Source organism: Cryptomeria japonica, chromosome 3, assembly GCF_030272615.1.
Source record: "Cryptomeria japonica chromosome 3, Sugi_1.0, whole genome shotgun sequence".
In the NCBI taxonomy this organism is placed as follows: domain Eukaryota; kingdom Viridiplantae; phylum Streptophyta; class Pinopsida; order Cupressales; family Cupressaceae; genus Cryptomeria; species Cryptomeria japonica.
The window spans coordinates 534306490-534450668 of NC_081407.1; positions in this window are offsets into that span (position 1 = coordinate 534306490).

Consider the following 144179-nt stretch of genomic DNA (forward strand, 5'->3'; position numbering starts at 1 on the left):
TGAAAAAAGACAAATTGAGATGAATGATGAAATAAATATATTGTATGTTGAAAATGTCATGTTGAAAGATCAGACAAAAGAGAAATTAGTCAGCCAAAACAAAGCTATTGTTCTTCATAAATATGCTATACCCCAAATAGTTGATTGCACTAGAGACAATCAAGGATGGATTGAAGAAAAAAAAAATATGAAAAAGAAATCAAAGAGTTGAAGAAATCCAATGAAGAGATCCAACAAAAGGTACCCCTGTTGGATATTGCTGCTGCTAGGATATGTTGTTGTCATTCATGTCAACATATTCCTATGTTTTGGTGTTGCAGAGAATTATTTTGGTTATCTGGTAATTGCAGTAAGTTGATCTAGTTGGTTTATCTATTTAGGATGCTAAATCAACTAGAGATATATCATTCTTTATTGATTCTATGAAGCTATGTGATGATTTGGTTGAGTTGTGGATTCCGGTATGGAGACTAGTTTTGCTTGTTCAATGTTGTAGTGTTCTAGTGTTTGATCTATTGTGCTCTGGTATGATCATATCTTGTGTTGCGGATTTGGGAGTATGTTTGGGATGCTTGTGTGTACCTTCATTTCAAATGGTTCATGATTTTGTGCTTTGGAAGCTATCTTTCTTATCCGAGTTGCTGTTGTTAAGTGTTCCTGAGTGTTAGCATGCTACTCGATGAAGATTTGAATAAGTGTTGTTGGTGTAGCTATTACGGATGGTTCTAACATGCTTGTTGGTGTTTCTTAATAATTTCCTATTCATTTTGGTGATCTACATTGATTATTATGTGAAATCTTGATGAGCTTCTTGGTCTAGTGATATTCTTTGTGTTATGCGGTATTTTGGTGGTGTAACCTGTTGCGGTTGATCTTGGCAAGATTTCCAGTGGTGGTGCATGTTTGAGGAGTTGATTTAGGTCCATTTTATGATGTCTATGACATTGCATTGGTCTGGTAGTTGATTTATGTATCATGTGATATAATTTTGTAATTAGGTGTTATGGGTTTGATCGACCTTGTAGTCAAGGTTGATGATTTATATAAAAGGGTGTAATATTCATGTAATTTGGTGTCTATGGTTGAGTATGCTTTATAAGAGAGTGGTGTATGTGCAATTAAGAGAATTCATCTTTCAGTGTGGTGCGTTGAGCAGAGATTGTTGAAGGGCAGACATTTCAGCTTAACTAGAATTGTCATTAGGCATTAGTAGATGCTATTTTTGTAGTTCCTTCTTTCTGAATTGTAGTTCAAATGTTTTTTTAAGGTAGTGAACCTTCCCTGAGGGTTGGATCTTTTTGGGTCATTGTAATTTGAGAAACAAGCTCTAGGCAATGTACTTGAATGCATGTGCATTCACTAATGTAATATTTACACGTATTATTGCAGAGTATCATCTCATTGTGAGTAGGTTACCATCGTGCTTTTTCCCTTAACTGAGTTCTCCATGTCAAAAATATTGGTGTTATATGTGTTGTTGTTATCTTTGTTTTTATTGTAGTTGATCAGATCTAATATTGTGCTTAATTGGTTTAATCCAATAAAAAAAGATTCATCCCCCCTCTCAGTTTTCCTTCCTATTTCCAACAAGTGGTATCAAAGCTGGATCCTCCAAAAGAAGCTTAACCACTTGAGGAGATCCAGGATGGCAACCTATGTGTTTAAGAAGGAAAGTCCTAGATATCATGGAAATAATTGTACTGTTTGGAAGGACCGAATAGAAGTTCATTTGAAGTGTCTTGGTGAAGATTATTGGAAGATTACAAAGAATGTCTACAATGTTCCTTTGAATGGACTAGTTACTGTTGATGAAATCAAGGAAGCTAAACATAATATTAGGGCTAAGGAAGCATTGATGAGTGCTTTGACCAATTCAAAGATGGCTAATGTGATGGGACTTCAGACTACACATGAGATATGGAAAAATCTAGAGGTCTTGTATGAAGGATATGCAGAAGGTAAAGTTGCTAAGTTGCAGAGTTTGAAGGGAAAATATGAGACATTGAAGATGGGAGAAGATGAGAACATAACTTTCTTTATGGCTAAAGTCAATGAGCTTGTTATGAATGTTAGATGTGTCGGTGGAACTCTTGAGGAAGATGAGATTGTTGCTAAGGTGCTAAGATCCTTTCCTTCTAATTTTAAAACTAAAGTTGCTACTATTGATGAGATCCAGAGTGTGACTACTATGACAAGAGATATGTTGGTTTGTAAGATAGCTCCATTTGAGTTGAGAAAATTTAGAGAATCACATGGTAAATCTGAGACAACATTTAAAGCCCATGTATCTGGGAAGCAATTGTATGATCCAGGAGAGAGTTCATCTAGGATTTTCAAGATATGAGAGAGAGATGAGAGAGGTGGAAGAGCGGGAGAAAGAGTTGGATGAGCTTAAGCACTTATTGCGTAGAGATTATCTAAGGGAGCCGGTAAGTATGATGGAAAGTTACCTTTGAAATGCTTCTCTTGTAATAAGATAGGACATTTTTCTTCTAGGTGTCCTGATAGAATTTCTAGGTATGATAAGCATGAAAGACATGATAAATTTGATAAGCATGATAGATATGAGAAGCGTGAAAAGCATGATAAGCCCTACAAGCCCTATTAGAAGTACACAAATTAGAAGAGATGCTCTTATCTTTCTAATGAAGGTGTGATAGCTGAGGAATTAGACAATGGGAATTCAAGAGATGAATTTGTATTTATTGCTATCAAAGAAGATGATCTGGTACCGATGAATCCTACAAGTTGCATTATTGAGGAGAAAGATTTGGCTGCTAAGATTGAAGAGAAAGATGAATGGGTAATTGACAATGGTTGTTCACTAATGGTATGATGAAAGAATAAGTATCTGGTAGATTACAACAGGGGGAGGTGAATCAGTAAACTAAAAAATTGATACAAACTTCCCAATCTCAAATTCAATCACACAAATTAAACTTTCACTATCAAGATCAATACTCATAATACTCAACATCAATCGGTTAACTTTTATACTAACTTAACAGTAAAAAAATTCAATCTTATAAAGATCAAATTCTTAATCATATATCAACATACTTCATCTCTCAATGCTTCTAGTTATCATGCCTTATCAGAAGTTAATAAAATAAAAAAATAAGATCATAACCACAAAAACATTCACCACATGACACAAATGTTTATACATGGAAAACCCAAATAGGTAAAAACCATGGTGAGATGAGACTCACAAGATAGCTATCTGAACTCTTTTGAAGTTCGCCCTATTAGGAGCAAAACCTGTTAAAGCTTTTACAATAAGTCCTGTTAATAACTGATCCTGATAGGAATCACCTGGTTAAGGGATTTACAAAATGCCTTGATAAAAAGAAAATACCCTGGTATGAGTAATCTCGATAGAGGATTTGAGAATCCAAGCTAATGGACCTCCTTGTTAGAGGATTTAATAATTAACCAAGCTTGTTAGAGCTTACCTGGTTAGTGGATTTTAGTTTTTCTATAATTGTTAGAAAACAATAGGTTTTCTTGATCTGTTTGAATAGCACTAGATTTTTTTGATCAGATCCTTTTAAGCTTCAATATGTCTTTACACAAACTGTAGATCCATTCTCTGGTTAGGCAACTACACACTCAACTGATTTATGGCAACTTTTTGCCAACAAGTTTATAAACAACTTCATCAACCTTAAATAAAAATCAATTAGGTCGTTAACATAATAAAAACCTAATTCTCTCATAGATATTACAAACAAATCAGTTCAAGTGTGACCGTTGGATTTACATAGCAATCTATACACATTCTTCAAGAAAATTCCAACCACTCCATGATCACCACTTCATCGGACTTCGTAAATCATCACACGTTATGCATTATATGCAATCCACTTTTCTCATTCCCTAGACAAACAAACAAATGTGCCAAAACAATCTGAACTTATCCTCATACAATTATTACATGTGTCACTATCATTACTGCTTATCTTTACATCTTAAACCAACAAACTTGATCGGTTAGGGTTTAACAAAAAGAACCGGTAGGGTTTACCGGTTACATTGCATAGAAAGGGTTTAACCTTATACACCAGTTTACCGGTTCAAATCATAAACTTACATACTAGTTTACAACATCTTCCTCAAATCTCTTCCTATCGGTTACAAGACAATATTAATAATAACAACAATATCAGCAATAACATAAATACCATCACCGGTTCAATTGACATCAATGACAACATAACATATCATTAATGCGATCTGTTGGTGTAAATAATTATTCATCATGGATATTATTTCACTATACTTAAGTTTACTTAGGAAATGTATTTCATAGTAGTTTGGGTATGAGACACTTGGGTGTTTGTGCCACATTGGGATAGTGTGTGTAGGAGAATTTCCACCTTTTATGGTGTTGATCTTATCTTGTTGTTACATTCCACCTCATGTGGAATATTATATTGTTTCTCCTACCTATCACACCTATTTCCTACCTACCCTTGTTTCTTATTGAGCCACATTTCATGTTTGTGTGCTCACATATCCATATAGCCTTGCCTATATAAGCAAGCTCATCTACATTGTTTGTACAGACAATCATTGAACATCTTGTAATGATCGAGTTGATCATATTTTGCATCTTGATAGAATACAGTTTATTCCTATCATATATTTTGTCTCTCTTATTTTTGCTTTCCATTGCCTCTATATCTTGACAAAATCTCACATGGTATTGGAACCATTAGAGTGTCATTGGTTTGTCAATTGAGAGAAATTTGATGCTATTTAGGGTTGTATATTTTGGACCTTTCTATTGTAGGTTTTTATTGAAGCTTGATGGGTTAAATCTGAGGTCACCATTGGATTGAGAAGGTCCAAGAAAGTCAGTTTTGCCTTTTGTTTCATCCAAATCGGACTTCGGAGGCCAAATCTAGAGACATTTGAAGTTTGAAGTTGCGGCGGAAACTTTCCAGAAATTATAATTTTGCAGGCAATTTTCAAATAGTGATATCTTACTCATCCAGACTCCTTTTTTTGAGCAATTTTTTTTTGTTTTGGGGTAGAATTGCGTGATCTATACAGTGGTGTATGAGTTTTCTTATTTTTGAATACAAGTTTTTTTGAAATCGTGAAATTTTGATTTTTACAACTTTGAGGCTTTGTTTGGGCTCATATGGACTCCTTTTCAGGTGCCATTTTTTTTGAGAGTGCATAATTTTTTGTCTACTTTCAAAATCTGCCATCAATTTGCAGTGATTTTGAGTGGATATTGTACTTTCAATTTTTGGTCATTTTTAGCCTATTTGGTACTTGTATTTTGCTTGGATCTCAGTTTAGATCACTAGTAGTATTTGTTGAAGTCTCTTATATCTCATTTTGAGAATTTGTAATCATTAAAATTAGAAGTCCACTTTACCATTATTTATAAGTGCCAACATGATCTTTTTATGGGGGGTCAGTTGTTCATTTATATCTCTTGGTGAAATTTCATTTGGAGGCATGTTCATCTGTAGTATTCTACAGGGCCTCTTTGTTGGTGGCATCATTTTCATGTTTCCACATTTGAATATTTTATCATGATATATGCTCTTGCTTGAGCAATGTTGTACTCTCACTATAATAAAGTGTCACACCTCTTTGTATCTTGTCATTGTTGACTATATGATGTAATCCTCTTGTACACGTAGATTAGGAATATCTTGTGAGACTTGGTGCATGGCTCCAGTTGAGACTTAGATTGTACACATTTGTGCATGGATCCTATGAGACTTGGATTGTACCAGTATTTCTACCATTTACGAGTATCTAGATGATGCTCAAAGCAGGTTGTCTCCATGTCTGATCTTCATTTTTGTTGCAGCGAGTGATTCATTGTCATCGAAATGGTACCTGGTTTTGTCACACTTTGACATTATTGGTGCAGCATTGGCTCTCTTTCTTCCTTATGGGGAGGTATTTTGGTGGACATCATTGTACCATCTTTGTAGAGGATTCGACATTGAGGGGGGCTTCATGGTTTGTTCTTTTCGATATTGAGAGCATTGTGTGCTTTCATCATCTCTCTTTTGGGGGATGGTTTTTTCCCATTGGGTTTTTCTCTCTTTCCTCATGTTATGGGAGATTGCATTTGCATTTATACTTGGGTACCTAACATGGCTTCGTAGCCGGGACCCATCTTGCATTGCAGACTTTAATGGATTCCTCTAAGTTGCACTTAAGGGGGGGTGTTGGTGTAAATAATTATTCATCATGGATATTATTACACTATACTTAAGTTTACTTAGGAAATGCATTTCATAGTAGTTTGGGTATGAGACACTTGGGTGTTTGTGCCACATTGGGATAGTGTGTGTAGGAGAATTTCCACCTTTTATGGTGTTGATCTTATCTTGTTGTTACATTCCACCTCATGTAAAATATTATATTGTTTCTGCTACCTACCACACCTATTTTCTACCTACCCTTGTTTCTTATTGAGCTACATGTCATGTTTGTGTGCTCACATATCCATATAGCCTTGTCTATATAAGAAGGCTCATCTACATTGTTTGTACGGGCAATCATTGAACATCTTGTAATGATCCAGTTGATCATATTTTGCATCTTGATAGAATACAATTTATTCCTATCATATATTTTGTCTCTCTTATTTGTGCTCTCCATTGCCTCTATATCTTGGCAAAATCTCACACAATCTTCATGCAAATGCCAACAATTTCCCCCTTTGGCATTGATGGCAATACAAATATCAATGCCTCTAATTGCTATTGTGATTGGTGAATAGGAATCCTGGTTTACATTACCAAGTATTCACCATGCTCTGTCTGTCTTTAGCCTGTCGCTGGTTTCCCTTTATCAACCACATAATTCTTCTCCTAATCACATAATTATTCTCCCCCTTTCACAACAATGCCAAATTGAAAGTAAAACATGTAATTGCAAATTTTCATTGTGCATCAACAACATACTGCAACTTGATGCTCCCCTTATGGAACACATCCACTTCTTCATCAATCCATGTAAAATTTTGCAAATGATCTAGGGACTGATGCAATCAGCATCATGTTCAACTAACTTCATGAAGGGGTACAACCCATAGTTGTCTTCTAAGACACTCAAATGTAGTCTTAGGTAGAGGTTTGGTAAAGATATCTGCAAGATACTCCTTGGTAGAAACATGCTCTAAGATAACATCATTACTTTGAAATTTTTCCCTCAAAAAGTGACACTTCAATTCAATGTGCTTGGTGCGAGCATGCAAAACATGATTCTTAAAAATATTTATGGCACTTGTATTATCATATAAAATCTTTATAGGTTCTGATATTTTTATCTTAAAACCTTCCAACATGTGCCTCATCCAAATAGTGTATGGGCAATTTGTATAAGCTGCAACATACTTAGCTTCAACAGTAGATTGTGAAGTACAACTCTACTTCTTACTACTCCATGAAACAAGCCTTCCTCCAAGAAATAATGCTCCACTGGTAGTACTTTTCTGGTCATCAACATTTCCTACCCAATCAGCATCTATGTACACCTTCAAATCAAAGTTTCCTCCATAGGGATACCATAATCCATAGTCAACTATACCCTTCAGATATCTAAAAATTCTCTTGGTTGCTATCAGATGTTCTTCTTTTGGATTCTTCTGAAATATAGAAACTATACCAACCGCATGGGCAATATCTGGTCTGCTATGAACAACATAGTGTAATTTGCCAATCATTGACCTAGATTCCTTTTCATCAATAGACTTAGATTCATCTTCCTTGGATAACTTACAACCTGTAACCATTGGTGTTCCAACTAGTTTATAGTGACTCATACCAGAAGTCTTCAAAACCTTTTTCACATACTTAGATTGAGTAATGAAAATACCATTCTTTATTTGCTGTATCTGCAAGCCTATAATTTTTTTATTTCCCCTAATAAAGACATTTCAAACTCATTTTTCATTTCATCTGCAAAACTATTGCTCATGACATTATTACCTCCAAAAAATTATCATCAACAAATACTTCACTGACCAGTATTTCATCTCCTTTAGACTTGAGATAAATATTACTATCATCACTGGTTCTTGCAAAGCCTATCTTCATTAGATGTGTATGAAACCTTTCATACCATGCTCTGGGTGCCTGATTTAATCTATGCAATTTGCATACCATGTCTTTCTCATCTGCTAAAGCATAACCATCTGGCTTCTCTATGCATACCTCTTCTTCCAATATCCCATTCAAAAATGCAGACTTAACATCCATCTGGTATTCCTTGAACTTCTTATGGGCTGCAAATGCAAGTAAAGTTCTAACACCTTCCAGTCTTGCTATTGGTGCAAAAGTTTCTCCATAATCTTCACCTTCTTCTTGAGCATAACCCTTGCAAACTAATCTTGCCTTGTTGTGAATTACAACACCATCTTCATTTAACCTATTTTTGAATACCCATTTAGTACCTATAACATTCTTGTTTACCGGTCGGGGTGCCAGGGTCCAAGTGTTGTTCTTCTCAATATGGTCCAATTCCTCCTCCATAGCTTTAACCCAATGATCATCACCAAATTCCTCCTTAGCACTTCTTGGTTCAATGGTGGAGATCATGAAGGAGTTCTCTCTTATTCTCCTTCTAGTTAGTACTCCAACATCCTTATCCCCAATAATCTACTCAGGACTGTGGTTCAATCTCACATACCTAGGAATAACATGATCATTCTCTTCAGGTTCATCTTCTTCATTATCATTTTCTTCCAAATTTATTTGTTCCGGTTGAACAGTTACATTTTAATTTTCTTTACCAATTTTTGATTTAACAGTTTCAGGTTCCAAAAGAAAGATGCAAGGATCTTCATCCTTTTTCTCTGAACTGGTTCCTTCTGAATTTTAGGATATTCATCTGCATTAACATCAACAGTTTCAACAATTCTCTGTGTCCGATTGTTGAAGCATTTGTAGGCCTTACTCTTGGTGGAATAGCCAAGAAATATGCCTTCATCACTCTTAGCTTCAAACTTACTAATGTAATCACCTCTTTTAATAAAACATTTTCTACCAAATATCTTAAAATAGCTAACATCAGGTGATCTTCCATACCAATATTCATAAGGGGTCTTGTCCTTACCTCTTTTCACCAAAACTTAGTTCATTGTGTAGACATTTGTACTTATAGCTTCTTTCCAAAATGTTTTCGCTACACCTCCTTGTATCAACATTGTCCTAGTAGCTTCAACCACTGATCGATTGTTCCTCTCTGCTATACCATTCTGATGTAGTGTCCTTGGTGCAAAAAACTTCCGCTTGATATTGTTCTCATCACAGTACTTAGTGAATTCCTCAGAAGTAAATTCACCACCTTGATCTATTCTTAGACATTTTATTTTTTTGCCACTCTCTTTCTTAGCTAAGGCCCTGAATTCCTTGAACTTACCAAAAGCTTCATTCTCATCCTTCAAAAATGTGACCCACATCATCCTTGAACAATCATCAGTGAAGATCATGAAATATCTATCACCTTGAATGCTTCTTGTTCTTATTGGTCCACATAGATCTATATGAACCAAATCTAACAAGTGCTCCACTGAGAAGGACTTGCTCTTGAAAGTTTAAGAAGTCATCTTTCCTAACTAACATTCTTTACAAAGAGCATTAACCAGTTTTTCTAGCTGAGGCAGACCTCTTACTATCTTGGACTTTCTCACTTTAACAATGTTATCAAAGTTTATATGACAAAATCTCCTATGCCAAAGCAAACTATCATCTATCTTTGCAATCAAACAATTGCTAACTTTAGGATTAAGATGAAATAGATTACCTCTAGTTTGTTTCCCGGTTGCAATCAATTCACCTTTGTTGTCAAAGATTTTGCACATACCATTTCTAAACTCCAGTGGCTATCCTCTATCTTTAAGTTGTGCCACACTTAGAAGATTGTGCTTTAGACCTTCAACCCAATAGACATCATCAACACTGCTCTTCCCATTAAGAGAAATAACTCCCTTACCTTTAAACATACAGGGTGAGTCATTGCCAAATCTGACAACACTACCATCAAATTCCTTCAAGGAAAGAAATTTGCTCTAATCACCGGTCATATGATGTGAACAACCACTATTAATGATCCAATCATCAGAGTTATCCATCGTGGACACTAGTGCCTTCTGATTTGATATCTCATCCTTAATAGCTACAAACACAATATCTTCACTAGAATCATCATTAGATTCTTCATCAGTAATACCAGTGTCAACTACTATAAGAAAATCTCTCTTGCCTTTGCCCTTATAATTCTTTAATTTGTCTCTCTTGTATTCATTTTCACCATTAGGATAGTTAGCTGCTATATGACCAATCTTGTTGCATGCAAAACATTTTAAAGGTAGTTTACCTCTATATTTCCCAGTGCCTCTAGGTAGTCATTTTGCCAACAATGCTTCAAATTCCACTAGGATGTCTTCATCATCAACATCTCTTTTGGATCTAGATTCATAACCATGACAAGTATCTCTACTTTTTCTCATAGATGGGTTAGAGATAGAAGCTCTGAATGTAGATTTTGATTTCTATACACTACCATCGTAGCTGTTTAATTCAAAAGAAGTAAGTTTGCCAATGATAGAGTCAAGAGTTATCTTATTTTTGTCAATGGACTTTAGCACCTAAATAGCTACAACTCAAATAGCATAGACCGGTAGTAGGGTTCTCAATACCTTACTGATAACTGTGGCATCTTCCAGTTTCCCTCCTACACTTTTTATTTCACCAACTATCTCTTTTATCCTTTGACTATACTACCGGATATTCTCACCTTCAGACATCCTCATGTCATCAAAATTTCCTCTTAGGCTCTCCTCTTTAGCAATCTTAACATGTTCTTCACCGCTATAAATATCTTCAAGTTTTTTCCATACTTCATATGCAGTTTCAAGACCATGAACATCTACATATTCAACATCAGACAGGGAACTGATAATAGCCTCTAATGCTTGATGACCTTCTTGTTGTTCTTTCTTCTGATCACCAGTCACAGTTCAAGTAGGTGTAACATACCGAGTTTCTACATGATCCCAATACTGACTTCCCAAACTCTTAATGTAAATCTTCATTCTCTCGCTCCATATCCTATAGTTATCTTTGTTGAATTTCAGACCTTCCTTCTTCATCATGATCTACAAGATATTTTCCTCAAGCTGTTAGGATTTTAGATTTAAGAGGACTTGAGATGCTTTGATACTGATTGATGGTATGATGAAAGAATAAGTATCTGGTAGATTACTGAGAAGGGGGGGTGAATTAGTAAACTGAAAAACTGATACAAACTTCCCAATCTCAAATTCAATCACACAAAGTAAACTTTCACTGTCAAGATCAATACACATAAAAATACTCAACATCAACCGGTTAACTGTTATACCAACTTATCGATAAACAAATTCAATCTTGTAAACATCAAAATGCTTAATCATATATCAACATACTTAATCTCTCAATTCTTCTAGTTATCATGCCTTATCAGAAGTTAATCAAATCAACAAATAAGATCATAACCACAAAAACATTCACCACATGACACAAATGTTTATACGTGGAAAACCCAAATAGGTAAAAACCATGGTGAGATGAGACTCACAAGATAGCTATTTGAACTCTTCTGAAGTTCACTTTGTTAGGAGCCAAACATGTTAAAGCTTTTACAATAAGTCTTGTTAAGAATTGATCATGTTAGGAGTCACCCGGTTAAGGGATTTACAACATGCCTTGATAAAAAGAAAATACCCTATTAGGAGTAACCTTGGTAGACGATTTCAGAATCCATGCTAATGGACCACCTTGTTAGAGGATTTAAGAAGTAACCAAGCTTGTTAGAGCTTACCCAGTTAGGGGATTTCAGTTCTGCTGTAATTTTTAGAAAACAACAGGTTTTCTTGATCTGTCTAAGTAGCACTACATTGGCTTGATCAAATCCTTTTAAGCTTAAATATGCCTTTACACAAACTGCAAATCCATTCTCTAGTTAGGCAACCATACACTCAACTAATTTCTTCCCACTTTTTTCCAACAACTTTACAAATAACTTCATCGACCTTAAATACAAATCAATTAGGTCAGTGACACAAAAAAAACATAATTCTCTCATAGAGATTACAAACAAATCGGTTCAAGTGTGACTTTTGGATTTGCATAGAAATCTATACACATTCTTCAAGAAAATTCCAACCGCTCCATGATCACCACTTCATCGGACTTTGTAACTCATCACGCGCCATGCATTAAATGCAATCCACTTTGCTCATTCCCTAGGAAATCAAATAAATATGCCAAAACAATCTAAACTTATCCTCATACAATGATCACACGCGTCATTATCATTACTGCTCATCATTAGATCTTAAACCAACAAACTTGATCGGTTAGGGTTTAACAAAAACAACTGGTAGGGTTTACCAGTTACATTGCATAGAAAAGGGTTAACCTTATACACCAGTTTACAATTTCAACTCATAAACTTACATACCGGTTTACAACATCTTCCTCAAAGCTCTTTGTACCAGTTACAAGATAGTATTAATAATAACAACAATATCAACAATATCATAAATACCATCACTAGTTTAATTGACATCAATGGCAACATAACATATCATTAATGCAATCTTCATGCAAATGCCAACATTCACATCATATGATAGGTGATAAAAGTAAATTTGTGAATATGGAAAGGTATGATGGTGGTATATTAAGATTTGGTGATGATAAAGCTTGTGTGATTCATGGTAGAGGTCCTATATCTTTTGATGGTAAGAATAATACAGATAATGTCTTATATGTTGAAGGTTTAAAGAATAATCTTTTGAGTTTTGGATAGCTGGTTGACAAGGGATATGATTTGCAATCCAATAATGGTAAATGCAAGATTTTGATTGCCTCTGGTATAGAGATTGCAACAGGGACTAAAACTAAAGGTAATATCTTTCACTTGAATGCCGGTGAGAAAAGTTGTTTGATTGCTCAGATAGATGAAAGTTGGATGTGGCATAAGAGGACGTGTCATGTTAATTTTGACTATATGATAAGGATAAGTTCTACTCAAGCTATTAGAGATTTTCCTAAAATTGTGAAGCCTTCTAATCCGGTACGTAAAGAATGTCAGTTGGGAAAGAAAACAAGAACATAATTTAAAAGAAAGTTGTATACATCTAATGGGTCATTAGATCTTGTTCATACTAAATTGTGTGGTCCTATAAGAATGATAAGCGTGTAGGGTGACATGTATTTCATGTTATTGATTGATGACTACTCTAGAATGATGTGGGTTACTTTTCTAAGGGAGAAATCAAAAGCATTGGAGAAATTCAAGATATTCAAAGAAAAGGGGGAAACTGAGACAGGGTTGAAGTTGAAGTGTCTAAGATTTAACAAAAGAGGAGAATTCACATCTAATGAGTTTGATGCATTCTATATGAGGAATGCAATTAAAAGACAATTATCCACTCCTGGAACTCCTCACCTGAATGGAGTTGTTGAAAGGAAGACCATAATAGTCCTGGATGCTGCTAGAACAATGCCGATTGAAGGAAATGTTGCCCAAACCTTCTAGAAGGAAGCTGTTAGCACTGATGTTTACACTTTCAATAGAGTGCATATAAAAGGTGATTTTGGTAAGACTCCTTATGAGCTATGGTTTGGTCATGTTCCTATGGTTAGATATTTCAAAGTTTTTGGAAGCAAATGTTATATAAAAAAGAGATGAGGATATAGGAAAGTTTGATGCAAGATGTGATGAAGGAATCTTCTTGGGATATTCTACTAACAACAAAGCCTACCAGTTTTACAATATGAGGTTGAAGAAGATAGTGGAAAGTGAAAATATGAAGGTTGATGAGTGTTTTGGAAAGCAGATTAGAGCATGAGGATATGAGATTGATGATCAAGATATTGTTTCTAAGCGTGCACAGACTAAGATCCTGAAGCAAAATAATTCGGTAGAGACAATTAATCCTGATATTGTTGCTACCAGTGAAGAAGTTCAAGAGCCTGAGATTCAGAATAACCTAAAGACTCTAAGGTGTTGGTTCCCAAAACCACAGATTGGAAAACTTAAGGGTTTGCCAAATCCTCAACTACTCCAATTAGCTTTGTCCAACTAATAGGGATGGTTGAAGACCAAATCCCTCTGCACTTAAGGCTCCACTGAACCTAGGTGGGTATACCTTTCTCTCTCAAGCACTAAGAGGTTATTTAGAGTCGATTTAAACTTTATGGTTAGGAAATGCAAAATTGGCAAATGACTATTCTGCAATTATGCTTTATTATGTGCTTTGAGTGAATTCTTTTGAAAAGAAATGAAAATGATTATGATTGTATTTTGAGAATAAAATGCTTTCAGGGTTTAAAAGAAATATGCAAAGATTAGTTCATATAGGATTTGACAAGAATTCCTTCTTCATTATGGACCTTAAATGCATAACAAACCAAGAGCTTACAAGATGAAAAACAAACCAGTGCCTCTATCCAGGGATATTTATGACACTTTGTGGATAAGAGATGTTATCAACTCCAGAGACAATATTAATTATCAAATATGAAGGCTTCAGTATGTGTTACACAAACAATGAAAACCCAATCTCATATTTAATGCAACTGCATGTGATGGCACATCATGGCAAATCAAATGATAGATTTATCAAGAGGACAAAGATAACCCATCAATACAAAAGTATGCACAATATTTAGAAAAGAAATAGTGAACCTTGTATATTAATCCTTCAGAAATGATTGCATACATAAGGTGCACTTGAAGATGCTCCATTGTTGTTTGTTTTGCACAAAAAGATGATTCTTGTTCCTATAGACTTCCCTGATACATATAACTTACAACCCTTACATGCAGAAATGATTGTTTCTTTTTTGTAATTCTTCCAAGAATCCTAGATAATTTTTACATACAAAATGACTCACGATAAGTATGTGAATCAATAGGCATAGATGAAAGGACACACCCTTTCATTTTGCTAAATTAAAATCTAACTAAAACCTAACACCTAACTATTTAACTGCTAAGATAAACATAAGGAAATTATAAAAGAATGAGAAAAACTTTAATTCCTTGGATCCAGCCTCTTCCCACATTTCTTGATGTGTTTCAGATAGCCTTCATCTTTGTATGTAACTGCATTAAAAATGGTATCCCTAAGCGCCATCTCCATCTTAATCAGGTTCTCTAACTGGTCAACTATTTCATTCATATCCAAGGTATCTGCTTGGGTGACACTGAGAGATGCACTAAGTAAAACCTTACATTTTGAGATCCATGCACTCTTATCCTTGATAATCTCTACATCATCAACCAAACTGGGAATCTCATTCTACAAAACCTCTTGGCACTCCTGGAACTCTTCCTTCAACTCTTTGGTGTACTTCTCATGAATTTTAATTAGTTTTTTATCCTTCGGACAATCTTTTCTTTTAGTGACTTATCCTATAATAACAAATTTAGTCTGTCATGAATCCTTTGGTTAGAAACCAAATTATCCATTTTCTTTTGATACATACCCTAGAACTCATCCAAAACCTTTTCTAAATTTTCAAATCTCCTTGTCATGAACACATAGGAAGCATCCATCCTAATAGTTTTCATTTGCTTCTTCATCTTATTTTGTTCCAAGGATAGCTTCTCAAACTTCCTTTTCCATTGGGCACTAGAATCAGTGATTTGTGGTACTGGATGTCCTCCTCTTTTTAAAACTTCTTCATACAATGCTTTGTCTTTATGCTTTTCAGCAAGTTACCATTTCAATTGAGCCTTATTAAACCTAGAAATTTCAATCCCTATATTTGTAGTGACCATAGGATCCACCTCTCGAACTTTCAACCTCATCATATGACCAAAAGCCTTATCTACATCTATTATCTTAGGTCTCTTATTGGGAGGGTAAAAGGCCCACAACAACATTTCTTCCTCATTTGGATCATACCTTGATCTAATAAAAATATATTTTACCCCTTGGACATCCAATTTCATATCCCTATTATCTGAGTGCAGCAAAGAATCAAAAATAAATGAGGCACTCAAGTCCCATCCTGGAAACACAATTATACCAGCCTCCACTAGTAATTGCCTCCCCTTGTGTGGGGTTATATTCTCAACTTCTGCATTGATGTCTTCCTTCAACCTCCTCTTCATTTCTACTTCATTCTCAGGGGTAATATTTGGCACTGCTTCCCTTAATTTCTTACCGTTGAAATGTTATAGGAATGCCTTGAACTCTTTAGATTTTATGAATTGATGATCTGATACAAAAGTAGTGTGCTCAATCATCCTATCATCTACTTCTGCATTCAAGATTGTACTTAATTTGTCTTATGCAGTAGGCTCCTCTTCTCTACTAGGTACCTGTAATTTTGATACAATTCATTCTCCCCTGAGTCACTTTCTCCATGTTCCTCTTCTTCACCTTGGAGGTCCTCCAGCCTTTGTTTTTCTCCTGTAACCTTTTCTCCAAAATTTCCATCACATCAGCCAATTCTTCCACTTCCTTATTTCTGTATAGATCTTCCATATCATCAATAAAATGGATATAACCTCCTAGGGCTTGCCTTTTCCTGCACATGTTTATATATCCCTTAGGATCATAATTATTCCTGGGTGTATGTAACAAACAAATTGTATTCATTTGCTAACTTTTTGTCAATGGCTTCATAGGCCCTGGTTGATACAATCCTAAAATCTCCAAACTCCAAAGTCCCTAGCAAAAGGCCTGCTTACGTGCATTCCCAAAATGATGAGCATTGGAAACACTAAGATGCCTAACAATTTCTAAAAATGCAATACAATCAGGTGCTGGTTTAGGCAATACATATGGTGAACCCTCAAAATTGAACACCCTAAAAAAAGTGAAATTGGCACAGGAAAACCAATCACCCCAATTATGATTCACTTTGGTGTTATGGTGCTCTAATGGCTGAAGAAACTTCTTAATGGTTTCCGAAAAGGATCCTCCAATAGTTTCATTATACATCCTAAACAAAGGTTTGACAAAAAAATCTTCAAACTTCACATAATGGGAACTCACATATCTAGAATCCCATAAAGAAACCCATAGCTGCACAGGTTGCTCCTGTCTATCCTTTCCAAACTGGTTTACTCTCAAACCCTCTGGCCACAATCCTTTGAATCGACCATAAAACAATATTATACACATTAGCAGAGAATAATTCTTGAAATGCTTATCAGGATTGTTCTTTAGGTTCGTAAAACCCTCATGCAATTTGTCTACCAGATGTGCAACAAAATCAAACACTCTTGGCTCATGCCTCTGGATATTGGTTGCCAAAACCAGTGGTACCATTTTCACTAGATCTGGAGCCTCAACTCCTCCCACCTGTCCACAAGCCATGTAGGTATATTGGAAATATTTCTTGAAAATGTTAATATCGTAAGGCGGCCCATCCTCCTTTGTTAGCCTTCCCTTTTCAACCTTATGAAACACCAAATTCCAACCCTGATATGTGGTGTCCATCTTTCTATATTCCTCCTCCAAATCGTTGAAAGATAGAGGCACCTTCGCCTCAAAATCCAAACCAAAGACTTCTTGAATCATTGCTACTATGAAATGAATGAAAGCAGTCCCACCGGGCAACATGATGCATCTTTTGGTGGCATCATAATTTCTAACCATGAGCTTGAGCAAGTCCATATTTACAAGAACATTGGGGAGCATGAGTTTACCTAGACCAGTGCTCCATGGGTTAGAGATAGGCATTGGGTCATTTCTCCTTATATAATGGAATAGGAACAATTCATGTCCTCTCACTCTAGTTCATACATCGCCAATCTCTTTGTACCTATCCTCCAACTAGTCAAGAATTGGTAAATTGGTCTTTGACCTTCTAGAATTAGCTCCTGAAGAACTCATCTAATTGATCATATCTTAATTTAGCTTCTTTTGTTTGGCGACCTCCTCTGCCTTTGATTTTTTAGATGTTTCACTGGATATTTTTGTGACTTTCCTTTTTCCTTTTGCACTTGAACCCTCCGTTTTGCAAATCCTCTATTTTGTACTCTACAACTTCAATTATCACTCCAGGGATATCAAAACACTTCTTAGTTAATCTATGAAAAACAACTTGCACAAGACCCCATACATAAGTTCATTCTCAATTATAGTCGACATCTGGAAAAAATCCTCGTTAGATTTGCTTCATGTGATTCTAGGCCTATCCGTTGGATGCATTAAATAATGACTGCCATGTCTGATTTCACACCAGATTTCTCAATGGCTAACCGGTGTTACTCGACCTAAAAAATTTAATTTTTTGGTGCCAGCCATAATGTACACCTCTTTAATTCCTTTATTTGTCTATTTATCGGCGTATGTCACCCCGACAGGTCCATCTTCGTGTCTCATCGGTACATGTTGTGCCTATGGATCTGTCTTTCTTTCCTCTGTGGCATTTTTCCCATCGGGTATCGACATAACTCACTTTATGTCTCTCCAATAAGATGATGTCATTGACTTTATACTTGCACACTCTTTTTATTTCTTCGGTCTATCGACATATATTTCTCCAACAGATCCCTTCCCCAACAGATCCCCCTGCTTGCATCCATCTCCACTTTGTCATCGGGCATCGGTATAACAAAAATTTCTTTTCCCAATGAGCTGATGATGTCTTGACGACTTTGGCTTCGATCGGTGTAACCTATCCCGATTAACTCTCCTTCTATTTTGGCTTTCCTTTTATTTTCACGATCCATCGGTATAACTCTCCCCAATACACCCACCTTTGGTTTCTATTCTTACTTAATCCATCGGATATTAGCCTAATTCATTTTATGTCCCTCTAATGCCCTGATGACCTCAAAATTTCAATCTGCATTCTACTTAAACTTTCTTCTTTATCGGTATAACTCTCCTTGAAAACCTCATTGCAATTCACCATTTGTTGTAAAAATCTCATCGGGATTCGGCATAGCATGAAATTTCTCCTCCTGACGTCCTGATAAGTGTTGGTATAACTTATACCGATATCCCCATGGATGCTTTTTCCTTCATCGGGGGTCAGAATATCCTTTTTCTATTCCTCCCAAAGTCCCTATGTTACTTCGTTGCACTTTTATGCTTTATACCTCTAAGTCAATTTTATTGGTATAGGTAATACTGATGGTTCTGCCTTCCGATTCTCCATGTCATCAAGGATCAACTTAACTACTCTTGTATTATCCTGATGTGGTTCTTTTCTCTAATGGACCTACCTTTAGTTCACTTTAGTCATCAACTATTGGTATAACAAGTTTTACACTTCCCCGATAAGCCGATGCAAGCCGATAGAAAACACCCTCCTTTTGCCTCATTGGAACGAGATATCCCGATGGTATAACATTCCCAAGAGGGTGCATACTGCTGAAAATCATTTAAGTGCTCCAATGGATTTGCCTCCTGATTTATTGGTGAATGTTATGCCGATAATCCTTCTTTTGCTTGCCAATACTGTTTCATCGGGACTACTTATGTTGATAATTGAAATTTTTTAGTTTTGAATATATGAGCCATCCACCATGAATACTAGTGACTCCGTCTATCCCATAGGGTCTGATACATACTAGAAAAAAAGCTTAGATTATACCATAATGACTTCTCCACTGATAAATGCTTGCATATTGGATTCCTTGTGCAGTCTATACTCAGTGCATTCCCTTAGTGTGCCCAAGTGGTACCTTGACATTCTTGAAATAGCTAATCCTTAGAGAACTTTACTCGTGCTAATAAGGTTCCTGCATATGTAAACTAGCAATAAATGCTCATATAATAGGAATAAGGCCTCCATATAGCACAAAATGTTTTAAAAAAATATGTGCTAACATGAGGTATGTGAAATTGAATCATTTTGAGAATCATATTATTGGTGATAAAAACAAGGGTGTGATGACTAGGAGAAGACTAGTTGCTGAAATGATATGCTTGATTTCGAAGATTCAACCTAAAGATGTTGTTGAATAATGTAAGGATGAGAATTGGATAAAATATATGGAGGAAGAGTTGAATCAGATTGAGAAGAATAAAACTTGGGAGCTTGTTCCAAGACCTAAAGACAAGAATGTGATTGGCACTAATTGGGTGTTTTGGAATAAACTGAATGAAGTCAGTGAAGTGGTAAGAAATAAAACAATATTGGTATGCAAGGGATGCTCTAAGATAGAATGTATTGACTATGAGAAAATTTTTGTTCCTGTAGCTAGGATTGAAGCTATTAGACTACTTCTTGCATATGCTTCTTACAAGAATTTCAAGGTTTATTAGATGGATGTCAAATCAGTTTTTTGAATGGTGATCTTGAGGAGAAAGTCTACATTGAGCAACCAGAAGGATTTTCTTTATCAAATGAAGGAGACATGATATGCAAATTATAGACAACACTGTATTGACTGAAGCAATCCCCTAGAGTTTGGTATGTAAGATTATATAAGTATTTCATGAAGTTGGGATTTTGTAAAGTTACTGCTGACAATAACTTATACTTTAAGGTTGAGAATGATAAAATTTTGATTGTTCAAGTATTTATGGATGAAATTATTTTTGGAGGAGATGATGATTTGAGTATGAAGCTTGTTGATGATATGCAAAAGGAATTTGTGATGTCTATGATAGGTGAAATGAAATTCTTCTTAGTATTGCAGATTACTCAGACCGGTAAAGGTATTTTCATTTCTCAATCTAAGTATGCGAATAAATTGTTGAAGAAATTTGGGTTAGCTGATTCTAAACCTGTTGGAACTCCTATGGTGACTAGATGAAAGTTGTCTAAGAATGATGAATCTTAGAAAGTGAATAAGACCTTGTATAGATCTATGGTTGGTGGATTGCTGTACCTGACTCAGACTAGACCGGATATCATGCATGTTGTTTGTCTTTGTGCTAAATATCAAGCTGATCCTTAAGAGACTCATGTTACTGCTATTAAAAATATTTTTAGATATTTGAAGGGAACTATTGATTATGGGTTGTGGTATTCAAAGAATGATGATTTCATGCTATGTGCCTATACTGAGGTTGATTGGGTAGGTGATGCAAAAGACCAGAAGAGAACTATTGGTGGGGATTTCTTTTTGGGGAAGAATTTTGTTTCATGGGAAAGCAAGAAACAAAATGCTATATCTCTATCTATAGATCAGGAAATTGAAAATCATCAAAACAATAGCAATTAGGACAACCACAAAACCTAAAGCTGCTATGAAAGCAATCCCAATCCAATCAATGAAGACATAAAGACAAGATATTCAAATCAAATGAAATCGAAGCAAACGGACGTAGATATCTCCTTCATGTGGCTCCAGTGTTCTTCTTTCACCTTCAAATTTGATGTGGATCTCACCTACAAGTGCAAAATGCATGTGGAAAGCAAGTTGTTGAGAGATGAAATTCACAGTATAAGGTTACTCGAAAATGTGATTGATCTCCTTTCATTAAAGAAAATCATCCAATTTATAGACAAATTGGAGAGAGGACAAGATTAGCATGAAGAGATTTGAAAGGAAATTCAAATCAAGAATGACAAATTATGACAAATGTATGAAAATTTCTATGCAAGGTGTATGACAAATTATGACAAATTATGACAAGATTGAAATGCCATTCCCATGACAAAAGGGAAGAGAGAAAATAGCCTCCATGATTGCAACAAATGGAAGCATAAACATAGGAGAAAATGAGCGAATGAAATTGGGGGAAATATTAGAAAAATTAAAGAAAATAGGAGAAATAGAAATTAGGTGAATTAATTAATAGGTTTTCATCCATTAATTAATTCATGAAAGAGACCTAGGAATAATAAATAGATTTATTTAACCCACAAAGAAGAAGAAAAGGATTGAATAAACAAATCATAAAACCCTAGAAATAAGAGGACAAGGAATTAGGTCAAGACAATAAGAAATTAATGTAGGTTCAATCATGATTCTGATTGACAAAGGACCAATGTTGATAAATGATTGAGATTGGTTGACAAAAATCAATGACAAATTGACCAATATTGACAAGGAGATCAAATTTATAGGTGCCAATTGATGAGGAAAAATGAATAATCGATCCAAATTGACATGATTGAAAAGGACAAGGATCGATGATGAATCAATCGCAAAATGACAAGATTGACAAGGACAAAGATCGATGATGAATCGATTGCAAAATGATGAGATTGACAAGTTGATAATCACAAATGATTACTAACAAGCTAAAGATGATTGAAAGATTGACAAGAGGACAAAACCCTAATTCTATCATCGATTAGGATTGACGATGTCCAAAATTATGATAAATGAGCACGCACCAAGATGCGACAAGATAAGATTGACCAAAATCATGACTGAAGATTGCTATCGACAAGACCTAATTCGAAAGCGAGAAAAATGAGGAATACAGAAGAAGGACCCGATGCTTGCAAATGATAAAGACCAAGTGCGCAACATAGAAGAAATGTTAATGCGATGCAAGAACCCTAAAATAAGGCAATGCGCAAATGTTAAAGTATGACTCCACAAGCATTGACCATTTTTAGATGTCTACACTATCTACTATTGAAGCTGAATACATTGCTGCTACTAACAACTGTACTTAGGTAGTTTGGATGAAACAAATGCTGAAAGACATTAAAATTAAGTATGATGAGCCTACTATTATTTATTGTGACAATTCAAGTCCTATTAATATTTCCAAGAATTTGGTACTGCACTTTAAAATGAAGCATATACAAATTAAGTATCATTCCTTGAGGGAGAAAGTTAGTGATGAAGAAGTAAAAATGGAGTATGTATCTACAAAAGATCATATTGCAGATATTTTCACTAAGACCTTTTCTTGCAGAAACATTTGTGTATTTGAGAGACAAGTTAGGGGTCTTTGCCCCTCCTAATGAGAATTAGGTGCATTGACATGCATCAATCTGGTGAACTTCACAGTCTTATCTCTTTATCCAGGTTGATGTTTTGATGCTGCTACTTAGCTAGAGTAGTTAGTGTGTTTTTTAGAGCTATGAGTTTTTCCTAGAGATTATATCATTAGGGGGAGAGAAGTTTGATTAGTTTATATCTTTGGCATTGTTGTGAAAGAGGGAGAGATGCATGTGAAAAACTGCTTTATCTTTGGTATTTTGTGTGATGATCTTCAGGGGAGTTTCCCGGTGTTGATTTATTCCTATGCATTGATTCACATTTATATGTTTCCATCAATACCAAAGGGGGAGATTGTTGGATATTGCTGCTGCTAGGATATGTTGTTGTCATTGATGTCAACATATTCCTATGTTTTGGTGTTGCAAAGAATTATTTTGGGTATCCGGTGACTGCAGTGAGTTGATCTGGTTGGCTTATCTATTTAGGATGCTGAATCAAGTAGAGATATATCATTCTTTATTGATTGCATGATGATATGTGATGATTTGGTCGAGTTGTGGATTCTGGTATGGAGACTGGTTTTGTGTGTTCAGTGTTGTAGTTTTTTGGTGTTTGATCTATTGTGCTCTAGTATGATCATATCATGTAATGTGAATTTGGGAAAATGTTTGGGATGCTTGTGTGTATCTTAATTTTAAATGGTTCATGATTTGGTATTCTGAAAGCTATTTTTCTTATTCAAGTTGTTGCTGTTAAGTTTTCTTGAGTGTTAGCGTTCCAATAGATGAAGATTTGAATAAGTGGTGTTGGTGCAGCTATTGCGGATGGTTCTAATGTACTTGTTGGCATTTCTTAATCATTTCTTATTTGTTTTGGTGGTCCACATTGGTTATTGTGTGAGTTATTTATTATCTTCTTGGTCTAGTGATATTCTTCATGTTATGAGGTATTTTGTGATGAATACTAAGAGGGGGGGTGAATTAGTATGCCAAAAACTTCTGTACTAAAACACTTACATAGTCTAAAGATAAACCGCTAAAGCAGTCTAACAGTCAAACTGGTTACCACACATGCAAACCAAAATGCGAATAAAGAATTCACCCACAAAAGCAATACAACCATAACACAAGATATTTGACGTGGAAACCCAACTGGGAAAAACCACGGTGAGATGGAACTCACAAGTTACTATCTGCAGAATAGAAACCAGACCGGTTAAGGTCTTACAATGTTCTTCACCAGAACAGATCCTGTTAGGAATCTCAATCTCTGTTAGGAGATAAGTCTGATTAAAGACTACCTTGTTAGAGGATTTTAGATTCACATGTGTGAACCACCTTGTTAGAGGATTTTACAAAGGCTTTGAGGCCTACCCGGTTAAGGGCTATAGACTTGTCAAAGATGTGAGTAATCAACAAGTGTTTGATCTATCTAATAGCACAAACTACGTGGTTAGATGCAGTATTGCTCATAGCTAATGCATTCTAGCATTACTTCAGTCTTCTCTCTCTCTCTCTCTCATAGTTACAACTTGATCTTCTCAGATAAGATCATTCTCGACTCCCACCTTAAACCTATCTCGACATTAACCCTTTCAACAACAACTTAAAATCATAGACATGATGTCCTTTTAAAGGAATCTGATTTCATGTCGGTCCAATAGGATTACATTACAATTTCCTAGGTTCAATGAATCTAGACACACTCAGTAACATGACAAAAGAAGCACTGTCAATGTGTCTGCACCGTCAAATAATCGATGGATTGGTAACTCATCACAAAATGTTGGTTGGTAACTCATCATAGAGTATTACCAGTTCATACAAAATACCGGTTGTCCGTTTGACAAAAATGAAGACTGGTAAGAATGTGTTGTGCCGCTTTTCTCCCTCATATCGCTTGTGATCTACGAACCGCTTGGGGTCGACATGCCACTTCAGACTGGGAAACACATTCTGCAAAATCACCACTAGTCTAAAGACTAGTATACAACATACTGGTTGGAACAAATACTGGTTGAGCACAAGCTCATACATATAAAGGGGATCTCAATACAAGTGTGTGTCCATCAATGACAATCACAACATAAACATCAAAAATGCCAACTATCTCCCCCTTTGGCATTGATGGCAACACTTAGGAAAATAAATTTTTGACATCTAAGTGTTTTACAACAAAAAATTTCCATTAACAAAATTGCTCCCCCTAAGCATATACACTATCCCTTAATCAACACAATGTATAGCAAATTTGCATATAGAGCATAATCATCAGAGCATATAACATATATCACAACATATATCAAAATTTCAAAACAGATACATCTCCCCCTGATATACTTCTCCCCCATATGGCAAAAGATCAAAATTTTAAAGCCAAAAACTAGATATACTTCTCCCCCTTTGCCAACAATGACAAAGTACCATTGAAAAACCTGTTTCCATATATATATAAAAGAGTTTATGACAATAATGAATAATACTTGTCAAAAATTGATTTATAGTCCTGCAAAAATTGTTTCATGGAGAGGGACCAGGACTCAAGTAGGGAGGTTGCCACTTCCTTCTTTGTCTGCATCTGGGATACCTATTCCTCCATGGCATCTATTGTGCTCAGTTCCTATGTGACTGTTAGGGCATCCAGGTTCAAATAACACTTTTGAAGAATTTGTAGTCATGGAAGTAATACCAGTTGAAGCTCCTGCAAATCCCGAGACCGTGTGTTGATCTCTTGCTCCATCTTGGCTGACTGGATTTGGAACCGGTGAACAGTTTGCCCATATGCTACAAATGAATCCTAAGGAGTCTTGAATGTGCCCAAGTAGGACTGTAAGTTCATTTGAAGCATTTTCTTCTTGGCTAGCACATCATCATAGAACAGATGAGGTTGACAGATTTTACTGAGTAGCAAGTTTCCCTCATCCAAGGCATTCCTTATGTCCTTTTGATCCTTTAGCAGTTCAGTCCTAAGCTCATTCAACTTCTTCACTAGAGAAACATTAAGAGCCTTTTGGTGCTCTTTCTTTACATTGGCCTCTACTACTTCTTCTAGACTTTGCACCTAATCATCCACTATAGTACAGAAAAGTTTGAGTTGTGCTAGTGATGATTCAGTGTCAGGAAGATTAGTATCGGGGATTAAACCAATAAGTGTGTCTACAGCCACCTGAATAATATCTTGTTCTCTTTTCCTTAGAATTCCTTCAAGGCACTCTTGGGCAACCTTGATGCTCTACATAAGCTCAGACTCACTTGCAGATTGGAGATCAATGGGGCTCGAGATAGTAGCCGGTTTGGCTTGGCTATCGGTTGCCTTAGGAGTTTCCATCTATTTGCCCTTCATCGCTTTGATTGTCTTGTTTGCTTCTTCCTTCTTTTTCCTCTCCTTCACTTCCTTCTCTTTCTCTTCTCTCTTTTTCTTCTCTTCCTCTTCCATCTTCTTCTTGTCTTCTTCTTCTTTCTGCTTCTGCTCTACTTCTACCTTCTTCTTTACTTCTTCTTCCTTCTTCTTCTATGCTTCCTCTTCCTTCTTCTTTTGTTCTTCCTCTTCCTTCTTCTTCTTCTCTTCTGCTTCCTTCTTCTTCTATTCTTCCTCTTCCTTCGTCTTCTGCTCTTCCGCTTCCTTCTTCTTCTTCTCTTCCTCTTCCTTCTTTTTCTTCACCTCTTCTTCCTTCTTTCTCTTTTCTTCCTTATCTTCTTCTTCTTTCTTTTTCCTGTCATCTTCTTGCTTCTTCTTTTCTTCATCTTTTTGTTTCTCCTCTTCCTCTTTTCTCTTCTCTTCCTCTTTCTTCTGTTTCTCATCTTCATCCTTCTTCTTTTTCTCTTCCCATTCCTTTGCTGCTTGCTGTGTGTCCTCAGCTTGTTCACCACCCGATCCACCCTAATCGGCTTGTTGCCCCTATTCTGTTCCCTCAGAAGGTATGTCCTAAGTGACATCATCTATATCTAGGGCATCAACATCAATGGTGTTGATTGGTTCTCCACTAGGTTTCCTTCCTCATCAAAGACCTCATTCGGTTTGGAAATAAATGGTTCCTTTTCTACTTGGAGGTTGGCCATTCGTGCTTTGTGAGAGTTGACAGCATGAGCCATATGCTGATGTGTATCTTTTTCAACATCATCAACTCTCCCCTTCAACAACCAGAGTCTTCTTCTCCTTGTGAAGAAGAGACCTTTATTTTGATCTAGGGCATCAAATAATTCTGAATTTGAGAGTTTGGGAAAGTACTATGCAAAGACTTTCTCCCTAATCTCCTGTTCCTTTTCAATGGAAATGTGCCATATATTATCTAATGCATTAAATAATGAATCCAGTGTCTGAGATTTAATCTCTGATGGTAACCGGTCATTTTTACATAAATAAAGAATAATTTCCTGTAGTACTTCATCTTTTTCCTCACTATTGAATTCATCATAATAATCTATTAAATCATGAAGTAACTTTCTCCTAATATTTTTTACTATTCTTTGACAATGTGTCAAAGGTTTGTATGAGGAGATGTCTATATTTACCGGTGCAGATGTTGCCAGTTCAATCTTCTTCATCTTCTTTGTCTGTCTTGCCTTCTTTGGCTGCTCATCAGACTCGGTTTCTTCAGAGTCTGGTTCATTTGCCTTAGTCTTCCTCTTTCTTTCGAAGACTTTTTCCAGTGTTACCTCCGGTTTCTTCTTTGCTGGTGACTACTTGGTCACTCTTGGAGTTGCAGTGGTAGTTGGTGCCGATGCTGCTAGCACTACCTTAGCTTTCTTAGCTGCTGGTTCTTTTCCTTTCTTTACCGATGGTTCTTCAATTGGTGCAATCATCTCCAAGCAGGTTCCGGTCCTCTTAGCCTTTGGATCAAGAGGTGAGGCAATAAGGGTTGAAGCATACCCTTCCAGCATGTCAAACATGACTTCATAGCCCATAGGCTCCACTTCCTCCATTCTAGGCTCAACAGCCTCCTTTAGACATTTGTCCACCTGAATAGTGAAACAGATGTCATCTTCATATTTCTTCACTATGTCACCTGAGATTCTTACCCTCTGACTCATCTTTCGTTTGAACTCATCAAAGTATTTGTTCAGTACCTCAGGATAGCCAGTTTCAATGGCTTGCACACTTTCCTTTATTTGCTTGGTTACCGGTTGGTCAGGTGACCACTAGACATCTCCTACACCCAGAAAGTAGCCTTGGAAATAAAAGAACAACCCTACCAGTAGTTGTCCAAACTTAAACCTCAGTGAGTTATCTTGCTTGATTGCCTTAAGATTTAGCAGGAGTTGCCTCTGCATGCTAATGCATAAGTCAAAAGATGCATCCTCTTTTATCATTCGGTAAGCGGCATTTACTGCTACAACAGATATAGAATTAATCTTGCTGGCTGAGAATGTTCTGTAGCTTATCACCATCCAGGCGTATTTCACCAGATCATCCTTGATAGGATTGACTATCATACCTCGTGAATCACTTGTTGAATTGGTGAGCTTGGTCATTTCCATTTTGCTCACTTTTCTCAAACTGCATGAATTGCCTAAGGCGTGATATCATGCGTCCTCTCCAGGTACATCTTGTCACCATGGACTCTACTCAAGATGATCCTGATGTGATCCTCTATGAAGTCTTCTAGGAAATATACTGCGTTGTGGAATTTCTTCTTCTCTATGACACTAAATTCCAGTTTGATCCATTTGTCCTTTCCGCAAAATAGACCTAACTGAGTATGAATGGCTAAAGACTCTAGGTCTTCTATATTGCAATCAATATAATCGGAAATTCCTTCTTCGACTATGACTCCAACTGGAACTTGTGATAAAGCATTATACTTGGACTTCCTCTGAATGAAACTTTCTGACTCAATGGATGTACTTGAATTGGTATGAGATGCGGAAGCCACTGAAGAGTATTTCAAGAACATGAAAAATACCTTTCAAATGCGAATTTAGGGCTTCCTGATTCCGCTTCACTTTACTCTTCGTCGGATGCCAAATCACCACTTTGTGTTCTCCACTACCGCTTGCAAACTAGATTTGAATCTCTTTCAAGGTTGTTCACTTTCTTGAAATCAAAGCTCAAATCGCCTTTTCTTTGCTTTGCACTTGAAAACTTTTCTTCACTGAAAAACAAATAGTGAGAAATGATTTGAAAAATGCATTTATACATGTTTCTCACCTACCGTCATTAATGCTCCTCTATTAGGGCATAAACCCTAATTTGCCTTTTTACCATTTCTGGTCTTCTGCCAAGCGGTAGGTATCGCATACCGATTAAGGTCTTTTACCGGTGTCAACTGGGGGTTCGAAAGCATTTCGCTGTTTGCTCCCCCTAAGCCTTTGAGGCTTAGTTTGTTGGTTCTGATATTTCCACACTAGGTGCAGAAACCAGTTCCTCTTCCGACATTATTGGTTTCTTCCTCCATGTTTTCTTCATGTCCCCTTGAACTTTTTCAACATCTATTTCTCCTTCCTGAGTGACCGATATATCATCAGATATACTTTTTCTGCTTCTGCAGAATCTTGCAATGTGATCCAGTTTGTTGCAGTGATAGCAAACAAGTCCAGGTGCTCTCCAAGGTCCATTGAACATGTTTCCATTCTTCCTTTTGCATGTTGCAGTAGTGTGACCATGATCATGACAGATCATACAACTTTCTCTCCATTCGGTTGGCACTTGATGGCCACCACTTCTTGACTGATGATTGAAGACATTAAACCGGTTGTGGTTCCGGTTCATAAGAGGTTTAGGACCAGTTCCTTGGGTCCTATGAGGATATCTTCTAGTGTTATTCATTACAGACCTGCATTCAAATGCTCTATGCCCAAACTTGTTGCATGCATAACAATGACCATTGAACGTATTTGATCTAGGTACATTGTTGATAAAATAAGGAAAATTATTGCAGGCCTTTCTCCTACATACATTGGTAGTGTGTCCTTCTTTAAGACAGTTAAAGCAAACAGGTTTGAATTTTTGCTTACCTTTTCCTTTGAGTGTCGGTTGCTTCTTTGATGCTTCAGCATTTGTTCCTGAGGATTTTCCTTCCTCATGTCCAGAAAAACCAAGACCATTGGTATTATTTGCTGGTCTAGATGACTCAAGCTTTTGCTCTAGCTTGACTGTACTTTTGCCAAACTTAGCAAGTATTTCCTTTGACTCAAAGAGTTCTTTGGAAATAGCAGTGTTTGTCTCCACTAGACTTGCATTTTCTGAGATGGCAATGTTCAGTTCTCCTTGCATGTCTTCTTTTTCCATTCTGCTCTCATGAAGGTGAGCAGTCAGTGCACTAATCTCATGTTTCAACTTGGAGATCTCATGATCTCTGTCCTTTACCAGATCTTCAGCTTTTCTCTGGTTCTCAAGCTCTTGACTAAATTGAATAGTTAGTCCTTCCAACTCCTTTCTCAGATTGGAGTTTGAATCATTCAGCTTATTCACTTTCACAATCATGGCTTCCATGCTAGCTTCATCTTCAGAACTACTTTCAGATAGTTCCATCAACCTCTCTGCATGTTCTCTCCTTTTTTCTTGAGATGCCTTGTATTTGACCATAAGATCATCATAGGCTTGCTCAGACTTAGTGAGCCATTGAGTAAGTTCCCTCAAGCTGTATTCCCCCATATCTCTTTCCAAGTGGTTAAACTTATAGAAAGGTTGGCTCTGATACCAATTGATGAATACTAAGAGGGGGGGGTGAATTAGTATGCCAAAAACTTCTGCACTAAAACACTTACACAGTCTAAAGATAAACCGGTAAAGCAGTCTAACAGTCAAACCGGTTACCACACATGCAAACCAAAATGCGAATAAAGCATTCACCCACAAAAGAAATACAACCATAACACAAGATATTTGATGTGGAAACCCAACTAGGAAAAACCACGGTGAGATGGAACTCACAAGTTACTATCTGCAAAATAGAAACTAGACCGGTTAAGGTTAGACTGGTTAAGGTCTTACAATGTTCTTTACCAGAACAGATCCTATTAGGAATCTCAATCTCTATTAGGAGATAAGTCTGATTAAATACTACCTTGTTAGAGGATTTTAGATTCACATGTGTGAACCACCTTGTTAGAGGATTTTACAAAGGCTTTGAGTCCTAACCGGTTAAGGGCTATAGACCTGTCAAAGATGTGAGTAATCAACAAGTGTTTGATCTATCTAATAGCACAAACTGCTTGGTTAGATCCAATATTGCTCACAGCTAATGCATTCTAGCATTACTTCAGTCTTCTCTCTCTCTCTCACAGTTACAACTTGGTCTTCTCAGATAAGATCATTCTCGACTCCCACCTTAAACCCTAGCTCAACATTAACCCTTTCAACAACAACTTAAAACCGTAGACATGATGTCCTTTTAAAGGAATCTGATTTCATGTTGGTCCAATAGGATTACATTACAATTTCCTAGGTTCAATGAATCTAGACATACTCAGTAACATGACATAAGAAGCACCATCAATTTGTCGGCACCGTCAAACAATCGGTGGATTGATAACTCATCATAAAATGCCAATTGGTAACTCATCACAGAGTATTACCAGTTCATACAAAATATCGGTTGCTGGTTTGACAAAAATGAAGACTGGTAAGAATGTGTTGTGCCACTTTGCTCCCTCATACCACTTGTGATCTACAAACTGCTTAGGGTCGACATGCTGCTTCAGACCGGGAAACACATTCTACAAAATCAAGACTAGTCTAAAGACTAGTATACAACATACTGGTTGGAACAAATACCAGTTGAGCACAAGCTCATACAGATAAAGGGGATCTCAATACAAGTGTGTGTCCATCAATGACAATCACAACATAAACATAAAAAATGCCAACCTTTTGGTGGTGTAACGTATTATAGTTAATCTTGGCGAGATTTCCAGTGGTGTCATGTGTTTGAGGAGTTGATTTAGGTCCATGTTATGATATCTATGATATTGTATTGGCCCAATGGTTAATTTATGTATCAAGGTTGATGATTTGTATAAATGGGTGTAATATTCATGTAATTTGGTGTCTATGGTTAAGTCTACATTATCAGAGAGTGGTGTATGTGCAATCAAGTGAATTCATCTTTTGGTGTGGTGCATTAGGTAAAGATTGGTGAAGGGAAGATATTTGAGCTTAACCAGAATTGTCATCAGGCATTAGCAGATGCTAGTTTTGCAATTCATTCTTTCCAGATTATAGTCCTAATCTTTTTGTAAGGGAGTGAACCTTCCCTAAGGGTTGGAGCCTTCTGGGTCATTGTAATTTGAGTAACGAGCTCTAGGTAGTGTGCCCAAATGCATGTGAATTTCCCATTATATTATTTACACATAGTACTACATAGTATCATCTCATTGTGGGTAGGTTCCCATCATGGTTTTTCCCTTAACTGGGTTTTTCATGTCAAAAATATTGGTGTTATGTGTGTTGTTGTTATTTATGTTCTCTTTTTTTTTTTTTTTCTATAGTTGATCAGATATGAGATTGTGCTTAATTGGTTTTATCCAGTAAAAACTGATTCACCTCGCCTTAGTTTTCCATCCTTGATGTTTCCAACATGTGGTATCAGAGCTAGATCCTTTGGAAGAAGCTTAACCACTTGAGGAGGTCTATGATGTCAACCTATGTGTTTAAGAAGGAGAGTCCTAAATTTGATGGAAATAATTATACTATTTGGAAGGACCGGTGGAAGTTCATTTGAAGTGTCTTGGTGAAGATTATTGGAAGATTACAAAGAATGTCTACAATGTTCCTCCGAATGGACCGGTTACTACTAATGAAATCAAGGAAGCCAAACATAACATAATGGCTAAGGAAGAATTGCTAAGTGCTTTGACTGATTCAGAGATGACTATTGTGATGGACTTTAGATTGCACATGAGATATAGAAAAAGCTAGAGGTCTTGTATGAAGGAGATGCACAAGTTAAAGTTGCTAAGTTGTAGAGTTTGAAGGGAAAATATGAGACATTGAAGATGGGAGAAGATGAGAACATAAATTTCTTTATGGCTAGAGTCAATGAGCTTGTTATGAACATTAGATGTGTCGGTGGAACTCTTGAGGAAGATGAGATTGTTGCTAAGGTGCTAAGATCCTTTCCTTCTAATTTTGAAACTAAAGTTGCTACTATTGATGAGATCCAGAGTGTGACTACAATGACAAGAGATATGTTGGTTTGTAAGATAGCTCCATTTGAGTTGAGAAAATTTAGAGAACATAACTTACTTTATGGATAAAGTGAATGAGATTGTTATGAACATCATATGTTCTAGTGGAACTCTTGAGGAAGATGAGATTGTTGCTAAGGTGTTGAGATCCTTGCCTTTTGCTTATAAAGATAAAGTTGATGCTATTGATGAGATCTGGATTGTGACTAGTATGACAAGAGATATGTTGGTTGGTAAGCTGGCTGCATTCAAGTTGAGTGAATTTGGAGAATCACATGGTAAATCAATTTGGAGAAAGAGTTGGATGAGATTGAAACACTTATTGCTCAGAGATTGCCTAAGGGATCCGGTAAGTATGATGGAAAGTTACCTTTGAAATGTTTCTCTTGTAATAAGATAGGATATTTTTCTTCTAGGTGTCTTGAAAGAATGTCTAGGTATGATAAGCATGAAAGACATGATAAATTTGATAAGCATGATAGATATGAGAAGCAAGAAAAGCATGATAAACCCTACAAGCCCTACCAGAAGTACACAAATAAGAAGAGATACTATTATGCTACTGATGAAGGTGTGATGGATGAGGAATCAGACAATAGGAATTTAGGAAATGAATTTGTATTTATTGCTATTAAACAAGATGATTCGGTACCAATGAATCCTACAAGCTGCATTGTTGAGGAGAAAGATTTGGCTGCTAAGATTAACGAGAAAGATGAATGGGTAATTGAAAATGGTTGTTCACATCATATGATAGGTGATAAAAGTAAATTTATGAATATGGAAAGGTATGATGGTGGTATAGTAATATTTTGTGATGATAAAGTTTGTGTGTTTCATGGTAGAGGTTCTATATCTTTTTATGATAAGAATAATACAAATGATGTCTTATATGTTGAAGGTTTAAAGAATAATCTTTTGAGTGTTGGATAGATGGTTGACAAGAGATATGATTTGCAATTCAAGAATAGTAAATGCAAGATTCTGAATGCCTTCGATATAGAGATTGCAACAAGTACTGAAAATAAAGGTGATATCTTTCACTTGAATGATGGTGAGAAAAGTTGTTTGATTTCTCAGATAGATGAAAGTTGGTTGTGGAATAGGAGGATGTGTCATGTTAATTTTGACTGTATAATAAGGATAAGTTCTAATCAAGCTATTAGAGATTTGCATAAAATTGTGAAGCATTCTAATCTGGTATGTAAAGAATGTTAGCTGGGAAAGCAAACAAGAAAATCATTAAAAATAAAATTGTATACATCTAATGGACTCTTAGATCTTGTGCATATTGACTTGTGTGGTCCTATAAGAGTGAGAAGCATGTAGGGTGACATGTATTTCATGTTTTTGATTGATGACTACTCTAGAATGATGTGGGTGACTTTTCTAAGGGAGAAATCAGAAACATTGGAGAAATTCATGATATTCAAAGAAAAGGTGGAAACTAAGATAGGGTTGAAGCTGAAGTGTCTAAGATCTGACAGAGGAGGAGAATTCATGTCCAATGAGTTTGATACATTATATGAGAGAAATGTAATTAGAAGATAATTATCTACTCCAAGAACTCCTCAGTAGAATGGAGTTATTGAAAGGAAGAACAAAACAATCTTGGATGATGTTATAACGATGTTGATTGAGGGAAATGTTGTGCAAATGTTTTGGAAGGAAGTTGTTAGCATTGTTGTTTACACATTCAACCAAGTGCATATAAAAGGTGATTCTAGTAAGACTCCTTATGACCTATGGTTTGGTCATGTTCCTACAGTTAGATATATTTTGGAAGTAAATATTATATCAAAAGAGATGAGGATATAGGAAAGTTTGATGCAAAATGTGATGAATGAATCTTCTTGGAATATTCTACTAAGAGAAACACCTACCTATGATACAATAAGAGGTTGAAGAAGATAGTGGAAAGTAGAAATGTGAAGGTTGATGAATGTTTTGGAAAGCATATCAGAGCATGTGGATATGGGATTGATAATCAGGATATTGTTTCTAAGCCTGCACAGACTGAGATCCTAAAGAAGAATAATCTAGTAGAGACAGTTAATCTGGATATTGTTACTGCCAGTGAAGAAGTTCAACAACTTGAGAATTAGAATAATCCAAAGACTCTGAGGTATGTGAAATTGAATCATTTTGAGAATCAAATTATTGGTGATAAAAACAAGGGTGTGATGACTAGGAGAAGACTTGTTGTTGAAGGGATATGCCTGATTTCTAAGATTGAACCTAAAGATGTTGTTGAAGCATGTCAGGATGAGAATTAGATAAACGCTATGGATGAAGAGTTGAATCATATTGAGAAGAGTAACACTTGGGAGCTTGTTCCAAGACCTAAAGGCAAGAATGTGATTGGCACTAAATGGGTATTCTAGAATAAACTGAATGAAGTCAGTGAAGTGGTAAGAAATAAAGCAAGATTGGTATACAAGGGATGCTCTCAGATGGAAGGTATTGACTATGAGGAATCATTTTCTCCTATAGCTAGGATTGAAGGTGTTAGACTTCTGCTTGCATATGCTTCTCAAAAGAATTTCAAGGTTTATTAGATGGATGTCAAGTCAGTCTTTTTGAATGGTGATCTTGAGGAGAAAGTCTACATTGAGCAACCAGAAAGATTTTCTTTATCAAATGAAGGAGACATAGTATGTAGATTGAAGAAAACATTGTATGATTTGAGTATGAAGTTTGCTGATGATATGCAAAAGGAATTTGAGATATCTATGATAGGTGAAATGAAATTATTCCCAGAATTATAGATTACTCAGACTGGTAAAGGTATTTTCATTTCTCAATCTAAGTATGTAAAAGAACTGTTGATGAAATTTGGGTTAGCTGATTCTAAACCCATTGGAACTCCTATGGTGACTGGATGTAAGTTGTCTAAGAATGATGAATCTTAGAAAGTGAATCAGAGCTTGTATATATCTATGGTTTTTATTCAAATATTGTACCTAACTTAGACTAGACTGGATATGATGTATGTTATTTATCTTTGTGCCAGATTTCAAGCTAATCCTAAAGAGACTCATGTTATTGTTGTCAAAAGGACTTTTAGATATTTGAAGAGAATTGTTGATTATCGGATGTGGTATTCAAATAATGATGATTTCATGCTATTTAGTTGTATTAATGCTGATTGGGAAAGTGATGTAGATGACTGGAAGAGCACTACCCGTGGAGCTTTGTTTTTGGAGAAGAAGTTGGTTTCATGGGCAAGCAAGAAACAAGATTCTATATCTCTATCTACCATTGAAGCTGAAAACATTGTTGCTGCTAGAAACTATACTCAGGTAGTTTGGATGAAATAGATGCTAAAAGAAATTAGAATTGTTTATGATGAGCTTACTATTATTTATTGTGACAATTCAAGTCCTATTAATATGTCCAAGAATTTGGTACTGCACTTTAAAACGAAGAATATATCAATTAAAAACCATTTCTTGAGGGAGAAAAGTTAGTGATAAGAAGTAAAACTGGAGTATGTATCTACAAAATAGCAGATTGTAGATATTTTCACTAAGCCTTTGCTTGGAGATACATTTGTGTATTTGAGAGAGAAGTTGTTGGTCTTTTCCCCTCCTAATGAGAACTAGGTGCATTGAGATGCATCAATCTAGTGGACTTCACAGTCTTATATCTTTATTCAAGTTGATGAGTTGATGTTGCTACTCAGCTGGAGTAGTTAGTGTGTTATTCAGAGTTGTGCATTTTTCCTAGTGATTATATCATTAGTGGGAGAGAAGTTTGATCAGTTTATATCTTTGTCATTGTCAAAGGGGGAGAGATGCATGTGAAAACCTGCTTTATCTATGGTGTTTTGTGTGATAATCTTAGGGGAAGTTTGCTAGTGTTGATTTATTCCTTTGCATTGATTGTTTTTCATATTCATATATTGTCAACAATACCAAAGGGGGATATTGTTGGATACTATTGTTGCTAGGATATGTTGTTGTCATTGGTGTCAACATATTCCTATGTTTTGGTGTTGTAGAGAATATTTTTGGTGATCTGGTGACTACAGTGAGTTGATCTAGTAGGTTTATCTATTTAGGATGCTGAATCAACTAGAGATATCTCATTCTTTATTGATTCCATGATACTTTGTGATGATTTGGTTGAGTTGTGGATTCCAGTATGGAAACTAGTTTTGTCTGTTTAGTGTTGTAGTGTTTCGGTGTTTGATCTGTTGTTCTTTGGTATGATCATAACATGTGTTGCAGATTTGGGAGAGTGTTTTGGATGCTCGTGTGTATCTTCATTTCAACTAGTTCATGATTTGGTCCTCCAAAAGTTATCTTTCTTATCTGAGTTGTTGTTGTTAAGTGTTCTTGAGTGTTAGCATGTTGATCGATGAAGATTTGAATAAGTGGTGTTGGTGTAGCTATTACAGATGGTTCTAACATTCTTGTTAGTGTATCCTAATCATGTCCTATTTGTTTTGGTGGTTTGCATTGATTATTGTGCAATTTCTTGATGATCTTCTTGGTCCAGTGATATTATTCGTCTTATGTGGTATTTTGGTGGTGTAACGTGTTGCAGTTGATCTTGGTGAGATTTTTGATGGTGGTGTGTCTTTGAGGAGTTGATTTAGCTCCATGTTATCATGTCTATGACATTGTATTGGTCTAGTGTCTGACTTATGTATCATGTGATGTAATTTTTTAATTAGATGTTATGGGTTTGTCCGACCTTGTAGTTAAGGTTAATTTATATAAATGGGTGTAATATTTATATACTTTGGTGTCTATGGTTAAGTCTGCATTATCAAAGAGTGGTGGATGTGTGATCAAGTGAATTCATCTTTTCATGTGGTACATTAAGAAAAGATTAGCGAAGGGAAGACATTTGAGCTTAACTAGAACTGTCATCAGGCATTAGCAGATGCTAATTTTAGTCTGAATTTTTTTATAAGGTAGTGAACCTTCTCCAAGGGTTGGAACCTTTTGGGTCATTGTAATTTGAGCAGTGAGCTCTAGGTAGTGTGCTTGAGTGCATATGCATTCCCCATTGTAATATTTACACATATTACTGCAGAGTATCATCTCATTGTGGGTAGGTTCCCACTGTGGTTTTCCCCTTAACCGGGTTTTCCATGACAAAAATATTGGTGTTATGTTTATTGTTGTTATTGCTGTTATCTTTTTTTTTGCTACAGTTGATCAGACATGAGATTCTGCTTAATTGGTTTAATCTGGTGAAAACTGATTCACCCCCCTCTCAGTTTTCCATCCAATTTGTTGCCAACAACCCCATAATATCCTTGGCACTTTTGAACGAATACTGATACATAGGGTTAAGTATATCATTGATAAGATGGATGATGTCTATAAGGGATATGAATCCTTGCTAAAAGTGTTCGATACATTCAAAGAAAATAAACCTATATTAGAAGCATTATAAAAAATATGGCAACCAATTCATCACACGCTCATCGCTTTGTGTAAAGTTATAAATAGGGATCCAACTACCCCTCCTTCTATAAAAGGAACTAAGAAAATGGTGAACATGATTATTGAAGAACTCAAGTATATTTCTAGTGAGGAGCCTAAGGTAAGAGCCAGAATAGACTTGTTGTCATGGGGATTTACACCCTATGTAAGATTGAATTTCCCACAAGCCCATGACACATTGGAGTCTCTCAAGATGTGGGTATCCTATTATGAGAGCAGACCTCCAGATTATAGGTTGTGTAGATAGGAAATTGGAATTCCTCAAAGCAATAGACAAATTAGACTAGCTCAATCACAAAAACTAGATTGCAATGATAACAATCCTAAAAACATTCAATAGAGATATGAAAAGAAGACATTCAAATCAAATGCAAACCATTACAAACGCGAATATATCCTTCATGATTCTCCATTGTCCTTCTTTCTCCTTCAAATTGCTTTGTTTGTGGATCTCGTCTACAAATGCAAAGGCATAGTATGAAAGCAAGATGAAATGGCAACATAAGGATACTAGAAGCGTGATTGATTCTCTGAAAATGTGATTAGATCGATTCGAAAATGTAATTAATTGGCCCTTGATTGAAGAAAATCATTCAATTTATAGACAAATTGGAGAGATGACAAGATTAGCATGAAGAGATTTGAAAGGAAATTTCAAATCAAGAATGACAAATATGACAAATTATGACAAGATTGACACTTTCTATGCAAGATTGATTGATTGACAAATTATGACAAATTGACATGCAAGATTGATTGATTGAAAAATTATGACAAATTATGACAAGATTGCTATGTCATTCCCATGAAATTAGGGGAAATATTAGAAAAATAGGAGAAAATAGAAAATTAGAAATTGATGAAAATTAGGTAAATTAATTAATAATTTTTCATTCATTAATTAATTCACAAAAAGAGGGGGGATTAATTAGCCAATTAAATAAATATTTAATTGTGACAAGAAGACTTAGGATAAATAAATAAATTATTTAACCTAGAGGAAAAATGATAAACAAGATTAAATGAATAAATCATAAAACCCTAGAAGATGAATTAGAAATGCAAGGACGACAATTAGGTCTTGACAAAAGATAATTGATGCAGGGTCGATTTGATCATGATTCAGACTGACAAAGGACCAATGTTGATAAATGATTGAGATTGGTTGACAAATTGACCAAGATTGACAAAGAGATCAAATTGATAGGCACCAATTGACGAGGAACAATGACTAATTGATCAAAATTGACATGATTGACAAGGACGAGGATCGATGACGAATCGATAACAAAATGACGAGATTGACAAGGACAAGGATCGATGACGAATTTCGCAAAATGACGAGATTGACAAGGACAAGGATTGATGAAAAATTGATCGCAAGATGACAAGATTGACAAGAATGAGGATTGATGATGAATCGATTGCAAGATGATAAAATTGACAAGAGGACAAAACCCTAATTCTATCATTGATTAGGATTGACGATGCCCAAAATATGACAAATGAGCACACACATTGATGCGATAGGATAAGATTGACCAAAATCATAACTAAAGATTGTTATCGACAAGACCAAATTCGAAAGCAAGAAAAATGAGGAATGTAGAAGAATGACTCGATGCGCACAAATGTTAAAGACCAAGTGCGCAACATAGAAGAAATGTTAATGCGATGCAAGAACCCTAAAAATAAGGCAATGCGCAGATGTTAAAGTATGACTCTGCAAGCGTTGACCATTTTTAGATGTCTACATTTTGCCCCTCTTTGAGACAATGTGATTTTAAGCATTATTTTAAAGAACAATAATGAAAATGGCCTAGACAATAACAATGACATATGCATGCCCCCTCGCAGAATTGGCTGGAAACATCCAGAAAAGAGGCCAATTGATCGATAAGAATGATAGAAAATGATAGGATCAAACGGATGAAAGATCGGAGGTCGGATACACAAATGAAAAGTAGTGGAAGGTACAAAAGACCGCGACCAGCATGAGATGGAGAGGGTGCACATCCATCTAGGCACTAACAAAGATCTATAAATGAGACAAGGAGAAGGAAAAGAGCTCATTTGCACTAGCCAAAGTGGAGGAATTGTTACTCTGGAAAAAGACCCTTGCATAGAGATGGAAAAAATTCCAATGGCAGATCACCTTGGGGAACATGTACGCACCTACAGACAACTGGACGACGCGGGAGTAGCGGTATGTATCTCAAAAACACATATTGTCAATTTCATGAATTTTACTGAATTGTGGGACATTGTGGGGCCCACAAGGAAGTCAAAAATGGACATCTGCGCCTGTGTGGGTGCATTCTGCGCTTGTGTGAGGATGTTCTATGCTTGTGTAGGGTACACAGGCACAACTTGATGCTGCACAAGCACAGGACAGGGTACACAGGCATAGTTGTGCACTTAGGACCCCAATTTGACTGAAAACAACATGCGGATGATCCCAAAAAGAGGGATAAGGGTAGAATAGGTCAAAATAGATAAGAAACACCCTGATTTGTGCATAAAACAAGGAAATGCAGCCCTTAGGAGAAAACCCTAAAACTGACAAAGTGTGCCCCAATTGTGATGCAGAGTCGACAGTATCCATTGATTACATGGGAGAATAGACCCGACTGCTTCATGTTGCGACATAGACTCAGGAGCACAAACATAGATACATTAGCAGGACTCAGATTATACTATATTACATTCATGCCCAAGATTAGGGCAAACATAGGACTACTGACCGCATTGGTAGAGCGATGGCATTCAGAGACTTCTTCTTTCCATCTGCCAACTGGAGAGGCGACTGTGACCCTAGAGGACATGTGGCGTATCCTCCGCATTCCAATTCATGGGGAGATGATAGAATTTGACCTAGCGACAGGGAGAGATGCATTGTGCAGATTATTCAAGTGCGACACAGATGACCTTGATATCATAGAGAGGGAGATTGGCTGGGAGACCATGGTAGTAGAGTATGATTAGCATTATGTGGTGATAGCAGTGGTTATAGCATGCCTATTAGCAGATGATAGATGAGGACATGGATTCCCTATTGGATGGGGGAAGAGTGCTAGAGCAGATGGTGATAGAGGGGATTGTGTACGCATGGGGACCATGTGTGCTTGCTATGCTATATTTTCAGCTGCATCAGATAACATATCAGAGGGTACATACGTTGAGCTATGGGGTCACATTGTTACAGGTATGGGCATTTGAGCACATAGCCATATGTCGACCGATTGCAGAGAGACAGGTAGTACCACATCGACCATATGTGTACTGCTATGGGGGTACATTGAGATAGGGTCCGTTTGGATACATGTTGTATTGGCGACATGAGCTAGACAGATTGAGAGAGTTCACATGGAGGCCATATCATGAGTGCCCTGGATTGTCAGATGATAGTGATGAGCTATTGTATTGCAGATAGGAGAGATACCTGATTGGGCAACTAGTGAATCACCAGAGAGTGATTGAGATGTACTTACTAGAGAGAGTCAGATGACAGTTTGGAGAGAGGCAGGATGTATCGAGAGGGACTGCACACTTTGCCCGATCTCACAGAGAGACGAGTGAGTGGGGGAGGATGATCCAGCCACACATAGCATATGCTGATTTCACACAGCTACAGTAGAGATAGTGGGATTGGAGATTAGATGTGGTGGACGTCAGGATGACAGAGGAGTATGAGCGATGGTTTGCATGACAATGACCTATGCCATTGACAAATCCTGATATTCTGGTACCTAGGAGACAGGAGGACTTCCCACTCGCTGGAGAGGAGAAGGGAGATGATGAGGATGACAAAGATGACAAGGATGGAGGGGACGATAAGGAGAATGATGAGGATGGAGGGGATGATGAGGAGGATGACAAGGATAGAGATGAGGATGAGGAGGATGAGCAAGATCTAGCTGATCAGGAGGCATTGTAGGATATACCCATAGAGCCAAAGACAGTTAGCATAGAGGAGATGGAGATATGTAGGGCCACCATAGCGAGTCAGGAGGATCACATTGCCAAATTAGAGAGATAGAATGCTATCTTGAGGATAGAGAAAGATCAGTTTAGAGCAGAGATAGCCAGACTTACAGCGGCTCGAGATACAACAATAGCCTAGGCACAACAAGCAGAGCAGAGAGTGACCGAGTATATTGGGTCGATTAGGGATGCCAGTGCATGTGAGATGGCACAGATGTTGGTAGAGACCGGAGAGGAGATACACCATTGGAGGACACTATATGAGAGTGCAGTTCCTCCAGAGCAGAGAGCAGCGTCATATCGGGCACGATCGAGGACAGAGAGCAGGCCACGCTCACAGAGGTCAGCGAGCAGCATGGGTGTGAGTGGACCTAGGAGACCACCACAGCTAGGACCAGGGATAGGAGGGACATCATCCTTGAGACATGGCAGGGATGAGGAGGACAGAGGAAGCACCCAGTGATAGAGGCATGTGCTCCTTATGACGGGACAGATATAGTTTGACATCATGTACTCAGCCTACGGGCCATACTTAGGATAGACAGTCCAATTTTGTACTCCGATATTGTCTTGATATATGATATGATATGCAGATATATGATGGGATGCAATGTGTTATGGCTTATGTTTACTTTCCATGTATGGATGGCTTATGCACTATTTATGTACCATTGTGGAACATGTATGGATATATTTTTATGTGTTTTTGATGCATTTATAATATGAAATGGATAACATGCTTGATATAATGCAAATGTACTAACCAATGAATGTAGGATGCAGCTTATGTTTTTTTGTGGAGATTGGAGAACTTGATTGAACTGACTGCCCAAACTGATGGAAGAAATGTTAGTAAGAAGAAATGAGAAAGAGGACAGTTAGATATGAAGAAAAAATTGCTTTCACAAATGCATAGAAGTAGGTGAGAACCTTTATTTAATGTAGAAAAGTGGATGTAGAGCATCATGGCATGGAAGGCCAGAGCTAAAATGCAACCCCTTTTGCAAAAGACAGACACATCACACATAAGAAATGAGTGAATCATCCTAGGGTGCATACATCAAGGGTCGAGGTATGTACGACATTCACAAAGCGAACGTACTTATCACAGACAACCAATGATATAGTTGCCCCAGTTTGTGACAAACATTCCACAAACAACAAACACAACAAAAATACAAAAGGGACCATGAACCATCTTGGTCACTCTAAATCACTTAGTGACATCATCGAGCAACATAGGAACATGATCGAAGCCAAAGATAAATCAGTAAAAAGATAAGACTCACAAATTTGACCAAGTCAAACAAACAGTCTGATTGTCATTGTCAAAGGTGGAAAACAAGAACGATCATGCTATCTAGTTTCAGGGAATGCAGTACCCCATCTAAGATAGGACACAGTCTGGTTTCGAGTATACCACACCCTATATAAGACCCATGATAGTAGTGACAAGGACAAATTATTTTGAGGTTGATTGATTGAGATGACAATTTTGATCAGTTTGAATGTCTGGTTTGATTGAAGAGTTCATCTATTAATGCGTGATTTCATTAAAGCACAATGTGTGATTGATTGTTGTTGGATGTATGCTTAGCGATCTGTCTATGCACAAAGGGGATTATTTTTGTTTTGCTTTTTTTGAGTTTTTACCATTTTTTTGTTCATTTTTTCAGGACTTTATTTGATTGTTTAAGGATTTTTTCAGGGCATTATTTGATTTTTATGATTTTTTTCAAGACATTTTTCAATTTTTTTTTGATTATTTCAGGACATTATGTGATTTTTTTGGATTATTTCAGGACATTATGCGATTTTAAAGCTCCAGTAATTGATCATGACAAGGGGTGCACACCCAATGAAATTTTTAAAGACATATACAACGACCAAGACCAAAACATATATACAAGGACTGGAAACCTGAGTATGCAAGACAATGATGTTGACCAATCACAGGCCTGGAACAAAACATTGGGTCAGGACAAGGATAAACGTGATAAAGCTGCAGGGTCATGATAGATGACAAATCAATAATCTTTTACACATGGCACCTGTTTGCCAGGTTTTCACCAGGGTACTTGCCCAAAGCACCTATTTGCCAAGTTTTCACTAGAGGGCGAATGGTTTTTCTTTACTTTTGTTTGTTTTTTTTCTTTTTCACCTTTTTTGTATTTTTTTTAGGATCATATTTGAAGAACTGCTAACAGAAAACTATGCCCAGTACTTGCGAAGGTGCATGCTATTTACAGGATCAGACAAGGGTTCACCTTCTGGGGTTGCAAGCTGATATGCCCCCGAGCCATAGGCTATAGTAACTATGAAAGGCCCAACCCAATTAGGTTCAAACTTTCCTTTGATGATGTTGGTAGATTGTGCATTCTTGGGGTTTGCCTTTAAAACCAGATCTCCCACTTTGAAGTGTCGCCCTTTGACCTTCTTATTATAAGAGCGACGAAGATGATTTTGATATGCTTGCAAATGTGTCAGGGCTGTCTGATGTTTCTCATCTAACATCTCAAGCTGATGCAACTGAGAGACTCTATGCATCTCATCATCAATCAAATGTTGTGGGGAAACACACAAAGAGGGAATTTCCACTTCCAAGGGTAAAATGGCTTCCGCACCATACACCAAAGAATAAGGTGTTGCGCCAGTAGGTGTGCGGATGGAAGTGCGATAAGCCCATAGTGCTGGATTCAACTGTACATGCCAATCTCGACCAACATCATTGACAACCTTTTTTAGGATCTTAATGATGGTTTTATTTGATGCTTTAGCTTGACCATTACCCTGTGGATAATAAGGACTAGAGAAACGGTGTTGGATGTGAAACTTTTCACAAAGTTCCTTGACATCTTTATTTTTAAATGGACGGCCATTATCTGTGACAATTGCAAGGGGAACCCCATATCTGCATATGATATAATTCAGTAGGAATTTTGAAATTTGCACACCAATGATATAGGTCATAGGAATAACTTTGATCCATTTTGTAAAGTACTCTATGGCTGTAATGATGAACTTGTGTCCATTTGCAGATGTCGGGTGAATCTTGCCAATAAGATCCAAACCCCATTGAGAAAAGGGCCACAGAGATATGACAGAGTGAAGTTCTTGGGCTGGCGCATGAATGTAATTTCCATGGATTTGGCATTTGTAGCATTTCTTGACAAAATCATGAACATCCTTCTCCATAGTGGGCCAATAATACCCAGCACGAACCAAATTTTTAGCTAGACTCAGACCATTGAAATGGCTCCCACATATACCATCATGAACCTCATGTAAAGTTATTTGTGCTTCATCAGAATCCAAACACCTGAGGAGGGTGTGGTCAAAGGAATGACGGTAAAGGGTGTCGGTGATGATGACATATTTGGCTGTCTGGCAGATGAAGGCTCGACGTTGGTTAGAGGAAAGGTTAGGTAGTAAGGTTTGGGATTTCAAATATTGATAGATGTCATTGTACCACGGGGAATCAGGACCAACAAGAACACACCTCACATCTGCTATCGGAATTTCAAAATAAGGGACAAGCAACTGTTCAACCGAAAATTCGCATCTATCCATATTGTGGGGCATATTTAACATGGAAGCAATGGTTACCATGGCATCTGCTGACTTGTTTTGAATTCTTGGAACTTGACTGAAATGGATAGCCGTAAATTTTGTCTTGAAGAAATCTACCATATGCTTGTAGGGAATAAGCTTTTCATCTTTTGTTTCATAGTCATCATTCACTTGATGAATGACTAACTAGGAATCTCCATAGACTTTCAAATGTGTGATGTTCCAGTGGATTGCTACTCGGAGTCCTGTGACCAGAGCTTCATATTCTACAATATTATTGGTACAATGGAAAGTTATTCTGTAGGATTTGGGAATAGCATCACCTTGAGGGGTGACAAACAATATACCTGCTTCGGACCCAAATTTGGTATGGGATCCATCAAAATATAACTTCCATTCATTAGAATATGTGAGAGCAAAGACTGATTCATTTGGAAAATCCATCAACATGGGATGATCATCATGAATAGGTGCCTCTGCAAGTTGATCCGCTATGATTTGTACTTTTATTGCCTTTTGCTTAATGTACTCAATATCAAACTCACTGATGATCATAACCCACTTTGCTAGGTGACCTGTCAAGGCTGCCCTACTAAGCAAGTATTTCAAGGGATCAATTTTTTCAACTAGCAATGTCTGATGATTCAACATATAGTGTCGAAGCTTCTGTGTTACAAAGACCACTGCTAAACATGCTCGTTCAATAGTTGAATAATTCAGCTCATAGCCCACTAGTGTCCGACTGATATAATAAATAGCTCATTCTTTACCTTTCTCATCCTGTTGGGCTAAGAGAACTCCCAGTACCATTTTAGTTGTAGAAATATACAATATGAATGGCTTCCCTTCTATAGGAGGTATTAGAATAGGTGGCGACAGTAGATAATCCTTGAGAGTTTGAAATGCTGATTGACATTGCTTAGTCCATTGAAAAGTGACACCTTTATGAAATAAATGCTGGAAGGGATGACATTTGTCTGCCAATTGAGCTATAAATCGGCAGATTGACTGTAACTTTCCTAGCAGACTTGTTAGTTGACAGAGATTTGAAGGAGGAGGCCTATCCATTATTGCTTTAACTTTTTTGAGATCTACTTTGATGCCTTTGTGAGAAACAATGTACCCTAATAATTTGTCGGCTGTGACACCAAAGACACATTTCTTTGGGTTGTGTCTGAGCTTGTAGGTTTCCATTCGATCAAAGATGGGGCCAAGGATGGCTAGATGACTATCTCTTGTGATAGATTTGCATAATAGGTCATCAACATAGTCTTCCATCAAAGTATGCATAAAGTCATGGAAAATTGTCGTCATAGCTCTTTGATATGTTGCTCCAGCATTTTTAAGGCCAAAGGGCATCACATTCTAGCAGTAGGTACCCCAAGCACATGTGAATGCAGTCTTATGTTGATCTTCAGGAGCAATACAAATTTGATTATATTCGGAAAAGCCATCCATCAATGATAGCATCTCATAATCGGCAGTCATGTCAACTATGATGTCTATATTTGGCAGTGGAAAATCATCCTTAGGGCATGCTTTATTGAGATCCCTAAAATCTGTATAGATTCTGATGCCCCCAGTTACTTTTCTAACAGGTACCAAATTTGAAATCCAGTCTACATAATCAATTGGTCTGATAAAGCCCACATCTAATAATTTTTTTAGTTCTACCTTGACCAAGAGAGCCACTTGGGGATGCATCTTTCTGAGTTTTTGTTTGACGGGCTTGGCATCTGATTTTAATGGCAAGTGATGAAGGACTAATTCTGGATCAAGGCCGGGCATATCTGCATAGGACCATGCAAAACTGATTGTCTTCTCAAGAAAGAAATTGACAAAATCTATCTTTTCCTATTTTGAGAGAGAAGCAGTGAAATGAATGACCTTAGGGTTGTCAGGTGTACCCAAATTTATCTCTTCGGTCATTTCCACAAGCAATGTTGATTTATCCTGACTTGATAGAGGTATGTCCAATCTTCCACCTTTGGGCGCCTTGGAGAGGTTTTCACCCGCAAGTACATCTTTTACTTTTACTTTTTCATGATCAGAGAGTGCCTTACGGTTTTCACTCAAAGATCCATTCTTTTGATTTTTTACTTTTTCTTTTTCTTTTTCATTTTTATGACTAGAAGATGGAGTTGACTCCCCAAAATATGTTGTGAAATCTAGATCAATAGTAAATCCTGCCTTATGATCACCTTGTGGTATGCCTTCCCGTAGTCCAAGGAATTCTGCAATTCCTTCATCATTTTGAAAATAATCCAATTTGAGTGGTTCTTGTTGGTCATGTTGGATAAGCCGAGGATAGACAAGGGGCATGTCATCGTCAGTTTTAAGGAGAAAGAGGGCCGAGATGGTAAAGATGTAAACATCTATGGTATCACTGTCTGAACTGCTCGTATTTGATTTAGAGCTTGGGTCCTAGAATGACTCTATCCAAGCATTAGGGCATGTTTTAGGAGGGGGAGTTATTTCATGTTTGTCTTCCATGGGTAAATCATCAAGGACAAGGAAAACATTATCAAGGGCATAGGAGCTAGAAGAAAAGGAACTCCACTCCCATTCATTGGAATCAGTTTCAGGTCGGGTATCCTCAAGTGTCATTTCATCATCAGAGTCATGCCCCTTTCTACACGTGGTCACTTTGGTAGATGAGGGTCCAATTCGCAATGGTACAAAACGTAACCCTAAAGTTGGAGGTCGCATCTTTGGTATAATAGGTTCTAGTCATCCTTTCTTGTTAGGGCCCAAGCCACTGTAGCCATCATATCCCTTTTTCTACAGTATAGTAAACCCTTTGCCATACCGCTCCACTGGCAACCTAATAGGTGGTGTCTCAGTGGGGTCCTTATAAAGCCAATCTATGACATCATCATCCAAAGTTTCCTTGTCAAGTTCACCCCTTCTGGTAAATGTAGTGGGGGGCTGATATTGAATGACTATCTTAGGTTCCTTTTGCAACAAATATGGTTTGCCATGTGATTTTGGAGATATTGGTAAATTCCCAATGAGGAATGTTTGAGCCATTGAATACTCTCCACATCCTTGGTCCTGTATCTTCAATTTTCCTTTGACAGCATCTAACAATTCATTAGGATCCACATAATTATGTGAGTGGGCCTCCCTATTGACTAGGACTTGTTGCTCCGAGGAATCCTTTAGATTAGCACAAAATTGAAATGGATTACGATCTCCTGGAATTGTTATCTTAGTCCCATTGTAAGGATATTTTAAACACTAATGATAAATAGATGGAACTGCTTTCATTGCGTGAATCCACGGATGGCCAAGAATCATATTGTAAGGGAGATCAAGGTCTAGGACTTGCAGGAAAGTGTTTTCTATCATTGGACCAACTCTGATAGGCAATGAAATTACCCCTTTAGATGGATGCTCAGCATCATCATATGCTTTGATTGTTATTCTTCTGGAAGAATCAATGTCATTTTTTGTATAACCAAGACCAATGACCACTCTCAAGGTACAAATGTTAAGACCTGCTCCGCCATCTATCAAGACTCGTCGGATCTTGCAATTATGAACAAAGACTTCAAGATGTAAAAGATCATTATGAGGGAGCTTATCAGGAGCAATATCGTTATCAGAAAAGGCAACATGTTGGGAAATAGCTAGATGTCCAATTTGGGCTTGAAACTGGTCAACATCAATGTCTGTCGGGACAATGGACTCAATTAAAGCTTTATCTAGGACTACACGATGCATAGGGGACATTTTCAACAACTCAAGAATTGATATTTGTGTAGGTGTCTTTCCTAGATGATCTAGGAGATTATACTGACTCATAGGAGTTGACTTGGGAGGAATTGCAGGAGCTCCTTTCAGGACTATTTTGGATCGATGAGTGGTGACTGCGCAAGAAGGATCTTGTCCCTTTATTCTTATGGTGGAAACATACTCATTTGATGCTCGAAAACAATTGATGACATTGTTATAACCATTATTTGCATAATTAAGATTTGTTGTTTGGGTAGAGTTTGAAGAAGATGCTTTACCCTTGTCATGATCAAGCAAAGGAGTTTTGAAAATTGTATGATCAATGTTAAAGGTCGCGTTGGGCAGGTCTACCTCAATTACTCCTTGATCTAACAAGTCTTGAATCATATATTTCAATTGAAAACACGATGCAGTTTTATGTCCTTTTGACCGATGGTATTCACAATATGCATTATCATTCCACCAATGCGGCTTTACCAATGGTTCTGTCTTGATATCTGGTAACTTGATAAACTTTGCTTGTATTAATTGTTTCATTACTGACTCAATAGGCTCTCCCAATGGCGTAAACTATCAAGGAGGCCCATCCCTTGATCAGAAAGTTTTTGTTGCTAGTTTTGTTGCTGACCTTGTTGTTGATTATATTGTTGAGTGTATTGTTGAGTATGTTGTTGGTATTGCGGCTATTGAGTAACATTGCTTGCTAGTGTTTGTTTTTGTTCCATAGTTGACATATTAGGAGTACTCAATTTCTTGATTGTGAATGGGGGTTGATTTGCATTCACCGCTCTTGCGTCAACAACTCCATCATTAGTGACATTCTTGTTTTTGTACCAAAATCTATTTCTGTCCCCTGAATTGTTTGTGTTGTCACTGTCTTTCTTGAGCTTAATGATTCCCTTAGCTACAAGAGTAGTTTCAATGTTCATCCCTTTCTTAATGAGTTTCTCAATGGTACTGGGACTTTTCAATTTAAGTTCATACATCATTTTTGGGACCAAATTTTGAATAAATAAGTTCACTTGTTGTTCTTCAAGTATATCTAGGGAAGAATGACTATACAAGCTTCGCCATCATTGCAAGAAAGTCACTAATGGTTCACCTTGCTTTTGCTTGGTGTTGCATAAATCTGACATAGTCACTTCACTGTCAATGTTGAATGCGAAGTGAGATATAAACTTTTGAGCCAATTCCGACCAAGTCTTTATATTCCCTGGCAAATGTGAATAACAATTCATGGCTTGTCCTGTGAGACTTCATGTGAACAAGCGCATTAAATATGTTTCCTCATAACTCACTTCAGTACATGCTGTGAAAAATGCTCGAATGTGGTCTTTTGGATTGCCATTCCCTTTATATTTTTCAAAATTAGGCGCCTCAAAATGCTTAGGGAAGGGAGGCATGTACAAGCTCTTGTCAAATGGATTAGGACATAAATCTTGATCTGTGTACAATTTCTTTGTTCCTTTGGTTTCCAATGCGTCGACTTGTTGTTGCAACTTCTCAAGCTATTGCGCAATTGTGTCAGATTTTGGAGGTTCATCATTGATCCTGGTGGGTACTCTTTGTATATACATCGTGTTTCCCTTCAGTTGTTGATGCTCGGATATTTCTATCTTTGGTGTCTCCGGCATATAATGTTCTTGGTATAGCTCTTGTTGCGGTGGTTGTGCCATGCCTTGATATTGACCTTGTTGTTGTGCTTCTTGTGGTGGAATAATTGTTTGTAGCCTAGGTTGATATTGCAATTGAGGATGTTGTTGATATTGCATAGACATCATTTATGGTTGTGAAGTATGATAACTTGTTTGTCTTGGCACATATGGAGGCACATGTTGTTGTTGATGTTGATGAATTAGAATTTGTTGACTTTGTGCCAATTGTTGTTGTCTTGATGTAAATCCCACCATTTGCAAAAAACTTTGTTTGGGAGGTTTTTGTTGTTTCTCCTTGAGATGGGGTATGGCACTCACATTTGCTTGCTGTATTGTTTGTCCAATCCACTATAGTGGTTGCAAGTTTGAATTAACTTGTAATGGTGCAGAAGACACCGCAACATGTTGTTGAATGCGATATTGTTGTTGTTGTGCATTGCTTGTTTGCGCATTTGATTGTGCCTTTTGTGTATTACTCAATTGTTGTAACATTTGTTGTTGGTGCAAACCACTATTTGTAGCTCTTTGTGTTGCCATTATCAAAGGATCTATCACAATATTTTGCATAATAGGTACTTGAGTATTTGGCAAATATATTGAACTTAATGGGACATCAGAACTTTGTTGCATTGTGGAATTGTTTTGGACATTGGTAAGATCAAGCATTCCAGTCGTAAAGTTTTCTTGCATCTTAGATTTTGATCCACTTGTAATTATTAGAGGAATCATTTCTTGTTGAGGGACAGCTATCAATATTTGTGTGGCCTTCATTTGATCTTGTGTAAAAGGTGTTGTATTAAATAACGGATTATTTATTGTTTCAAATGGTGACTTTTGTGGAATAGTCACTGTCAATGTTTTTGAAGCACGTTTACTCATCAAGGTGTGTTGAGTTTCTTGTTGCACATTTTCTTCATTTGGATGTGGAGAGAAACTTAACAGCTCATCGCCTTGTTGTTTTTGCACATTGATTTGCTCACTTAAGGAGGCCACATTACTCATCATGTCAAGATATTTTTGTGGGAACATCTTAAAGACCTTGTTCAAGAATTTATCGATCTTTTTTATCAAATTAGGATCTTTAAGGAACATATCAACATCATCGGAAGCATCAGAATCTGATGAAGAATCTCGTAAAATATTTGGATTTATTTCTTGTTGAATGCCTTGATCTGAACCAAATCCTTGTGAAAGAGTTTGTTCCTCATGTAATGTTTGAATTTCATGTTGCAGGTTCGGTTGATTCCAATCAAAAGGTGAATTTCCTCTTGGTGTTGGTGGAACACTCCCATATCCTGGTTTCATGGGTACAAACACTGGCTCATATAATGGAGGTGGTCCAAGTTGAACCATTCCATATGGTGGTAATGATGTGTTCGACGAACCTTCAATTTGTAATGATTGACTGGGTTGCAACTATGAGTTTGATATGTCGTCAATGGGTTGATATGTTGGTTCGCCCATCTTCTTAGATTTTGACCTTGTTTCAACAAGCATGTCACTATGCAAATGGAATTTTTAAAGGATGATGTATGATATGCAACTAAATGCAAACGAAATAGACGAAAATGCAATCTATGGCAAGAATGCAACCTATGTTTTTGTTGTTTTTCAAGATTTGGACCAACTTTTTGGAATACAAATCTAAAAATGAGACCCTTAGGAAATTGAAATGATGTCTAGACCTCAAAGGACAAAAAAGGACCAAGTGACAAAAGGACAAAATGACAATGTCTCCCCTATATGCTTGGATACTAAGCTAGCTTTGACCAAATGATATTGATGACAAAAAGGCAAAAGTTTGATAAGGTCTAGACTTCCTAACAATGACTTAGGGTTTATTCAAAGATTTGGATTACTCAAGTATGACCAAACCTAGTTTTTGAGACTACACGCAAGAAAGCAATGATTATGACAATGACTTAGGATATGATATGAAAATGATCTAAGGATATGATATGACAATGCAATGATAAGGATATGCGAAGACCAATGACTTGGAATATGTGAAATGCAACTTATGCAACCTAAATGGAAACCTATCTTGGATATGACAATGAAATGCAAACTTAGGGAAAATGATCTTGGACCTAAGTGCAAAATGAGGACACTTGCAATGAAAAGGACTAAAATGAAAGGGGATGACAATATGCCTTAGGATCTAGGTGGGACTATACAAAACCTAGCCTAAAGTGACATGAATTTTGAAACAAAGACATTTAATGTGTTGACAACCATGTTCAAATGTTGGATGAATATTTGGACAAATTTGGACCTTTGTTCGGATTGTGTTTTGAGTTGAATGTTGTTGATTTTGAAAATCCAAGTTGATTATGAGCACTTTTTTGAAAGCTTGTTTTTAATTTAACCTTTGACAATCACGGAAAATAGAATGTTTGTTTGACTTTGACTCAAGACAATCAAGCATATTTACAACAAATCCTATGGATGGCAAGGGCAATATCTGTTGAATCCTCTAACCATAAAATACAACACTTAGCCGGATAGCTAGATGATTGGTAGCACTGGCTCCCCCTTACAGTGCATTCACTTCTCAATCATACCAAGCTTCAAGTTCAAGGGGAATCACTTCCCAAGAACTTGCTATCTCTTACTAAGGAGTACATGAGAGGTGTCTTCAGCATGCGCATATCACAATGCCTGAGCCAATAGATAGAAGGATTTTGGCCTCTACAAACAAAAGGTTCTAGTAAGGGCATCCATTTGGGTGGGTATTGATCCGTCGAATAAATCATCACAATACCATTCCAGTACCCGTTGTCTACAACTTTCATTGCATCCACAGTTATTTAGAGTGGTTTGGAAGAGCTTGGTTTTAGCCCATCACCACTTAGGGTCATTCCCTCTCACTAATGCCTGTGCGAAGTGCTAGGCAAATCGGGAGGCAGGCCCAATTCTAAGGGTTAAAACATGCAATCAAACTAAAAGCAATCAAAGCATGCATGGTGTTCATTAACCTTTAGGAAACTAAATGTGCAACTACTTTAAAAATCACATGCAAGATGTTTTAATAGAAGTCTTTGATCGCATCCTGCATAAGATTTGTTAGTAGTTTCATTATTAGTCTTCGTCACACGTAATGCCAAGGTGCTACATAGAGAATCAGTACCAAAGAATGAAAACAAAGTAATTTGCAAGTAAAAACAAAGTAATTTGCAAGTAAAAACACTAGTTTCACCTCTGTTTCTGGCCTTACACAGGTGCAGAATGTCTCAACACAGGCACAAAATGCCTTGACATAGGCGTAGAATGCCTTGACATTAGTGCAGATCCCTTTGACACAAGCACATGTCTCCTTAACACAGGCGCAGATCCCTCCTACACAGGCGCAGAAGTGCCCAGAAAGCTCTAAGTTGCCCTATTTCTTGAGTTTTTAACCTACAAATCAGCTCAAAAGCACTCAAAACATGGTTAAGGGGTTAGTTCACATCGGGTTCACTAGAAAATGTAGATAGGAAATTGGAATTAATCAAAGCAATAGACAAATTAGATTAGCTCAATCAGAAAAACTAGATTGCAATGATAACAATCCTAAAAACATTCGACAAAGATATGAAAACAAGACATTCAAATCAAATGCAAACCATTACAAACGCGAATATATCCTTCATGATTCTCCATTGTCCTTCTTTCTCCTTCAAATTGCTTTGTTTGTGGATCTCAGGAAATTGGAATTCATCAAAGCAATAGACAAATTAGACTAGCTCAATCACAAAAACTAGATTGCAATGATAACAATCCTAAAAACATTCAACAGAGATATGAAAACAAGACATTCAAATCAAATGCAAACCATTACAAACGCGAATATCTCCTTCATGATTCTCCATTGTCCTTCTTTCTCCTTCAAATTGCTTTGTTTTTGGATCTCACCTACAAATGCAAAGGCATAGTATGAAAGCAAGATAAAATGGCAGCATAAGGATACTAGAAGCGTGATTGATTCTCTGAAAATGTGATTAGATCGATTCGAAAATGAAATTAATTGGCCCTTAATTGAAGAAATTCATCCAATTTATAGACAAATTGGAGAGATGACAAGATTAGCATGAAGCGATTTGAAAGGAAATTTCAAATCAAGAATGACAAATATGACAAATTATGACAAATTGACATGCAAGATTGATTGATTGACAAATTATGACAAATTATGACAAGATTGCTATGTCATTCCCATGAAATTAGGGGAAATATTAGAAAAATAGGAGAAAATTGAAAATTAGATGAATTGGAAATTAGGAAATTAGAAATTGATGAAAATTAGGTAAATTAATTAATAATTTTTCATTCATTAATTAATTCACAAAAAGAGGGGGGATTAATTAGCCAATTAAATAAATATTTAATTGTGACAAGAAGACTTAGGATAAATAAATAAATTATTTAACCTAGAGGAAAAATGATAAACAAGATTAAATGAATAAATCATAAAACCCTAGAAGATGAATTAGAAATGCAAGGACGACAATTAGGTCTTGACAAAAGATAATTGATGCAGGGTCAATTTGATCATGATTCAGACTGACAAAGGACCAATGTTGATAAATGATTGAGATTGGCTGACAAATTGATAGGCACTAATTGACGAGGAACAATGACTAATTGATCGAAATTGACATGATTGACAAGGACAAGGATGATGAATACTAAGAGGGGGGGGTAAACTAGTATGCGAAAAATCTTTGCACTAAAACACTTACATAGTCTAAAGATAAACCGATAAAGAAGTCTGACAATCAAATCGGTTACCACACATACCAACCAAAATGCGAATAAAATATTCACCCACAAAAGTAATACAACCATAACAAAAAATATTTGACGTGGAAACCCAACTGGGAAAAACCACGGTGAGATGGAACTCACAAGTCACTATTTGCAGAATAGAAACCAGACCGGTTAAGGTCTTACAATGTTCTTCACCAGAACATATCCTATTAGGAATCTCAATCTCTGTTAGGAGATAAGTCCGATTAAAGACTACCTTGTTAGAGGATTTTAGATTCACATGTGTGAACCACCTTGTTAGAGGATTTTACAAAGGCTTTGAGGCCTACCCGGTTAAGGGCTACTGACTTGTTAAAGATGTGAGTAATCAACAAGTGTTTGATCTATCTACTAGCACAAATTGCTTGGTTAGATCTAGTATTGCTCATAGCTAATGCATTCTAGAATTACTTCAGTCTCCTCTATCTCTCTCTTTGTTACAAATCGATCTTCTCTAATAAGATCAGTCTCCACTTCCACCTTAAACCCTAGCTCAACATAAACCCTATTCGCAACTTCTTCAACAACTTAAAAAAAACCTAGACATGATGTCCTTTTAAAGGAATCTAATTTCATGTCGGTCCAATAGGATTACATTACAATTTCCTAGGTTTAGTGAATTTAGACATACTCAGTAACACGACACCAGAATCACCGTCAATGTATCGGCACTGTCAAACAATCGGTGGATTGGTAACTCATCACAAAATGTCAGTTGGTAACTCATCACAGAGTATTACCAGTTTATACAAAAAATGAAGACTAGTAAGAATGTGTTGTGCCACTTTGCTTCCTTGTACCGCTTGTGATCTGCGAACCGCTTGGGGTCGACATGCCGCTTCAGACCGGGAAACACATTCTGCAAAATCACTACTAGTCTAAAGACTAGAATACAACGTACCGGTTGGAACAAATACTAGTTGAGTATGAGCTCATACATATAAAGGGGATCTCAATACAAGTGTGTGTCCATCAATGACAATCACAACATAAACATCAAAAATGCCAACAATCTCCTCCTTTGGCATTGATGGCAACACTTAGGAAAATAAAATTTTGACATCGAAGTGTTTTACAACAAGAACTTGCCATTAACAAAATTGCTCCCCCTAAGCATATAGACTATCCCTTAATCAACAGAGTGTATACCAATTTTGCATTTAGAGCATAATCATCAAAGCATATAGCATATATCAGAACATATATCAAAATTTGAAAATTTTAAAACCATTAAAATTTTAAAACCATAGACTTCTCCCCCTTTGCCAACAATGACAAAGTACCGCTGAAAAAAAAAACTGTTTCCATTTATATATAAGAAAAGTTTATGACAATAATGAAAAATACTTGTCAAAAACCACTTTGTAGTCCTACAAAAATTGTTTCATGGAAAGAGACCGGGACTCAAGTAGGGAGGTCACCACTTCCTTCTCTGTCTACATTTGTGATACCTGTTCCTCCATGGCATCTATTGTGCTCAGCTCTTGAGTGACTGTCAAGGCATTCTTGTTTAGATAGCATTTCTGGAGAATTTGCAGTTGTGGAAGTAATACCAGTTGAAGCTCCTACAAATCCCTAGACCTTGTGCTGATCTCTTGCTCTATCTTGGTTGACTGGATCTAGAACTGATGAACGGTTTGCCCATATGCTACAAAGGAGTCATAAGGAGTTTTGAATGTGCTCAAGTAGGACTGTAAGTCCATTTGAAGCTGTTTCTTCTTGGCTAGCACATCATCACAGAACAGATGAGGTTGATAGATTTTGTTGAGCAGCAAGTTTCCCTCATCCAAGGTACTCCTTATGATCTTTTGATCCTTTAGCAGATCAGTCCTAAGCTCATTCAGTTTCTTCACCAGAGCAACATTAAGAGCCTTTTGGTGCTCTTTCTTTACATTGGCCTTAGTTGCTTCTTCTAGGCTTTGCACCTGATCATCCACTATAGTACACAGAAGTTTGAGTTGTGCTAGTGATGAATCAGTGTCAGGAAGATTAGTATCGGGGATTAAACTGGTAAGTGTGTCTACAGCCGCCTAAATGATGTCTTGTTCCTTTTTCCTGCGAATGATCTCAAGGCGCTCTTGAGCAACCTTAATGCTCTACATAAGCTCTGACTCACTTGCAGGTTGGAGATCGATAGGACTAGAAAGATCAACCGGTGAGGGTTGACTTTTGGTTTCCTTCGGAGTCTCCAATTGAAAGCTTTTGGCTACTTCTTGTTCCTTGGCATCTTCAGCTTTCTTCTTTTCTGCTTCTCTTCTCTTCTCTTCTTTCTTGTCTTCTGCTTCCTTTTTCTTCTCCTCTGCTCTCCTCTTCTGCTCTTCCTTTTCTTCTTCTTCCCTCTTCTTCTTCTCTTCCTCTTCCTTTTTCTTCTCTTCCTCTTCCTTCTTCTTCTTCTCCTCTTCTTTCTTCTTCTTTTCTTCCTCTTCCTTCTTTCTCTTTTCTTCCTTGTCCTCCTCTTCTTTCTTCTTCCTTTCTTCTTCTTGCTTCTTCTTCTCTTCATCTTTTCTTTTCTCCTCTTCCTCTTTTCTCTTCTCTTCCTCTTTTTCCTATTTCTCATCTTCATCCTTCTTCTTTTTCTCTTCTTCCTTGTCTTTTGCTACTTGTTGTGTGTCCACAGCTTGTTCACCACCTTGATCAGCCTACTGCCCCTATTCAGTTCCCTCAGAAGGTATGTCCTGAGTGACATCTTCTATATCTAGGGCATCGACATCTATGGTGTTGATTGGTTCCTCCACCAAGTTTCCTTCCTCATCAAAAACTTCATCCAGTTGTGAAATAACCGGTTCCTTTTCTGCTTGGAGGTTGGCCATTTGAGCTTTGTGAGACCTAATAGCATGGGCCATGTGTTGATGTGTATCCTTTTCTACATCATCAACTCTCCCTTCCAACAACTAGAGTCTTCTTCTCCTTGTGAAGAAGAGACCTTTATTTTGATCTAATACATCAAATAATTCTGAATTTGAGAGTTCGGGGAAGTAATGTGCAAAAAATTTCTCCCTAATCTCTTGTTCCTTTTCAATGTCAATGCACCATTTGTTATCCAATGCTTTAAACAATGAATCCAGTGTCTGAGATTTAATCTCTGATGGTGACCAGTCATTTTTGTATAAATAAAGAATGATTTCCTATAGTACTTCATCTTTTTCTTCACTATTGAATTCATCATAAAAATCAATTAAATCATGAAGTAACTTTCTCCTAATATTCTTTACTATTCTTTGACAATGTGTCAAAGGTTTGTAAGAGGAGATATCTATATTTACTGGTGTGGATGTTGCCGGTTCATTCTTTTTCACCTTCTTGGTCTGTCTAGCCTTCTTTGGCTGTTCATTAGACTCAGTTTCTTCGAAGTCCGATTCATTTGCCTTAGTCTTCCTCTTTCTTTCAAAGATTTTTGCCAGTGTTACCTCTGGTTTCTTCTTTGTTGGTGACTGCTTGGTCACTCTTGGAGTCGTAGTGGTAGCCGATGCCGATGCTGCAGGAACTCCCTTAGCTTTCTTAGCTACTGGTTCTTTTCCCTTCTTTACTAATGGTTCTTCAACCAGTGTGATCCTCTCCAAGTAGGTTCCGGTTTGCTTCGCCTTTGGATCAAGAGGTGAGGCAATAAGGGTTGAAGCATACCCTTTCAGCATGTCAAACATGACCTCATAGCCCATAGGCTCCACTTCCTCCATTCTAGGCTCAACAACCTCCATTAGACATTTGTCCACCTAAATAGTGAAACAAATGTCATCTTCATACTTCATCAGTAGGTCACCTGAGATTCATACCCTCTGACTCATCTTTCTTCTAAACTCATCCAAGTATTTTTTCAATACCTTAGGGTAGCCGGTTCTAATGGCTTGCACACTTTCCTTTATCTGCTTGGTTACCAGTTGGTAAGGGGACCACTAGACATCTCCTACACCCAGAAAGTAGCCTTGGAAATTGAAAAACAACCCTACCAGTAGTTGTCCAAACTTAAATTTCAGTGAATTGTCCTTTTTGATTGCCTTAAGGTTTGACAGGAGTTGCCTTTGCATGCTGGTGCATAGGTCAAATGATTTATCCTCTATAATCATCCGGTAAGCGGCATTTACCGCTGTAGCAAATACATAATTAATCTTGCTGGCTGAGAATGTTCTGTAGCCTATCACCATGCAGGTATATTTTACCAGTTCATCCTTGATAGGATTAACTGTCATACCTCGTGAATCACTTGTCGAGCTGGTGAGCTTGGTCATTTCCATTTTGCTTACCATTCTCAGGGCTGGCACTTCCCCTGTGTTGCAAAAACTGGTGACTGCATGAATTGCCTCAGGTGTGATATCATGTGTTCTCTCCAGGTACATCTTGTCACCATGGACTCTGCTCAAGATGATCCTAATGTGATCCTCTGTGAAGTCTTCCAGAAAATACACCGCATTATGGAGTTTCTTCTTCTCTAAGATACTGAACTCCGGTTTGATCCTTTTGTCCTTTCCACAAAATAGACCTAATTGAGTATGAATGGCTAAGGACCCTAGGTCTTCTATCTTGCAATCAATATAGTCTGAAATTCCTTCTTCGACTATGACTCCAGCTGGAACTTGTGACAAAGTATTATATTTGCCCTTCCTTTGAATAAAACTTTCTGACTCAATAGATGTGCTTGAACTGGTATGAGATGCGGAAGCCATTGAAGAGTATTTTAAGAACATGAAAAATATCTTTCTAACGTGAAATTAGGGCTTCCTGATTCTGCTTTACTTCACTCTCCGTCGGATGCCAAATCACCGCTTTGAGTTCTCCACTACCGCTTGCAAACTATATTTGAATCTCTTTCAAAGCTCTCCAATTTCTTGAAATCTAAGCTCAAAATGCCTTTTCTTTGCTCTGCACTTGAAAACTTTTCTTCGCTCAAAAACAAATAGTGAGAAATGATTTGAAAAATGCATTTATACATGTCTCTCACCTACCATCATTAATGCTCCTATATTAGGGCGTAAACCCTAATTTGCCTTTTTACCATTTCTAGTCTTCTGCCAAGCAACAGGTGTAGCATACCAATTAAGGTCTTTTACCGGTGTTAACCGGGGGTTCGAAAGCATTTTACCATTTGCTCCCCCTAAGCCTTTGAGGCTTAGTTTGCCAGTTTTGATATTTCCACACTAGGTGCAGAAACTGGTTCCTCCTCCAATAATATTGGTTTCTTCTTCCATGTTTTCTTCATGTCTCCTTAAACTTTTTCAACATCTATTTCTCCTTCTTGAGTGACCGGTATATTATCATATATACTTTTTTTGCTTCTGCAGAATCTTGCAATGTGACCCGGTTTGTTGCAGTGATAGCAAACAAGTCCAGGTGCTCTCCAAGGTCCATTGTACATGTTTCCATTCTTCCTTCTGCATGTTGTAGCAGTGTGACCATGACCATGATAGATCATACAACTTTCTCTCCATCCATTTGCCACTTGATGACCACCGCTTCTTGACTGATGATTGAAGACATTAAACCGGTTGTGGTTCCGGTTCATAAAAGATTTAGGACCAGTTCCTTGGGTCCTCTGAGGATATCTTCCAGTGTTATCCATTACAGACCTGCATTCAAATGCTCTATGCCCAAACTTGTTGCATGCATAACAATGACCATTGAACTTATTGGATCTAGGTACATTGTTGATAAAATAAGGAAAATTATTGTAGGCTTTGCTCCTACATACATTGGCAGTGTGTCCTTCTTTAAGACAGTTAAAGCAAACAGATTTGAATTTTTGCTTGCCTTTTCCTTTGAGTGCCGGTTTCTTCTTTGATGCTTCAACATTTGTTCCTGAGGATTCTCCTTCCTCTGGTCCAGAAAAACCAAGACCATTGGTATTCTTTGCTGGTCTAGATGACTCAAGCTTTTTCTCTAGCCTAACTGTACTTTTGCCAAACTTAGCAAGTATTTCCTTTGACTCAAAGAGTTCTTTGGAAATAGCAGTGTTTGTCTCCATAAGACTTGCATTTTCAGAGATGGCAACATTCAGTTCTCATTGCATGTCTTCTTTTTCCATTCTACTCTCATATAGGCGAGCAGTTAGTGCACTAATCTCATGTTTCAACTTGGAGATCTCATGATCTCTGTCTTTTACCAGATCTTCAGCTTTTCTCCAGTTCTCAAGCTCTTGGCTAAACTGAATAGTCAGTCCTTCCAACTCCTTTCTCAAATTGGAGTTTGAATCATTCAGCTTATTCACTTCAACAATCATAGCTTCCATGTTAGCTTCATCTTCAGAACTACTTTCAGATAGTTGCATCAGCCTCTTTGCATGTTCCCTTCTTTTTGCTTGAGATGCCTTGTATTTGACCATAAGATCATCATAGGCTTGCTCAGACTTAGTGAGCCATTGAGTAAGTTCCCTCAAGGTGTATTCCCCCATATCTCTTTCCAAGTGGTTAAACTTATAGAAAGGTTGGCTCTGATACCAATTGATGAATACTAAGAGGGGGGGTGAATTAGTATGCCAAAAATCTTTGCACTAAAATACTTACACAGTCTAAAGATAAACAGGTAAAGCAGTCTGACAATCAAACTGGTTACCACACATACCAACCAAAATGTGAATAAAACATTCACCCACAAAAGTAACACAACCATAACACAAGATATTTGACGTGGAAACCCAATTGGGAAAAACCACTGTGAGATGGAACTCACAAGTCACTATCTGCAAAATAGAAACTAGACCGGTTAAGGTCTTACAATGTTCTTCACCAGAACAGATCCTATTAGGAATCTCAATCTCTGTTAGGAGATAAGTCCGATTAAAGACTACCTTGTTAGAGGATTTTAGATTCACATGTGTGAACCACCTTGTTAGAGGATTTTACAAAGGCTTTGAGGCCTACCCGGTTAAGGGCTACTAACTTGTTAAAGATGTGAGTAATCAACAAGTGTTTGATCTATCTACTAGCACAAATTGCTTGGTTAGATCCAGTTTTACTCATAGCTAATGCATTCTAGCATTACTTCAGTCTCCTCTATCTCTCTCTTAGTTACAAATCGATCTTCTCTGATAAGATCGCTCTCCACTTCAACCTTAAACCCTATCTCAACATAAACCCTATTCGCAACTTCTTCAACAACTAAAAAAAAACCTAGACATGATGTCCTTTTAAAGGAATCTAATTTCATGTTGGTCCAATAGGATTACATTACAATTTCCTAGGTTCAGTGAATCTAGACATACTCAGTAACATGACACAAGAATCACCGTCAATGTGTTGGCACCATCAAATAATCAGTGGATTGGTAACTCATCACAAAATGTCAGTTGGTAACTCATCATAGAGTATTACCGGTTTATACAATAAATGAAGATTGGTAAGAATGTGTTGTGCCACTTTGCTTCCTTGTACCACTTGTGATCTGTGAACCGCTTGGGGTCGACATGCCGCTTCAGACCAGGAAACACATTCTGCAAAATCACTACTAGTCTAAAGACTAGAATACAACATACCAGTTGGAACAAATACCGGTTGAGTATGAGCTCATACATATAAAGGGGATCTCAATACAAGTGTGTGTCCATCAATGACAATCATGACATAAACATAAAAAATGCCAACAAAGGATCGATGATGAATCGATTGCAAAATGATGAGATTGACAAGGACAAGGATCGATGACGAATCGATCGCAAAATGATGAGATTGACAAGGACAAGGATTGATGACGAATCGATCGCAAGATGACAAGATTGACAAGAATGAGGATCGATGACAAATTGATCACAAGATGACAAAATTGACAAGAGGACAAAACCCTAATTCTATCATCGATTAGGATTGATGATGCCCAAAATATGACAAATGAGCATGCACATTGATGCGACAGGATAAGATCGACCAAAATCATAACTGAAGATTGTTATCGACAAGACCAAATTCGAAAGGGAGAAAAATGAGGAATGTAGAAGAATGTCTCGATGCTCGCAAATGATAAAGACCAAGTGCGCAACATAGAAGAAATGTTAATGCAACGCAAGAACCCTAAAAATAAGGCAATGCACAGATGTTAATGTATGACTCCGCAAGCTTTGACCATTTTTAGACGTCTACAGGTTGTCTTCCAATTTGATCACCTAAAAATTAGTTGACTTTCTGAGAAAAGGGAATAAGTATATGCATAAAATGAAACTACTGCTAAAAAGATGATCCACCAATGACTAAATATGACTTTTCTATGACAAGGAACTCACAAGAATTCAATAAAAAAACTAAATCTCTCACAACTCAAGACTAAATACTTTGCATAAATGCCTTATGTGAAAGGTTCAATCTTTCTGATATTTGTGCGAAGGAAGAAAAAGGCAATTTTCACAACTTCCATTTACTAGATAATATAACTCAATCACTGATATGCACTATAGCATGCCTAACAATGAATTTAACATTGAAGAAAAAGAGATAAAATGAATGATTATTTGATAATAATCACAACTAATTCATCCAAATCATTCACAACAATATTTAGAATACAAAAAATAAGAGAAGGAACTAGTTGTTTATTGAAAAAAAGGAGTATTTCTCATTACATAATTAGAATAATGCTCAGGAAAATCTGAAAATACTCATAAGTAATGAGTTACAAGAGAAAGGATCTTTGCTACTGAATAGGTACAAACTCCAAAACTCTAGATATTTTTTTTTGAATGAGTGAAAAACAATCACTTGTACAAAAGCCCCCTCAAATTTAAAATTTGAATTTTGGCTCCAAGAATGATGTGCTATCACAATTCTAACCTCTTCTCAAAATCAAGGACCTAACTAAAAGATAACTATCCTCAAACATGCATAAGAAGTAGCCAAATTGAAAACAATCTCTTTGGGTAGATACAACTGAAAATCCCTCAAAATTAGGGATGAAACTGAGTGAAATAATGAGTCAAACCCCTAAAAACCCTCCTTGACTCAACTCCTACCCACTAGGACTCTTAAACTAAAGATGAACTTCTCATTAGGTGGTCAAACCACCTAACTTAACCCCAATTTTGGTAGGAAACTTTTCCTAGATGCATGCATTGCAACTCCAAAAGCAATTAAGTCTTCACTTTGACTTATGCTTCAAAAAACAACGTATCCTTCTTGCATTGAAATATCTTTTATTTAAAAGTGATTTATCATTATCACTTTAAATAAGGGTTTACAAATGAATTAAATAGAAAAGTTATAAAAGCTTGACAATTTCTAAAAGACCTAATGACCTTTTATTATTAGTGTTGAACAAACACTTATAAAAATTTATAAGGAAAGAAAAGGTCACGGTATTTTGCATGAAGTTAAATTTTTTTGATAAAGGCAAAAAAGAAAATCTTTCCCTATCGGATTTCTTAGGGTTTAAATCCCTAATACATAGACAAAAAGATGAAACACTTTATCACTCCTTTCATTTTTTTGTTCTTTGGTTGTATGAGGGTGTGGCTGCTACCAAACCCTAGGCCACCATGAAAATAGTTTGTTTCTGACTTGTTGAAGCTAAAAACCAGGGAATGTTGGAGATTTTCCAGAAGGAAGCAAGGTGAGTTCACTATGTCTCAAAGGGTCACATTTTATTTTTGTAAGGGTTATAAAATAACATGTAATTTGAAGTTGCCTTTTGTGTGATTAGTGATATACCGTCAAAATACAACGTCTTTGGTCTTACCGTGAATATTAATGCATCTCTGTATGATGACATACATTTTCTCTTGTATATCCTAATCACTGCTTCCAAATTTTTTTTTGTAGCTTTCTTTATGACAATATTAATGATTTAGCCATCACCGTGTTTTGAGAAACCATTAACTTTTGACTAAATTTTGTGACTAGCTTCTTGTGTGATTGCCCATAGGGGATGGTTATATTTTGACCCAGTGCTCTATCATTAAAGACATTAAATCTGAACCCTTCATTGTGACCTTTCACTACCATTGACTATGACAACTATATTTATTCAGTCTTTATATTCATTGTAACTATGAATATTCCATTAGGTTTTATGAACTTTGTCATTCACTCTGGTGCCTTTTTCCCTTTGTAAATGAATCTGGTCCCTATCCTTGACACCTGTCACACCCCTAGCACTATACCCTTTTTCCTTTGTCTTGAAAAATTACTACAACTGTTATGAAATTTCATTTCGACTTTGCTATCAATAAGTTGTGGAATGGGATTCTAGCTTGATGATAGATTTACTGGTATAGTGCTATGACTTAAGGCTCTTATTTGTATCTTTGACTATGACAATTCTTTCTTTTATTATGTTCTATATTTTTATATATCTGAATAGGACCTTATATAGTCAATATAAGTATTACTACTACTCTGGCATGACTTTATGAAAATTTAAAGTTCTTCACTGCATCTAAGCTCTTTGGTTCTTTGCTGTTATGAAGAGTTTGTTGTCCTTTATTGTGTTGGAATTTGCATGAAGATTGCATTGATTAACTATTATGTTGTCATTGATGTCAATTATAACTGGTAATGATGTTATTATGATGTTGTTTTGCAATTTGTAGGTAAGCTAGTGAAGGAAACTGGTATTACTTAAGAAGCAGTGAGATCAACCAGTAACCCTACCTGTTGATGTGCCAAACCCTAACCGATGGAGCTTAGTGAATTGGTTGTATTGGTTTATGATCAAATGATGAGTGGTGATTATTATGCCATGTATTCATATTGTATGTGAAGAGTTTCAAATGGTTTTTGGCACATAGAGATAACGGTTTTATCTTGGGAATGAGAGAGTACATTGCATGGAGAGGAAAATGTGTGATAAGTTACTGGAACCAATGAAGTGATGATCAGGGAGTGTTCAAGGTTGTCTTGAATAATGTGTAATATTTTTTATGTAATCCAACGGTCATACTTGAACCAATTTGTTTGTAATCTCTATGAGATCTTAGGTTTGTGATGTGTTACTGACCTATTGTTTGCTTATAAGGTCGATGAGTTGTTTTGTTGTACTGTTGGTAATTTTGGTTAAGAGTAAGTGTGATTGGCTGCCCAACCATAGGGTGTATTTGCAGTATGTGTGAAGGTAGATAGGAGCATGAAAAGGATCTGATCAAGCATAGTAGTGCTATTCACCAGATCAACAAACCCCTGTTGTTCTCTAACAATTACAAAAGTCAAATCCCTTAACTGGGTAAGCTTTAATAGGATTAGTTCTATCTAAATCCTCTAACCAGGTGATCCATTAGATTTTTTTTCAAATCCTCTACCAAGGTTACTCCTAACAGGGTATTGCTTCTAACAGGGCATTATAGTAAATCCCTTAACCGAGTGGTCCCTAACAGGATCTGTTCTTAACAGGACTTTTGTAAAAGCTTTAACAGGCTTGGCTCCTAACAAGGCAAACTTCAAAAGAGTTTAGAATACTTGTGGGTATTCATCCTATTGAACAATATATTTGAACTTAAAAATCTTCCCAAAGGCGTGAAAGCTAAAAGATCATCGGACAAAAATATCATGTCGAGCATCTCAAAATGAGTTTCACTGAAAGAATAGTTTCATCGAAATAAAACATAAAGTGTAAAACACCAAGTTAAGATGTCCTCAGCAAAATATCTCTTTCGGTAAATGAAGGAAGCCACTCATCGATATTCCAGTTTCATCAAAAAGTGAAAGGCCAACAAAAGGTGAAGTCGAGGAAATAAAATTGCCGAGGAAACTTAAAAAACATTCACCGAAAAACAAATCTTATCAATAATAATATGTCGATAAAAGTAGAGGGATTTCATCGATAAAAGGACATAGAAGAAAAAAAGATTTCAGAGGGCTCACGTGAACTTTCACCGAAGTATAAAACTCATCGAAATATGATTTCGATGAGATTCACGAATAACTCATCGAAAAAGATTTCATCAAGGAGAGGATGATTTCGGGGAGACTAGAAGATGGTTTTTCGACAAAGGGCATTCACCGATGAGTTGATATCAAGGAAAATGAACTTTCGATGAAAGATTAAAGCATTCAACCAAAGACAGGGGTTTCATCAAAATCTCGATTCATAATCATTTCAGCTGAACAGTACTTCCCGCGAAGGAATTAAAAGCTCAAGTTGAGGATGTCACATCTGCAATTAAGTTTAAACATTTGAGTAGCCATTATAAACACAGAGACATTAACTATTGCACAAGTTGCCCACACAATTACAGCTGAATTGATTGAATTTTTATAAGAACAAGGAGTTAGCTGAAGTTCGTAAACAACAGTCAGAAGAGCTCGACAATTCTCCAAGTAAGTGTGATATCTCACATTGATTGAAATTATGGAACCCTCTTCTTCTTCTAAAAAGAGTAGGAAAGGAAAGGAATTGAACCCTGAAGAGAAACCCAAATGATAGAAAAAGGAGGGTAGAGCTTTAGCTCAGGATCTATTAGACCAGTGCCCGGCATCCAATGTGAGGTCCAAAAAAATCAAAAGTGAAGAGGAAGGGTTGGAAGATAGATTTGAACATTTAGGAGACATATGGACTGAAATCAGAGGACATGAGTTGTTCTTATTTGGTTACAAGAGAAGGGATGCTCTTGAGCTCGTGAGTAACCTGTGGAAGAAAAATTTGGGGAAATTGGCAGTTCTGAATGTATTTGTGGATGTCGAATTAATGAAAGCCCTAGTAGATTGTTATGATCCAAAAACCAAAACCATATGTGACTACCGAGGGAATCCTATGGTGGTAATTAACAAATAGACCATTGATATGGTGTTTGATCTAGACTGGGATGTAGAAGAGAAAATTGACATACAGAAACTGTCGCAAGAGTTCTTCAATTTAGAGGACATCTATAGGACATGGAGACTACCCATTCACCGGCCAAAAGTGGGAAAGTCCTTAGTTCCTTTTAGTAAAGATGACAAGGTGCCTTTTGATGTCAACCAATTCCATCCATATTTCAAGTATACATACTATGTTGCAGCCCAAGTATTAGGCTTAGAGGCTCATCCACTCATGGATATTGGGGTTATGGTTTTATGTGCTGATCTACAGTCAAAAGACCCTAGGCCATTTGACTATGCCACTTATGTTGTAGAAGCCCTAAATCATGGGTTGGAAAAATTAAAAGGAGACCTTGTAAATGTTCATTTCTCATTGTATTCCTTGTTAATGCACATTATTCTTTATTGTGGACAAGAATTCAATTTCTGGTCAGATGATTTTAGCATCAGAGCTTATGATAAAAATGGTTTGAAGAAACGAGTCCAGTTGTGGATTTCTGCATGGGATCAAAGATTTATAAACAACCAGTATTGGCACTTTCAAGAATATTTTGTAAAACCACTCAGTGCAGCCTTCAGACAACATAGAAATTATGCTTTGTCTCCTGAAATCAAAAGATTCCTTAGGCCAAAAGACTTCTCTCCAGAGTCTCAGATTGATCACAACTAGGGTGATTGGTATTGCCACCCTAATCATATAGAAATTAGGGTTTTTGGGTTTGAAGGAAAGCCATACATGCTTCCAATTACAGTGCCAAACAGGGTGGCTAGTCTAGAGATTATAAGACAACTGTCTGCTATCAGTGCAGCCTTCAGACAACATATAAATTATGCTTTGTCTCCTGAAATCAAAAGATTCCTCAGGCCAAAATACTTCTCTCCAGAGTCTCAGATTGATCACAACTGGGGTGATTGGTATTGCCATCCTAATCATATAGAAATCAAGGTTTTTGGGTATGAAAGAAGGCCATACATGCTTCCAATTACAGTGCCAAACAGGGTGGCTAGTCTAGAGATTATAAGACAACTGTTTGCTGTCAGTGCCAAACATCTCACAGATTTTGGTAAACAATCTATTATTCTAGGGTTACTGGTGTTTTATGATTTCATTGTTAAAAGTTCTAAAAGTTATCATTTACTTCAAAATAAGTTAGATTATTATGGCATGACTCTGGGTGATCCTAGAGAGAACTTTGATCCTGAGGGATATATAAAAGCTGCAAGGGCATCACAGAAGCTAAAGGCTGGAATACATGTGGCTCAAATGCCAAATGATTTAATCAGGAACCTTGAAAGGGAAGAGGCCAAGGTTTTGAGAGAAAGAAGCGAGATGACTTGGGAAGCTTTCAAATGGAAAAGAGCAAGGGGGATGGTGGATGGAGACCTACTTGGAAACCTCCAAGATCCTTTGGAGATAGCCAAAAAACTACTTCAGCATGACGTAGAGATTATGCATAGAGTACCCCCACAGTTCCTCCATTTTGTCAACACTGGAAGAGATAGTAAGCCATTGGATCACATGTCACCAAAATCAATTGCTAGTAGCATCCTTGCTGACTCCCCTAGAGAAGATTATCCACCTGGTTTTGAAGCAGAGGTAGATGTGGAAACTGGTGATTTTAATATTAGGGATATAGTTGATATAAGGATGACAGAGCATGAAGACTTTATTGTGGATGATGGATTCGCTTCTTGAGGAGAATTCCTTTCATTCTTATACCAGTACAAGGGGGCTCATGTGAGACAAAGTATGGCTGGGAGATCAAAAGAAGAGCAGATGAGAAGGCTGCAAGATGAGATAGATGCTCTCATGAAAGATATGACCCCTGAGAAGGGGAGGAAAATATTAAAGGAGGCTGGAGTTATCATATTTTCAGGTTGGGATATAAATTCAGCACTTTTGTTTGATGGATTCTTGAAGAAGCAAGACACAAATCAACAGGTATTGCCTCAAGAGATAGATAAATTGTTCATGGGCTCGGGGTATGATCCTGATCAAAAAGCTCTGCTATGATGGGCATTATATCTGAGAGGAAAAAGACCAATTATTGTGGATGTTTAAGAAACCTTTGGACACCTTATGGTACATCAGGTAGGAAAGACTAACCCTAGGGTCACTGCAAAATTAAACTTGGATGTAGCCAAATTAAATTTGGATCAGGTAGAGGTTTTGGTCAGGAAAAACATTACCTATAAGGGTTTATATGAGAGAACAAAAGAGGAGAATCAGAGGCTACAAGCAAGGATATTGCAATTTGAGACAGGAACTCCTTTAAATGAATATGCTGCATATCCCATAGGACGAAGCTTGGATGATGTCTCTGATGTTTTGTATTGGAAATATCAAGTAGTAAAGGCTACCAAACAGGTGAGTAATATTCAATAGAAGATGGATAAAATGGTTAATTATATCATTGAACACAGGTTCAACACCATGCTCATACATGTTGAACATTATTGGAGGGTGTACACTGGAACCATAAAGGCATTAAGAGAGCATGAAAGGTTAAAAGCACGATTGCATGAAGTAATAATCAATCTTGATGTGATGACACTAGAGGAGAAAACAAAAGGGACTTTGCTTATGGAGAATCATGTTAAATTCGAAGATGTGCTAAAAAGAGATCTTCAAGAATTGGATTATGGGAGCCCTATTAGAATGCCCTCGATTTATAAAGAGGGAGAATTAGTATCTATGGAGGAATGGCGGAATGAACTTATAAGCTTCAAGGAGCGGGCTCTGTCAAGATTGGATCGAAGCAAAGACATGGCCCCTACCGTCAACCAGATGATATTCAAATACCTTTCACAGGGAGAAGAATTAAAGAAATAGAGCATCAAGATCAAGACTTTTAAAGAAGATGATTACATTCATCATTTAGGGATGCTTAATCTCTTTTTACTTAAGTTTGTTAGGAATGTTCAAATTGATAGTTAGTGTTTCAAAAAGACACGTCTTTTCATAGATAGCATTTGCTCTCATATATATATGAGAAAGGTTTCTTGTAATTTAATTAATACAACATGATAGGAAGAAGACAGTGATATATGACAGCTTGTAAGTTTCCTGTTATACAAATTTTTGACGGATACATAATATAATCAGTTGTCTTTTGTTTGCATATGTGCTGTGGATTATTTCATTTGTTGATTGGCAGTTGCTTGTGATATTATCTAAAGGAGATAAGGTTATTCATATTCTTTGAGTGAAATTTATGTTGTATGTTATAAGGTTGAAATAAAAGTTCTGCATTTGAATTATAATTGTTCTTTGCAGTGCTTACTTGGGTGGTCCCTTAAAGGTAGGGTTAAATTCATTAAAGCAACTTATGATATAGGGATTCAATTGATCTCATAAGAAATAGTAACTGACAGACCCATAAAATGGGTGGGTTTAAAAACTGTCTCACAAGTTCACACAATAAGTGCTAAGGAAATATAAAGACTCTGTAGCCCAGACAGAAAAGAAGGCACTGGCCATTTATAAAGTACAACTTATCACCATATTCATCATATTTTATTTTACAATAGGAGTAATTGAGTAGGAAGCATAGAGTAAGTTGGCAATAGTGTATACATATAAAATTCTAAGCACAAAGATCAAATAGCTTCTACAACAACAATCTTGAACTCATCTGCTATATCTCCATCCTAGGAACTTATGCCATTCTGTGATAGGAGGAAGCCAAATAAAGATACTTAATCTTCTATAAAAGGCACTAGTCATTGAAAAGAACTAGTAAATAGGTATACCCGCCTAGGTCCTGCAGAGCCTAAAGTGAGAGAGTTAGTAACCAAATAGGTTCACTCTATAAGTTGGCCAAGTCAATTGGAGGGTTTGATCATAGGAGTTGGCATTTCTTTAGAACCTATCCAATCTATTGATTTGAGACCCAACAGATTGGTGACTCTGCTGGGGAAGAATTAGTAAGACTCTGTTGTGGGAGAGAACTCAGAAGAAAGAAAAAACTTTCCTCTTAAGAAGAGAGGTGGCGACTCTGAATTAAAAAAAAAGGAACGAGAGGAATATCTATGGACGGAAGGAGATCGGTCACAAAAGGACAACCTTTATCCCAGTTAGATTTCTCTCAACTAAAGAATAAAAACAAAAAAGAATCCATGAATGAATTCATGAGAGAAAGGTACAGTCAGTATAAGTATGAAAACAACCAACATTCACCTTTAAGGGAACAGGATAAAGCAACTACTTCAAGTCCAGTGAATGAGGATTTGGTTGCAGCATATAGATCCCAAAACGTCCAATATCGAATCCCCCCTGGTTTTGAATATCACGAAGCACGATCCAGACAAAACACATCAACTTCATTGGGATCAAGTATGGCAGATCCTGCAGATAGATTTGCAGATTTAACTAAAAAGATGATGGAGGCAGTTGTTGAAATGAGAGATTCTGGAAGGACTCAGGAATGTTTGGAGTTATGTGCTAAATTAGGCATAAATGTTGGTGAGGATGACTTTAATCAAGATGTAAACAATTACAAAAAAAAACATGCTCAGACAGATCAGGGAGTGAGTAAAACAAAGAGTGATGATTTTAAGGCTTATGAGAACCCCTTGTTCAGTAACAAAAGGAATGATCATGTGCAATCGAGTGCACCACCAGTCCAGCAAAATTTACATAATAATTTTGCCGCTCATAACCAGTTTCCACCTCAAGGTCAATTTTATAACCAATGTCCACCCCCTGATCAATTCAACATCAATACCAGAATCAATACCCTTTTCCTTATCAAAATCAAATGCCCTTATATGATAACATGAACCAAAACTTTAGGAACCCCCATGGGGGACATGGGCTAATGAATATGGAATGAATGAGGCAGTTTGATTTCTCAGGAATGATGGTGTACCCATATCCTATCCCGAATGAAATCAGGACTGCAATACCAAGATTCACTGGAAGTAATGCAATTACAGGGGAGGCTCATTGTAAGGCTTTTGATGCAGTAATAGAGGATTTTGGTTTACCACATGAAGATGTTAAGATCAGGTTATTTATGCAGTCATTAACAAAAGAGGCAAGATATTGGTTTAGAGCATTGCCTGATGCATCCATTAGAAGTCTTGCAGAATTCAAAAACTTATTCCTTGGAAAATATGGAGACCATAACAGCCCTGAATTTGCTTTGCATGAGATCATTAGCATCAAGAAGGAGCAAAATGAATCAGTGGTAGATTTTAACAAAAGATTTAACAGGGTTCTAAACAAAATTCCCAACAAGATGAAGCCAGTACCTGAGGTAAGCATTCTATATTACATCAATGCTTATGATAGTAAAATAAACTATGAGTTGAGAACTAGAAATCCTAGAGACCTCCAGGATGTTATGAAAGCTGCCATTATTATAGAAAATAACAGGAAGGCCGTTGGTAAAGTGGGAAAGAGAGAAGATGCAAGGTTGTACAATCCTAAAGCACCCAAAGCTAACAAGGATGAGGATAAGCTTGACAAAGTTTTGAATGCTCTAAAAGATCTATCTGTGAGGGTAAACAAAACAGAGAAGCAACAATATTATCGTCCTGAAAGGCCCAGATTGCATGACATGCCCTATAACACTACATGGAAAGATGGAAGACCAATAGACAGGAACCACAAGGATAAACAACAAGTCCCAGATCCCTTGAAAAGAACAGTAAACTACGCTCAAGATGATGACATGTGGTGTTATGCCTGCAATATGCCACATGCTCCTTCTTTGTGTGTTGTAGCAAGAGGATTGCAGGAGGAAGAGAATGGCTATGAGGAGCATATGGGCGACCCGACTGTTAACATGATATCCTTTGCAGAAGAAGGAGGATCAGATTCCATGAACATTGATCAGTGCTCTGTGTTACCCGTAATCACCAACCTAGGTGAAGGTATTAAGCTCAGAATCCCCATTGAAGAAGAAAAAAGAAGAATTACAGCCTCTACCGTTGCACAAGCAAAAAGGACTTACGATTTGAGTAATAGAATGGTGAATCTAGAGCAAGGTAAACCTGCTAGTCTTTTTATAAAAGAAATTGATGAGACACCCAAGCAAACAAATAAAGCAGCTAAGACTAAGGAAGTTGTACCAAAGAATAATAAAAGGAGTCTTGATGATCAAAAGGAAGAAATAGCAAAATTTCCTTTAGCACAACACTCTACTTCATTTGATATTTCAAGTGCATTAACACAATTAAAAGTTTCTGTTCCATTGATGGAAATAATGAAGTTTCCTGAATACAGAGAGAAGACTCTGGAGATGATTTCAGGTATCCAAAAAGAAAAAGTAAATGAACAGAAACAAGAGGTTCCAAAAGGTGACAACAATGAATGAATGGCCCCAGTTATATATTTAGGGTCCACCATAACCAAAAACCCAACACAGGTAGACCCATTTTATCTCACTTTGGTGGTAAATAATAAGAAAGTGAAGAATTGTATGATCGACTCAGGAGCAGCCATAAATGTTATGCCTGTTGGAGTGATGAAAGAGCTTGGATTGGAAGTTGATACTACCTTTGGGAAGTGTTATGCCATGGAAAATAGGTTGGTCCCACTAGTTGGTATCATGAAGGATGTAGAATTCAAATTGGTAGCTTGTCCAGAAGCATCATACAAAATAGATATTACAGTGGTGGATGTCCCTCCAAACTATGGGATGTTGCTATCTAGGCAATGGTCGAACATGATTGGTGGGTATGTGCAGTTAGATTTATCATATGCTACGATTCCAATCAATGGACAGGAGGTAAAAATTGATAGGCGACCCCGGTCCACATATATCATAGAAGACATGGAAGAATCAGCAAATCAAATATGCTTTTTGCAAACTGATATGGACAATTTCCAAGTGCAGTTGACAAAACCTAAGGTTGACGAATGGATCCCCATTGAATCATGTCTAGCTGGAAAGGATGATCAAGTGTGGAAAATGTTCTTTGATGGGTCTTGTAGCAAGGAAGGGAGTCGGGCTGGAATCTTATTTATTTCACCCATAGGGGAAACCTACAAATATTCTTTCAAATTGTTATTTGAGTGCACAAATAACACTGCGGAGTATGAAGCCTTACTCACTGGTCTTAATATAGCAGTTAAACATGGAATTAGATTACTCAGCATATTTGGTGACTCAGAGTTAATAGTCTCACAAGTGAAGGAGAAGTATACTTCAAAGCACTTAAGATTGAAACAGTATAGAAATGCTGTCTAGGATACTATAGAACTTTTTGATGCTTTTCAAATAAATTGGATAGATAGATCAAAGAACATTATGGCAGATTTTTTGGCCAATATTGCATTGAAGGATAATGATATAACACTAACTGGGATATCTGAAGTAGAGATGAAAGTAAGACCATCTGTTCCTAACAACTTATATAATTGGCAAGTGTTTCAAGATGATGCAGACCTGCTGAAATTCTTACAGTGTGTTGATCACTATCAGATTCAGGCTATAAATTTCAATGACTTTGTGGAAGAGACTGAAGGTAAAGAAACTTTATTTGGACATGAAATCATACAACTGAAGTCAAACAAATTACCAAGAGGCCTAGTAGCACTAGAAAGGGCTTTCAATACTCAGGATGTGATTGAGACTAAAGGATCAACTATTAAAGAAAGTGATGTGGAACAAGTCAATTTAGGAAATGAAGAAACTCCCAGAAATGTTTTTATTGGGAAAAGGTTAACTCCTGCCATGAGGCAACAATTGACAACATTGTTAAAGAGGTATAAACATGTATTCACATGGTCTTATGAAGATCTCAAAGCTTATAGGGAAGATATTTTTCAGCATGAGATACCACTTAAGCCAGAAGCTAAACCATTCAGACAGAAGTAGAGACCTATTAATCCAACACTGCTACCAAAAATGAGGGAAGAGATCATAAAAATGAAAGATGCAGGAATTATTGAACCCTACAGATATTCCACATGGGTCTCTAACTTGGTACCGGTCAGAAAGAAGAATGGGGATATTAGATTGTGTGTGGACTTTAGAAACTTAAACATATCATCTCTAAAGGACAATTATCCATTGCCAAATATGGATAACATGTTGCAGAAGGTGACAGGGTGTGAGTTATTGTCTATGATGGATGGGTTTTCAGGTTATAATCAGGTGAAAGTTAAAGAAACTAAAAAATATAAGATAGCCTGTACAACTCCATGGGGCACTTATGTCTATGCACGAATGCCATTCGGATTGACTAATGCTGGTGCTACATTTCAGAGGGCAATGGATGTGGCTTTTGTAGAATTGATTGATATAATCATGGTAGTATACCAAGATGACCTAACTGCATACTCAAAGAAAGCTGAGGATCATTGTGAGCACCTTGAAAAGATATTCAAGAAAGCCTTAGAGTATGGGATTTCCTTGAATCCTAAAAAATGCCACTTTGGTGTCAAACAAGGAAAGTTACTTGGACACATAGTATCCAAGGAAGGGGTAAGAATTGACCCTGAAAGGGTGGTAGCTATCAATGAGATTCCTATTCCCCGAACCATCAAGGCCATCCAATCATTCTTGGGACAAATAAATTTTGTAAGAAGGTTTATTTTAAATTTTGCAGACATAATAAAACCTATAGTAAGGATGTTAAAGAAAGGAGCCCAAATAGATTGGACTGAGGAAGCAATTGACTCCTTTATAGAAATCAAAAGAGCAATTTCAGAAGCACCAGTACTGATCTCTCCAGATTTTAGCAAGCCTTTTATAATATTCTCATTCACCTCCTGTCACACAATAGCGGCAGTGTTGCTGCAGAAGAATCAAGAAGGGTATGAGCAGCCCATTGCATATTTTAGCAAGTCTTTGAGCCCCTCAGAAATAAAATATGAGTTGAATGAAAAGCAAGCTTATGCCTTGGTCAAATCAGTAAAACAGTTTAGACCATACTTAGTAGGGGCTGAAGTTATAGCATATGTTCCCAATGCAGTAGTGAAAGATATCTTCAGACAAACTGAGGTCACGGGCAAAAGATGTAAATGGATCAACCAAATACAAGAGTTCAACATTGAACTCAAAATTTCACAAGTTATCAAAGGTCAAGGATTGGCCAAAATCATGATAGGAATTGAGATTGAGGAGTCTCGTGTAAATCAAGTAGGGTTGGAAGAAGCCAATTTCAGCATTGAGAATACAACATGGTACACTAATATCATGTATTACCTTAAGCACTTAAAGTGTCCGGATGGTATGAATGATAATCAGAGAAGAACTTTAAAGCTGAAATCTACAAAATATGTGATTGTCAATGGGGACTTGTATTGGAAAAATAGAGATGGGATATTATTATTATGTCTAGATGACTACCAAGAAAAGAAAGTTCTTCAAGAAATGCATGATGGGGTTTGTGGTGGTCATTTTTCGGCTAGGACTACTACACATAAGATATTGAGAGCTGGATACTTTTGGCCATGTGTTTTCAATGACTCTTACAGATATGTCAGAAAGTGTGAAGCTTGTCAAAAATTTTCAGGCAAAATGAAATATCAAGGGTCACTCCCATTAAGACCGATGCTAGCTGAAGAACCATTTCAGCAATGGGGAATAGATTTCATAGGAGAGATATCAGAAAGATCCAGCGGAAGACATAGGTGGATATTGGTCACTACAGACTATTTTACCAAGTGGGTAGAGGCAATACCCACTAGACAGGCTACTAGTAAAGTGGTAATAAAATTCATAATGGAGAACATTATCACTAGATTTGGTGTTCCTGCAAGGATCATCTCAAACAATGGTATGTCCTTTAGGTCTGAGGAATTCAACACTTTTTGTAAAGAATATGGCATCAAAATATCTCATTCTTCTCCTTACCACCCTCAAGGAAATGGGCAAGTCGAATCAAGCAACAAAAACATCCAAAAGATCATTAAAAAGATGCTAGGACACAACAAGAAGGCATGGGATTCAAAGTTGAGTTTTGCATTATGGGCAGATAGAATAACAGTGAAGAAATCTACGGGAAAGTCTCCATTTGAGTTGGTTTATGGCAAAAGAGCTAGATTGCCTTTGGACAATCTCCTGCCTGTACATAGATTCATGACTCAAGAAGGGATAGATGTTGAAGATCCCTCACAAGAGAGGATGATGCAGTTAGTAGAGCTTGATGAAGTCAGAGCAGAGGCTCAGAAGCAGAATATCAAAATCCAAAATCAGATGAAGAGGTTGTATGACAAGAGGACAGCAGATAGGAAATTTTATGTGGGTGATTGGGTCTTAATGTGGAATGCAAGGAGTCAAGACAAAGGCAAGCATGGAAAATTTGATGCCTTGTGGATCAGACCATATGTGATTATGGATAAAAAAGGAGAAGATTCTTACCTTCTCCAAAGTGCAACAGGGGAAGTCCAAGAATTGCCAGTACATGGACAATTCTTGAAAAACTTCTTTTCTTGATATATTCTATTATATGTACAGTAGATTTGGATCCACTTCCATTGTAAATACCATAAATTGTCAAAATGTATCCTTGCTAACCAGAGATTCTGAATTCTTGAAGACATACACAATATGCCTTCATCCTCAGTCAGAGCCACTGTTGAACAATATATTTGAACTTAAAAATCTTCCCAAAGGCGTGAAAGCTAAAAGATCATCGACCAAAAATATCATGTCGAGCATCTCAAAATGAGTTTCACCAAAAGAATAGTTTCATCGAAATAAAACATAAAGTGTAAAAAACCAAGTTAAGATGTCTTCAGCAAAATATCTCGTTCGGTAAATGAAGGAAGCCACTCATCGATATTCCAGTTTCATCGAAAAGTGAAAGGCCAACAAAAGGTGAAGTTGAGGAAATAAAATTGCCGAGGAAACTTAAAAAACATTCACTGAAAAACAAATCTTATCGATAACAATATGTTGATAAAAGCAGAGGGATTTCATCGATAAAAGAAGGACATAGAAGAAAAAAGGATTTCGGAGGGCTCGCGTGAACTTTCACCGAAGTATAAAACTCATCGAAATATGATTTCGATGAGATTCACGAATAACTCATCGAAAAAGATTTCATCGAGGAGAGGATGATTTCGGGGAGACTAGAAGATGGTTTTTCGACAAAGGCCATTCACCGATGAGTTGATATTGAGGAAAATGAACTTTCAATGAAAGATTAAAGCATTCAACCGAAGACAGGGGTTTCATCAAAATCTTGATTCATAATCATTTCAGCTGAACAGTACTTCCCGCGAAGGAATTAAAAGCTCAAGTTGAGGATGTCACATCTGCAATTAAGTTTAAACATTTGAGTAGCCGTTATAAACATAGAGACATTAACTATTGCACAAGTTGCCCACACAATTACAGCTGAATTGATTGAATTTTTATAAGAACCGGATTGTTGCCAAAAGACGGAAAGTTACAAGGAGTTAGCTAAAGTTTGTAAACAACAGTCAGAAGAGCTTGACAATTCTCCAAGTAAGTGTGATATCTCACATTGATTGAAATTATGGAACCCTCTTCTTCTTCTAAAAAGAGTAGGAAAGGAAAGGAATTGAACCCTGAAGAGAAACCCAAATGACAAAAAAAGGAGGGTAGAGCTTTAGCTCAGGATCTGTTAGACCAGTGCCCAGCATCCAATGTGAGGTCCAAAAAAATAAAAAGTGAAGAGGAAGGGTTGGAAGATAGATTTGAACATTTAGGATACATATGGACTGAAATCAGAGAACATGAGTTGTTCTTATTTGGTTACAAGAGAAGGGATGCTCCTGAGCCCGTGAGTAACCTGTGGAAGAAAAATTTGGGGAAATTGGCAGTTCTGAATGTATTTGTGGATGTCGAATTAATGAAAGCCCTAGTAGATTGTTATGATCCAAAAACCAAAACCATATGTGACCACCGAGGGAATCCTATGGTGGTAATTAACAAACAGACCATTGATATGGTGTTTGATCTAGACTGGGATGTAGAAGAGAAAATTGACATACAGAAACTGTTGCAAGAGTTCTTCAATTTAGAGGAAATCTATACGACATGGAGACTACCCATTCACCGGCCAAAAGTGGGAAAGTCCTTAGTTCCTTTCAGTAAAGATGACAAGGTCCCTTTTGATGTCAACCAATTCCATCCATATTTCAAGTATACATACTATGATGCAGCCCAAGTATTAGGCTTAGAGGCTCATCCTCTCATGGATATTGGGGTTATGGTTTTATGTGCTGATCTATAGTCAAAAGACCCTAGGCCATTTGACTATGCCACTTATGTTGCAGAAGCCCTAAATCATGGGTTGGAAAAATTAAAAGGAGACCTTGTAAATGTTCATTGCTCATTATATTCCTTGTTAATGCACATTATTCTTTATTGTGGACAAGAATTCAATTTCTGGTCAGACAATTTTAGCATCAGAGCTTATGATAAAAATGGTTTCAAGAAACTAGTCCAGTTGTGGGTTTCTACATGGGATCAAAGATTTATAAACAACCAGTATTGGCACTTTCAGGAATATTTTGTAAAACCACTCAGTGCAGCCTTTGGACAACAAAGAAATTATGCTTTGTCTCCTGAAATCAAAAGATTCCTTAGGCAAAAAGACTTCTCTCCAGAGTCTCAGATTGATCACAACTAGGGTGATTGGTATTGCCACCCTAATCATACAGAAATCAGGGTTTTTGGGTTTGAAGGAAAGCCATACATGCTTCCAATTACAGTGCCAAACAAGGTGGCTAGTCTAGAGATTATAAGACAACTGTGTGCTATCAGTGCCAAACATCTCACAGAATTTGGTAAACAATCTATTGTGCCAGGGTTACTGGTGTTTTCTGATTTCATTATTAAAAGTTCTAAAAGTTATCATTTACTTCAAAACAAGTTAGATTATTATGGCATGACTCTGGGTGATCCTAGAGAGAACTTTGATCCTGAGGGATATATAAAAGCTGCAAGGGCATCACAGAAGCTAAAGGCTGGAATACATGTGGCTCAAATGCCAGATGATTTAATCAGGAACCTTGAAAGGGAAGAGGCCAAGGTTTTGAGAGAAAGAAGCGAGATGACTTGGGAAGCTTTCAAATGGAAAAGAGCAAGGGGGATGGTGGATGGAGACCTACTTGGAAACCTCCAAGATCCTTTGGAGATAGCCAAAAAACTACTTCAGCATGAGGTAGAGATTATGCATAGAGTACCCCCACAGTTCCTCCATTTTGTCAACACTGGAAGAGATAGTAAGCCATTGGCTCACATGTCACCAAAATCAACTGCTAGTAGCATCCCTGCTGACTCCCCTAGAGAAGATTATCCACCTGGTTTTGAAGCAGAGGTAGATGTGGAAACTGGTGATTTTAATATTAGGGATATAGTTGATATAAGGATGACAGAGCATGAAGACTTTGTTGTGGATGATGGATTCGCTTCCTGAGGAGAATTCCTTTCATTCTTATACCAGTACAAGGGGGCTCATGTGAGATGAAGTATGGCTGGGAGATCAGAAGAAGAGCAGATGAGAAGGCTGCAAGATGAGATAGATGCTCTCATGAAAGATATGACCCCTGAGAAGGGGAGGAAAATATTAAAGGAGGCTGGAGTTATCATATTTTCAGGTTGGGATATAAATTCAGCACTTCTGTTTGATGGATTCTTGAAGAAGCAAGACACAAATCAACAGGTATTGCCTCAAGAGATAGATAAATTGTTCATGGGCTCAGGGTATGATCCTGATCAAAAAGCTCTCCTACAATGGGCACTATATCCGAGAGGAAAAAGACCAATTATTATGGATGTTGAAGAAACCTTTGGACACCTTATGGTCCGTCAGGTAGGAAAGACTGACCCTAGGGTCACTTCAAAATTAAACTTGGATGTAGCCAGATTAAATTTGGATCAGATAGAGTTTTTGGTCAGGGAAAACATTACCTATAAGGGTTTATATGAAAGAACTAAAGAGGAGAATCAGAGGCTACAAGCAAGGATATTGCAATTTGAGACAGGAACTCCTTTAAATGAATATGCTGCATATCCCACAAGACGAAGCTTGGATGATGTCTCTGATGTTTTGTATTGGAAATATCAAGCAGAAAAGGCTACCAAACAAGTGAGTAATATTCAACAGAAGATGGATAAAATGGTTAATGATATCATTGAACACAGGTTCAACACCATGCTCATACATGTTGAACATTATTGGAGGGTGTACATTGGAACCATAAAGGCATTAAGAGAGCATGAAAGGTTAAAAGCACGATTGCATGAAGTAATAATCAATCTTGATGTGATGACACTAGAGGAGAAAACAAAAGGGACTTTGTTTATGGAGAATCATGTTAAATTCAAAGATGTGCTAAAAAGAGATCTTCAAGAATTGGATGATGGGAGCCCTATTGGAATGCCCTCGATTTATAAAGAGGGAGAATTAATATCTATGGAGGAATGGTAGAATGAACTTATAAGTGTCAAGGAGCGGGCTCTATCAAGATCGGATCAAAGGAAAGACATGGCCCCTACCGTCAACCAGATGATATTTGAATACCTTTCACAGGGAGAAGAATTAAAGAAACAGAGCATCAAGATCAAGACTTTTAAAGAAGATGATTACATTCATCATTTAGGGATGCTTAATCTCTTTTTACTTAAGTTTGTTAGGAATGTTCAAATTGACAGTTAGTGTTTTGAAAAGACACGTCTTTTCATAGATAGCATTTTCTCTCATATATATATGAAAAAGGTTTCTTGTAATTTAATTAATATAACAGGATAGGAAGAAGACAGTGATATATGACAGCTTGTAAGTTTCCTGTTATACAATTTTTTGACGGATACATAATATAATTAGTTGTCTTTTCTTTGCATATGTGCTGTGGATTATTTCATTTGTTGATTGGCAGTTGCTTGTGATATTATCTAAAGGAGATAAGGTTATTCATATTCTTTGAGTGAAATTTATGTTGTATGTTATAAGGTTGAAATAAAAGTTCTGCGTGTGAATTATAATTGTTCTTTGCAGTGCTTACTTGGGTGGTCCCTTAAAGGGAGGGTTAAATTAATTAAAGCAACTTATGATATAGGCATTCAATTGATCTCATAAGAAATAGTAACTGACAGACCCATAAAAGGGGTGGGTTTAAAAACTGTCTCACAAGTTCACACAATAAGTCCTAAGGAAATATAAAGACTCTGTAGCCCAGACAACAAAGAAGGCACTGGCCATTTATAAATTACAACTTATCACCATATTCATCATATTTTATTTTACAATAGGAGTAATTGAGTAGGAAGCATAGAGTAAGTTGGCAATAGTGTATACATATAAAATTCTAAGCACAAAGATCAAATAGCTTCTACAACAACAATCTTGAACTCATCTGCTATATCTCCATCCTAGGAACTTATGCCATTCTGTGATAGGAGGAAGCCAGATCAAGATACTTAATTTGCTATAAAAGGCACTAGTCATTGAAAACAACTAGTGAATAGGTATACCCGCCTAGGTCCTGCAGAGCCTAAAGTGAGAGAGTTAGTAACCAAATAGGTTCACTCTATAAGTTGGCCAAGTCAATTGGAGGGTTTGATCATAGGAGTTGGCATTTCCTTAGAACCTATCCAATCTGTTGATTTGAGACCCAACACATCCCCACCGTGCTTTTTCCCATTTGGGTTTCCACATCAAAAATCATTATGTCAAGTGGTGAATATTTTTGTGGTTATGTTTGATATGGATAATTTTCTTAACTATTAAATCCACTTAGATATGATAAGATGATCGACAGTAATCTGAAATGTGCTTTTATTTTTGTCAGTAAAGTATTTGGATGTTTTGGTCAAATGGTTTGGGAGTTTCAAAGATGTTATACTATTATTCTGTTATGACAGTCAACCAAAATACTTGATAGTGATATTGAAGTTTGTAGTTCAGTGTTTGAACCAGTTGCTTCCAAGTTTGACTTGAGAGATTTTTTTTGAAGTTTGGTGAAAGTTTAGTCGGTTTTCCATCTACTAATTCACCCTCCTTCTCACTAGTTGTCCAGATCCTTATTGATTCATCATACCATCACACTGTTGAAATGGTAGTGACAGTCCTTGTATGTTGATCATGATGGTTCTATTTGTGAGCTTTGAATCTTTCTTTGATCGCTGGTATCTTCATGTTGTGGACAATATATGCTATTGTCATCTTGTGCTCCCCTATGAGTCTTCTTTTCATTTAAGTGATTTCTGCATAAAGATTCATTATCTCTTTGATTCATTTACTGTCTTTTGACCATTGGTTCACTTCAAAATGACTATTAAGGGACTGTTGCTCATTATAGCTTCTCTATTAGAATATATGAAGACCGCTCATAATGTATAAGGCCCTTTATCAATGCTTCATTGTCTTCTTTAAAGTGCTTCAAGTCATCTATCAAATAATGATTGCTTGACTATATTTTGCCTAAGATGCTTCTTCAAATGTCCATTTGTCTATGCATGGACTATACTATGGGATGGATGTCCATGACTGTATTAGGTTCCTGTAGCTAATCTTTTGATTGCAGAAAAATTGCCATGACTACTCTATTTTGGATAAGGATTTTCAGTCTTGCCACTACCCGTATATATTAAACTTGGAAAGGCACCACATTTTCTGCCCCATTATTGATGATTCATACTATCAACCAACAATTCTTTCTCCTATGGCTTTTATCATTTTAAGACAACAAATGGATGACCTTGGACCATGATTTAATAGTTATACCTTTGTTGATCATTTGAGCAATGACCGATCTCTGAAAAATTATCCTTGATGTCATAAAAATCTCAATGTATTGCTCTGAATAGTATACCCTCATTTAGCAACTTATAATGTAATTTACCAGGTAATGAAAACTTAATATGTTGTTATGATATTTATTTTCACCTTCTTACATCTCCCTTGCCTTATTTCACCTTATATTAGATTTCTATAAAGTTGTCTCAAGCTCTAAATATCCATGCTATAGAAAGATTTGTGTGTTATTAATCTTGTAGATGCACAATATACTCTGTCACAACTTTTTTTAATTTGAGAATGTGCATAAACTTGAGACTGTCTTTTAGTAGATTAATAACCCCCTCTGATCTTGTGAACTTATCATATTGCATTTAAAATCTTCTTTGACTATTATAACATATTCTTGCTACAAGAGGCTACAAACTTAAGGTCCTGAATGCTACTCTATTATTGTGTTTCTCTTGACTGGAAACTTCATTCCATGCCCTTGCATTTTTAGGCTGCAAATGGTGGATGTTTGTGCTCATTGTTATTGGTAACAAATAGTTCACTATCTTTTGGCTTGATGAGCACTGTGACTATTAAATCTTCATATAATTGTTCTATCTTATGTATGAATCTGCAATAAACTACCTCTTCTTTGCATCTAATAAAATTGATTTCTCTTTTGATGATTATACCAATGTCCTTTCCTAACTCTTAAGACTGTGATCATGACATTGATTGGTTCTCATGACTGCATCATTGGGGCTATCTACTGCTCTAATAGGTTAATTATGGTCTACTCTTTACTCTTGACCTCACCATGGCACATTTTTTATTGATCTTCACTATCTTTTATAGTTGCACAAAAACCTATTCACTGTATTGCATGAAATGATACTACTTATGTGAAAATAATCCTTTGAGTTCATGATTTCTCCTGATGTCATCTCTTGATATCATACTAAGACAATTGAACTTATCTGAAGTAGCATACTGAGCTCAACCCTTGTGGGAGCCACATTTACCCTACATGCTGTAATTTGGTGAACAACAACATTACTTTTCCTTGTATCTACACATTAAGCAAACAAGTTAGACAAAAACTATGCATATTTGATTTTTGATTCGGTATTTGTTTTCCTAGACTCACATGGCATGTTGACTGTTAGTATGCATATGAGGGATGTACTATGTGTTTATATGTGCATGTTCACATAAGAGACGATGGCTCTCATTTCTCAAACACTTTTATTACTCAAATGTAGGTACATTGGGCTGCGAGAGGTTGCAGATGGATGCAAGAAATCCAACTAGGACTCATCATTTAGGAAATGATGGGTCACCCTCTTTTATGTACATTTACATTTTATGCATTGATAAATACATAGTATTTATTTATATGCATACATCTCATTTAGTCTCATGACTTGTGTGGGACACTATACACTCATGTAAAAAAAGATTACTTTTTTTAGAAAAATTGTGTTCTCTCATGCTATTCTGAATTTGAAAATATGGAAACGTAATCTTCTTTTTCTCTTTTCATGCACATGAATGTAATAACAATAGAATAAAAAATGTACCTTTTTGTATGTTAAGAAACTAAAACTCTACCTGATTGAGCTTGAAGTGAAAATAGGTAACATTTTTGGCGACATCTGCTATATGTTTTCTTGCTAAACATCTTGACTAGCTACCTTATGCTTTCATTGGGCATAGAGTCACTGAAACCTATAGAAAACTAAGACAACACATCATAGAGGACTACAAAAAATCTCTTTTCTCTCAAAACCTGTCCTAATCTGTTGACTACAGGTGTGTGGTTTATGGGAGTTAGCTTAACACCTTACTGTCATGAGTTAGGTATGTGTAATTGATATATTAGCACATGGAAAAATATCCAAACACTTTTGAAACACTGCAACAATTTATTGCAGCTATATGAGGGAGATTTTTTTTGTGTGTGACAGGGGATAAACACATTTCTTGTTTCATATAATGAGCACCTTTATTATATAACTAAAATTGATTACAATAGTATGAACCTTATTACTTCTTCAAAACTGTGCATAAATCACTTAGGGAAAACAAAAATACAACTAAAACCTACCCTACACTAACAACACAACAAAACTTAGCTAAACAAAACCATTTACAGGATGACTGAAATAATTTCCCTTTCTTCCCAATTTACAATGACTTGCATACTTAAGTTCAGCTAAGAAGAACATAGACAGAACAAAATATCCAACTAGATGAAGTACTATCTCCTGAGAGAGGTGAACAAGTCCACCAACCTGATCAAACTAATCATATGAATTATTGTTCCAAAGAGGATAAGAGAGCTGAATAAACTCTTGCCATTTTCAAATGCATCCTTGACACCATATCCAATGAAAGATTCATATGCAAGTGCTTTATTGGACTCCATCTGGGTTGAGTACCTAATAGGACAACCTCTTGTAAGGACAAAGATCAAGCTTTATTTTCTGATTTCTTGCTCATGGACTGCCACTTTATTATCTTGATGGTTGGAAAGGTTTATCTCCTGTGGTTGACTTGGTGACAAAATAGTTACCTCCTTATTATGATCATGTTGTTTATGGCTAACCTACCTTAGAGGTGCTGGTTTGACATCCCAAGTGGTACAAAAGGTCTCTAAATCATTCCAAAACATGTCCTCCTCAATGTCTTCTTCACTTCTCTGAGCAAGAGGACTAACTTTAGGCTTAATGCAACTCTCATTAGGCCTTGATGAAACACCAACAATGTTTTCTTTCAGTATGGGTCTAATTTGAGAATTTGTTCAACTTGAACAAAAGCCTCTTGCACCAGATCAACATATTCTTCATTATGTTGCTCAAGAACTTGATTTACCATTGATGTATGCACAATTCCTTCATCTTGATCGTAAAAAGAAGGAAGTTCATCAGCTATGAAGTTGAAAACTTCAACATGATTACCTTCGTCATGTTGTTCCAGCTGATTTGATGGCACTAAAATGTGTACAATATCTTTCTCTTCAACATAGTCCAATGCACCATTCTCCTGCTGTTTGAAACTACTGTTACATTTGGACCATTTTTAGCAGAGATCAGAGGATCATTGACAAAAGAAATGACCAATCCATCTTGAGATGTCTTCTCATGTTCAATCCTTTACTGCTGCAATTGATGGCACTAAATAGCTAAATGCAAAGGATGTACATTTCTAATCTTCTCCCAGAGAAGTAAACTGTCTTGATCAATGGGATGCTCATCTTCTTCTTCTTTCAGCATGTCAAGGCATGATTCTATTTGCATGATTGATGGAGGAACCTCACTGGGTGAAAAAGATGATCCTTTCCAACTTGGAATCTAAATGGTAGGAGGATCATAAGGGGGCTACTATTTGGTATTAAAGACTCAGAAGGTAAGTCTTTAAAACTTGAAAACTTGTACTCATGAACCTCTTCCTGCATAGCCTGATTTCCAACTTCAAATGATGGTTGGCTGGAACCTGGGATGCAAGGATATTCTTGGGTTTGTTGACTCTGAACCTGAGCAAGCAAAACCTTCATCTTCTCATCTTTTGCTTCTAATTATTTCGCTAGGTTTTCTTTAAATTGCCTTCTTTGATCTTCCAACTCTTGCTCATGTAGATAGGCTTGATAAGACCATTCTTCCTACTGCAACTGAAGCTCTCTTTCTCTTTTGATCTCATCAAATTGGCTTTGAAAGTATGCAACCATATCTTTTATGCTCATTGAATCAATATTTTGAAACTGAGTACTCTCATATTCAAGCTGCCAAGAAGCTTCGATAGGGGTGGGTGGGTGGTAAGAATATTGAGTATGTTGATTATTTGTTATTGTAGGGTTATTTGGGTAAAAGCCATCATTTTAGTTGGTTGGATATGGATGGTAAGAGGGTTAAGGAACTACATTCTCATGGTATTGAGGGTAGTAATATGGACTTCCTTGAAAAGTTAACATCTTCAAACATATAAAGAGTTGGAAATTAGGATGAAAGAATTGATTTTAAAGAATATACCAGTACTTGGTCTTGGAAACTGAAAGATATGAACTTTGAGTCACCAGGTGTGTGTAAAAATTGCCTCCAAAGGCTAGAAACACTACTTCTGACACAAAAATAGTAGCCAAGGTGGCCTTCTATGAACTTAGAAAAGTTCAACAGTCCCACTGGGCTTGCCAAAAACTGTTGTCACAGGGATTTGTACCTGACTCAAGCTTGAATTTCCTACAATCCCATAACAGATTGGATTACTCTCAGGCTATGGGAATCCTATTATGAGAGAAAACCTCTGGATTATAGGCCAGCTTCCTATTTGATCACCTAAAACTTAATTGACTTTCCGAGAAAAGGGAAGAAGGATATGCATAAAATGAAACTACTGTTAAAAAGGTGATCCATCAATGATAGAAAATGACTTTGCTATGACAAGGAACTCATAAGAATTCAATAAATAAACTAAAATATCACAACTCAAGACTGCATACTTTGCATAAACACCTCACGAGAAAGGTTTACTATTTTTGATATTTGTGTGAAGGAAAACAAAGGCAATTTTCACAACTTTCATTTACTAGATAATATAAATCAATCACTGATTTGCACTATAGCATGCCTAACCATGAATTGAACATTGAAGGAAAAGAGATAAAATGAAAGATTATTTGATAATAATCACAACTAATTCATCCAAAACATTCACAACAATATTTAGAACATAGAAAATAAGAGAAGAACCGACTGTTTATTGAAAACAAGGAGTATTTCTCATTACAAAATCTCAATAATGCTCATGAAAATATGAAAATACTCATAAGTATGTTGGAATTTTGGCACTAATTTTTCATTGATGTCAACCGGTGGAGATTGAGCATGGAGGATGGTTGCTTGTTTATGATGAAGAGGCAAAATGTTAAGATGTGCAACTGGTACAGGATGTTATACCGATCAACAAAAAAAGAACACTCTACTGGCAAAGGGTTTTACTGGTATCTATTTGTCGGATTGACTATGTATTGGTAGGCCATGTCTTGATTGGTGTGATGCCGTGTGAAGCTAAGGTGGCAACTAGGGTGTGGTTGGTGAAGCTTAATCCCTAGGGTTGATGAAACATATATTCGCCATTAGTGAGGAAACCACAAATCAAGGGATTGCATCAAACTGATTGTGGCTCAAGGAAGAACAAATGACAGAGGAAGATCAGGGGAGTAGTTGGCACCTGGATCAAAGCAAGAAGATCAGATTGAAAGAATACCTTAAGAAGGAAACAACAAAGGTATTAATAGCAGTTTGACAGATGTAGATCTATATAATGGATCATTTTTCCCTCTTCTGAAAAACATGTCTTAAAAGGCATGGAAATGACGAAGATGAACAAATGGACATCAAGGTGATCAAACCGTGTAAGATCTGATTAGATTTGGTTTGCCTCGTAGATGGTGAGGAAACCCTAACCATCAAAACTTTGAATTTCTTTTTGGTGGGAAATTATCTGATAATAAATGGGAGCTATGGACAAAAAGAAGTGATAATGTTGTTGTGAAGATTGAGCAATAGAGAAAAGTAAGAGTGAGCAAAGAGAAAACTTGAGAAGGGGTTCCGATCAAGTTACAGTGTGAGTGAGCAAGAAAATCGGTAAGAGGATTCTACCTACAGTATCATAGTCAGGCAGTTGAGCCTAGCCAGTAAGGTGTGGAAGAGCAGGCAGCATCTTAGTGTGACACAGTGTATTGAGAGACTGTGTGTGAAAGGGAGAGAAAGATAACAAAGAGTTAATTGATTCAAGAGTTGCAGAATTCATTTGCAGCAAGAAGCCTTAATTGTATTCAAATAGTATTTCAATATACATCACCAAGTCGAAGCTTGATGTAGGGCTTGGTGCTCCTTAGGTTGGTGCCCTAAAAGTGCAGGGGTTAGTGCTCCTTGGGTTGGTGCCCAAAATCTTTGTAAATCTATGTTTTACCTATGAGACTGGATTGGAGCAGTAGTCTTCAACAACTTTTCTCACCAAGGTTTTTCCCATATTGGGTTTTCCTCATAAATTTGGTGTTGTGAGTTACTTTTGTGTGTATGGTCGCTTTGGCTTTCTTTCTTGTATTACTGGTTTGACTGTTTAAGTGATTAAGTACATAATTGATATTCTCAAGTTAGATAAGAAAATTAAAAAACTTAGGAACCACTGATTCACCCCCCTCTTAGTGGTACTCTATGTCGAACAATTGGTATCAGAGCCAAGTTCCCAGTTATCTCTAAACCTTGGGTAGATTCTAGACTTTGAGCACAATGGGAAGAAGTGAGTCTGCTTCCTCAAAAGCCCCCATGTTTGATGGATCTAACTATGCCTTCTGGAGGAAAAGAATGGAGACATATATTTCATCTCTTAGATTTGATGTATGGATGTCAGTCAACAATAGGTATGTCATTCCTAATACTCCTCCCACTGATCCGGGTGCAAAGAAGGATTATGAAAATAATGCAAAGGATAAACATGCCATCTTGAGTGGACTGTTGGATAATGAATTTTTCAGTCATGCACTGTGTTTCAGCAAAGGAGACATCAGAAAAATTGCAGATGTTGTTCGAGGGAGATGCAAAGGTCAAGGAAGCCAAGCTGCAAACTCTAAGGAGCCAACTTGAAAGAATCAAAATGAAAGATGATGAAAAAATTGCAGAATACCTTCACAAATTCGATGAAACTGTGAATACTATTAGAGGAGTTTGTGAAGAGATTGCAGATGAAATTCTTGTCAAAAAGATACTTAGATCTCTCACTCCCAAATATGATACTAAGGTGTCAGCCATAAAAGAAGCCAAGGATCTGAAGACTTTTACTATGGATGAACTATTTGGTTCCCTGACAGCCTATGAGATGAGAACAACTGGTGAGACTTCCTCAACAAAAGAAGCTTCTTTCAACACCACCAAAAAGGGGAAAGAAGTTGTTACTCATAAAGAATCCACTGAAGACTCTGATGCTAAAGTAGAAAAATTTGTCAGGAAGCTCAAAAGAGGATCAGGCTGGTACAAAGGAAAGCTACCACTTAAGTTCTTCAACTGTGGGAAGGTAGGACACTTTGCTGCAAGCCCTCCTCACAAAGAAACTAGTGGAGATGACTCAAGAGAGTTCAGAAGATCTACCAACAAAGACAGAGAAACAAATGACTACCGATAGGGAAGAAGAGACTATTAGAACCAAAACAACTTATATACCATTAAGGATGACACAACAGATGACAAGGATGCATCAGAAGATGATGACCATGAGAACCACAGAAAAGTAAATCTTTTCATGGAATTTGGAAGACCTACTGTTGAAGGTGAGGAAGAAGAGGATGTTGAGGCTGAAGTGGATTTGGAGAGTGAACTTATCAGTGCACTCAAAAAATTAAGTAAAACAAGAAGAGAACTTAAGAGAGTTAAGCTTGTTGTAGTAGATGAATAAGATCTCTTGAAGTAGTCTCTGGAAGAGTCTGATCAAATCATATCTTACTTGAAGCTACAGCTGGAAGAAACTAAGAGGATCAGTGAAGCTACAACCCTTGATTTGACAAAGGAAGAAAAGGAACATAAAGAGTTGGAAGCAAAAATAATAAAGCTCAGAAAGGAGCTTGAAGAAAGCAAGGAAGAAATAAAAATAAGAAGCAAGTATGAAGGCAACACTGAGGCTTTGGATAAGATGTTAAGCAAACAAAAACAATCCAAAGACATAGGTGGCTTAGGCTTTGAAGTTGGTCAAGGTTCAACCCACAAAGGTAAATCCAACAAAGAGATAATGTTCACTTATTCAATTGAAGGTGAAGAAAAGAAGACATTCACTATACGCAAGGAAACCAGAAAAAAGACATATGCAGATGCTGTTGAAAATCGACATCCAAACCGATATACAGAAATGAACCAGAGGTCACATTTCATGCAGAAATTTGTAGATCCAAGGAGGAATGCCAGGATTGATCGAGAAGGATTTACCATATTCAACAACATGAATGGAAGACCCCCAATGAGGCAGTTCCATTTAGGACCAAGACAACACAATCGATATGCATAAATTTTTTATTGTTATTGTTACCGGTGTAATAAATTTGGGCACATAATAGCTGACTGTAGGCTAAACAATAAGCCTTCTATGAATTTTGAAAGTAGAAATTCATTTAATGCACTCCGAGATATGAATCTTGTTTGCTATCAATGCAATGGATATGGACATAAGAGTTTTGATTGTAGGAAGAACCAACCAATATCCTACAATAGTTTTAAGGATGATTCCTTTATTGAAAACATAAAATGCTATAACTGTCAAGAATTTGGACACATAGCCAAATTATGCAAAAACAAGAAGATCAAGCAAGTGAAGGAAAATCCTGATCAAAAACTAGTATTTGAACCTAAGCAGAATATAGTAGTTGACAAGAAGAATGAAATCAAACTGGTTGGGGTTGAGAAAGAAAAGGAAAAGGTAGAATCAAGTCTCATAGTGCAGACTGCCTTGCATGCTGAAAGGAAAAATCTATGGGTGGTAGATAGTGGTTTCTCAAACCATATGACATGTGACAAAAGAAAATTCATTAAACTTGAAGATTGGAATGGTGGATCAGTAAGGTTTGGAGACAATTCCTCCATCAAAATAAAGGGAAAAGGAACACTAAGCATTGATGGAAAACTAAATGCATGTGATGTATATTGTGTGGAAGGCCTCAAACATAATCTGCTGAGTGTGAGCTAGATGTGCGACAAAGGTTACAAACTCACCTTTGAATCAACTAGTAAAGTTGTGGCAATAGGAAAGAGAACTAATGGAAATGTCTATAATCTGAAGGAATGCTATGAGTTCCAATGTATGTTAGGACAAGTTGATGAAATTTGGTTGTGGGACAAAAGATTAGGCCACATAAATTTTGATAACTTAGTTGTAGTAAGTAAAAAGGGGTCTGTGAGGAATATTATATCCATCATCAAGCCGATAAACACATTTTGTGATGAATGTGTAAAAGGCAAGCAAACAAGAGTAAGTTTTAGGACAAAGGAGTACAACACCTCAAAGCCACTTGAAATTGTGCATACAGATCTATGTGGTCAAACTAGAACAAGAGCACTTGCCGGTGAAAGATACTTTATGCTCTTCATTGATGACTACTCAAGGATGACATGGGTCACCTTTCTGCAAGATAAATCACAAGAATTTGAAAGATTCAAGATCTTTCGGAAGATGGTGGAAGAGGAAAGTGGGTACAAATTAAAATGTCTAAGATCAGACATGGGTGGAGAATTCACATCAAATGAATTTGAAGATTTTTGTGAAAAACATGGAATTAGAAGGCAATACTCTACTCCTAGAACACTGCAGCAAAATGGTGTGGTAGAAAGGAAGAACAAGACAGTCAAGGAGATGGCTAGAACTATGTTGAATGAGGCGATTCTGTCAGATACCTATTGGAAAGAAGTTGTTCATACTGCTGGATACACCTTGAACCGGGTTCAGTTAAGAAAAAACAACAAGATGACACCTTATGAATTATGGTATGACTAGAAGCCATCAGTCAAATATTTCAAAGTTTTTGGAAGCAAGTGCTTCATTAAGAAAGATATGGATGGTTTGGGAAGCTTTGGCTCTAGAAGTGATGAAGGGATCTTCCTTGGTTACTCATCTAACAAAAAAACCTACAAATGCTACAATAAAAGAATAAGAAGAATTGTTGAAAGTGTGCATGTAAGAGTTGATGAGGATATGCACAAAGGATGTCAACCACACATTAACTGGTATGATGATTCTGATGATGAAAATAATGAAGTTCAATTTGACACTGAACCAGAGGCAGCACCTCAGAAGGTTCCCAACTGGTATGTAGAGTTGAATCATCTAGAAGAGCAAATTCTGGGAAATAAGAGTGATGGTGTGCAGACTATAAGAAGACTTGCCCAAAATGATGAACAAGTCAACCTATGCCTCATGACTAAAGTTGAACCCAAAACTTTCATTGAGGCAAGCAAGAGACAAGAATGGATGGATGCCATGGAAGAAGAAAAACACCAGATTGAGAAGAACAAGACTTGGGAATCAGTCCCTAGACTAGAAGACAAGAACATCATCGACACAAAGTGGGTCTGCCAGAACAAAATGAATGAAGAAAGTAAGGTTGTGAGGCATAAAGCTAGACTAGTGTGTAGAGGATACTCTCAAGTAGAAGGGATTGACTTTGAAGAAACATTTGCACTGGTGGCTAGATTAGAGGCAATTAGGATATTTCTAGCTTACTCTACCTACAAGAGCTACAAAGTGTACCAAATGGATGTAAAATCTGCTTTTCTAAATGGAAATTTAGAAGAAGAAGTATACATGGAGCAACCGGAAGGATTTGTGCTGCATGATGATGAGACATTTGTATGTTGGTTAAAGAAAGCTTTGTATGGTTTAAAGCAAGCCCCTAGAGCATGGTACTCAAGATTGGATCTGTATCTGAAGGAGCGGGGATTCAAAAAGGGAAGTGCTGACAACAATTTGTACATAAGGAGAGATGGGAATCACATGATTATTATGGTTATGTATGTAGATGACATCATCTTTGGTGGCAACAAGGATACTCTTTGCAAAGCATTTGCTGATCAGATGCAGGCAAAATTTGAGATGTCAATGATTGGTGAATTGAATTACTTCCTTGGCTTGCAGATACTACATAAAGATAAAGGAATCTTTATCTCACAAGTCAAGTATGTAAAGGAGATGCTGAAGAAATTCCAACTAGAAGATTGCAAACTGGTAAGTACTCCCATGGTGACTGGCAGCAAATTGAGTAAGAATGATGAATCACCAATAGTGGATCAAACTTTGTACAGATCCATGATAGGCAGTCTACTATATCTAACTACTTCAAGACCAGATATTGTTCAGGCAGTATGCATGGTGGTCAGATTTCAAGCTGCACCAAAGCAGTCACACATGAATGTTGTTAGTAAAATTTTTAGGTATCTAAAAGGAACACTTAGCTATGGTTTGTGGTATCCTAAACATGGAAATTTTATTTTGGAAGCATACACTGATGCCGATTGGGCAGGATGCATTGATTATAGAAAGAGCACAATCGGTGATGCATTCTTTCTGGGAGACCAGTTGGTCTCATGACATAACAAGAAGTAGGACTCGGTCTCCCTATCTACTGCTAAAGCTGAGTAGATTTCTGCTTCTACATGTTGCTCTTAGGTGCTTTGGATGAATCAGACTCTTAAAGATATCCAAGTGGACATGACTGATCCCATTCTCATCCAGTGTGACAATTAGAGTGCAATCAACATAGCAAAGAATTTGGTCATGCATTCCAGAACAAAAAACATTGCAATCAAATACCACTTCCTTAGAGAGAAGGTTGAAGGACAAGAGGTAAGAATGGACTATATTCCTACTGGTGAACAAGTAGTAGATATCTTCACCAAACCACTACCTATAAACATGTTTGAGTACCTCCGACACAAGTTGGGAGTTGTATCATCTACCTAGGAAGGTTTATGTGGCTCAGGGGGAGTGCACAAGTACCCTTTGTCATTATATCAAAGGAGGGGAAATGTACTGGTATGGAGTGGACTGTGAGAAGTTGACATCAATGCCAAAGGGGGAGATTGTTGGCATTTTGGCACTAAGTTGTCATTGATGTCAACCGGTGGAGATTGAGCATAGAGGATGGTTGCTTGTTTATGATGAAGAGGCAAAATGTTAAGATGTGCAACCAGTACAGGATGCTATACTGGTCAACAAAAGAAGAACACTCTACTGGCAAAGGGTTTTACCGGTATGTGTTTGTCGGACCAACTGCATATTGGTAGGCCATGTCTTGATTGGTGTGATGTTGTGTGAAGCTGAGGTGGCAAGTAAGGTGTGGTTGGTGAAGCTTCATCCATAGGGTTGATGAAATAGATATTCACCATTATTGAAGGAACCGCAAATCAAGGGATTGCATCAGACTGATTGTGGCTCGAGGAAGAAGGAATGATAGAGGAAGATTAGGGGAGTAGTTGGAACTTGGATCAAAGAAAGAAGATCAGATTGAAAGAATACCTCGAGAAGGAAACAACAAAGGTATTAATAGCAGTTTGATAGATGTAGATCTATATAATGGATCGTGTTTCCCTTGTCTGGAAAATGTGTCTTAAAAGGCATGGAAATGACAGAGATGAACAAATGGACATCAAGGTGATTAGATAGTGCAGGATCTGATTGGATTTGGTTTTCCTCATAGATGGTGAGGAAACCCTAACCGTCAAAACTTTGAATTTCTTTTTGACAGGAAATCATCTGATAAGAAATGGGAGCTATGGATAGAAAGAAGTGATAATGTTGTTGTGAAGATTGAGCAGTAGAGAAAAGTGAGAGTGAGCAATGAGAAAAGTTGAGAAGGGGTTCCGATCAAGTTATAGTGTGAGTGAGCAAGCAAACTGGTGAGAGGATTCTACCGGTAGTATCATAGTCAGGCAGTTGAGCCTAACCGGTAAGGTGTGGTAGAGAAGGCAACATCCTAGTGTGACATAGTGTATTGAGAGACTATGTGTGAAAGGGAGAGAAAGATAGCAAGGAGTTAATTGATTCAAGAGTTGCATATTTCATTTGTAGCAAGAATCCTTAATTGTATTCAAATAGTATTTCAATATACTTCACCAAGTCAAAGCTTGGTGCAGGTGTTGGTGCTCCTTGGGTTGGTGCCCTAAAAGTGTAGGGGTTAGTGCTCCTTGGGTTGGTGCCCAAAATATTTGTAAATATATGTTTTACCTATGAGGCTGGATTGGAGCAATAGTCTTCAGCAAATTTTCTCACCAAGGTTTTTCCCATATTGGGTTTTCCTCATAAATTTGGTGTTGTGAGTTACTTGTGTGTGTATGGTCACTTTGGCTTTCTTTCTTGTATTACTTGTTTGACTGTTTAAGTGATTAAGTACATAATTGATATTCTCAAGTTAGATCAGAAAAGAAAAAAGACTTACAAACCACTGATTCATCCCCCTCTCAGTGGTACTCTATGTTCAACAAAGTAATGAGTCACAAGAGCAAGATCTCTGTTGCTAAATAGTTACAAACTCCAGAACTCTAGAATTTTTTTTAATGAGTGAAAAAGAGTAACTTATACAAAAGCCCCCTCAAATTCAAAATTTGAATTTTGGGTTCAAGAATGATGTCTTGTCACAACTCTAAGCTTCTGTTAAAAATCAAGGACCTAACTGAAAGATAAATCCCCTCAAACATGCATAACAAGTAGCCAAATTGAAAACAATCTCCTTGGGCAGATACAACTGAAAATCCCTAAAAATTAGGGATGAAACTGAGTGAAACAATGAGTCAAACCCCTAAAAACCCTCCTTGACTCAACTCCTACCCACTAGGACTCTTAAACTGAACATGGACTACTCATTAGGTGGCCAAAACACCTAACTTAACTCCTTATGTTGGTAAAAAACTCCAATGTTCTCCTCGATGCATGCATTACAACTCCAAAAGCAATTAAGTCTTCACTTTGCCTTATGCTTCAAAAAACTCAACGTATCCTTCTTGCATTGAAATGTCCTTTATTTAAAAGTGATTTATCATTATTAATTTAAATAGAGATTTACAAATGAATTTAATGCAAAAGTTATAAAATCTTGACAATTCCTAACAGACCTAATGACCTTTTATTATTAGTGTTGAACAAACACTTATAAAAATTTATAAGGAAAGCAAAGGTCATAGTATTTTGCATGAAGTTAAAGATTTTTGATAAAGGAAAAAAATAAAATCTTACCCCATCAGATTTCTCAGGGTTGAAATCCCTAATACATAGACAAAAAGATGAAACACTTTATCTCTCCTTTCATTTTTCTTCTTTGATTGTATGAGGGCGTCGCTGCTACCAAACCCTAGGCCGCCTTGAATATAGTTTGTTTCTCACTTGTTGAAGCTAAAAACCAGGGAGTTCTGAGGATTTTCTAGAAGGAAGCAAGGTCAGTTCACCGTGTCTCAAAGGGTTACATTTCATTTTTGTAAGGGTTATAACAGGACTTGCAATTTGAAGTTGCCTTCTATATGATTAGTGATATACCGTCAAAATATAGTGTCTTTGGGCTTACCATGAATACCGATGCATCTCTGTACTATGATATACATTTTCTCTTGTATATCCTAATCACTGCTTCCAAAAATAAATTTGTAGCTTTCTTTATGAGAATATTAATGAGTTATCCATCATTGTGTTTTGAGCAACCATTAACTTTTGACTGAATTTTGTGACTAGCTTCTTATGTGATTGACCATAGGGGATGGTTATCTTTTGACCCACTACTCCATGTTTGTAGCTGTATGATAGGAAATTGGAAATCATCAAAGCAAGTAGTACTAGTAATCTAGCTCAATCATGAAAGCTCAAATGCAATGATCAATCCTAAACACACTCAATAAAGACATGAAAACAAGACATTCAAGATTGAAAACTAAGCAAACCAAATGCAGACTTGAATGTCTCCTTCATGTGGCTCCATTGTCCTTCTTCCTCCTTCAAATAGCTTTGTTTGTGGATCTCACCTACTAGTGCATAAGCATGATATGAAAGCAAGTAGACAAGATTGTAGCGCAAGAATACTCGAAGCATGATTGATTCGACCAGGTAGGGATCTTGATTGAAGAAAATCATCCAATTTATAGACAAATTGGAGAAAAGATCAAATTAGCATGAAGAGATTCGAATGGAAATTGCAAATCAAGAATGTCAGTTATGATAAATTATGAAAAATTTGCACTTTCTATGCAAGATTGATTGATTGATAATTCATGACAAAATTATGACAAATTTCTATGTCAAAATTGATTGATTGTCAATTATGACAAATTATGACAAATTGAAATGTCATTCCCATGAAATTAGGAGGAAAATAGGAGAGAATTGAAAAATAGATGAAATAGAAATTAGGAAATTAGGAATTAGAAATTGATGAAAATTAGGAAATTAGGAATTAAGTGAATTATATAACAATTTTTTCATTTATTAAATAATTCACAAAGAGGGAAGAATTAATTAGCCAATTAAATAAACATTTAATTGTGATAAGAAGACCTAGGATAAATAAACTATTTAACCTAGAGGGAGAAATGACAAACAAGGTTAAATGAACAAATCATGAAACCCTAGAAGATGAATTATAAAATGCAAGAATGACAATTAGGTCTTTGTTATCTCTGACTAAAAGTGGGCTTTTCTTTTCCAATGATTGGCTATGGTTTGTTGAAATTTTGAGTAGGGCGCTTTTTCAAATGCTTCAGCTTTGTTTTAGGCCTCAAAGGTTCAGGGTTTTTGATTTTAGATCCTCTAATGTTTGTTTAAAACCCTCTGGTTTCTATTCTTTCATTACTTTATTCACTTAAGCAATGGGTCATGGGGTCGTAGGAAGTGTCCTTGCTTGTTGTTTGCCTAGGTGGTCATGTTAATTAATAGCAAATTTATGCCTGATATGTTTTCTCTTAAAGTTGTCTAGCCCAGTAACTAGTGTGCATCTCGCGGACGGATCTACGGCTTTTGCTATTTCGCTAGGCAAAGTTGTGCGTAGTTTAAAACTAGCGAAGTTGCAAAAATGACATGGCATGCCACATAGATGGTCTAGCTAGTTGATGATAGCAAGTAAAATGGTGGCATGCGGCATAAGTTACAATAGTCAACGGGTTAGGATTAAAGGCTAAAAGGCGGGCCCCAGAGGTGAGTCAGGTCGCAGTTAGGAGATGACCTGGCAGATACAGCTGTCAAGAATTAACTGGAGCCCGGTGGCTTTCTCTTAGCATATGAAAAACTGACGAGTCAGCTCTAAAGGTGACTGGACGACAGGTGTTCAAAGTGAGTCAGCGGGCCCACCACTCCTGAAAGCCTTTTCAGATGGTTAAATGCCGATCAATTTAAAAATGATCTGACGGCCCACGCTATTTCGCAAGGGTAAGATGCTCGTGCTTTATACCCAACAAAATAGCGAGAGTGAATGAGAGCTGTCCACGTGTCATGATGGATGGCAACATGTCCGGCGACACATGGTCTTAGAAGAAAGTTGTGGGCCCGCCAAGGTGGAACTGGCGGTATAAAAGAAAGACACACGGCTAGTATTAAGTTGAATGCAAAGGAAATTTTAAGGCCAATGGTTGAGCACCACGTGGTATCATGTAGCCAATAAAGAAGCGGGACCCAGCGCGGAGCCAAAGCTGTTAGTTAGTATAAAGCTCAATCAAGTTTCTTTTGATCGGACGGTCGGCTCTATTTCGCAGGACCAAGCTGCTCGATAGTTATGCTTCGCGAAGTTGCGAAAGAGCAAAATGAAAGACTTGTAGGAACATTGTGACCCATTGGAGAGAAAAATATGAATTCTCCTATGAATTCAATTTTGAAGGGATGGCCGAAGCATGTGGAATCAATGTTGTAGTTAAGACCCTGAGTACAATATTTGATTTCCTATCAACCAAGTGAAGATATCTTTTAAAGAATTTTGCAGAGGAGCGGATGCAGAGCTATTTTCTTCAGGTATAGAGCAAGTCAGTTAAATTGCAGAGCAAATTCCTTCAAGTGAAGAACAGGTTTTCTCATACTCTTGTGTAGCAATTCCTGTGTGGTGTGTTTTAGATAGGATAATTGATTCATCACAGAATTGTCTAAGAGTGGTATTCATTTCTTATGTTTTCTAAATGGCTCCTAAAAGAGAATTTTCTGGCAAAGTTAATTATTCAAAAAGGAGTGTTTGTGATGATTTTCTGGAACAGTTGATGTTGTCAACTAATCAAGCATCAAAGGCAAAAGAATTAGTGCCTAGAGCTCCCCGTTTAAAAAAAGGAGAAGGACTGTATGACAAGGGTAACTAGTTGAGAGACCCACAGGTTGGATTGTCTGGGTTGGGGTTATTTAAGATTGCATTTGGAATGAGAAATTCTCCGGCCCCGCAAAACAGTATTTTGGAGTTAGATGTTGGGAAATTGGTAGTCCTAGGGGTATTTATGGACATAGATTTGTTGACCCAAATTGCGCTCAACTATGATCCAGTCACAAGAAGCATTCGGGATATAAATGGGAAAACCCTTATTGAGATTAATGCTGAAGAATTCAGGAAAGCTTTTGGGCTTAATGAGTTTACCAATTTTCTAGAACCCATAAATTTCACATCATTAGCTCAAATTTATGGTGCACAGAGGAGTCATCTCAGGAACGGGCCTCTCAAGGAGTTTTGTGTGAAGATAGGTGGGTTAATAGTTGTAGGACCCAACACACAAGAGCCCTTTTCATTGAGTATGTTCACCCTAAGGGCTAAAGGAATGTCTTGGGCACTTTGCCAAGTTTTGGGAGAAGATGCTGAAGCAAATATGCCAAATCATTACTTGTTAATGATTGCTCAGATTTTGAATCCTTGTCTTGCAATTACATTTGATTATTCCTCTTTCATAGCTGATTCTATCCATGGATGGTGTGAGGCCCTACCCCAACCCATCCTATCTCTTCAGTTATTTTCATTTTGGAACTATTTTGGATACTAGTTTGGACACACTATGGATATAGAACTTTTCATGATTCCGCGATTTTGGTAACATTGATATATGTGGATGCTTCATTTCTATGCCTTGTGGATTATAGAATATTATATGATTCTAGATTAGGGTAATATTGTGATGATGCAGGTTATTATCTGAATTTTAGGAATTGTTATAATGTTAGAAAAATATTTGCATATCTTGTAGATGGATCAAATTTTGAGGATTATGAGGAAATTGCTTTGAATTGTGACAAATTATATTTCATAATGTCAAGTCTTTGTAGAATGAATGTATTGTATTCTGATTTTGTGATTTTATATATTATATGAGGCTATTTGGGAAGTACTAATGTTTAAATTGAGATGTGCAGGAAAATATCCATGTGACCATGGAAATATTAGGGAGAATCAAGCCTAGGCCAATGTGCGTTAGTAAAACCAGGGGTTGTCTATTTGGAGAGACAACACCCCGTATGTACTGTATTTTATTCGTAAATGTAAAATGTTGCATGAGTGTAATTTGTATTTATTGGAATATTTAAATTGTTTAAGGGACAATAGCCATGTGTTTATTGTGATGTGGAATTATGTTGTAGTGTCACTTGACACCTATGTAGTATGTTGTGTTGGCAATTTGTCATGTCACCTTTTTGAAAGTTTTATTTTTGTTAATAGTTATATCCCCTAATTATCCTTGAAGGAACCAAGAAATCTAGGTTAGAGAGCCACAAGGAAGGTCAACTCAGAGTTGACCCGTAGGTTAACTTCAGGTGGACTTTCTGAAGGTCAAATCAACTCCTAGAGTCAATTTTAGAGCTTTTCTATTAGGCCTCATGGGGTACCTATGGGTGAAGGCCAAAATTGGCCATGTGTCTTTCCCTTAGGACTTGTTTAACCACCCAAAAAAGTGGTTTTCCCAAGATGGACGAATTCCATCTATAGGAGTGCCCTCCTTGGTAGGATAACCTTCTTGGAGAGAGTAATCCCTCTTCCCCATTCCATTTCCCTTCTCTAGGCACCTAGGTTAGGGAGTGTGTAAGACCTAGGGAAGACCAACCCAATGGGAGATCACTCACTCTATCCAAGAGGTTGGAAGGAGTGAGAGAGGCCTTCTTAGGCTAAGAATGGAAGCTTAGTGAGTTAATCACCCACTCTCCACTTTTGGAGATTTTTGGAAAAATTTGGAAAAAAAAAACCAGTTTTAGAAATTTAGAGGAATTTTTGGTGGCCAAGGATTTGCAGAAAGTTGTGTGGATTGGGCAGCTCATCTCCAACTAAGTTTAGCATACCTATTGGCAGAATAAGGTTGGTTGTTATCTCCTCTTGTTTATGTTGTCTATGTTAGTTATGTTGTTTTGTTGAAGGAAAGATTTGCTTGTAAAGAAAGTGTGTATGTAAATTGTTGTTGAAGAAAATAATGTGTAGTTTTATTTCTATGTTTTTCTGTTTTGTGTTTTTGTTTTGGGAGTGTCCAAGATCTCCTACTCTTGGGAGAGTAGGATGATCTTGGGGTGGAAGAAGCATGACAGCCTTTGGTGAGAGGCTCTCCTTAAGGAGAGTGATCTCAAGGGTGTCCTTTGTGACCCTTGCTGCATAGCCTTGTGTATGCATTTGGGGGTCATAAGGGGAGAGAAATGGCTTTGAGCCTTTGGGGGGCATAAGGTGGTTGGGATGAATTCTGATTGAGTATTTTGTGTTGCCATGAGGTGGCTTGTGATATATATTTTTTTGGCTGCAGTCTACCCAATGGTACTTGGTCCACTTCCACCCATAGATTGATCTCCACAAATGTGGTGATAGTGTAGCTTGGGATGGGAAAGTGTATGTGTTGTGTGTTTTCCCTATTGTTGTGTTGTATTGCCTGATTGTAACCCGTCTAGGTCTTGGTTCTCCTAGCTTGGGGGTGGCTTCTGGTAAGCCTAGGCTGGGAGGTGAGCATCCCATGGTCACAGTCCTAAAATTTACTTGCAGGTGGCTTGGGAAAAAGACTAGGAGTTGCAGATTTTGTGTTGCAGACTTCTATTTCAGATTTCTGATTTTTATTTGAATGCAGAAAGGAAGAAAGAAATGTAACTTTATGATTTGTAGCAAAAAAAAAAGAAGAGAAAGTGCAGATGTAAATATAGGACTTAAAATGATTCTGTTTCTGTTTAAATAAATGTAGTTAATATTTTCTGTGTAAAAGATTAGAAAAAAGGGGACTGTTAGACTATTTACCCATTTTCATATTTGGGTTATTGTAACTATCATTCTGGAAAAAACAATGTAAATGTGACTTTTATTATATTTGATGACTATTGTGTTTGTTGTAGTCTACATTTAAATCTGGTTTGTAACATGTTATTTACTGCAATATTAAAGAAAAGAAAACAAAAAAAAAAGGATGCATTAGGAGTTCTTATTCAATATTTACTAGTTTTATTTACTGCAAATGTTAAAGAAAGAAAAAAAGAAGAAATGCAGTAGGGTTATTATTTACTTGCATAGTGTAAATTCTGTAATTTTATGACTGTTTTAAAAAGAAAAGAGAGAACTAGTATTGTCTTTATTTCTCACTATTAATTTGCACAATTTAGATTTCTGTTATTTTATGACTGAAAAAAAAAAATATAAAAAGGGGGTAAACAGAATTTGTTTTATTTCTGTAGAAAACTTTAAATAAAAGAAATAAATAAATAGATCTATTCTAAATGCTGTTAGAAGACAAAAAACGGAATGTAGAGGGTTAAAAACCTCAGATCAATATAAGGGTTTTAACCCTATTACTTCAACTTTTAGTCATATATATCTCTATACGTATATAGGTATATATATTGAAAATATATACCTATATAGATATAGAATATATATACGTATAAGCTCCCTGTATGTGCATACCCCTGTAACAACAAAATAAAGGATGCATTTTGAACTTGTGCATCTCTGTTTCAAACATACAAAAAAATTGCAGAATAAACTTCGTATATATATATATATATATCTGCATCTGAAAAAAAAAAACATACCCTGTAGATGTCTGTAGAACAAAACCAACAAAGACATTTATGTTATGACCTGATCATAACAATGGATATATGTGCATTTAAACATATATATATACAAATATATATATATATATATATATATATATATATATATATATTCGATATATTCAAAAAAAAAATCACATCTCATAACATTTTTACCAAAACCACGAAATATAATAAAACGTGTTTTCTTTTTAAAAAAAAAAAATGAGGAAATGGAGTCACGCGGGTCACTGTGTGTAACACAGTGGACGGCCACGGCCGAGCCACTGTGCTACACACAGTGGGCAGCGCCGAAGGGCACCGCACTGTGTGTAACACAGTGGGCGGTCGCGGCCGCCACTGTGCTACGCACAGTGAACGGCGCCCGCCACTGTGTGTATACACAGTGGGCGGCGGCTATGCCGTCCGCCACTGTGTGTACACACAGTGGGCGGCGCGGCCGCCACTATGTGTATACACAGCGGCGCCCGGGAAAACCCTTCCTCCACCGCCTCTCCCCGCATGAAACCCTCCGCCGTGCCCTAGTTCGCCGTACCTGCAACCTCCAAAACCACAAAAAATAAAGGGACATACAATAAAATATAGACATTTAATAAACCCTAACCCATTTCGGGTTAGGGTATAAAAGGATAAAAATAAAATAAAGCAAGTGTAATATATAAAAAAAAAATGCAACCCTAACCCAATTTCGGGTTAGGGTTATCATTATAATAATTTTATATACATATATATAAATATATATATATATATATATATATATATATATATATATATATATATATATATATATATAAAAGATTTAAATTGGAGCATTATAATTGATTTTATTGAGGGATTAGTATACAAGAATTGATATTGTGATTTTATATATATATATATATATATATATATATATATATATATATATATATATATATATATAAGGAATTTGAATTGGAAATTTAAAGTTAGGTTTTAGTACATAATTTGGGGTTAAGTTTATAATTGAAGTATTATGGAATTTTAGACTTTTTTTATAATAGGGGTTAATTTAATAATTGAATTATTATATGTCCCCCTTCTTTAGAAATTAAATTTTAATTAATTCAAGGGGGTTAATATATAGAGGATTACTATAGTTGGACAAATTATATGTTTAATCCAGCAATATATATATATTAATTAACCAATGAACTTACCCCCCCCATATAATTGGACGTTAGGAAAATTTAAATAAAAGAAGAGGAATTTGTAAATTTATGAACCTGAGCCCTTGAGACCGACTTTTGGTCGGATTGAAAATTAATCGACAAAATCAGGGGATTTAGGGAAAATTAGAATTGGCCCTAGTTTATTGTCGGAATTTTAGTGGGCAAATGACATTGTAGAAATTCGAACCCTCATCAGTTGGATGTATATAATGATTTCGCATGTGCATCAATTAATTAATAGCATTATCCTTATATGGATTGGGAACGATATAATACCTTAAGATAATCAAATATCCCTTGATTTAATTAGCGACAGCTTGTCTTAGGTAATTGAGCTAGCTGACTAAATCCTTGAGGCTAATTAATCCCCTCCCAACAAGTCGCTCGCTCGAGTTGGTTAATTTCTCCAACCTTGGAAGTAAATATAGTTACATCATAGATAAGACAAAACTTTAATATTAGGATTTATAGCGAGTTCATGGCGTCAAAAAAAAAATTTGTTGTTCCGTTTTTGTGCCCTAAAGTTTGGGCACGACAGATTGTTAATAGGAATCAATAATGGAAAGGTGGATAGGCCTTTCGGATGGTACTCACTCCTATTGCATCTTTTTCTTTTCAAAGGTGGTGATTACTTTGCCAGTGGACTGGACATTGTTAAGGAGAAAGGAGAAAAAATGCCGGTACAATTATGGAGTATTGTGTTGTCATGGGATAGAGAGGATGCCAGTTTCTTGAAGTTTGAAAAATACTTTGCATCCAAGATCAGGACTCTCCTCTGCTCGGAGAACCCAAGAATCCCCAAGGTTCTTCTGGAATTCATAAGACCAAAAGAATTCGCAGAGAACATAAAAATTGTTCATAACTGGGGTGACATTTACTTATATCCAGTCTCAACAGTTTTCAGAGTGTTTGGTTTTAGATGCACCCCATTCTTGCTACCCTACTAGGTCCCTCTCAAAGTGGGAATTGTAGAGATCCTTAGACAAATTGGTGGTGTACAAGAGGCAGAGTTGAAAGGCAGGGGTAAAGGGACTATATTCCCTGCAGCTACCATAGCCCACCAATTTGTAATAACAAAGGGAGGTTGGAATTGCTTTGAGGATTTTCTCAAGCCTTATCATTTGTCCACTATAGTGTCCAGGTGTGCTGATTGAGAAGACTTCTTCAATGGCATGTTTAGGAAGAAAGCAACATGCAGAGGTAGGCCCCATCAATTTCAGTTTCCTGAAGACCTCATCAGAAATAAGTTTGATCTAGATGAGTAGGAGCTAAGGAAAAATAAATGGGTGGCTTATAAGAAAGCCTTAGATTTCGTGCATTAGTTTGATGCCTGCTATGACCCATTGTCTAGCTTTTTCCCTCTAGAGGAGAAAATAAAGTTTTTAATTGTTTGCTTTGAAGATGTGATGCAGACCCTGAAGGAGAAGAGGGAAGTTGTAATTAAAAGCAACTTTGAAAAGGCAAGAATGATCCTAAGTAGGTCAGCTTCCAGCAAAGCAATCCCTCCTGGTGATTATACATTGCACAAGAAATCCAGTTATAGTGTGTTGATGCCCACGACAAGGGAGCCCTCTACCTCTAAAAGAAAGAGGAAGATAAAAGATGTCATTGACATCCAAGAAAGCCCAAAGAAGAAAAGGGTAGGGAAAGAAGTACAATTAGATACACCTTTGTATTCTCCATCCCAATCCCCTATCCATGTAGGAAATGAGCAAGCAGCAGCTGAGAAACTCCTACAGTTAGGTAGTCTAGGGGAAATTGCCTACACTTATGATGAAGTGGAAGAAGGGATGCCAGAAGAACCCCTTGCTACTGAAATGGATATTACCACCACTGAACTCAAAGGCGAGGAGTGGGATCCTGAGATAAAGCAGGCCAGTAATGCCTTCTTGGCTGACAACAATTTTGTCACATGAGAAGCATTTATGCAGTTTATATGGGAACAGAACATAGATAAATATAATGCTAGATGTGAAAAGAGAAAGGCTGAGTAGCCTAATAAAGATCCAGCCCTGATAGAAGAGGAAATAAAGCAAGAGATGATGGAAGAATTCAAAACCATCACCTGTGAGCAAGGGAGAGATATGGTAGCACAAGCTGGAGTGCTTATTTTACTCGAGTGGGATATAGCAGATGCCCTGGTACTAGACACAGTGAGGAAGGAGACCAAACCCATGGAAGGGATTACTTTCAATAAGGATAATGCTGCACTCATCATGTGGTCTCTCAAGGGAAATGAGAGTAAGAAAAGCAAAGACACCCCAGGGTCAAGTTACCTTGGTGGGATGATGGTGAAGAGAGTGAAAAGTACAGGGGTAGTGGAAGCTGCTAGCACTGTGTTAGTGATTGCAAAATTTAGTGTTGCAGTAGCAGAAAAGGAAGCCAAAGAGAAAGAGGCCCTCCAAGTCAAGTTGGAAACAGTTTTGAAGGCCTATAACAATGCCAAGGAGGAGGTAAGTGGTAAGGATAGCATCATTGCTAAGTTGCAGAGCCATTTGATAGGACAATACCATCAAGGTGAGTCTTCAACACTGATGATTTCCTCTTCTCCTGCAAGAGCTCCACCTACTAGCCCTATCATTGAGTTTCCACCATCTCCAGCACCCTCCAGCTCTCAAATGGTTGAAATTACTCCTCAAGAATTAGAAAACTTAAAATAGGCTCAGGCCTTATATGCAAAGAAGTATGAGGAGAGAGTAAGGGCTACAATTTCTAGTTTTGCAGATACAATAAATGTCTCATTGCTCTACAACAATGTAGGTAAAATTATGGATATATGGAATGAGCTCAGGGGAGACAAGGCCATTTTGACACCTATTTTTGACAAATGGAGGCCTAGGGAGCAAGATTTAGAGTTTATGTGTGTAACCTACGATGAAGGAAGGGCCAATCCCATTATTAAATCCACTTCTAACATCACTAAAGTTTTGGTACAATTAGCAGCAGAGGTGTATAATGTTGATAGGAAGGTTAGTTTGTGCAAAAAGGAGTATACTGATCAAGTTTTTGAGTTGCTCCCAGGAGTTTTTGCTAGCTCGGATCAATTAAAGGACAAACAAATGTGGCTTAAGGAGATAGAAGCTAAATTTTCAGAAAGAGTTAAAGGAATTATTGATCTAGATGATGCTTCTTTCTTTGTTTTGAGAATACAAGAGATAGAGAAAATTAAGTCACATTATGGTTTTCTCAATTCAGAAGTCAACAAAATGAGAAATTCTTGGAAAAGGTTGACTAAGACTAAGGATAAATTGATTAATTTCTCATGGCCGACAGAAGAGGTATATGATGAGTGGACAACTAAATATGCCACCCATGATCCAGAATAGTTGGAGAGTGCCGCTGAAAAGGTAGAAGAGGTTGCAATCGAATAGCCCGTTGAAGAAACTGCCGAGGCCGAAAAGAGCTTGTAACTATTTTTGCGAAAAGCTTGTAACCTCTTTATTTTGAAAGAAATGATTGTAACAAACTCTCCTCGAGAAGTCCGAAGCTTTGTGCATCAATGTTGTTATAAATGGATACTAGGACTAGAGGAAAAGGCATCACAAAATAATTGTAAGAAAACGTTGCAGAAATTTATCTGAGCTTTTCTAAGTCTAATGGAGAATATTCAAAAACTTCTTGTAATATTTGTTGAGCTTAATATCAATATACAGACCATCAGTTTTGAGTGAAGCTTTGTGTTGTCTTCAAGTGTGTTTACAATTTGTTTACTGTTTTCATTCTGAATAATCCAAGGTTATTTTGTTTGAATGGAATTGCAAAGCAATTTTTAGTAAAAGTGTTCGCTAGCTTTTCTCTTTAGGAGGGAAATCAAAGATGCGGGGATCACTCATACCAGTAAACTCTTTGGAGGAGACTTTGAATTTTGATGATCATAGCTTAAATTGGAATGCATAAGTTTTTGTAGGTGTCAGACATATACAAGGATTAATAGAAGCCAAGCCAATGGGATGCATAAAGATATTTTGTTTGAGGAGTATTATCTGAGTTTAGATGACTCTGTGACCTTGGATAAGGCACTGGTATTGATTGAAGTTATTTATTGCATGTTTTGTTGATCGAAATGCTGAATTTAAGTATAATTTCCATTCTTTGTTTTTAGTTAATTTCAAGGTGAATAGATCCACTGGTTTTCTGGACTGGTTTGCTATGGGTTTATGTTTGAAAGTGTGAATTCAATTCACAGAGGTATACCCACCTGGGCTCTGAGTAAGTCCGAAGTGTAGAAGGTTCAATCAAACCTTGTCATATGTTGTCTTGAGAATTTCCTTATCTTTGATGTCTCTTCTGCATTGAGTTTAATCATATTATTTTAAGAATGTTAAAGAGAATAAGATTTTGAAGACAACAAAAGTGGCGACCCTGCTGGGGAGAGTTACAATAAAGATATAAATACAGATCTGTGTTGAGGCTTATAAAGAAAATTGTTGTGTGTTTGTGGATTAGACTGCTTGTTTTCATAATTCCCATAGTTTTTTGGGTGGCGACTCTGTTACTTTTGAACCAGTCCGTTTGAAGATACAAATATTTCTAAAAGGAAGACAAGCGAGATGCAAGGAGCCAAAAACACGAGATCATTCATGAAGAAACATCCTCGTGAAACCTTGCAAGAAGGTTTGCCAGAACAGTCATGGAGAGGCCAGAAGAGATCTGTGTTGCATGAGCCATCAAATGCTGCTTGGGTGCAGAAAAACAATAATACTGGTAAGATGCCTGATCGACCTATTTATGCAAAGTCTAATTCATCTTCCAGAGATTCAGAACATGATATCTTTGGTTTCCATTCAGGATTGTTTGGAAATATTAATGATGCACTTATTTTAAATCAAGATTTATCTCATGTTAGTGTTTCTGCAAGAGATAGAACCAGTTCAAATGCAATTAGGCACTCCATTCCTAGGACAATTGATAGGAACATTAGTCTGATTGACATAGATCAAGTTAATGTATCAGACTCTGAAGAAAACTTCCCTGATGAGGATAAAGTGTCTCAAGAGATTCAAGATTTAAATAGAAGAGTCCATTATTTAATCTCCCTAAGAGCCCAAAAGGAGGCAAATAAGGAGAAGGAAGTTAAAGCCAAATTAATGGAGAGGGATAGGCTTCTTAGATAGATAGCTGATCTTGAAGTACTTGGTAAGGAGAAAGAAAAAAGTGATGAGGAAGGCCCTGTGATTAGAGAAATTCTAATCTCCAAAACTAAACAAGCTTGTAAGTCAGTAGCCCAGCCAACTAGGGAAGTATTTAATGACTCCCAGCTTCCTAAAGAGAATCTAGATAAAGGAAAATAGAAATGGGTAGATGATGGAATAGAATCTAAAAATGCAGAAGAGATCTCTCATAGGCTTCTAGCACATGAGAGAGAGATGGAGAGGATGAGGAAAGAAAAGGAAGATCTCCAAATGGAATTAGAAAAGGCTGAGTTAGAAGCAGCGAATCAGGAAGTAAAAAGAAAGATTAATTACTTAAAGGCTCCCCCTATTACATTCCCATCAGAAGATCTTAGCAAGCCTAATCCCCAACACATTTCCTTTCCTCAGGCCAATACTCAACTTGCAGTACAAGCTAATATTGCCTTAGTAAGCCAAATACCTGTGAATAAATAGTACACCCAAGCACCTCAATCTTCAATCCCAAAAGCTAAAATGACCACGGGAAATAATAGTGCTATTATTCCTTTTCAAAGAAGACCAATCAATCTAGAACAATATAGACAATTGTTCTTTGATGGGATCCCGGGATATCCAAATCATGTTCCTACTGAGTTAAGGGACAGACTCCATAAATTTGCTGAAAACAATGCAATTAGTGTCGAGGAACATCTGAAATCTTTTGGGGATCTAATAAATGATTATGAGATAGTAGATGAAGATGTCATTATGAAACTGTTTGTTCAATCCCTGGTTGATGATGCAAGAGATTGGTACAGAGCTCTTCCAGTTAATAGCATAGGGTCATGGGAAGATTTTAAAAATTGTTTTCAAGAGCAGTATGGTGACAAGACTGATGTGAGTTTCATGCTAAATGAGTTCAACAATATTAGAAAATCTGAAAATGAAATGGTCACTGATTTCAATGCCAGATTCCAGAAGGCCATGCACAGATTGTATCAAGTGATGAGGCTAGATGATAACATGTGTTTTAATACATATTACAATGCATTTGATTCCAAGATGGCCTATATCTTGAGAGATAAAAATCCCCATAACTTGAGAGATGCTTTTAGAATTGCCATAAATGTAGAAAGGAACAGAAAAGCATCTGGAAAATTAGGAAGAAGGACAGATGGTAGATTATGGCAAGAAACCAAACAGCAACCTAATAAAGTTGCTAAAGAGGATGATAAGATAGAGAAATTGGTGACTGCTATGAAAGATTTGACTGTCAAGGTTAACAAAAATGATAAACCTCATTATAACTGGCAAGATAGACCCCCTAGATTACATGATATTGCATATAATACCAATTGGAAGGATGGTAAACCCCAAATTGAGAAGCCCAAAATTACCCAAAGTCAAGACACATTGGATCCCTTGAAAGGGAAAATTGTTCACAATATAGAAAATAGTCCTTGGTGTATTGCTTGTGATGGACCACATTCTCCTCATCAGTGTGCAGTGGCTCAAGCTCTTGAAGAATCTATGAGACCAAAAGTAGACCCTGACATTAATATGTTTGAAACCATCATAGAAAGTGATGAGGAATTCATGCAAAGTAAATACAGTGATGTGCTGGATAATGAGAAGCTAGTGCAAGGACAATTAGCTTTAGATTGGCATCCTACATTGAATGTGGTAACAATTGAAGATGAAGAGGTTCATCTTAGGAGGCCTAGTGAGGAAGAAGTTAGAAATCTCACTAAAGTTGCAATTGCCAAAGCAAAACATAACTATAATCTGAGAAGCACCAAGAGAGACACTGATCAGGGTGAGCCAGGTTCTATGTTTGTAAAGGAAGTTACAAAAAGGGGGGCATCAAGTAGTGCTACTACTGTTCCTAAGGTCGGTCAAGAAAAAGGGGAACAAGTTAAAGATGTACCTAAAGGCAAAGATGATAAAAATGTTAGTGATGTACAAGGAGCAGAGACAGTGAAAAGGGCAAGTCAATTCAAAACAGAAAGAGTTAGGGCTAATACTGAAACATGCAATAATTCTACATTTGACATGGCCCAAGCTCTAACTCAAATGAAAGTCACTGTTCCATTAGTAGAATTACTAAAGATTAAAGAACATAAGGATGTAGCTTTGTCTTTATTCTCTAGTATATCTGATAGTGACACAATATTACCCACCGGTTCAGCTAAAGTTGGAAAGGATCAAGAGTTCCAAACCCCAGAGGTTTATGTTGGAACCACTATCACTCAGGAGCCTTCTCAGGTAGATCCCTTCTATGTTACCTTGTTAGTCAATAACCGGTTGATTAAAAACTGCATGATAGATTCAGGAGCTGCTGCTAATGTAATGCCCTATGGTGTTATGAAAGAACTAGGGTTATCAGTAACCACTATGTATGGGAAATGCTATGCCATGGATAACAGAGAAGTACCTGTGATAGGTACAATGAAAGATGTAGAAGTAAAAATAGCAACATTCCCTGAAGCCACTTACAAAATGGATGTTATTGTTACTGACACTAAACCCCACTATGGTATGTTACTTTCCAGGCAGTGGACATTAGCAGTAGGGGGAAATGTTCAACTGGACTTATCCTATGCTACCATTCCTATTAGTGGTAATCAGGTCAAATTATATAGAGAGCCACGAGCTCCTAGGGTAATTGAAAATGTAGACCCTAGTATACTTAATTGTATGATTGATGTAGATTTAGATAACTTTAGACTTCAACCAATTTCACCTCAATTGAAGAATAATGACCCTATTGTGGTTGAGCTACAACCACAATAGTATGGATTGTGGCAGATGTATTTTGATGGAGCTTGCTCCAAAGAAGGATATGGAGCAGGGGTTCTTTTTGTGTCCCCATCAGGTATAACTTTTAAGTACTCATTTTTATTGGCATTCCAGTGCACAAATAATATTGCAGAATATGAAGCCCTATTACTGGGACTTGAGGTTGCAAAAAGGAATGGAATCCAGCTATTGAAAGTGATGGGGGATTTAGAATTGGTTGTCTCTCAGGTGAGATCTAAATATGCATCCAAGAATGATAGATTAAAGCAGTATAAGCATGCTGTTTGGGATGCTATTGAGCATTTTGATGCATTTTCTATTAATTGGATAGAGCGAGCAAAAAATATTATGGCAGATTTCCTAGCTAATGTTGCTTTGAAAAATGATGATGCAACGCTAACCGGTATTTCCACTGTGGAAATAAAATCTAGGCCTACTATTCCTGATAATGTGTACAATTGGCAAGTTTTTGCTGATGATGAAGACATTCTTAGGTTTATCCAATGTGTTGATGATTATGATGGACAAAAGATTGATTGTAATGCATTGGTGGAAGTGGTAGACAATAGAGAGACAGTCTTTGGAAATGATGTGGTCTAGTTGGAAACCAATGAGATACCTAAAGGGCTGGTGGAGCTGGAGAGCATGTTTAGTTATAATGATAGTCACTTACATTAGCAGTCTACCACCAAGTTGGAAGAGTTAGAGGAGGTAAACCTGGGGACAGAATCATCCCTTAAGTTGGTATATATTGGAAAGAAGCTACCCCCTCATGTCAGGACTAACCTTATTAATCTATTGAAAAGGTATAAGCATGTCTTTGCTTGGTCTTACGAAGACCTAAAGGCGTATAGACAAGATCTTTTTCAGCATGAAGTTCCTTTACTTCCAGATGCTAAGCCTTTCAGACAGAAACATAGGCCTATTAATCCCTTGTTAGAAACTAAAATGCAACAAGAGTTGACCAAATTGAGAGAAGGGGGGATTATCAAACCAATAAGGCATTCTTCATGGGTCTCCAATCTAGTCCCAGTGAGGAAGAATAATGGAGACATCAGATTGTGTGTAGATTTTAGGAATTTAAATGTTGCTTCCTTGAAAGATAACTACTCATCCCTGAATATGGAAGCCATGCTACAAAGAGTGACAGGATGTGATCTTTTATCCATGATGGACAGTTTCTCAGGATATAATCAAGTGTTGGTAAAGGAGTCTGAATAGTTTAAGATAGCTTTCACTACTCCATGGGGAACGTATGTATATGTGAGAATGCCATTTGGATTAAAAAATGTAGGAGCTACATTTCAGAGAGCTATGGATGTAGCTTTCAAAGAATTCATAAACATCATCATGGTGGTTTATCAAGATGATCTAACTTGTTTCTCTAAAAGGGCTGATGATCATTGTGGACATCTGGAGAAGGTGTTCAATAAAGCCTTGGAATTTGGTGTATCACTAAATCCCAAGAAATGTCATTTTGGAGTCACTGAGGGAAAGCTACTGGGACACATAGTTTCCAAGGAGGGGGTAAGGATAGACTCTGAGAGAATTGAAGCAATCAATAAGGTGTCTGAACCTAAAAATGTGAAAGGTATCCAATCTTTGTTAGGTAAAGTAAATTTTGTTAGGAGATTCATTGCAAACTTCGCAGAGATAGTGAAGCCTATCGTCAAGTTGCTGAAGAAGGATACAAAATTTTATTGGGATCAAGAAGCTTCAAAAGCTTTTGCTGAGATTAAGAAGGCAATCTAGAAGGCACCAGTGTTGAAATCTCCTGATTACAGTAAGCCTTTTTTTCTATTTTCTTTTGCTTCATATCATACAGTGGCTGCAGTATTACTACAAAAGGACAATGAAGGGTATGAACATCCCATAGCCTTCTACAGTAAGTCTTTGCAGGCGGCAGAACTACAATATGAGACCATGGAGAAACAAGCTTATGCCCTAGTTAAAGCTATTAAAGCTTTTAGGCCATATTTAGTGAATCCAAATATCATTGCCTATGTCCCACATGCTGCAGTTAAGGATATTTTGTCTCAATCTGAGGTTACTAGGAAGAGGTGCAGATGGATCAATAGAATTCAGGAATTCAACTTGGAGATAAAGATCACCAAATTGTTTAGAGGTTTAGGTTTGGCTAAGATCGTGACTGAGTCAAATCTCATGAATGTAGAAATACATAATGTTGAGGTCAGAGATGCTTTAGTCACTAGTATTGAGAGGCAACCCTGGTACATAGAGATAGTCCAAATTTTGAGAGGTGCTACATTCCCAGAAGAAATGACACACAATCAAAAAAGAACTCTGAAACTCAAGTCCCAAAAATATGTGCTCATTTAGGGTGATCTTTTCTGGAGGAAAAGAGATGGATATTTACTAATGTGTTTGGATGAATTTCAAGCTAAACAGGTGTTGACTAAAATGCATGATGGAGTATGTGGAGGTCACTACTCTGCTAAGACTACTACTAGTAAGATAATCTGGGCTGGATACTATTGGCCCACTTTATTTAAAGATACTCATGCATATGTTCAGAAATGTGACCCATGTCAGAAATTCTCATCCAAGCTCAAGTATGAAGGAGCCTTACCCCTAAATCTAGTCTCTGTAGAAGCTCCTTTTGTCCAGTGGGGCATTGATTTTATTGGAGAGATTGTTGAGAGGTCAGGGAGAGGTCATGGATGGATCATAGTGGCCACTGATTATTTCACCAAATGGATAGAAGCCATCCCTACAAGAAGAGCTACTAGTAAAGTTGTCATTGATTTCTTGATGGATAATGTTGTAACTAGATTTGGAACACCTGCAAAATTGGTGATGGATAATGCCATGTGTTTTAGATCAGAAGAATTTGTAGGCTTTTGTACTAGTCATGGTATACTCATGTCATACTCTTCACCTTATCACCCTCAGGGGAATGGACAAGCAGAATCTAGCAATAAAAGCCTATTGAATATCATCAAGAAAATCTTGAAAGAGAATAAAAGATCTTGGGATCAAAAACTGAAGTTAGCTCTATGGGCAGATAGAATAACAGTTAAAAAATCCATTGGAATGTCACCTTTTGAATTAGTCTATGGTGCCCAATCTAGATTGCCAGTAAATAACCTTCTTCCAATGTATAAATTTTTGAAAAATAAGGACATGGAGATATCTAAACCAATGGAAAATAGAATGATCCAAATTGTAGAAATGGAGGAGCTTAAGACTTCTGCTCATAAGAGAAATCAGAAGATCCAGTTGTAGTCAAAATATGTTTTTGATAAAAGGACATCATTAAGAAAGTTTCAAATTGATGACATGGTTCTTCAGTGGAATGCAAAAGGATAGGATAAGGGAAAGCACAAGAAATTTGAATCACTGTGGATTGGCCCTTTTGTGGTTTGTGACTTAAATGGTAAGGATTCATATTTCTTGAAGAACATGAATGATAAAATGCAGGAATTTCCAGTGCATGGACAATTCCTGAAGCATTATTTCTCTTAATGTCCATGCACGGTAGGTCCTTTGTTTGTACATATTTTGTTCTTTTCTTGCTTTTCTGTTTTGGTCTGTGTTTTGGTCTATTTCTCTAGAGTTTCTGAGTTTTCTTGTGTTGACCTTGCGATCAACCATCCCCAGTTAGAGCCGCTATTATCACTGATTAAAAATGGGCTTTTCTTTTCCCATGATTGGCTATGGTATGTTGAAATTTTGAGTAGGGCGCTTTTTCAAATGCTTCAGCTTTGTTTTAGGCCTCAAGGGTTTAGGGTTTTTGATTTTAGATCCTCTAATGTTTGTTTAAAACCCTCTGGTTTCTATTCTTTCATTACATTATTCACTTAAGCAATGGGTCATGGGGTCGTAGGAAGTGTCCCCCCTTGTTGTTTGCCTAGGAGGTCATGTTAATTAATCGCAAATTTATGCCTTATATGTTTTCTCTTAAAGTTGTCGGGCCCAGTAACTAGTGCGCATCTCACGGATGGATCTACGGCTTTCACTATTTCGCTAGGTGAAGTTGCGCATAGTTTAAAACTAGCGAAGTTGCGAAAAATGACATGGCATGCCACATAGACGGTCTAGCTGGTTGATGATAGCAAGTAAAATGGTGGCACATGGCATAAGTTACAACAGTTAGTGGGTTAGGATTAAAGGCTAAAAGATGGGCCCCAGAGGTGAGTCAGGTCGCAGTTAAGAGATGAACTGGTGGATACAGCTATCAAGAATTAACTGGAGCCCAGAGGATTTCTCTTGGCATATGAAAAAGTGATGAGTCAGCTCCGAAGGTGACTGGACGCCAGGTGTTCAAAGTGAGTTAGCGGGCCCACCACTCCCAAAAGCCTTTTCAGATGGTTAAATGCCGATCAATTTAAAAATGATCTGACGGCCCGTGCTATTTTGCAAGGGTAAGATGCTCGTGCTTTATACCCCGTGAAATAGTGAGAGTGAATGAGAGCCATCCACGTGTCATGATGGATGGCAACGTGTCCAACAACACGTGGTCTTAGAAGAAAGTTGTGGACCCGCCAAGGTGGAACCAGCTGTATAAAAGAAAGACACACGGCCAGTATTAAGTTGAATGCGAAGGAAATTTTAAGGCCAATGGTTGGGTGCCACATGGTATCATATAGCCAATAGAGAAGCGGGACCCAACGCGGAGCCAAAGCTATTAGTTAGTATAACGCTCGATCAAGTTTCTTTTGATTGGACGGTCGACGCTATTTCGTAGGACCAAGCTACCCGATAGTTATGCTTCATGAAGTTGCAAAAGAGCAAAATGAAAGACTTGTAGGAAATTTGTGACCCGTTGGAGTGAACAATATGAATTCTCCTATGAATTCAATTTTGAAGGGATGGCCGAAGCATGCGGAATCAATGTTGTAGTTAAGACCCTGAGTACAATATTTGATTTCCTATCAAACAGGTGAAGATATCTTTTAAAGAATTTTGTAGAGGAGCAGATGCAGAGCTATTTTCTTCAGGTACAGAGCAAGTTAGATAAGTTGCAGAGAAAATACCTTCAAGTGAAGAACAGGTTTTCTCGTACTCCTGTGTAGCAATTCCTGTGTGGTGTGTTTTAGATAGGATAATTGATTCGTCGCAGAATTGTCTAAGAGTGGTATCCATTTCTTATGTTTTCTAAATGGCTCCTAAAAGAGAATTTTCTGGCAAAGTTAATTATTCAAAAAGGAGTGTCTGTGATGATTTTCTGGAACAGTTGACGTTGTCAACTAATCAGGCATTGAAGGCAAAAGAATTAGTGCCTAGAGCTCCCCGTTTAAAAATAGGAGAAGGACTGTATGACAAGGGTAACTGGTTGAGAGACCCACATATTGGATTGTCTAGGTTGGGGTTATTTAAGATTGGGTTTGGAATGAGAAATTCTCTGGCCCCGCAAAATAGTATTTGGGAATTAGATGTTGGGAAATTGGCAGTTCCAGGGGTATTTATGGACATAGATTTGTTGACCCAAATTGCGCTCAACTATGATCCAGTCACAAGAAGCATTCAGGATATAAATGGGAAAACCCTTATTGAGATTAATGCTGAAGAATTCAGGAAAGCTTTTGGCCTTAATGAGTTTACCAATTTTCTAGAACCCATAAATTTCACATCATTAGCTCAAATTTACCGTGCACAGAGGAGTCATCTCATGAACGAGCCTCTCAAGGAGTTTTTTGTGAAGATAGGTGGGTTAATAGTTGTAGGACCCAACACACAAGAGCCCTTTTCATTGAGTATGTTCACCCTAAGGGCTAAAGGAATGTATTGGGCACTTTGCCAAGTTTTGGGAGAAGATACTGAAGCAAATATGTCAAATCATTACTTGTTAATGATTGCTCAGATTTTGAATCCTTCTCTTGCAATTAAATTTGATTATGCCTCTTTCATTGCTGATGCTATCCATGGAGGGTTAACTGGAATCAAGAATGGAAAGGTGTATAGGCCTTTTGGATGGTACTCACTCCTAATGCATCTTTTTCTTTTCAAAGGTGGTGATTACTTTGCCAGTGGACTGGACCTTGTTAAGGAGAAAGAAGGAGAAAAAATGTCGGTACAATTATGGAGTACTGTGTTGTCATGGGATAGAGAGGATGCTAGTTTCTTGAAGTTAAATACTTTGCATCCAAGATCAAGACTCTCCTCTGCTCGGAGAACCCAAGAATCCCCAAGGTTCTTCTGGAATTCATAAGAACAAAAGAATTTGTAGAGAACATAAAAATTCTTCATAACTGGGGTGACATTTACTTATATCTAGTCTCAACAGTTTTCAGAGTGTTTAGTTTCAGAGGCACCCCATTCTTGCTACCCTACCAGGTCCCTCTCAAAGTGGGAATTGCAGAGATCCTTAGACAAATTGGTGGTGTACAAGAGGCAGAGTTGACAGGCAGGGGTAAAGGGACTATATTCCCTGCAGCTACCATTGCCCACCAATTTATAATAACAAAGGGAGGTTGGAATTGCTTTGAGGATTTTCTCAAGCCTTATCATTTGTCCACGGCAGTGTGCAGGTGTGCTGATCAAGAAGACTTCTTCAATGGCATGTTTAGGAAGAAAGCAACATGTAGAGGTAGGCCCCATCAATTTCAGTTTCCTGAAGACATCATCAGAAATGAGTTTGATCTAGATGAGTAGGAGCTAAGGAAAAAGAAATGGGTGGCTTATAAGAAAGCCTTGGATTTCGTGCATCAGTTTGATGCCTACTATGACCCATTGTCTAGATTTTTCCCTCTGGAGGAGAAAATAAAGTTTTTAATTGTTTGCTTTGAAGATGTGATGCAGACCCTGAAGGAGAAGAGGGAAGTTGTAATTGAAAGAAACCTTGAAAAGGCAAGAATGATCCTAAGTAGGTCAGCTTCCAGCAAAGCAATCCCTCCTGGTGATTATACATTGCACAAGAAATCCAGTTATAGTGTGCTGATGCGCACGATAGGGGAGCCCTCTACCACTAAAGGAAAGAGGAAGATACAAGATGTCATTGACATCCAAGAAAGCCCAAAGAAGAAAAGGGTAGGGAAAGAAGTACAATTAGATACACCTTTGTATTCCCCATCCCAATCCCCTATCCATATAGGAAATGAGCAAGTAGCAGCTGAGCAACTCCTACAGTTAGGTAGTCTAGGGGAAATTGCCTACACTTATGATGAAGTGGAAGAAGGGATGCCAGAAGAACCCCTTGCTGCTGAAATGGATATTACCACCACTGAACTCAAAGGCCAGGAGTGGGATCCTGAGATAAAGCAGGCCAATAATGCCTTCTTGGCTGACAACAATTTTGTCACATCAGAAGCATTTATGCAGTTTATATGGAAACAGAAAATAGATAAATATAATGCTAGATGTGAAAAGAGAAAGGCTGAGCAGCCTAATAAAGATCCAGCCCTGATAAAAGATGAAATAGAGAAAGAGATGATGGAAGAATTCAAAACCATCACCCCTGAGCAAGGGAGAGATATGGTAGCACAAGCTGGAGTGCTTATTTTAACCGAGTGGGATATAGCAGATGCCCTGGTACTAGACATAGTGAGGAAGGAGACCAAACCCATGGAAGGGATTACTTTCAATAAGGATAATGTTGCACTCGTCATGTGGTCTCTCAAGACAAATGAGAGTAAGAAAAGCAAAGACACCCCAGGGTCAAGTTACCTTGGTGGGATGATGGTGAAGAGAGTGAAAAGTATAGGGTAGTGGAAGCTGCTAGCACTATGTTAGAGACTGCAAGATTTAGTGTTGCAGTAGCAGAAAAGGAAGCCAAAGAGAAAGAGGCCCTCCAAGTCAAGTTGGAAACAGTTTTGAAGGCCGATAACAATGCTAAGGAGGAGGTAAGTGGTAAGGATAGCATCATTGCTAAGCTGCAGAGCCAGTTGACTGGACAATACCATCAAGGTGAGTCTTCAACACTGATGATTTCCTCTTCTCCTACAAGACCTCCACCTACTAGCCCTATCATTGAGTTTTCACCATCTCCAGCACCCTCTAGCTGTCAAATGGTTGAAATTACTCCTCAAGAATTAGAAAACATAAAAGAGGCTCAGGCCTTATATGCAAAGAAGTATGAGGAGAGAGTAAGGGCTACAATTTCCAGTTTTGTAGATAGAATAAATGCCTCATTTCTCTACAACAATGTAGGTAAAATTATGGATATATGGAATGATTTTAGGGGAGACAAGGCCATTTTGACACCTATTTTTGACAAATGGAGGCCTAGGGAGCAAGATTTAGAGTTTATGTGTGTATCTTGCGATGAAGCAAGGGCCAATCCACTTCTGACATCACTAAAGTTTTGGTACAATTAGCAGCAAAGGTGGATAATGTTGATAGGAAGGTTAGTTTGTGCAAAAAGGAGTATACTGATCAAGTTTTTGAGTTGCTCCCAGGAGTTTTTGCTAGCCTGGATCAATTAAAGGACAAAAAAATGTGGCTTAAGGAGATAGAAGCTAAATTGTCAATAAGAGTTAAAGGAATTATTGATCTAGATGATGCTTCTTTCCTTGTTTTGACAATACAAGAGATAGAGAAAATTAAGTCACATTATGGTTTTCTCAATTCAGAAGTCAACAAAATGAGAAATTTTTGGAAAAGGTTGACTAAGACTAAGGATAAAGTGATTAATTTCTCATGGCTGACAGAAGAGGTAGATGATGAGTGGACAACTAAATATGCCACCTATGATCTGGAACAGTTGGAGAGCACCCATGAAAAGGTAGAAGATGTTGCAACCGAACAGCCTGTTGAAGAAACTGCAGAGGCCGAAAAGAGCTTGTAACCTCTTTATTTTGAAAGAAATGATTGTAACAAACTCTCCTCGAGAAGTCCGAAACTTTGTGAATCCATGTTGTTATAAATGGATACAAGGACTAGAGGAAAAGGCATTGCAAAAGAATTGTAAGAGAACGTCGCAGAAATTTATCTGAGCTTTTCTAAGTCTAATGGAGAATATTCAAAAACTTCTTGTAATATTTCTTGAACTTAATATCAATATACAGACCATCAGTTTTGAGTGAAGCTTTGTGTTGTCTTCAAGTGTGTTTACAATTTGTTTACTATTTTCATTCTGAATAATCTAGGGTTATTTTGTTTGAATGGAATTGCAAAGCAATTTTTAGTAAAAGTGTTCACTAGCTTTTCTCTTTAGGAGGGAAATCAAAGATGCGGGGATCACTCATACCAGTAAAATCTTTGGAGGAGACTTTGAATTTTGATGATCATAGCTTAAATTGGAATGCATAATTTTTTGTAGGTGTCAGGCATATACAAGGATTAATAGAAGCCAAGCCAACAGGATGCATAAAGATATTTTTTTTGAGGAGTATTATCTGAGTTTAGATGACTCTGTGACCTTGGATAAGGCACTGGTATTGATTGAAGTTGTTTATTGCATGTTTTGTTGATCAAAATGCTGAATTTAAGTATAATTTCCATTCTTTGTTTTCAGTTAATTTCAAGGTGAATAGATCCACTGGTTTTCTGGACTAGTTTGCTGTGGGTTTATGTTTGAAAGTGTGAATTCAATTCAGAGAGGTATACCCACCTGGGCTCTGAGTAAGTCCAAAGTGTAGAAGGTTCAATCAAACCTTGTCATATGTTGTCTTGAGAATTTCCTTATCTTTGATGTCTCTTCTACACCAAGTTTAATCATATTATTTTAAGGATGTTAAAGTGAATCAGATTTTGAAGACAACAGTCTTGACAAAGGATCATTGATATCAATTCGATTTGATCATGATTCTGACTGACAAAGGACCAATGCTAATAAGTGATTTGATTGATAAATGCGCCAATTGATGAGGAACAATGAATAATTGATCCAAATTGACATGATTGAGAAGGACGACGATCAATGACAAATCGATCGCAAAATGACAAAATTGAAAAGAAGACAAGGATTGATGACTAAATAGATTGCAAAACGACAAGATTGAAAATGTCAACGATCGATGACAAATCGATCACAAGACCACAAGATTGATGATAAATTGATCAAAAGACAAGAATCGATGACAAATCGATCGCAAGATAATAAGATTGAAAATGACAACGATCGATGACAAATTGATCGCATGATGACAAGATTGATAAGAGGACAAAACCCTAATTAGGATTGATGATGTCCAAAATGATGACAAATCAATATGCACATTGATGCGATAGGATAAGATTGACCAAAATCATGACAAATATTGTTATCGACAAGACCAAATTCGAAAGCGAGACAAATGAAGAATGCAGAAGAAGGACTTGATGCTTGCAAATGATAAAGACCAAGTGTGAATCATAGGAGAAATGTTAATGCGATGCATAAACCCTAAAATAAGGCAATGCGCAAATGTTAAAGTATGATTCTGCAAGCATTGACCATTTTTAGACATCTACATTTTGCCCCTCTTTGAGACAATGCGATTTTAAGCGTTGTTTCAAAGAATGATTATGAAAATGCCCCAGACACTGACAATGACATACGGATGCCCCCTCGAGGAATTGGCCAGAAACATCGAGAAAAGAGGCCAATTGATCGATAAGAATGATAGAACATGATAGAAGCAAACAGACTGACAATCAGAGACCGGATGCATGAAGAACAAGAAATTAAAGACACAAAAGACCGCAACCAACATAAGATGGAGAGGGTGCACGTCCATCTATGCACTGACTAAGATCTATAAATGAGACAAAGAAAGTGAAAATTGCTCATTTGCACTAGCCAAAGAGGAGAATTTGTTGCTCTGGAAAAGGACACTTGTAGAGAGATGGTGAACATTCCAATGGCAGATCACCTCAGAGAATGTGTACGCACGTACAGATGACCAAATGATGTGGGAGCAGTGGTATGTATCTCAAAAACCCATATTTTCAATTTTATGAATTTGACTTGCTTGCGGGACATTGCGGGGCCCACAAGGAATGCAAAAACTGACTTCTACGCTTGTGTAGGGTGAATTCTGTGCTTGTGCAGGGTCTTCTACACTTGTGTAGGGGACACAGGTGCAGGTTGTGTTACACAGGCGCAAGACTTATCACACCGGTGCAGTTGTGCATTGTGAACCCTAATTTAGTCAAAAATGGCATGCGAATGAGCCGAAAAGGGGGGATAAGGGTAGGATAGGTCAAAAGAGATTAGAAACACCCTGATTTGTGGATGAAATGAGGAAATGCAACCTGTAGGAGCAAACCCTAAAACTGACAAAATATGCCCCAATTGTGATGCAGAGTCGACAGTATCCATTGATCACACGGGAGAACCGACTAGACTGCTTCATGTTACGACATAGACTCAGGAGCACGGACAGAGATACATTAGTAGGACTTGGAATATACTATATCACATTCATGCCTGAGATTTGGGTAAACATAGGACTGCTTATCGCATTGGCAGAGTGATGGCATTCAGAGACTTCCTCTTTCCATCTGGCGACTGGAGAGGCGACGGTGACACTAGAGGATGTATGGTGTATCCTCCGCATTCCAATTCATGGAGAGATGGTAGAGTATGACCCAGTGACAGGGAGAGATGCATTGTGCAGATTATTTGAGTGCGATGTAGATGATCTGGATATCGTAGAGAGGGAGATTGGCTGGGAGACAATGGCATCAGAGTATGATCGGTGATATGTGGTGATAGAAGTGGTGATAGCATGCCTACTAGTAGGAGATAGATGAGGACATGGATTCCCTATTGGACAGGGAAGAGTGCTAGAGTGGATGGCGATAGAGGGTATGGTGTACGCATGGGGACCATGTGTACTGGCTATGCTCTATTTTCAGCTGCATCAGATAGCATATCAGGGAGTGCAGACTTTGAGCTATGAAGTCACATTGTTACAGGTATGGGCATTCAAGCATATAGCCATATGTCAACCAATTGCAGAGAGATAGGTATTACCACATAGACCATATGTGTACTGCTATGGGGGAGCACTGAGACAGGGTCCGTTTGGATACATATTGTATTGACGACATGAGCTAGACAGACTGAGAGAGATCACATGGAGGCCATATCGTGATTGCCTTGGATGGTCAGATGATAGTGATGAGCTACCATATTGTAGATAGGAGAGGTACCTGATTGGGCGACCAGTGAATCGCCAGAGAGAGTCAGACGAGAGTTTGGAGGGAGACAGGATGTACCTAGGAGGACTGCACACTTTGCCCGATCTCACAAAGAGACGAGTCAGTGGGGGAGTATGATTCAGCCACACATAGCATATGCTGACTTCACACAGCTATAGTAGAGACAGTGGGATTGGAGATCTGATGTGGAGGACACCGGGATGACAGAGGAGTATGAGAGATGGTTTGCATGATGATGGCCAGTGCCATTGACAGATCCTGATATTCCATTACCAAGGAGACAGGAGGACTTCCCACTCGCAGGAGAGGAGGAGGGAGATGATGAGGATGAGGGCAATGATGAGGATGAGGGGGATGATGAGGATGGAGATGATGAGGGGGATGACAATTATGAGCCAGGTTCAGCCGATCAGGAGTCATTGCAGGATATACCCATAGAGCCGGAGACAGCTAGGATAGAGGAGATGGAGATGTGCAGGGCTACCATAGTGAGTCAGCATGATCACATTGCAACTTTAGAGAGAGAAAATTCCATCTTGAGGACAGAGCAGGATCAGTTCAGAGCGAAGATAGCCAGACTTACAGCGGCTCAAGATACATCAGTAGCTCAGGCACAACGAGAAGAACAGAGAGTCACTGAGTATATTGGGTCGATTAGGGATGCCAATGCACGTGAGATGGCACAGATGTTGGTAGAGACCGGAGAGGAGATACACCATTGGAGGACATTATATGAGAGTGCAGTCCCACTAGAGTAGAGAGCAGCTTCATATCAGGCATGATCAAGGACAGAGAGCAGGGCATGCTCTCGGAGGTCATTGAGCAGCATGGGGGTGAGTGGACCTATGAGACCACCATAGCCAGGACCTGGGGTAGGAGGGACATCATCCTTGAGACATGGCAGGGATGAGGAGGATAGAGGGAGCACCCAGTGACAGAGGCACATGCTCCTTATGACGGACAGATATAGTTTGACATTATGTAGTGTGATATTTTATAGTCAGCCTGCGGGCCATACTTAGGACAGATAGTCCAATTTTTGTACTCCAATATTATTGTGATATGTGATATGATATGCATCGATATGATGGAATGCAATGTGTTATGACTTATAGTTGTTTTCAATGCATGGATATCTTATGCACTATTGATGTATGAATGTATGTTTTTATGTGTTTTTGATGCATTTATAATATGAAATGGATTAAATGCTTGATGCCAGGCTTGATGTAATGCAAATGTACTAACCAAATGGATGCAGGATGCAGCATATGTGTGTGGAAAAATCAGAGCACTAGACCGAACTGACTATCCAAATTGATGGAAGAAATGTTAGTAAGAAGAAATGAGACAAAGGACAGTTAGAGACGAAGAAAAACATGCTTTCAGTAATGCACTTTGTAGGTGAGAACCTTTATTTTAATGTAGCAAAATGGATGCATAGCATCATGGCATTGAAGGCCAGAGCTGAAATGCAACCCTTTTTGCAAAAGATAGACACATTGCAGACAAACAACAATCACAACAAAAAAGAAAGGGACCATGAACCATCTCGGTCACTCTAAATCACTCAGTGACATCATCGAGCAACATAGGAACATGATCGAAGCCAAAGATAAATCAGTAAAAAGATAAGATGCACAAATTCCAACAAGTCAAACAAACATCTTGATCTTCATTGTCAAAAGTTGAAAGTGCTAATAGGATGATCATGCTGTCTGGTTTCAGGACATGCAGTACCCCATCTAAGACAAGACACAGTCTGGTTTTGAGTATACCACACCCTGTATAAGACCCATGATAGTAGTGACAAGGACAGATGATATTGATGTTGATTGATTGATATGACAATTGTGATCAGTTTGAATGTCTGGTTTGATTGAAAAGTTCATTTGTTAATGCGTGATTTGCAGTAAAGCGCAGTGTTTGATTGCATGTCGTTGGAGGGATGCTCAATGATTTGTCTTATGCATAAAAGGGATATATTTTTTGCAAAATGCTTTTCGAGTTTTTATAATTTTTTTGTGTTCATTTTTTTCAGGACTTTATATGATTTTTTAGGGATTTTTTTAGGACATTATTTGATTTTTAGAGATTTTTTTTTTTTAGGACACTTTTCAAATTTTTTTTGAATTATTTTAGGACATTTTTCAATTTTTTTATGATTATTTCACGACATTTTTCAATTTTTTTATGATTATTTCAGGACATTTTTCAATTTTTTTTTGAATTATTTCAAGACATTTTTCAATTTTTATGATTTTTGCCCCCAGTGTCTAGCAAGGCAAGGAATATGACATGTGAATAAATAGGCTTTTTGAAATGATGGTGGATAGAGGACAGACAAAGGCCTTTTATTATGGAGACAATACAGTTGCAATTTTCAAGGGCTATTGCGTGATGAGACAAGAGACTAGATATGACAATGTAAAGTAGTGACATGGCATGAGGGAAATGTCAAGAGGTTTTTGAAAAATATGTTTAAATTTTGCATCCTTATGTCAGATCAAGATCAAGGAATGAAAAAGAGTGTATGGATAGTGATTAGATATGGATAGGATAAGCAAGACAAAGAATGGATAAGGGACAGGGACTGAAGGTTGGGATTGGCTAAGGGATAGTGGAAGAGAGTTGCAATAAGATAGGGAATATGGATGAAAGGTTATAATAAGCAAATGGATAAATGACCAAAAGCTATGATGGACTAAAAGTTGCAAACAAGATGCGCGATGCTCATGATGATCCTCAGCCTTGTCAAGATCGAAGGTGGAAAGAGGAAATGGACATGATGGACAATAGGATATGAAGGGTAATGACAGGGGTTCAATAGGATAATGGAACAATGACGGACAAAATAATATGATAGGGTAAAACCTACCCCCAAGTGTGGTGTGCAAGAAGTTCATAAATTATGCATGATGCCTATTTGCCAGGTTTTCATCATGGTACTTGCCCAAGGTGCCTGTTTGCCAGGTTTTCACCAGTGGATGGATTATTTTTGCTTTACTTTTTTCTTTTGTCTTTTCTTTTTCACTTTTTTTTTTTTTTGTATTTTGACTTTTTCAATAGAAGATGGACACATGATAGGGGATGGAAGAAGGACTCAAACATCTATTTGTTTGGATAGTAGCCATGAAAAAATGGACCATGACCTTTAAAAGTATGCTCAAAGACATTGGTAGGATAAGGACATGGAAAAAGAGATGAAATTAAGGCAAGGATTTATGCAGAGGATGGGATCAAAGGGATCGAAGGATGGAAAATATGCATTGGATAATGGATAGGTTATTGGAAGAACTATGCTTGAGTGGATAGAAATGTTGGCAAGATCAACATTGGCACACACCTTGAGGGGTGATGGACTGATGGAGGAAGAGTGGGTTTTGGATATGGAGATTTTGATGAAGGAAAGGCTATGGATTTTGGGACATAAGGGCCCAAAATGGATGAAGAAGGTGGTGGAGGAACAAATTTGAGAGGGTTGGATGGAGGAATATCAATTTTGGATGCCAATTTTGATGTTTCTTTAGGCTTTTGTGCTTCAAGGAGTTGCTTAGGGATCCACATGGTTTTTGATTTTTCATGCTTTTGTGGTTCCTTGGAGTGCATTGCTTGCACAAGGGATTTAGGAACCCATATATATTTTGACTTTGCTTTATTTTTCTCAATGGGCCTTTGTGGCCTTTTGAATATTTATTTTTCTTTATAGATCAATTTGTTCTTTGTTTTGACATGTCGATTATATTGGACATGTGGATTGTTAGACTTATGACTTTTATACTTGGAATCCAAATTGCTTGGAGGGGGAAATGAATGCATGATGGATATGAATGAAATGGAGTTCTTTTGGATGGATGAAATTTACTCAAGGATGTGTGTCTTTTCTGACCTTGCATAGAGGACGAAGGGTTATAAGGACCTAAGATGGACGGAAGGTATGATGGGGAAGGTGTATGTTTTGATTTTGATGGAGGGATACCATCGTCTTGAGACTGAGTTGTGTAGACATGACCCTTAAGATCTTCTTTGACATGAAGGGATTCTTGCTTATGTAGATCTACTCCTTTGCCTTTATGAATATCTTGACTTGTAGGATAATATTTTCTTTGGGAAGAAGACACAAGTCCATTATGAGGTGGGTATGATATGAGAGAAATAATGAGATCTTGAAGTGGATCGGATTGCACCAAAGTGGAAGAACCCATTATGCATGTTGTGGGTTCATAAACATCTTGCACTAACACATTAGAATCATGAGTGGGATTAGGATCATGAGGGGGACTAGGATTGTGTTGTGGACATGGTTCAATGACAGGCTCTTCAAGTGATGGAATGGGAGGAATAATGGGATCATCACAAGAAATATGATCTTGGAGTGTATATGGAGCATTAAGACAAGGAGATGGAGGAACAAAAGGATCTTGTGGAGGATTTAAAGGAATAATTTGATCTTGACAAGGAGGAAGATCATTGGAATCCTCTTTAAAGGTGCTTTGCTCTTGACTTTTAATGGGATCATTGGAAAGGATGGAAGGGATATCTTAATTTTTCTTAGGAAGTGGAATGTCAATGGGATTTGAAAGGACATTTTGTTCATGAAATGGAAGGGGATCATTTGGGATTGGATGGACTGGGATATCTTGAGCTTTCTTGGGAAATGGAGTGTCAATAGGACTTTGGATAGGATGGACAAGAATAGGGGAATCATCATGAGTTTCTGGGAAGATGAGATCCTAGTCAACAATTGGATGGGATGATAAGGTTTCAAGATCTTGATCTTGATCTATTTTAAGACATGTTTCTTCATGCTCTAAATTATCCTCTTGACATGGGGTTGGACTTTGGATATCCATGGAGGATTCTGACAAGGAATTAATGTTTTGACATGAAGGAAATGCACTTTGAACATTTGTGATGGATTCTGGCAAGGAATCAATGCTTGAACATGAGGAAGAGGGACTTCAAATGGGGTCCTCTAAAATAGGTAATGGCAATAAAGTGCATGGTTGCCTTGGGTCTTGTATTTCTGAAACATGACAAGGATGTGAATCATGAATTGGATTATCTTGGCAATCAATTATGGATAGCCCTTGGGTAATTGCATCCTTGGGTGTATTGTTTGATGAGGACAATATGGAAGGTTCTTGTGAAACTTCTAAAGGTGTAGGGATAGATGCCACTGGAGAGTCAATTTGTTTGTGGGGGATGAGGCATTGCTAGACATAATTGTATTATCTTGAACTTCCTCAAAGAACTCACTTGGTATTTTCCTTAAGATCATTGCAATAAAGCCACCTTTCTTTTGAGGTTTTGACATAGTTGTATCTGGAATTTGAACTTGTTTTTGGTTTGATGGCATGTTTTGATATTGGACTTGGTTCAATTGTTCCAACATGTTTGAAACTTGGGTTGGTGTGGGCTGCAACCTTTGTTTTTGAATGTTTGGTTGTGGTTGTTGACATTGATATGTTGATTGAACTTGTTGATATTCCACCATTGGTTGAACTATTTGTTGACATTGTATATTTGGTTGGACATATTGTTGAAATTGGACCATTGGTTGTATTGGTTGTATATGTTGAACAATTGGTTGAACCATTGGTTGTATTGGTTAAAAATCTGATTGATAGTAAACACCTTCTTGTTCTTGTTGTGGAGGCACATAATGTTGAAATTGATGTTGTCTCTTTTCTTGAAATTGTTTCATCATCTCTATTTGGGAGAGGAGAGCTGGTATGTCTGATCGTTCAAGAAGAGATTTTACATCAATTGGCTCAATCTTTGGATTTCAACCTGGAAATTTTTGAAACATTTTGGACATTTTTGATCTATTCTTCTCAATGTTTTTCACTCTTTGTTCCAATATCTCCTCTTCTTGAACTAGTTTCTCCTCTAGTTTTTGTATTTGGACATTTACATCATAAAAAGTTTGATCCAAGTTCTGAGACATGTAGAGATTGGATTGACATGATTGATTGCTCAATTGTGATGACATGGCTTCGTAAAAAGGTTGAGACCTCATTTCAACAAACATGTCACTATGCAATGCAACTAATGAGATTGATAAATGCAACCTAAAGGATGACAATGCAACTTAATGATTTTGTTGTTTTTCAAGATTTTGACAAACTCATAAATGCAATTCTAAAAATGAGACCCTTAGGAAATTGAAATGATGTCTAGACCTCATAGGACAAAAGGACCAAGTGACAAAAGGACAAAATGACAATGTCTCCCCTATATGCTTGGATACTAAGCTAGGTTTGACCAAATGACAATGATGACAAAAAGAGAAAAGGTTTGATAAGGTCTAGACCTCCTAACAATTACTTAGGGTTTATCAAAGATTTGGATTACTCAAGTATGACAAAACCTAGTTTTGACACTATATGCAAAGGGACAATTACTATGCAAATGACCCTAATATGATATGATAATGACCTAAGCTTAATGAAGAGACCTAAGGTATGCAAATGCAAATGTATGACAATGGTATTACTCTAATACAAGAGGACACATGCAAATGGATGTCCCTTATTGATATGCAAAGGAGTATGACCTAGGTGAAACCTAACCTTGGTAGTTGACAATGACTTTGCAAAATGCAAACCTAAGATGAACCTAAATCTAAGTGACATGAATGTTGAGACAAGATTTTGAAAAATGTTTGACAACCATGTTTGAAGGTGTTTTGGACTTTGTTGGATGAAATGTTCTTGTGTTTAACCTTGTTTTGAATCAATTTGTCATGTTTTTGAAATGAGACACAACTCAACTTTTGACAAGTGAAGAAGACAAGATATTTTAACTTAGACTCAAGACAATCACGCTCATTCACACATTTCTTATGGTAGGCAAGGACATTAGGTACTTGAGAGGTAGACTCGTTATGGGATTCAAGGAGAATACATAGATGCTTGACCCCACGGGCTCCCCTCCATGGCACTCACTTCTCAGGGCAGCCAAGCATCAGTCCCCATGGAAATCTCCCCATGGCAAACTTAGTATCTCTTCCAAGTATCCAAACTTGTCCTTCTCGAACAACTAGAAGGATTTTTGGCCTCTAAATACAAGGTGTTTAGTAAGGATTTCTGTTAAGCATTACTCCTTGGTGTCACACAAGCGTGATTGAGACATTAAGCCCACCAAGATACCAAACAAATGTAGTCGTGCAAGCATGATTTAGACCATGAGGTCCTACTTAGATGTTGATATGAGAAAGAGTTCAAGGGTCATCACTTCCCAAGTAACTGCAATTCCCACGTAACCCTTCCTTCAAAGCTTTTGCTCATCAGGTATTTATTTGTAGTGAGTTAGAATGCCAAGGTATTCTAGCCATACTCACTTTCGGTCATTCCCTTCTCACGATTGTCACTTGCTTGCAAAAGCAAATGGTCGGGAAGGCAGGCCCTCTAAAGGTGACACACAATCAAAAACATGAGCATGGTATCAAAGATCTGGATTTCTGATCACCCTAAGAAGGATGAGAGCATACTCTCCTACTCCAATGTCAAACCCAATAATCAAAGCAAACATACATTCATTCCATCCTATTTAGAAATCATACTAGGCGCCTAAATATTAATTACAAACACAAAGTTTAGTTGTAGTCCAAGGCAATCTGCAAAACCCAAGTCAGAAGTTTGATATGTTTAGTCTTTGACTATCGAACCTACATAAAATGTGTTAGTAGTTTCATTTGTTGTCTTTGCCATGCGTAATGCCAAGGTGCTGCATAAAGAATCAGTACCAAAAACCAAAAAGTAGAAACAACATGCAAAACAGAACAATTTGCAAGTAAAAAAAAACACTGCCTTTTACCTCTGTTTCTGGCCCTACACAGGTGCAGAATGTCTCACAGGCGCAAAATGCTTGACACAGGCACAGATTGTCCTTGACATAGGTGCAGAATGCTTGACATAGGCGCAGATTGTCTCACACAGGCACAGAAGTTCTCAGAAAACCCTGCATTACCCTGTTTCTTGGGTTTTTCACCTGCAAATCAACTCAAAAGCACTCAAAAGCATGATTAGGGGGTTAGTTCATATCGGGTTCACCAATTAATGTATGATAGGAAATTGGAAATCATCAAAGCAAGTAGTATTAGTAATCTAGCTCAATCACGAAAGCTCAAATGCAATGATCAATCCTAAACACACTCAATAAAGACATGAGAACAAGACATTCAATATTGAAAACTAAGAAAACCAAATGCAGACTTGAATGTCTCATTCATGTCGCTCCATTGTCCTTCTTTCTCCTTCAAATAGCTTTGTTTGTGGATCTCACCTACTAGTGCATAAGCATGATATGAAAGCAAGTAGACAAGATTGTAGTGCAAGAATACTCGAAGCGTGATTGATTCGACCGGGTAGGGATCTTGATTGAAGAAAATCATCCAATTTATAGACAAATTGGAGAAAAGATCAAATTAGCATGAAGAGATTTGAATGGAAATTGCAAATCAAGAATGTCAATTATGAAAAATTATGACAAATTTGCACTTTCTATGCAAGATTGATTGATTCATAATTCATGACAAAATTATGACAAATTTCTATGTCAAAATTGATTGATTGTCAATTATGACAAATTATGACAAATTGAAATGTCATTCCCATGAAATTAGGAGGAAAATATGAGAGAATTGAAAAATAGATGAAATAGAAATTAGGAAATTAGGAATTAGAAATTAGGAATTAGAAATTGATGAAAATTAGGAAATTAGGAATTAAGTGAATTAATTAACAATTTTTTCATTTATTAATTAATTCACAAAGAGGGAAGAATTAATTAGCCAATTAAATAAACATTTAATTGTGATAAGAAGACCTAGGATAAATAAGCTATTTAACCTAGAGGGAGAAATGACAAACAAGGTTAAATGAACAAATCATGAAACCCTAGAAGATGAATTAGAAAATGCAAGAATGACAATTAGGTCTTGACAAAGGATCATTGATATCGATTCGATTTGATCATGATTCTGACTGACAAAGGACCAATGCTAATAAGTGATTTGATTGATAAATGCACCAATTGATGAGGAACAATGACTAATTGATCCAAATTGACATGATTGAGAAGGACGATGATCGATGACAAATCGATCGCAAAATGACAAAATTGAAAAGAAGACAAGGATTGATGACAAAATAGATTGAAAATGTCAACGATCGATGACAAATCGATCACAAGACCACAAGATTGATGACAAATTGATCAAAAGACAAGGATCGATGACAAATTGATTGCAAGATAATAAGATTGAAAATGACAACGATCGATGACAAATCGATCACATGATGACAAGATTGATAAGAGGACAAAACCCTAATTAGGATTGATGATGTCCAAAATGATGACAAATGAATACACACATTGATGCGACATGATAAGATTGACCAAAATCATGACAAATATTGTTATCGACAAGACCAAATTTGAAAGCGAGACAAATGAAGAATGCAGAAGAAGGACTCGATGCTCACGAATGATAAAGACCAAGTGTGAATCATAGGAGAAATGTTAATGTGATGCAAAAATTCTAAAATAAGGCAATGCGCAAATGTTAAAGTATGATTCCGCAAGCATTGACCATTTTTAGACATCTACAGTAGCCATTAAAGTTGAATGCTTCATTATGACCTTTCACTGCCATTGACTGTGACAACTATATTTATTCACAGTCTTTATATTCATTGTAATTGTGAATATTCCATGAGGGTCATTGTAACTATGAATATTCCATGAGGGTTTATGAACTCTATTGTTCACTCTGATGCCTTTGTCCCTTTGTAAATGAATTTGGTCCCTATCCTTGAATACTGTCACACCCCTAGCACTCTAGATGCTACTTTGATGCATCCTTTGGTGTATGTGGACCATGTGATGATTCATTCCCCTGTCTTAAAAAATTACTACATCTGTTATGAAATTTCATTTAGACTTTGCTATCAATAAATAGTGAAATGGGATTCTAGCTTGATGATAAATTTACTTGTATAGATCTATGACTTAAGGATCTTCTTTGTATGTTTGACTAGGACAATGCTTTTTTTTATCATGTTCTATATTTTTTATATCTTTGAATAGGACCTTATACAGTCAAGATAAGTATCACTACTGCTCTGGCATGACTTTATTAAATTTTAAAGTTCTTCATTACCTCTAAACACTTTGGTGTCTTTACTCTTATGAAGAATTTGTTGTCCTTCACTACTAGAATGGTAGTGACTATCCTTGTATGTTGATCATGATGGTTGTATTTGTGAGCTTTTATCCTTTCTTTGATGGATGGTATCTTCATGTTGTGGAGAGTATATGTTGTTGTCATCTTGTGCTGCCTTATGAGTCTTCTTTTCATTTAAGTGATTGCTCCATAAAAATTCATTGTCTCTTTGATTCATTTACTATCTTTTGACCATTGGCTCACTTCAAAATAATTGTTAAGGTACTATTGGTCATTATATCTTCTCTATCAAAATATAGGAAGACTACTCATAACATATAGGGCACTTTATCAATGCTTCACTGTCTTCTTTAAAGTGCTTCAAGTCATCTATCAAATAATGATTGCTTGACTGTATTTTGCCTAAGATTCTTCTTCAAGTGTCCTTTTGTTTGTGCATGGACTATAGTATGGGACTGATGCCCATGACTGTATTATTTTTCTATAGCTGATCTTTTGATTGGAAAACAACTGCCATGACTACTCTGTTTTGGATAAGGATTTTCAATATTTCTACTGCCAATATATATATTGAACTTGGAAAGGCACCACATTTGCTGCCCCACTATTGATGCTTCATACTGTCACCTAACAATTCCGGCCCCTATGGATTTTATCATTTTAAGGCAACAAATGGATGACCTTGGACCATGATTTAATAGTTATACCTTTGTTGATCGTTTGAGCAATGACTGATCTCTAAAAACTTGTCCTTTATATCATGAAAATGTCAATGTATTGCTCAAAATAGTATACCCTCATTTAGCAGCTTATAATGTAATTTACCAGGTAATGAAAACTTGATATTTTGTTATGATATTCATTTTCACCTTCTTACATCTCCCTTGCCTTGTTTCTCCTTATATTAGATTTTTATAAAGTTGTCTCAAGCTCTAAATGTTCATGCTATAGGAAGATCTGTGTGTTATTGATCTTGTAGATGCACAATATACCCCATCACAACTCTATCTAATTTGAGAATGTGCATAAACCTGAGATTTCCTTTTATTAGATTAATAACCCCCTTTGACCTTGTAAACTTATCATATTTCATTTGAAATCTTCTTTGACTGTTATAATAGATTCTTGCTACAAGAGGTGGCAAACTGAAGGTCCTAAATGCTACTCTATTATTGTGTTTCTCTTGACTGGAAACTTCATTTTGTGCCCTTGCTCTTTTAGGCTGGAAATGGTGGATGTTTGTGCTCATTATTATTGGTAACAAACAATTTACTATCTTTTGGTTTGATGAGCACTGTGACTATGAAATCTTCATATGATTGTTCTATCTTATGTATGAACCTGCAATAAACTGCATCTTCTTTGCATCTAATAATATTGATTGCTCCTTTGATGACTCTATCACTCTCCTTTCCTAGCTCTTAAGATTGTAATCATGGCATTGATTGGTTCTAATGACTACATCATTGGGGCTATTTGCTGCTCTCATAGGATGATTATGATCTACTCTTTTCTCTTGACCTCACCATGGCACATTTTTTATTGATCTTCACTATCTTATATAGTTGCACAAAAACTTATTCACTATATTGCATGAAATGATACTACTTATGTGAAAACAAGACTTTCTTTTCAGTTCATGATTTCTCCTGATGTTGTCTCTTGATATCATGCTAAGGCACTTGAACTTATCTAAAGTAGCATGCTAAGATCAACCCTTGTGGGAGCCACATTTACCCCGCATGTTGTAATTTGGTGAACATTATTACTCTTCCATGTATTTGCACATGAAGCAAACAAGTTAGACAAAAACTATGCATATCTGATTTCTGATTCAATCTTTGTATTCCTAGATTCACATGGCATGTTGATTGTTAGTATGCATATGAGGGATGTATTGTGTGTTTATACATGCATGTACACATAAGAGACGATGCCTCTCATTTCTCTAACATTTTTATTACTTAAAGGCAGGTATGTTGGGCAATGAGAGGCTGCAGATGGATGGATGAAAACCAACTAGGATTCGTCATTCAGGCAATAATGAGTCACCCTCTTTTATGTATATTTACATTTTATGCGTTGATAAATACATAGTATTTTCTTTATATGCATACATCTGAGTTAGTCTCGCGCCTTGTACAAGACACTATACACTCATGTCAATAAAGATTACTTTTTTCAGATAAATTGTGTACTCTCATGTTGCTCTAGATTTGAAAATATGGAAATGTAATCTTATTTTTCTCTTTTAAATGCACGTGAACGTAATAACATCAGAATAAAAAATCTACCTTTCTATATGTTAAGAAACTAAAGCTCTGCCTGATTGAGCTTGAAGCAAAAATAGGTAACATGACTCTTTTCACACATTCAAGCACAATACCATACCCTAGATCACTGATAAAGATAAACATATTAGATACTTTGGTGATTAGAGAAGTGACTTATACCTTACAATGCATATGAGGGAAGATAAAGATATTATTGTTCAAAGTTTTAATCTATTTCTAGATAGAGTTATGACACTAGATGTTGGATACACTAGATTCATCATAGAGGTACGAGCTATAATAGATAAAAGGCAGAAAGACCACTCGACAAATGTGCCTACTATTCAAAAAAATAATTGACCAAGTGATTATGACATCTACGAGTAGGAGAGTGCTTATTTAAAGCCCTCAGAAGATTGAGGTTGTGAAAATCCATCCCATGAATATGAAGGATACTCTTATTTAAAGTAGAACCTTGCTAGACCCATTGGTCATGGGTTGCTACTTGCAATATGATGATAAAAGGCATATTTATATTCATTGACTATTATCATGTTATGTCTTAATATCAATATTTGTTTCAAAAAACTTTGTTTTAATTATCAAGATTTTAAAATGTTTTATCAAGATTTTAAAATGTTTTAATTAAGCTTTGTTTAAGTTTATGAAGAGGCATGTTCTTTAATTTCAAATACTTATTTTGTAATAGTCTAAAGCTTATATAAGGGAGAAACCAAGACCAAAAGGATATAAAGAGATATAATACAAAAATAGTGGTGGCATAAGAGAATATTGTACTTTCTTCGTAGTGAAGCTATATAATACAAAAAGATTTAATTTTTGTTCTCAATTACTTGTTTGTTTCTGGATGACATATGTTATATGGTTGTCTCTAGTTACTATTTTCTTATTTGTTTAATTCAGATTATCAAGGATATTTCTAATTTACCTAGTTAATTGGTTTTTGTAAGGTAGAATTAAAATCCACTTAATAAAGTTACAACCAATTGGAAGGAATTAACTAGATTAAAAAGAAGAATCTGTTAACATCACATTAATGCATGCTCATATAAGGTATTAAAAAAATTGAGTGCCAAGTAACTTGAATGTTGATAAGGAATTGGAAGTGTGTGGACTTCGTTGCCATGTAGGAAGACACCGGTCTTAATCATCTTCAAGATAATATCCATTAAGATTTGGGTTTTCTCTTTTCATTTCAATAAGTATTAGAAGTTGAATTAGTAAGGAGTAATTTATCTATTTCAAATGTTCATGCCATTTTGAAGTAGATTTAAATAAGGGTTTCATCAAAATTATATAAGAAATTGAGAAACTTCTTAAGTTATCAAAAGGTACACTTGTCAAGGTATAGCAGAGCCTAAAGAGTAGAAGAGATATTCTTTTGGGAGATTCTTGTTTGTTGGCCAAGTCGGTTGTAGAACTTGATTATAGAAATTGGCATACTCTTAGGGTTTTGGAAATTTGTTTATTTGGGAACCAAAGACACACACCACCAATTAATTTTTATAGTCACTTTTATTTAGGTAACTTAGCAAACTGTTCATTTTCCTTTGTAGTTTTCCCTTTTGGCAGATTTACTTAGATACATTTTTTTTCTTGGTTGTCCTTTTCACTATTCCTTTGGCAGATTTCCAAGCATACAATTCTTCACTTGGTTATCCTTAGTGTGTATTGACTAGCATAACACAACTTGGTAGACTATTTCAATTCTCCTTTGCACCACTTTACATAAATCATAGTAAGTTTAACCTTACTAAGCTAGTGTAGTCATGCTTTCTCTATCTCTTCATGTTTTTCTCCTTTTGTCTTGATTTTAGATTGATGAGGTGCCAAGTCACTTGTGGGCTTGGTGATCCTTGTATCTTTTACCTTGATGAAAGTTTCTTATTCTTTGATCTACTTTACCACAAGTATGAATGTAGGTTCTGTTGTAATGCACTGATACCGACAATAAACTAAGAGGGGGAAGGGGGTGAATCAGTTTACTCACAATTACAAAAATTAATTCAATTATAAACCTTATACCAAAGCACAACACAATGAAAGATATATAATGAAAGAACAACACACATAACACCAATATTTTGACATGGAAAACCATGGGGGGAAACCCTACCCACAATCAGATGAATACTCTATAGTAGTATTATGAATAATTACAATGGGGTTTGCACTTGCAGAAAGGCCAACAGCCTAGAGCGCATTGCTCATTACAAAGGGAAGTCTCACTGACTTACATAAATATTGTACTACAATCCAGAAAGAAATGAATTGTGAAAGTAGCATCTACTAATGCCTGATACAATTTTGGTTATGCACTGATGTCTGCTCTGCAATACAAAACCTTTCTAATCTTCACTGGAATGATATGACTCTATTTGCACATAATCCTTTCTCTTATAATGCATACATAACCACCCATCACCATCAATTCCTAGATTACATGAATAATTCACCTATAAACACAGATCATCAACCTTATTGACACGGTCGGCTAAACCCTAAACTCATAATTATAAAAATTACATCACACGATACCACCAAACCAATATTATGATTTACATTACATAAAATGGACCTAAATCAAATATCCAAACAATTATATCCACCGAAAATTCCTCTAAGACCAAAATCCAACACTCTTCACCAACCGGTAGAAACCCTCAATGAAATAACATAAAGATTAACTGAATCTAAGTAGGACCATCATAATAACACACCATCCAATGCAAAGTCACCAAATGCTTAGGACACGATAAATAAACACCTTCAACATGAGAGAAATCAATTCCATAAGCCAGACCCAAAGTCCATTGACCAAGGTCACCAGAATAGAATCTCGATAAAGCTAACTAGAATAGCAGAGACAAGCCGGTAAAGGAAAATACCAAAAGTGATAATAGCTAGAGCACCAAATCATGAACCAAAAAAATATAGCAAGCATGTAATCATCTAGAATAAGCATCCAAAATTGATTCCAGAGATCTGATCATACTGGATAAGAATCATAGCCAAAACCACAAAGATCACCAAGACTAACCGTGATAGTCTCCAACCAGGATACAATGTTGACATCAATGAAAACACTTAACCAAATCCAACATATTGCCAATAGGTTCATACTCCTACTAAAGTGGGGCTAAATGTAGCCTCATAAATTACACTGCAATGCCCGCCAAAATACCCTAAAGAAATAAGTTAACTAACGTACAAATAGAGATAATTTAAAATAAAATAAAATTACATCTGATGCATCTCACATAACCAAATACTCATATACATCTAACATCCATATACATCATATACACATATCCACCATGGACATAAACATAAAGCATAATCATAAGAACTCATAACACAAGCAAAAATAAACACAACCCACCTTTAACTTCCCTAGGTTATCTCGACGCCATTACTTACAACATCATCAACATAATAACATCTTGATTACTACTATAATCCAATGCAGCTCTAATTACTCTTTTCATGCATATTCATAAGCTCATTCTCTAATTCATCTATCATGAATATATCCTTTAATAATGAAAATGCCAAAACCCCCTTCAAGATTCTTTTTAAAAGCACCAAATCCCCTTCAAGATTCTTTTTAAAAGCACCAATCCAAATATTCCTAATCCCATATACCTATTCATTATCTAATATCATTATTTCATTTCCAATATGATCTACCATATTACTATTTCATTTCCTTAAGTATTGTAAACATACACATAACACTAACTGAACAACAATAGATCCCATAACATTAATTCCATTAATGAATCAATATCCAAAGTACAACAAAATACTCAAGTTGTTCTCTTACAAGAGTCATAACCATATCCTAATACATCAACTATCATTACATTTACATTATCCATTTACATCTAGGATCATATCTCTCAATCTACAAATAAAATTATCTCATGATAAATACAAATACATATGCCATATGAATCAGACATCCATATCCTACAAAATCCATCCATAAGCTAAAAAGATAAGAATCCACATCCACACACAAGAGCATCCAATGAAGAACATCCCAATGGATGAAGGCATCAAACCACCCAACCATATGGAACCACCCCCTATGCTAGGAGATGACACAAGGTCCAACACACACTCTATACCTAGGGTAACACCTAACAATCAAAGGTAACTCAACAATCATAAGAACCACAACCAAGAAGCAACCAAATGCAATAAGAAAAATCACATCTCATGGCTAATCATAAAACATAGAAACTCCTAGAGGCATATGAACAACTATGACATAAGAAACAAGTACACATGTAGGGAAAGAGTGTCATCACATGCTATCCTCATATAGAAGGGAAAAAGCACACCCTGATAGCCATGTCATTGCATGCTATCCTCACATAGAAGGGATAATACCAACCTTGATGGACATGTGGAACAATCTCAACCTACAAGAGATTTAAGGGACTTTGGTTTGCCAT